This window comes from Spinacia oleracea, chromosome 4 (assembly GCF_020520425.1).
Source record: "Spinacia oleracea cultivar Varoflay chromosome 4, BTI_SOV_V1, whole genome shotgun sequence".
Taxonomy (NCBI): Eukaryota; Viridiplantae; Streptophyta; class Magnoliopsida; order Caryophyllales; family Amaranthaceae; genus Spinacia; species Spinacia oleracea.
This window is the reverse complement of record NC_079490.1, coordinates 149412721-149556899: the sequence shown is the minus strand read 5'-3', so window position 1 is coordinate 149556899 and position 144179 is coordinate 149412721. Positions and strand designations below refer to the sequence as shown.

At 37.7% G+C, this 144179-nt stretch overlaps 8 protein-coding genes, 1 long non-coding RNA gene and 1 pseudogene across 17 annotated transcripts; 7 read left to right on the top strand and 3 right to left on the bottom strand.

Annotated features, from left to right (window-relative positions):
- Positions 1-1485: 1485 nt before the first annotated feature.
- On the bottom strand, positions 1486-1946 carry LOC110803539 (uncharacterized). Its single transcript, XM_022009058.2, has one exon. It carries the CDS (start codon positions 1809-1811, stop codon positions 1602-1604), a length of 210 nt encoding a protein of 69 aa, XP_021864750.1. The 5' UTR covers positions 1812-1946; the 3' UTR covers positions 1486-1601.
- A 23561-nt stretch (positions 1947-25507) lies between these two features.
- LOC110803521 (uncharacterized) lies at positions 25508-26275 on the top strand. Its single transcript, XM_022009031.1, has one exon. It carries the CDS (start codon positions 25508-25510, stop codon positions 26273-26275), a length of 768 nt encoding a protein of 255 aa, XP_021864723.1.
- A 79-nt stretch (positions 26276-26354) lies between these two features.
- On the top strand, positions 26355-27550 carry LOC110803520 (uncharacterized). The gene is made up of 2 exons (XM_022009030.2): positions 26355-26689; positions 26794-27550. Exons 1-2 carry the CDS (start codon positions 26355-26357, stop codon positions 27548-27550), a joined length of 1092 nt encoding a protein of 363 aa, XP_021864722.2.
- Positions 27551-62641: 35091 nt separating this feature from the next.
- Positions 62642-69197, top strand: LOC110779915 (uncharacterized). Of its 4 annotated transcripts, none has more exons than XR_008919636.1 (5): positions 62642-62813; positions 63421-66555; positions 67976-68400; positions 68502-68819; positions 68947-69197. It is a non-coding gene; the product is annotated as an uncharacterized lncRNA (long non-coding RNA). The 4 variants fall into 4 exon arrangements; XR_002531289.2 differs by adding an exon at positions 66705-66744 and having other exon boundaries at positions 62654-66555; XR_008919635.1 differs by having other exon boundaries at positions 62649-66555; positions 66705-68400.
- A 4998-nt stretch (positions 69198-74195) lies between these two features.
- Positions 74196-79443, top strand: LOC110803537 (PAP-specific phosphatase HAL2-like). 5 transcript variants are annotated; one of them, XM_056827532.1, is made up of 4 exons: positions 74196-74620; positions 75561-76230; positions 76967-77301; positions 78752-79443. In XM_056827532.1, the coding sequence occupies exons 1-3, from the start codon at positions 74461-74463 to the stop codon at positions 77268-77270; spliced, it is 1134 nt and encodes a 377-aa protein (XP_056683510.1). In that variant the 5' UTR covers positions 74196-74460; the 3' UTR covers positions 77271-77301; positions 78752-79443. The 5 variants fall into 5 exon arrangements, with proteins under 5 accessions (XP_056683510.1, XP_056683511.1, XP_021864749.1 ...); XM_056827533.1 differs by having other exon boundaries at positions 78854-79437; XM_022009057.2 differs by lacking the exon at positions 78752-79443 and adding an exon at positions 78313-78561.
- Positions 78266-79801, bottom strand: LOC130472022 (uncharacterized; annotated as a pseudogene).
- A 3476-nt stretch (positions 79802-83277) lies between these two features.
- Positions 83278-86468, bottom strand: LOC110803535 (protein TRI1). Of its 2 annotated transcripts, XM_022009053.2 has the most exons (3): positions 86343-86468; positions 85968-86243; positions 83278-83619 (listed from the first exon to the last, which is right to left on the bottom strand). In XM_022009053.2, exons 2-3 carry the CDS (start codon positions 86223-86225, stop codon positions 83494-83496), a joined length of 384 nt encoding a protein of 127 aa, XP_021864745.2. In that variant the 5' UTR covers positions 86226-86243; positions 86343-86468; the 3' UTR covers positions 83278-83493. The 2 variants fall into 2 exon arrangements, with proteins under 2 accessions (XP_021864745.2, XP_056683508.1); XM_056827530.1 differs by having other exon boundaries at positions 85968-86438.
- An 11367-nt stretch (positions 86469-97835) lies between these two features.
- LOC130472021 (protein FAR1-RELATED SEQUENCE 5-like) lies at positions 97836-99629 on the top strand. The gene has a single exon (XM_056842425.1). The coding sequence runs from the start codon at positions 97836-97838 to the stop codon at positions 99627-99629; it is 1794 nt and encodes a 597-aa protein (XP_056698403.1).
- A 32944-nt stretch (positions 99630-132573) lies between these two features.
- On the top strand, positions 132574-134389 carry LOC130472020 (zinc finger BED domain-containing protein RICESLEEPER 2-like). Its single transcript, XM_056842424.1, has 4 exons — positions 132574-132912; positions 133024-133659; positions 133950-134054; positions 134276-134389. Exons 1-4 carry the CDS (start codon positions 132574-132576, stop codon positions 134387-134389), a joined length of 1194 nt encoding a protein of 397 aa, XP_056698402.1.
- A 1278-nt stretch (positions 134390-135667) lies between these two features.
- Positions 135668-137706, top strand: LOC110803532 (uncharacterized). The gene is made up of 2 exons (XM_022009051.2): positions 135668-136358; positions 136919-137706. Exons 1-2 carry the CDS (start codon positions 135983-135985, stop codon positions 137440-137442), a joined length of 900 nt encoding a protein of 299 aa, XP_021864743.1. The 5' UTR covers positions 135668-135982; the 3' UTR covers positions 137443-137706.
- The last annotated feature ends 6473 nt before the right edge of the window (positions 137707-144179 follow it).

Sequence of the window (144179 nt, the reverse complement as noted above, 5' to 3'; positions counted from 1 at the left end):
AGCTAAAAGACAAAAGAGGAAGTATCATTCTGGAAAAAAAAGTACAATTCTGTAAAAAAAAAGTACCATTTTTGTTTAAAAATACCAATTAATTTCTTTTTTGTCATTTTTCTATTTTGTCTTTTATTCTGATATGTATTTGCACATACATATCTGATATGGGCTTGTACTTCCTCTAATTAATTGGACACTTTTCTTTGGTGAAATCCTTCTTCCCGGCCCCAAATATTAAAGTAAATGAGAACAACAAAAAAGAAAGTAAAAATTGTGAACACATCATGCATCCGTACTACTCCGTAGTTAAGATCAAGACCCGTACTATTAGGTGTTCCATTACGGTCAGAATCTTCGAATGTTCACTTTTTCCTTGCGTTTTCATAGAAGATTAATTAAGAGTATCAAAACACTAAATTCCCCGGCCAATAATTACGGATTATATCAATGTATTTTCTTCTCAACCACTAAATAACACTAGCCTTAACATTTCATCACTCTCAATAAGTTAATAGTACTTCAAAATGAGGATGCAAAATTTACAAAGGAAGTAATACTTCGTATATAAAAAAAAAAACTCATAACATCTACTCCCTCCGTCCCGGAATACTCGACCCGGTTTGACCGGCACATAGTTTAAGGAACTTGAATTGACTTATTTAATTTAATAGGTAGTAGTTGATAGTGGGGTATTATTTTAATGTAGTTAGTGGGATGTGGGTTAAGAGGTGGGGTTGGGGGAGAGTAGGGGTTGAATTTTTAATTATTTTTTGTATGGAGTAGGGGGTGGGTGGGTTAATAGGGGTGGAGTGAGAAATGATATAATATTGTTAGAATATTTCCATTTTTAGAAACAGGTCAAGTATTAAGGGACGGCCCGATAAGGAAAACAGGTCAAGTATTCCGGGACGGAGGGAGTATACTAATATATTAAAAGGCGTTGTGGAAAATGTATATGTGTCACGTAGTACTCTTCTCACGCCACATCATCCACTCACCAATCACCATGTATTATGTAATGGACAACCAAAAATCAATACAATGAGGTTCGAACACCAGACATCCAGTTTGGATGATAATTCTCATTACCATCTTAACCAACCACCAATTGTGGTTTATCTCTTCACATTAATTTATAAATAAATGTTCACATGAAATCTAAAACAAATAAATATTTATGTGACTTATTAATTTCTATGGACTATTTTGAAAAGGGGAAAAAATTAAAGCATTATGACAACCGTGAAGAAACCTGATGTCATAAGTCTCATAAGAATCAACTATAGGATTGTCTTACATAGCTGCATATATATCTAATTTGGTGTTTACTAATTTGACACACTTAGTTCCACGAGAAAACAAATTATACAAATTGTAAGATGATATGATTGAATACTTACTTGCCATGATAAATGACTTAGCGTGCCTGTGTAGTTGACGAAATTAACAAATATTTTTCATTCTAAAGAATACAAGTATTTTGGTCAAATATTGAGCTCAAGAAAAATCTAAAACTTTAGTTATTCAATATAGCAACCGAGACATCGCCCGAGCCACACACTAGTTAAGATATTATAAGAAATGCATGAAAAACATAATGGAATTAATTAGTTACCATAGGATTTCAGAGTGGCACCACAAAAAGTACAAATGATAGCTTTCCAATACTTGAAATAAAACGGGACGAAACAAAATCTGGTGGCCGTCTTCATGTCCGCCACTCTAGCGGCCGCGCCACACCGGGAACACAACCCCGCCACCGGTCTCTGGCTTTGCATCTCCCTCTTTTGATCTACTAGGAAACAGAAGAACTCCATTTTTATTTATTTTTTTGGTTTTTTACACTTATTAGTTTCTTCCTTCAATTCTATTTATGACAGATTTTTAAATTTTCACTGTTTTTTGTTGTTGTTGTTGTTGTTGTTGTTTTGTCATGTGATATTAGATGTGTCCTGGTAAAAGCATTTATTTATAGGAGTTATTATCACCTCTTTGGCTCTTTGGGGTGGGGACGTTGGGGTGTGATTATTTTGGGAAAGAATTCTTTGATGGGATGTACGTATCAACCATTCAACTTAACTTTTATCTTTTATCCATCCTTTACAAGAATTTGTGATTAATTATCTCTATATATTGAAATAGGATGCCCCGTACTTTAATGTTTTACTCCGTATTTTTTTTAAGAGATACACTTGGCCGGGCACGGGTATTAAGAAGAATAATTGAATGAAATAAAATAATAAAGCAAGTGGGGTTTGATAGATATTTTAATAATTAAATATGCGGGGACCATGTCATTTTGGTGGGTGGAGGGTTGGGTGAGTTTATGAAAATATTTGTTTAATAGGATGGTGGGTGATAGGGTATATTAGATGTATTATTTAATTAGATGATGGAGTTGATAAGTTACTAAAAATGGCAAGTGTATCTTTTAAATAAATACGGCCGGAAAAGGCAAGTGTATCCCTTAAAAAAATACAGAGGGAGTACCATAGATTCAAAATCGATGATGCTAGTAGGGGTAGAACTCGAAGATGATGTCAACTAAAGACCATCCAATTAAAGAAAATAGAAATTATGTTAGCTTCATTTTGTAATCCTGTATGTCAACTCAGCTCGTCATCTCTCGGATAATTAAAACGACAATCTCCAATTCTTGATTGTATCCTATAGAAGCTGTTTCAGTACTATGCATGCATCGCTTATAATGGACGAAAATAATTAATAACTATTGTGCGTCCTCTTTACCTAATATTTTCCACGGTGGTATAAACAACTCATTCACGTAATCACGTTGGACTTAACTATTGTAAACTTGTAATGTTGTAAACTTGTAACAAAGTATTTTTTCTTAAGGAATTGTTACAACTCTTACAAGAATAGATTTAAAAACAATTTTAATGCAAATAAATTTTATTTTTTATTTTTTATTTTTTATTTTAAAAAAGAGTGAAATTGAGTAAATGGTATTTCCTTTTTCATTAATTGAGCTGACAGTGGCCGGAGATTCAGTTTGCTTTGTATTATTGGGAAGTGGGCATGTGACATCTACAGTTTGGACCTCTGTTTTGCAGGGAGGTTTTATCGTACGGGCCTTAACGGAAAAATAAGAGGAATTAGAATTACTCGAGCAGTTACAGACTTACAACAGGTTCATAATGAATGTCATACGTATAACTTACAACTATGAAGCTGGTATCGCGGTTTATAAGAGCATCTTTAATGGTAAGTGAATTGGTATGTTGCTTTTATTTATCATGTCAGATTTCAAGCTACTTATTTTTCATGTGTATTTTGCTTCAATGGTTAGCAAGTTGCTTGAATTTATTTAATCTTTTTTTAAATTTAACTTGGCTAATTGCTCATATGTACTCCAATAGTTGGCTAGTAGCTAAAATTTTTATGAAAATTGCAAACTAGTCCCTACATGTAACCAATGGAGATGCTCTAAGTCGCTTGATCCTCTCCAATTCTTTTCCTCTAAATTTTTCCGGCCAAAAATAAGTCGCAGGTTCGAATCCCTGTCTTAGACTCGGGGGTAGCTTTTCTATAGATGGCTTGTCCCTCGGTTGAAATATTTCGTAGTGTAATTTTTGTTTCAACCTCCCTAAACTTTGAATATAATTATATATTCTATATTATATTGATTAATTTTTTATATGGCCCCCCTACAATCCTACATAAATGGTTCAAGATCCACCACTTGCCCGGACTAATATAAGTCTATGGATGCACCTATGTGTTCATAAATTCATCTTGCCCTCCTCCTTTGACACAAGATGCATGATTAAACAAATTAAAGTACTATATTTTGGTGATTTGGTGATGCTTTAACTTTACATGAAAAGACGAAAGGGTATTTAACCGCAATTTAGAAGGTAGACCATGGTGCATCTTAAGAACACTAGTATATAATTAAAAGAACATCTGGTTACGTGAAAAGAACATGAATATTATTTTTTATATTTTTAATAAATAGTGATATAATTAATATGTTATTTTTTATAACAAAAAAAGTGGAACATTATATTGCATGTTCTTTTGTCGTAGTGTCATGTTCTTTTGGTGCACATGGTGCACTATGCTCACTGTGTACCATGGTCCATAGTCTACGGATTGGTATTTAACCAAAGGGCAGGAAGAAAGAGGACGAGGCATGATTAAACTACAAATGTACAGCGTACTACTCATTTTCTTAAGTAGCAAAAGAAACCAATGAGAATGCGTGGAATTAAGAGATTTTGCGATAATTCATGAGAATAAGAAAATTACTTTATACTAAAACAGACACTATGATTGAAAACATGTCACTTTTTTGTGTAAAATTTTTCCGCCAAAAATTATTTTTCTAAATAAATATTTTTTTATTTTATTTTTATTCGCTATCCTTTTTATAAAAAAAACTATTTATGCATGGAAAAACTTTTATAAACTATGGCAATAATAGATACTATATAATTATAATTTTGCTAAATATTTTTTGGTAATATTTTAGTCAAATCGGTATATTAATATGGAAAACTTATTCACTTGGTATGTTGGTCATCACATTAGCATATTACACATATATAATATGCATATTAGATGAATAAATTTAAATGAGTATATTCAAAACTTTTTAATTATGCAGTTGTTTTGGGATATTCAGTTAAATATTTTGTAAAAAATTGTTCATAATCCGTACGTGCACGTGATCTAATCTAGTTATGAAATATATCAATTGCATGTTGGTTCAGTGGTGATTGGGCCTGAACTTGGTAGGGAGGACCTCATGTTCGATCCCCTGCAACAACAATTGGGAGGGGACTAAAACCTATTCACCTAGAACTCGCCTCGAATCCGGATTAACCCTAAAAGTGAACCGGGTGGTAACACTAAAAAAAAGTATGAAATATAGAGTGATTTCCTTCAATATTGCATAAAGATCCAATAATTCCCAAAATACGTTACTTTCTAACTTAATTCCCACCATATCGTCCACGTCAGCATGGAAGAAAGAAAAGTTTTTTTTTCCCGGTTCAGAACAGAGCCGCCATCTCAAATGGCTGTTTTGTTTAAAGAAAATCGTCATTCGAGATGGCGGTTCAAAGGGGTAAACCGCCATCTCAAATAGCAGTTTTCTTTAAAACAAAACCACCATTTGAGATGGGGTTTAACCCTTTGTATCGCCATCTTAAATGGTGGTTTTGTACCTATCCTTGCAGCCAGTAAATGAGCTGAAACCTTCATGCCAAATAGTAAACCTTGCAAACAAGTCCAAGACCTTCAACAACCTCTACAAATCAACTTCAACAACCTTCACCAATCATACCAACCAACCAAACCATAACACTTAGGCAATAAAATAGAAGAGTGCAAACAAAAATTTTCCAAAATAAAAGTTCCAATAGTTATATTACATTACACATGAGTTTCTAAAAGTTCCAAAAGTTCCAATACAAGAAAGAACAAAAGATTACACATAAGTTTCTAGTGTATCTAAAATCTAAATTATACGTTGTTTCTTTGCATGTTCGGACGATAAAAATGAGGACTCACCCTCCTCGGCAATTGGCTCGGGACGATGACTATCAGAGCAGTATTTTTGTCGCCGGTAAGTGAGAAGCTGCAAAGGAGGAGATAAAATAACTTGTGATGCAGGCGGAGATGCAGTACGAACAGGAGGGGGAGGAGTAAATGGTGGAGGGCGTAGAGGGGGAGTAAGTGGTGGTGGGCATGGAGAAGGTGGTGGTGGAGGGAGTAGAGGAGGAGTAAGTGGTGGAGGGCGTGGAGAAGGTGGTGGTGAAGGGCGTAGAGGAGGAGTAAGTGGTGGAGGGCGTGGAGAAGGTGTCAGTGGAGGGCGTAGAGGAGGAGTAAGTGGTGGAGGGCGTAGAGAAGATGGTAGTGGAGGGCGTAAAGGAGGAGTAAATAGTGGAGGGCGTGCATGTGGTGGTCGAAAACCACGCCCTCGAGAAACATGTGAGGTGGAGGAGGTGTCGGGTGTACAATGAGACGAGGTTAAATCATATTGTTGAAGGATATGGTCTTGCCCCGCTCTTGATAAGGTGTCAATGCAAGATGAACTCAAATTGAGTAACGTACCAAGAGTGAAAGGAAGGGTCAAATTGGGCGGTACGCGTATAATCCACAGCTCGAGTACATCTTGAGGCAAGATCAGCCAATGCATGTGACTACAAAAAAGAATGTGAAACAACAATTAAAATTCAGCATTAGTTATGAATATAAACATTATACATGAAAATGGAACATGGATTAATTTACCAAAATAATATCAGAGGAAGACGGTTGATAATAAGTGGTGGGGGGTGATCATGTAACAGGTGTAATGAGGAGTCTAATGATGCTACAATACCAATCCATATACTCCTTCATCCTCTCACGATGACCGGCAAAAGGAGTGCCTCGAAAAATCTGACTCTCACGATCACGCCACTCCTCCACATATTTACGATGCAACTCTTCAAACTTCTTGTTTTTATGTGGTCGATACACATTATGAAGATCAACACTCGTATCACATCTACAAATCTTGGGTAGTAAACCAAGTACCGTCTCTGTATATGGCTGTGAAGTCATCTACAATAAGTAAAAAGTAAGTATTTAGGCTATTTTAGGTGAATTTAAGATAACATAGGCTATTTAAGGTGAATTTAAGCTTTTTTTAGGCTATTTTAGGTGAATTTAAGCTTTTTTAGGCTATATTAGGTGAATTTAAGCTATTTTAGACTATTTTAGGTGAAACTCAAGCTATTTTAAGTGAACTTAAGCTATTTTAGGCTATTTTAGATGAACTTAAGCTTTTTAGGCTATTTTAGGTGAATTTTAAGCTATTTTAGGTGAATTTTGGCTATTTTTAGGTGAATTTAGGCCATTTTATGCCATTTTAGGCGAATTTAGGCTATTTTAGGTGAATTTAGGCTATTTAAGGTGAATTTAAGCTATTTAAGGCTATTTTAGGTGAATTGAAGCTATTTAATGCTATTTTAGGTGAATTTAGGCAATTATATGTCATTTTAGGTGAATTTAAGCTATTTTAGCTTATTTTAGGTGAATTTAAGCTATTTTAGCATATTTTAGGTTATTCTAAGCTAGACTATTTTAGGTGAATTAAGGCTATTTTTAAGTGAATTTGGGCCATTTTATGCCATTTATGTGAATTTAGGCTATTTTAGATGAATTTAAGCTATTTAGGTGGATTGAGGCTACTTTAGGTGAATTTAGGATATTTTAGGCTATATTAGGTGGATTTAGGCGATTTTAGTTGAATTTAGGCTATTTTAGTTGAATTTAGGCCATTTTATGCTATTTTAGTTGAATTTAGGCTATTTAAGGTGAATTTAGGCTATTTAAGGTGAAGTTAGGCTATTTAAGCTAAATGTCGGCTATTTAAGGTGAATTTAGGTCATTTCATGCTATTTTAGTTGAATTAAGACGATTTTAGGTGAATTTAGGCAATTTTTGGTCAATTTAGGCAATTTATACATTAGTTGACTTAATTGACCTAAGTTGACCTAGGTTAACCTATATTGACCTTAGTTGACCAAATTGACTTAACTTCACCTACGTTTACATATTTAGGTGATTTTAGGCGATTTCAGCTATTTTAGGCTATATTAGGTGAATTTGGGCTATTTTATGCTATTTTAGTTGAATTTAGGCATTTTTATGCTATTTTAGTTGAATTTAGGCCATTGTATACTATTTTAGTTGAATTTAGACGATTTTAGGTGAATTTAGGCTATTTAACTTCACCTTAGTTGACCTAAGTTGCTCGATGAACAATTGCATTGTGGTTGATTGTGTTTGAGACATAGCAATCAACATTGCTTTTAAAGAATTGCCATCATCCAAAGGAATGACTGAAGGAAATAATGCCCTTGGTCCAAGTATGCATTCAATGTTAAGTCTAATAAATGCGGTTCAGTATTAATTAACAAGTTAATAATTCAGTGAGATCAAGTGAGCTGAATGCCTAGCTAGAGGCCGCTTCAGTTCAAGTGGAATTAATGATATTAATCCACAGCTTACTCTTGACTGAACCCGTAGGGTCACACAAATAGTACGTAAACGGATCAAGTATTTAATAGCATTAAATACTCCATCTATGGATATTCGGAATCGACGGATCTTGGTTTCAGTGGGAGCTGAGATCGTCACAGGCAAGAAATGAATACTCCGAAAACGATGATATTGCCGGAAACGGAAATATGGATCGTATCGGAAATATAAATATTATCCAAGTCGTAGATGTTGCCGGAAACGGAAACATGGTACGTATCGGAAAATATTATCGGAAATGGAAATATTGCCGGAATCGGAAATATTGCCGGAATCGGAAATATTGCCGGAAACGGAAATATTGTCAGAATCGGAAATATTATCGGAATCGGAAAATAATTCCGGAAACGGAAATATTAAATATTTGTTCGAAACGGAAATTGATTCCGGAATCGGAAATATTGAATATTGTTCGTATCGGAAATGAATTCCGGAATCGGGAAATTAATCGGAAGCGTATCGTACGAATTAGCATCGGACGAGGCCTGCCAGACGAAGGCCCAGCACGAAGCCGGGCCATCGCCCAGCAAGCCAGCGCGCCACAAACGCACCAGCCAAGGCTGCGCCAGGCCCACCGCAAGGCAGGCCCAGCGTGCGCCAAGGCTACGGCAGCGTGTGGGCTTGCGGCAGTGGGCTGCGAGCTCGCGGGCTGCGCGCGCGCATGGCGCCCCTCGTGGGCTGCTGTGCGTGCGTGTGTGTTTGTGTGCTACTCGAATCCTAAAGCTACCGGGATTTGTCATATGATTAAATCTAATCCTAAAAGATTTAGTTTATTTAATTAGAGTCCTAGTAGGATTATAATTAAATGAATTAGTATCCTAATAGGATTCCAAATCCTTTTCCATAACTCTATAAATAGGTGCCTAGGGTCACATATTTACATCGAGCATTCAAGTATTCAAAGTGAGTTTTTGAGAGCAAAATTCAGTCATACAATTGCCTATAAAGTGCCGAAAATTCTAAGTACCTTAAGGGCGATTCTAGTTGGTCAATCTTAAGGCGGATCCGGACGTGCTGTGGACTATCTACGGAGGGACGACACTTGGAGTCCTAAAGACTTGTTCTTGTTCGGTTCGGGCGCAGCTAGGGAGGGCACGCAACAAAGAGTATGCATCTAAACTATGCTAAATGATTATGTGTAAATAATATGTTTTCCTGGCTTTATGGTTTTTCAGCATGATTTATGAATTGTCATATGTATCATAACCTAACAGTGGTATCACGAGCCTCTTATTATTTTCATAATCTAAATTGCATGAACATGGTTAAATATTACAAATTTTCAAGAATTAAAAGGGGTGATTAATTTTCGTAATTGTTAATTAATTGCAAATTGCGTTTATTTAATTACACGTACGCAATTTTTCGGCAGTTTCTTCGTTACTCATCCAAATCGAGTGATTTTTGTGTCAATTCCGCATGTAAAAGGCATTCTAAAATTTTGACAAAAATAGTAATTTTCTGCCGAACCCAGAATTCTCAAATTCGAAGCCTAACTATGACTTTTCGGAGGTTTTAGTTTTTCAAATGCAAAATTTCGTAAATTTAAGATGTTAAATTAAATATTTGCGATTCTTGTTGATAAATCTTGAATTTTTGATTGACCTACTGTATATGTTTAACAAGTTTGAATGCCTAGCCTTGTTAATTATGCAATCTAATTTGTAATTATGATTAATTTGTTGAAAATTAGAATAATTTAGAATTAATTTGATTTTCATAATTAATTATAATTTAATTAGATACCTATGATTAAAAACCACCATAAAAATTGTAAATTTATTTTAAATTTTAAATTTTTATGACCTAGACTTGAATCCATGTTAATCGGAAATCAATTGAATAATAAATTTTCGATTTTTCGCCCTAAAATTATGAGATTAATATTATTTATTAATTTGTCATTAATTTTAAATATAATTTTTTAAAATTTTATGCGATTCGCTCATATAACTTGCACGCACAAAGCAAAGGACGCTACGTGTTACCCTTAAGGGGTGTTGTATAGTGCGGGCATGTGACGACGAGCAAGGGAGCTCGTCGCCAATGCGGCACGAATGCAATGAGCAAGGCCATGGTGCACGAGCACAAGGCAGCAGCCCTGCCTTGTGTCGTGGGCTGTGAGCAATGGACGAATGGGCGAGGGCGAAAGCAAGGCACAACAGTCGCGTGTGGGCAGCAAGCGAGCTGCGCCACAGCGCGCACTGCCTCGCGCAAGCGTGCGGAGCCTCGCGCGCAGCGAGCGCAAGCTCGCGTGCCACGAGTGCTACGCCCAGCGTCGATGCCTCGCGCAGCGAGCGAGGCTCGCAGGATCGAGCGCTGGCAAGCGCGCGCAGCGAGCAATGGCCCGCATAAAGCGAGCGCTGGCGAGCGAGCGCAGCGAGCGATGGCTCGCGTGCATCGAGTGTTGGCGCGCGCAGCGAGCACCAGCTCGCGTGATGCCTTGCGAAGGAGAGCAGCAGCATCGATGCGACGCAGCGCATGGGCTGCGCGCACATGGCCAGCGATGGCTGTGTGCGTGTGGCCCATGGGCGTGCGTTGCGTGGGGTTGTTGCGTTGCGATTGGATCGTTTTGAAATTTTAATTTGAAATTTTCAGTTTACGTAATTTTAATTAATTTTAAAATTAATAATTTAAATTATTTTCTTGGATTTTAATTTTGAATATTGTAATTATAATAAATTTTATTTATTCTAATTATTTTACTAAAATTAAAATCATGAATTAATTTAAATACGACTGAAATTAAATTAAACTTTTTGGATTCAATTATAAATTTATATGAGCTTTAAATTTTAATTAAATTTGTATGTTTCCGGTTAGACTAGAAATACATTTTTATGTTTAAAATTAGTAAAGCATATGAATTTATTGGTTTAAGTGGGAGCCCTTTTAGTCATAAACTCTTGATTAGGTCTACAAATCCTTAAGGTTAAAACAACTTGATTAGAATTAATAAGGACTGAATAATTGGTAGATTATTGGTGCCCTTAATTAATTGCTGCAAATGTTTACGTGATGCATAATGTGTTTTACTAACCAGCTATGTGGGCCATTCATGATAATGAATGGGTGAATGGTATATATTGCATATGTACTGTTTTGTAGGTTATGAAGTGACTAGTATGGCCCAAATAGGATAGAAAATATGGTCTGCGTACCATTAATTTGAATGTAATTGGTCTAAAGTACCAAAGTTGTTTTTCAATTCAAATATGGTCTGCGTACCATCAAATAGTTGTAATTATTTTTAATTATAGCTTATCCTATTTGAAGAAAATGGTGCCTCCCACGGAGATTTTCAAGACGGACTTTGAAGTTAAAGCTTCAAGATGAAGTCGGGCCATACTAGATCACATTTATCTTGTGCATGTTTTAAGTTATTTATTGCTTTTAAATATGTCTTAAAATGCATGAGATCAAAAGCTTGATTATGTTGCATGATTAAGGATTTTAGTTCACTTAAAATCTAACCAACATAGTAAGAGCCTTAAGTTCCAAACTTAAAAATTGAGTTAAAAGGTGCCATGCCAAAATATACACTTGCTTGGATATCCTTTACATCAATCTAGTAATAGTTTTCGCTCAGCGAGGTGTTACTTATTGGTCCTAAAGGGGCAAGGTACACAAATAATTGTGAGTACATGTTAGTTTTGGTGAAACTCAACGATATAAGTAAGGAGTCCTTTTATGTCGTGGCAAAATCGATAGGTTTACCTAATAAGTTCCTAGACGTACCTATCAACCAAGAATAGTTTCTAGACTATTAGCAGAAGGCTTTTGCTTACCTAAGATGTTTTAGGATTAAGTCGACAAACTGTGCTTAGTTCTTCAATGATTTTAGGATCTTGGAATCATTTTATTCACACCTGCCGGAACACATAACTTGAATAAAATGCTTAATAAACATTGAATTATGCATGTATGCTAGAATTTAAGTTTATTAAGAGAAACTGTGAATGGTTATTTATTTGTTTATTCTTTTCAATTGTAGTTTTAAATATGGTAAACAACAATTCATTCAACATTCGATCAATTCTCGAAAAGGAGAAGTTGAACGGGAAAAACTTCCTTGGCTGGCAAAGGAACTTGCAAATAGTTCTTATGCAGGAAGAAAAGGAGTATGTCCTAGAAGAGGCGATGCCCGAAGCCGCAGGCGACGGGGTCACTCAGGCAGCCCTCAATCGTTGGATTGATGCCAACAAGGATGTGAAATGTCTAATGCTCGCCACCATGAGTGCAGATCTGCAGAAAACGTTCATCAACTCAGATGCTTTCACAATCATCAGTGAGTTGAAGAACATGTTCCAAGATCTGGCTCGAGTCGAAAGATTCGAGACTCATAGGCAAATTCTTGAGACCAAGCTTAAGAAAGGCGAGCCCGTAAGTCCACATGTTCTCAAAATGATTGGACTCATTGAGAATATGAGTCGGCTGGATCAGCAATTTTCTCAGGAAATGGCTATAGACACCATCCTCCATTCTCTTCATAGCGGGTATGATCGGTTCAAACTGAACTACAATATGAATAGTCTGGACAAAACGCTCACTGAGCTTCACGGTATGCTGAAGACCGCTGAAAAGACGCTCAAAAGTGATAAGCAGGATGTGCTTATGGTGCGTGGGGGCAAGTTCAAGAAATCTGGAAAGAAGAGGAATGCTAAGAAAGGTGGCAACAAGGCCAGCCCAACTAAGCAAACTGGCGCCAAATCTGTAAAGAGGAAGGTCAGTCAACCCACTTCTGAATCCGAATGCTTCTACTGCAAGAAGAAGGGGCATTGGAAGAGAGATTGCTTGAAGCTAAAGGAAGATCAGAAGAATGGAACAGTCGTTCCATCTTCAGGTATTTTCGTTATAGACTGTATACTTGCTAATTCAACTTCTTGGGTATTAGATACAGGTTGTGGCTCACACTTATGTTCCAATCCACAGGGACTAAGAAGAAGTAGAAAGATAAGCAAGGGTGAAGTCGACCTACGAGTGGGAAATGGAGCACGGATTGCTGCATTAGCTGTAGGAACTTATTATTTGTCGTTGCCCTCCGGGCTAGTTTTGGAACTGGAAGAATGTTTCCATGTTCCAAGTCTTACTAAAAACATCATTTCAGTTTCTTGCTTAGATGCTAAGGGATTTTCCTTTTTAATAAAAGACAATAGTTGTTTGTTTTATTTTAAAGAGATGTTTTATGGATCTGCTAGATTAGTCAATGGACTTTATTTATTAGATCACGACAAACAAGTATATAACATAAATACCAAAAGGGCCAAAAAGGATGATTCAGATCTCACCTATCTGTGGCATTGTCGATTAGGCCATATAAACTTGAAACGCTTAGAAAGACTTCAAAAGGAAGGAATTCTAGAACCATTTGACTTAGAGGATTATGGTAAATGCGAATCATGTTTACTTGGAAAAATGACAAAGCAACCTTTCTCTAAAGTTGGAGAAAGAGCAAATGAACTATTGGGTTTAATCCATACAGATGTATGTGGACCAATGAGTACAAATGCTAGAGGTGGTTTCAGCTACTTTATCACTTTCACTGATGACTTCAGTAGATATGGTTATGTCTACCTAATGAAGCATAAGTCTGAATCCTTTGACAAATTCAAGGAATTTCAGAGTGAAGTAGAGAATCAATTAGGCAAGAAGATTAAGGCACTGCGGTCTGATAGAGGCGGTGAATATCTGAGCTATGAATTTGATGACCATCTGAAAGAATGTGGAATTCTATCAGAATTGACTCCTCCTGGAACACCACAATGGAACGGTGTGTCGGAACGGAGGAACAGAACCTTGCTAGACATGGTCAGGTCAATGATGGGTCAGGCCAAACTTCCATTAGAATTTGGGGACATGCACTAAATACAGCTGCACTCACTATAAATAGAGCTCCGTCTAAAGCTGTCGAAAAGACTCCATATGAATTATGGTTTGGAAAGTCTCCAAATGTGTCTTTTCTGAAGATTTGGGGATGTGAAGTATACGTCAAACGATTGATTTCAGACAAACTTCATCCAAAATCTGACAAATGTATCCTTGTGGGCTATCCAAAGGAAACAAAGGGGTATTACTTCTACAATACATCTGAGAACAAGGTGTTTGTTGCTCGAGATGGTGTCTTTTTGGAGAAAGACCACATTTCCAAAATGACAAGTGGGAGAAAAGTAGACCTCGAAGAAATTCGAGTCGAACAACAAACTCTAAAGAATGCTCAAGATGACATTCAAGATGAAACTCAGAGATCTTTAGAAGAATCTGGTGAGAATCATGGTCAAACTAGAAATGTTACCCCGCGTAGATCGCAAAGATATAGATCTCAACCGGAAAGGTACTTAGGTATTTTGACGAACGAGAGCTATGATGTTCTATTACTTGAAAGTGATGAACCTGCGACTTACAAACAAGCTATGACGAGCCCTAGCTCCAAGCAATGGCAAGAAGCCATGCAATCTGAATTAGACTCCATGTCTGAAAACCAAGTATGGGATTTGGTCGATTTGCCAGATGGCTACCAAGCCATTGGAAGCAAATGGGTTTTCAAACTGAAAAAGGACAAAGATGGGAAACTTGAAGTTTTCAAAGCTAGATTGGTTGCAAAAGGTTACAGGCAAGTCCACGGTGTGGATTACGATGAAACCTTTTCACCAGTTGCAATGCTAAAGTCTATTCGGATAATGTTAGCAATCGCTGCATATTACGATTACGAAATATGGCAGATGGATGTCAAAACTGCTTTCTTAAACGGCGTTTTAACAGAAACTGTGTTTATGACACAGCCTGAAGGTTTTGAGGATCCAAAGAATGCTAAAAAGGTATGCAAGCTAAAGAAGTCAATCTACGGATTGAAGCAGGCATCCAGGAGCTGGAATATACGTTTTGATGAAGCAGTCAGTGACTTTGGTTTCATCAAGAACGCAGACGAATCTTGTGTATACAAGAAGGTCAGTGGGAGCAAAATTGCTTTCCTAGTATTATATGTCGACGACATATTACTTATCGGAAATGACATTCCTATGTTGAACTCTGTCAAGATTGGGCTTGGGAAATGTTTTTCGATGAAAGATCTAGGAGAAGCACAGTACATATTGGGCAACAAGATTTACAGAGATAGATCTAAAAGGATGATTGGACTTAGTCAAAGCACTTATATCAATAAGGTGCTTGATAGGTTCAAGATGGCGGACTCCAAGCGAGGCTACCTACCCATGTCTCATGGAATGACTCTTAGCAAGAATCAGTGCCCAAAAACACTTGATGAGCGTAGACGAATGAATGGGATTCCATATGCATCATTGATTGGTTCAATAATGTATGATATGATATGTACACGCCCGGATGTTGCGTACGCACTCAGTGCTACGAGCAGATACCAGTCAGACCCAGGAGAGGCGCATTGGACTGCTGCCAAGAATATTCTGAAGTACCTGAAAAGGCACAAAGATGACTTCCTGGTCTATGGTGGAGATGATGAATTAATTGTTAAAGGCTATACGGACGCAAGTTTCCAAACCGACAAAGATGATTTCAGATCACAGTCTTACCTTATGTTCAAGAGCAAGCATCGAGCGACAAAGGAATTAGGAAATGCACACTTGTCCCTAAGGACAAGTGGGAGACTGAAGGAAATAATGCCCTTGGTCCAAGTATGCATTCAATGTTAAGTCTAATAAATGCGGTTCAGTATTAATTAACAAGTTAATAATTCAGTGAGATCAAGTGAGCTGAATGCCTAGCTAGAGGCCGCTTCAGTTCAAGTGGAATTAATGATATTAATCCACAGCTTACTCTTGACTGAACCCGTAGGGTCACACAAATAGTACGTAAACGGATCAAGTATTTAATAGCATTAAATACTCCATCTATGGATATTCGGAATCGACGGATCTTGGTTTCAGTGGGAGCTGAGATCGTCACAGGCAAGAAATGAATACTCCGGAAACGATGATATTGCTGGAAACGGAAATATGGATCGTATCGGAAATATAAATATTATCCAAGTCGTAGATGTTGCCGGAAACGGAAACATGGTACGTATCGGAAAATATTATCGGAAATGGAAATATTGCCGGAATCGGAAATATTGCCGGAAACGGAAATATTGTCAGAATCGGAAATATTATCGGAATCGGAAAATAATTCCGGAAACGGAAATATTAAATATTTGTTCGAAACGGAAATTGATTCCGGAATCGGAAATATTGAATATTGTTCGTATCGGAAATGAATTCCGGAATCGGGAAATTAATCAGAAGCGTATCGTACGAATTAGCATCGGACGAGGCCTGCCAGACGAAGGCCCAGCACGAAGCCGGGCCATCGCCCAGCAAGCCAGCGCGCCACAAACGCACCAGCCAAGGCTGCGCCAGGCCCACCGCAAGGCAGGCCCAGCGCGCGCCAAGGCTACGGCAGCGTGAGGGCTTGCGGCAGTGGGCTGCGAGCTCGCGGGCTGCGCGCGCGCGCATGGCGCTCCTCGTGGGCTGCTGTGCGTGCGTGTGTGTTTGTGTGCTACTCGAATCCTAAAGCTACCGGGATTTGTCATATGATTAAATCTAATCCTAAAAGATTTAGTTTATTTAATTAGAGTCCTAGTAGGATTATAATTAAATGAATTAGTATCCTAATAGGATTCCAAATCCTTTTCCATAACTCTATAAATAGGTGCCTAGGGTCACATATTTACATCGAGCATTCAAGTATTCAAAGTGAGTTTTTGAGAGCAAAATTCAGTCATACAATTGCCTATAAAGTGCCGAAAATTCTAAGTACCTTAAGGGCGATTCTAGTTGGTCAATCTTAAGGCGGATCCGGACGTGCTGTGGACTATCTACGGAGGGACGACACTTGGAGTCCTAAAGACTTGTTCTTGTTCGGTTCGGGCGCAGCTAGGGAGGGCACGCAACAAAGAGTATGCATCTAAACTATGCTAAATGATTATGTGTAAATAATATGTTTTCCTGGCTTTATGGTTTTTCCGCATGATTTATGAATTGTCATATGTATCATAACCTAACAGTGGTATCACGAGCCTCTTATTATTTTCATAATCTAAATTGCATGAACATGGTTAAATATTACAAATTTTCAAGAATTAAAAGGGGTGATTAATTTTCGTAATTGTTAATTAATTGCAAATTGCGTTTATATAATTACACGTACGCAATTTTTCGGCAGTTTCTTCGTTACTCATCCAAATCGAGTGATTTTTGTGTCAATTCCGCATGTAAAAGGCATTCTAAAATTTTGACAAAAATAGTAATTTTCTGCCGAACCCAGAATTCTCAAATTCGAAGCCTAACTATGACTTTTCGGAGGTTTTAGTTTTTCAAATGCAAAATTTCGTAAATTTAAGATGTTAAATTAAATATTTGCGATTCTTGTTGATAAATCTTGAATTTTTGATTGACCTACTGTATATGTTTAACAAGTTTGAATGCCTAGCCTTGTTAATTATGCAATCTAATTTGTAATTATGATTAATTTGTTGAAAATTAGAATAATTTAGAATTAATTTGATTTTCATAATTAATTATAATTTAATTAGATACCTATGATTAAAAACCACCATAAAAATTGTAAATTTATTTTAAATTTTAAATTTTTATGACCTAGACTTGAATCCATGTTAATCGGAAATCAATTGAATAATAAATTTTCGATTTTTTCGCCCTAAAATTATGAGATTAATATTATTTATTAATTTGTCATTAATTTTAAATATAATTTTTTAAAATTTTATGCGATTCGCTCATATAACTTGCACGCACAAAGCAAAGGACGCTACGTGTTACCCTTAAGGGGTGTTGTATAGTGCGGGCATGTGACGACGAGCAAGGGAGCTCGTCGCCAATGCGGCACGAATGCAATGAGCAAGGCCATGGTGCACGAGCACAAGGCAGCAGCCCTGCCTTGTGTCGTGGGCTGTGAGCAATGGACGAATGGGCGAGGGCGAAAGCAAGGCACAACAGTCGCGTGTGGGCAGCAAGCGAGCTGCGCCACAGCGCGCACTGCCTCGCGCAAGCGTGCGGAGCCTCGCGCGCAGCGAGCGCAAGCTCGCGTGCCACGAGTGCTACGCCCAGCGTCGATGCCTCGCGCAGCGAGCGAGGCTCGCAGGATCGAGCGCTGGCAAGCGCGCGCAGCGAGCAATGGCCCGCATAAAGCGAGCGCTGGCGAGCGAGCGCAGCGAGCGATGGCTCGCGTGCATCGAGTGTTGGCGCGCGCAGCGAGCACCAGCTCGCGTGATGCCTTGCGAAGGAGAGCAGCAGCATCGATGCGACGCAGCGCATGGGCTGCGCGCACATGGCCAGCGATGGCTGTGTGCGTGTGGCCCATGGGCGTGCGTTGCGTGGGGTTGTTGCGTTGCGATTGGATCGTTTTGAAATTTTAATTTGAAATTTTCAGTTTACGTAATTTTAATTAATTTTAAAATTAATAATTTAAATTATTTTCTTGGATTTTAATTTTGAATATTGTAATTATAATAAATTTTATTTATTCTAATTATTTTACTAAAATTAAAATCATGAATTAATTTAAATACGACTGAAATTAAATTAAACTTTTTGGATTCAATTATAAATTTATATGAGCTTTAAATTTTAATTAAATTTGTATGTTTCCGGTTAGACTAGAAATACATTTTTATGTTTAAAATTAGTAAAGCATATGAATTTATTGGTTTAAGTGGGAGCCCTTTTAGTCATAAACTCTTGATTAGGTCTACAAATCCTTAAGGTTAAAACAACTTGATTAGAATTAATAAGGACTGAATAATTGGTAGATTATTGGTGCCCTTAATTAATTGCTGCAAATGTTTACGTGATGCATAATGTGTTTTACTAACCAGCTATGTGGGCCATTCATGATAATGAATGGGTGAATGGTATATATTGCATATGTACTGTTTTGTAGGTTATGAAGTGACTAGTATGGCCCAAATAGGATAGAAAATATGGTCTGCGTACCATTAATTTGAATGTAATTGGTCTAAAGTACCAAAGTTGTTTTTCAATTCAAATATGGTCTGCGTACCATCAAATAGTTGTAATTATTTTTAATTATAGCTTATCCTATTTGAAGAAAATGGTGCCTCCCACGGAGATTTTCAAGACGGACTTTGAAGTTAAAGCTTCAAGATGAAGTCGGGCCATACTAGATCACATTTATCTTGTGCATGTTTTAAGTTATTTATTGCTTTTAAATATGTCTTAAAATGCATGAGATCAAAAGCTTGATTATGTTGCATGATTAAGGATTTTAGTTCACTTAAAATCTAACCAACATAGTAAGAGCCTTAAGTTCCAAACTTAAAAATTGAGTTAAAAGGTGCCATGCCAAAATATACACTTGCTTGGATATCCTTTACATCAATCTAGTAATAGTTTTCGCTCAGCGAGGTGTTACTTATTGGTCCTAAAGGGGCAAGGTACACAAATAATTGTGAGTACATGTTAGTTTTGGTGAAACTCAACGATATAAGTAAGGAGTCCTTTTATGTCGTGGCAAAATCGATAGGTTTACCTAATAAGTTCCTAGACGTACCTATCAACCAAGAATAGTTTCTAGACTATTAGCAGAAGGCCTTTGCTTACCTAAGATGTTTTAGGATTAAGTCGACAAACTGTGCTTAGTTCTTCAATGATTTTAGGATCTTGGAATCATTTTATTCACACCTGCCGGAACACATAACTTGAATAAAATGCTTAATAAACATTGAATTATGCATGTATGCTAGAATTTAAGTTTATTAAGAGAAACTGTGAATGGTTATTTATTTGTTTATTCTTTTCAATTGTAGTTTTAAATATGGTAAACAACAATTCATTCAACATTCGATCAATTCTCGAAAAGGAGAAGTTGAACGGGAAAAACTTCCTTGGCTGGCAAAGGAACTTGCAAATAGTTCTTATGCAGGAAGAAAAGGAGTATGTCCTAGAAGAGGCGATGCCCGAAGCCGCAGGCGACGGGGTCACTCAGGCAGCCCTCAATCGTTGGATTGATGCCAACAAGGATGTGAAATGTCTAATGCTCGCCACCATGAGTGCAGATCTGCAGAAAACGTTCATCAACTCAGATGCTTTCACAATCATCAGTGAGTTGAAGAACATGTTCCAAGATCTGGCTCGAGTCGAAAGATTCGAGACTCATAGGCAAATTCTTGAGACCAAGCTTAAGAAAGGCGAGCCCGTAAGTCCACATGTTCTCAAAATGATTGGACTCATTGAGAATATGAGTCGGCTGGATCAGCAATTTTCTCAGGAAATGGCTATAGACACCATCCTCCATTCTCTTCATAGCGGGTATGATCGGTTCAAACTGAACTACAGTATGAATAGTCTGGACAAAACGCTCACTGAGCTTCACGGTATGCTGAAGACCGCTGAAAAGACGCTCAAAAGTGATAAGCAGGATGTGCTTATGGTGCGTGGGGGCAAGTTCAAGAAATCTGGAAAGAAGAGGAATGCTAAGAAAGGTGGCAACAAGGCCAGCCCAACTAAGCAAACTGGCGCCAAATCTGTAAAGAGGAAGGTCAGTCAACCCACTTCTGAATCCGAATGCTTCTACTGCAAGAAGAAGGGGCATTGGAAGAGAGATTGCTTGAAGCTAAAGGAAGATCAGAAGAATGGAACAGTCGTTCCATCTTCAGGTATTTTCGTTATAGACTGTATACTTGCTAATTCAACTTCTTGGGTATTAGATACAGGTTGTGGCTCACACTTATGTTCCAATCCACAGGGACTAAGAAGAAGTAGAAAGATAAGCAAGGGTGAAGTCGACCTACGAGTGGGAAATGGAGCACGGATTGCTGCATTAGCTGTAGGAACTTATTATTTGTCGTTGCCCTCCGGGCTAGTTTTGGAACTGGAAGAATGTTTCCATGTTCCAAGTCTTACTAAAAACATCATTTCAGTTTCTTGCTTAGATGCTAAGGGATTTTCCTTTTTAATAAAAGACAATAGTTGTTTGTTTTATTTTAAAGAGATGTTTTATGGATCTGCTAGATTAGTCAATGGACTTTATTTATTAGATCACGACAAACAAGTATATAACATAAATACCAAAAGGGCCAAAAAGGATGATTCAGATCTCACCTATCTGTGGCATTGTCGATTAGGCCATATAAACTTGAAACGCTTAGAAAGACTTCAAAAGGAAGGAATTCTAGAACCATTTGACTTAGAGGATTATGGTAAATGCGAATCATGTTTACTTGGAAAAATGACAAAGCAACCTTTCTCTAAAGTTGGAGAAAGAGCAAATGAACTATTGGGTTTAATCCATACAGATGTATGTGGACCAATGAGTACAAATGCTAGAGGTGGTTTCAGCTACTTTATCACTTTCACTGATGACTTCAGTAGATATGGTTATGTCTACCTAATGAAGCATAAGTCTGAATCCTTTGACAAATTCAAGGAATTTCAGAGTGAAGTAGAGAATCAATTAGGCAAGAAGATTAAGGCACTGCGGTCTGATAGAGGCGGTGAATATCTGAGCTATGAATTTGATGACCATCTGAAAGAATGTGGAATTCTATCAGAATTGACTCCTCCTGGAACACCACAATGGAACGGTGTGTCGGAACGGAGGAACAGAACCTTGCTAGACATGGTCAGGTCAATGATGGGTCAGGCCAAACTTCCATTAGAATTTGGGGACATGCACTAAATACAGCTGCACTCACTATAAATAGAGCTCCGTCTAAAGCTGTCGAAAAGACTCCATATGAATTATGGTTTGGAAAGTCTCCAAATGTGTCTTTTCTGAAGATTTGGGGATGTGAAGTATACGTCAAACGATTGATTTCAGACAAACTTCATCCAAAATCTGACAAATGTATCCTTGTGGGCTATCCAAAGGAAACAAAGGGGTATTACTTCTACAATACATCTGAGAACAAGGTGTTTGTTGCTCGAGATGGTGTCTTTTTGGAGAAAGACCACATTTCCAAAATGACAAGTGGGAGAAAAGTAGACCTCGAAGAAATTCGAGTCGAACAACAAACTCTAAAGAATGCTCAAGATGACATTCAAGATGAAACTCAGAGATCTTTAGAAGAATCTGGTGAGAATCATGGTCAAACTAGAAATGTTACCCCGCGTAGATCGCAAAGATATAGATCTCAACCGGAAAGGTACTTAGGTATTTTGACGAACGAGAGCTATGATGTTCTATTACTTGAAAGTGATGAACCTGCGACTTACAAACAAGCTATGACGAGCCCTAGCTCCAAGCAATGGCAAGAAGCCATGCAATCTGAATTAGACTCCATGTCTGAAAACCAAGTATGGGATTTGGTCGATTTGCCAGATGGCTACCAAGCCATTGGAAGCAAATGGGTTTTCAAACTGAAAAAGGACAAAGATGGGAAACTTGAAGTTTTCAAAGCTAGATTGGTTGCAAAAGGTTACAGGCAAGTCCACGGTGTGGATTACGATGAAACCTTTTCACCAGTTGCAATGCTAAAGTCTATTCGGATAATGTTAGCAATCGCTGCATATTACGATTACGAAATATGGCAGATGGATGTCAAAACTGCTTTCTTAAACGGCGTTTTAACAGAAACTGTGTTTATGACACAGCCTGAAGGTTTTGAGGATCCAAAGAATGCTAAAAAGGTATGCAAGCTAAAGAAGTCAATCTACGGATTGAAGCAGGCATCCAGGAGCTGGAATATACGTTTTGATGAAGCAGTCAGTGACTTTGGTTTCATCAAGAACGCAGACGAATCTTGTGTATACAAGAAGGTCAGTGGGAGCAAAATTGCTTTCCTAGTATTATATGTCGACGACATATTACTTATCGGAAATGACATTCCTATGTTGAACTCTGTCAAGATTGGGCTTGGGAAATGTTTTTCGATGAAAGATCTAGGAGAAGCACAGTACATATTGGGCAACAAGATTTACAGAGATAGATCTAAAAGGATGATTGGACTTAGTCAAAGCACTTATATCAATAAGGTGCTTGATAGGTTCAAGATGGCGGACTCCAAGCGAGGCTACCTACCCATGTCTCATGGAATGACTCTTAGCAAGAATCAGTGCCCAAAAACACTTGATGAGCGTAGACGAATGAATGGGATTCCATATGCATCATTGATTGGTTCAATAATGTATGATATGATATGTACACGCCCGGATGTTGCGTACGCACTCAGTGCTACGAGCAGATACCAGTCAGACCCAGGAGAGGCGCATTGGACTGCTGCCAAGAATATTCTGAAGTACCTGAAAAGGCACAAAGATGACTTCCTGGTCTATGGTGGAGATGATGAATTAATTGTTAAAGGCTATACGGACGCAAGTTTCCAAACCGACAAAGATGATTTCAGATCACAGTCTTACCTTATGTTCAAGAGCAAGCATCGAGCGACAAAGGAATTAGGAAATGCACACTTGTCCCTAAGGACAAGTGGGAGACTGAAGGAAATAATGCCCTTGGTCCAAGTATGCATTCAATGTTAAGTCTAATAAATGCGGTTCAGTATTAATTAACAAGTTAATAATTCAGTGAGATCAAGTGAGCTGAATGCCTAGCTAGAGGCCGCTTCAGTTCAAGTGGAATTAATGATATTAATCCACAGCTTACTCTTGACTGAACCCGTAGGGTCACACAAATAGTACGTAAACGGATCAAGTATTTAATAGCATTAAATACTCCATCTATGGATATTCGGAATCGACGGATCTTGGTTTCAGTGGGAGCTGAGATCGTCACAGGCAAGAAATGAATACTCCGGAAACGATGATATTGCTGGAAACGGAAATATGGATCGTATCGGAAATATAAATATTATCCAAGTCGTAGATGTTGCCGGAAACGGAAACATGGTACGTATCGGAAAATATTATCGGAAATGGAAATATTGCCGGAATCGGAAATATTGCCGGAAACGGAAATATTGTCAGAATCGGAAATATTATCGGAATCGGAAAATAATTCCGGAAACGGAAATATTAAATATTTGTTCGAAACGGAAATTGATTCCGGAATCGGAAATATTGAATATTGTTCGTATCGGAAATGAATTCCGGAATCGGGAAATTAATCAGAAGCGTATCGTACGAATTAGCATCGGACGAGGCCTGCCAGACGAAGGCCCAGCACGAAGCCGGGCCATCGCCCAGCAAGCCAGCGCGCCACAAACGCACCAGCCAAGGCTGCGCCAGGCCCACCGCAAGGCAGGCCCAGCGCGCGCCAAGGCTACGGCAGCGTGAGGGCTTGCGGCAGTGGGCTGCGAGCTCGCGGGCTGCGCGCGCGCGCATGGCGCTCCTCGTGGGCTGCTGTGCGTGCGTGTGTGTTTGTGTGCTACTCGAATCCTAAAGCTACCGGGATTTGTCATATGATTAAATCTAATCCTAAAAGATTTAGTTTATTTAATTAGAGTCCTAGTAGGATTATAATTAAATGAATTAGTATCCTAATAGGATTCCAAATCCTTTTCCATAACTCTATAAATAGGTGCCTAGGGTCACATATTTACATCGAGCATTCAAGTATTCAAAGTGAGTTTTTGAGAGCAAAATTCAGTCATACAATTGCCTATAAAGTGCCGAAAATTCTAAGTACCTTAAGGGCGATTCTAGTTGGTCAATCTTAAGGCGGATCCGGACGTGCTGTGGACTATCTACGGAGGGACGACACTTGGAGTCCTAAAGACTTGTTCTTGTTCGGTTCGGGCGCAGCTAGGGAGGGCACGCAACAAAGAGTATGCATCTAAACTATGCTAAATGATTATGTGTAAATAATATGTTTTCCTAGCTTTATGGTATTTCCGCATGATTTATGAATTGTCATATGTATCATAACCTAACAATGACTACATATGACCCGGGCATCATTGGATACCTCATTAATAGATTAACTCCACATATCTCGAGTCACATCTCGTAAGATCATAAACCTTACTCAAAACCTCATCATAACTCATTTGAGAATTGACAAACCCAAAATTTCGCTCTCCCCCTTTATATGTAACATTCTTGTTTGTAAGAATCAAATATCAAAAGTAAGTGTGTATGACCATGATAAGAGAGAGAAACTCTAGAGAGAAGCGAGAGAAAACCTTGCCTTCTCCCCCAAGTTTCCCTTCGGTGCATGATCTCCATTGTGCACTGCTGCCATGGCAAGGAAGTCTGGGGGCAAAATGCAAGGTAGTAAGCATGGCAATGCAAAGCAGAAACCAAGAGGACCTTCATCTGATTCTCAGGCTCTTAAGACTCGATCGATTGAGGAGGTTTTAGGAGTCGAAGCACTGGATTTGACGAGTGAAAATGAAATTCTCACCCCCAAATCTGGATTGAAACACTTGCAAGCTCGTTCTGAACTCAGGCGTTCCTTCAATGAGTGGATGCAATCTGTTCACTGATCAGCTAACAAGGTGAATAATACTCCATCTAATGTTGATATTGGTACGATTTCCATTCCAATATTGCAACAATTTGATGAAGTAATGACTGAACATGCTGATAGTGTTGATGATGAATTTAGGCCACCTGATCCAATTGAAATGCATCCTGTTTCTAGCCCTGTACAGATTGATCTTGATGATATACAGGATGAGGTGGATTTTTGGAATTCTTCCATAATATGCTATATAATTGGTGCTAATCCCCCAATACATGTTATGGAAGGGTTTATTAGGAGATTCTGGAAGAACTTTAATGTTGATAAGGTGGTGTTGGTGAAAAAGGGAATCTACTTAGTGAGATTTCTGACTATGGACATGAGAGACAAAGTCACTTCTGGCCATTTTTTCTTTGACAGCAAACCTATGATAGTGAAACCTTGGAGTGTTGATATGGATATGGAGAAGGAAGAGATCAAATCTGTTCCCATCTGGATTCAGTTGAGTCTGAATTTTAAGTATTGGGGTGAAAAATCTCTTTTCAAAATTGTGAGTCAGTTAGGCAAACCAATTAAGAGGGATACAACCACTGTGAGTAGGGATAAACTTCAGTATGCTAGGGTGTTGGTTGATATGCCAATCACACAAAAGCTTCCTGATCAAGTTTCATTTATGAATGAGCATAGTGAGCTGGTTCAGGTACCTATCACCTATGAGTGGAGACCAACTGTTTGTGATAATTGCAAACTTGTTGGACATTCAACCATTGAGTGTAGGAAGGGGAACACTAAGAGAATATGGGTGCAGAAAAAACAACAAGTTCAGAATCACACAGAAGTGGTGGCACCAGAGGTGGATCAGGAGGGGTTTTAGAGAACTCTCAGGCCAATCAGGGTTAGACCTACCAATTTGGTTCCAACACCAGTTGTTAATTCTTTCCAAATGCTGAATGATGATGGTGGTCACAGTGCTTGCAGTACTGCTGAGTTGGATAGGGAAGATGACATTGAGGAGGGTAGCACAGGAAGAGGGAACTCTTCTAAATCTTATGGATAGGATATTATCATGGAATGTTAGGGGTATCAACCTAGCTCAGAAACAGGATACTGTGAAGCATTTTCTTCATAAATATCATGTGGGGTTAGTTGGTCTCCTAGAGCATAAGGTTAATCTTCCTAACTTAGGGAAGCTTTACCAAAGAGTTTCCCAAATTGGTGTTTCTCTAGTAATGCAAGTTATCATAATGGTGGCAGAATTATTTTGGCTTGGAATCCAGGAAGCTTTTCTGTGAGTATCCAAGCAGCTTCTAGTCAGTTTATGCATTGCTTCATTCAACCAGTGAGTGGTATGCCTAGTTTTTTCTGTACTTTCATTTATGCTTTCAATGATAGCTCTAATAGAGAAGTGTTGTGGAAAGATTTGAAAGCTTTAAACACACAAGATCCCTGGATCTTGTGTGGAGATTTCAATTATGTTATGAGTACTGATGAGAGAGTTGGATCCCCTGTTAGGAATGCTGAAATAATGGATATTTGTGATTGTATGCATTTCTGTAGTATGGAAGATATTAAGAGTGTGGGTAATTTCTACACTTGGAATAATAAACAGCATGGTGCAGCTAGAGTTTTTTCTAAAATTGATAGAATAATGGCTAATCCTAAGTGGTTAGGTGTTTATAGCTCAGCTGAAGTGTGTTTTATGAATGAGGGTTGTTTTGATCATTCCCCTGGATTGTTGACTGTCTATCCTAGGGATACAGGGGGGAAAAAGCCTTTTAAGTATTTTACAATGTGGAAATCTGCTCCTCAGTTTCTGACTCTTATCCAAGAGCAATGGAGTGGTACAGTTCAAGGGAGCAAGATGTTTGGTGTTGTTCACAAACTGAAGAAGGTGAAGTTGGTTCTCAAAGAGTTGAATAGAAAGGGATTCTCTGATGTTCAAGCTGCTGATCTTCAAGCATACCATGACATGATTGCAGCTCAGACATCAATGCATCTTGATCCTGCTGATCAGAGTCTTGCTGATGCAGAACTCAGTGCAGTGCAGAATTATAAAAATAAGCATCAAGCCTATTTAGAGTTTTTGAAACAGAAGGCAAAGGCTTCATGGATTAGGGATGGTGATGAAAATACCTCCCTCTTCCATTAGAGTATCAAAGCTAGGAATAATCATAACCAAGTTTACAGCATTCATGGCATGGATGGGATTTGGAGAGATAATCCTGCTGATATCTCTCAAGCTTTCTTGGATTATTACACAACTTTGCTGGGTACTACTCACACTGATAGAAGACCTGTTCTTAGTCATATTGTCCATGCTGGTCCCTTGATTACAGATGCTCATAGAAATATTCTAAATGCTTCTTATACAGCTGATGAGGTGAAGAAAGCTTTGTTCTCTATTCCTGGTAGGAAAGCACCAGGGCCTGATGGGTATGGATCCTACTTCTATAAAGATGCTTGGAGTATTGTTGGTGATGATGTTGTCAATGCTGTTCTGGATGTTCTCCAACAAGGCAGGTTACTTAAGGAGTTAAACCATACAGTCATTACTCTCATTCCTAAGACTAAGTGTCCAAAGAATGTGAGTGAATTCAGACCTATATCCTGTCGCAATACTCTGTATAAATGCATTACTAAGGTGATCTGTAGTAGATTGAGGCAAGTATTACCAGATTTGATCATTGAGAATCAAGGGAGGGTTTGTTCATGGCAGATACATAGTGCATAATACCATGGTGGTCCAGGATTTGGTAAAACAGTATGGTAGGAAGAGTGCTAAACCAAGTTGTATGATGAAGATTGATCTTCAAAAAGCATATGACACAGTTGATTGGGATTTCCTGCAAGAAATGTTGGTACAGCTGGGTTTTCCTGTAGCTTTTGTGGCTCTTGTGATGGAGTGTGTGACCACCCCTAAGTTCTCTCTGATGCTTAACGGCACAATGCATGGCTTTTTCAAGTCAAATAGGGGTTTAAGACAAGGTGATCCCATGTCTCCCCTTCTGTTTGTGATCTGCATGGAATACCTGTCCAGAATTCTCTACAAAATGAGTGAGTTGTCTCAATTCCAGTTTCATCCTAGATGCAAAGAGCTTAAGCTCACTCATCTATGTTTTGCTGATGATCTAATCCTGTGTAGTAAAGGTGAGTTCCCCTCTGTGTATCTTCTGCTTCAAGCTTTTAAGCTGTTCTCCAACTCTTCTGGTTTGTTAGCCAACAAGCAGAAGTCAGCTATCTACTGCTGTGGTATGGCTGAGAATGAAATCAACAGAATTGTCAATGTTTCTGGTTTTACTAGGAGTCAGCTTCCTTTTAAGTACTTAGGTGTTCCCATCTGTGCTAAAAGAATTTCTGCTGCTCAATGTTATGTCTTAGTGGATAAGATGGTTGCTAGGATTAAAGTCTGGAGTTCAAGGAATCTTTCCTACACAGCAAGAATGCAGCTCATTAATTCTGTGTTGGTGAGTATTCATATGTACTGGGCTCAGGTATTTATTTTACCCAAGAAAGTACTGCAGGAAGTTACTAAAGTTTGTAGAGCTTTTCTCTGGAGTGGGCAAGCTTATAGTCAGAAAAACAGTAACATTTCTTGGGAAAGTTCATGTTGTGATAAGAAGCAAGGTGGACTTGGATTTAGAGATGTTGTCAGATGGAATATTGCAAGCATTGGAAAATATGTTTGGGCCATTGCTTCCAAGCAGGATAATGTTTGGATCAAATGGGTTCATGCTGTGTACATTAAGGATGGGGATTGGTGGGAGTATAAACCTGTAGCTTCTGCTAGCTGGTATTGGAAGAAGATATGTGCCATAAAAGAGAGATTGAAACTAGTTTATACTCAAACTGAGTTAGCAGCTATGCCTCATTATTCTGTGAAAACAGTTTATGAGAAAATCATTGGACCAAAACATGTGATTCAATGGGATAATATGGTGTGGAATAGGCTGAATATCCCTAAGCATAGATTCATATGTTGGTTGGCAGTGCAGGACAGGCTTCAAACCACTGCAAAATTGGCAAAATTTGGTGTTAGTAATACTGCAAGTTGCCTGATTTGTGGACAAGCTGATGAAGATCATAAGCATCTGTTCTTTGCTTGTCCCTATAGCAGCAGATGCATTAGTGCTCTCAAAGCTTGGTTAGGGATTACTTATTCCACTGGTAATCTGAAGCAGCTCATGAGGTGTATTGCTCATGGCAGAATGTCAAAGTTTAGAAGGCGGGTTAGCTTTGCAATGCTAGCTGCTGCAGTGTATGCTGTTTGGTCAAGTAGGAATGGTTGTTTTTGGAATGCTTCCTTTCCAACTGTTCAGAATATGGTAGCTAGAGTTAAGCAAAAGGTTAGAGATCGAATTCTGGTTGTTTTACCTAAACATGTATCTAGGAGAGATAGCTTGTGGTTTGCTACTCTGTAAGATAGTTTTCTGTTTCTAGCTCTTTGATGGAATGGTCCAACCTAGTTGGTTTGTTTCATCCTTGAGTTAGTTTAGGTTGTAAATCTGTTTTGAGCTTAATTTTATTCGATCTTGCTTGTCTAGCAAAAAAAAGAATCAAAGATCAAAAGAATAAGAAATAACTCTTCTTATTAATCTCAAGAGGAAATTACTCAAACCTCAAGTTTTCGCAAAACTCATAAGTTATGCTACAAACTAGCATCTCCTTATATAGATGAAGAAAAGAAAATAAACAATCCTAACTTTAGGAAGTAATATATAATTAGATGACTCCTAGTTATACAAATGTATATTTAGCTTTTCTCCTAAACAACTTTAGGAAGTAATACATAATTAGATGACTCCTAATTATATAAATGTATATTTAGGTTTTCTCCTAAATATACTTTCCTTTTTATCTAATGTTGACTTCAAGCTTAAGCCAACATTCTCCCTCCTAAGCTTGAAGTCACTCTCAAGCCAAATCCTTCATACCAATGAGATCTCTCATTTCTTTAAACTTAAGTCTTCCAAGAGCCTTTGTTAGAATGTCTGCCTTTTGTTCGTTTCCGGGAACGTGCCTGACCTCTATTAGACCATTCTCGACGCATTCCCTTATGAAGTGATATCTTGTGTGTATGTGTTTGCTTCGACCATGAAACACTGGGTTCTTCGTAAGAGCAATCGCTGACTGATTGTCGATCATGATAACAACTCTTTCACATGGTGACCCGGTGACTTCTTCGAGCAAATCTTGGAGCCATATTGCTTGTCTGGCTGCTTCAGTTCCTGCCATAAACTCAGCTTCACATGAAGACAACGCCACTGTATCTTGTTTTTGTGAACACCAAGATATAGGACTTTCATTGAGATAGAATATATGCCCTGTCGTGCTCTTACTATCATCAGGATCGACATTGTGACTATTATCGCTGTAACCAACCAATCTTGTTGCCTTTAAACTTGAACGCTTGAAAACCAAACCTAGATTAATCGTTCCTCGCAAGTATCTTAGACATTGTTTCATTGCTGTTCCATGATATTCTTTCGGATTCTGCATGTAGCGGCTCAACACTCCAACACAATATGATAGATCCGGTCTTGTGTGAAGCAAGTATCTAAGGCATCCAACACTTCTTCTATAACCTGTAGCATCGATGTCCTTTTCCTCAGTTGACTTTGACAGTTTTAAACCGGCTTCCATCGGTGTATGCACCAAGTTACACTCTGCCATACCAACTTCTTCTAAGATCCTCTCGGCATAACGTCTCTGATTTAAAGTGATTCCCTTATTGGTTTGACAAACTTCAATCCCAAGATAATAGCTTAACCTTCCGAGATCACTCATCTCAAACTTAGAAGCCATTTCCTTCTTGAATTCTAAAATAATTTTCAAACTTGTTCCAGATACGAAAAAATCGTCGACATATACTCCAATAATCAGAATCTCTTGATTTACCTCTTTTCGATAGACTGAAGGTTCTTTAGAGCATCGTTTGAACTGTAATTCCCTGAGAATCTGATTCAACTTTTCATTCCATGCCCTAGGAGCTTGCTTTAAACCATATAAAGCCTTGTTGAGTTTATACACTTTCTCTTCGTTTCCTTTTACTACAAACCCTTCCGGCTGTGTGACATAAACGGTTTCCTTCAACTCACCGTGTAGGAATGCTGTCTTGACATCAAGATGATGTATCTCCCATCCATTTGATGCTGCGAGATTGATGAGAAGGCGAATAGTTTCAATGCGAGCTACCGGAGCAAAAACTTCTTCAAAATCTATTCCATGCCTTTGAACGTATCCCTTGGCAACGAGTCTTGCTTTATGATTGTTAATACTGCCATCTGAGTTTTTTTTAAGCTTAAACACCCACTTCAATCCTATTGGTTTGACTCCATGAGGAAGATCTACAAGATTCCAGGTGAAATTTTTCTCGATCGATTTTATTTCATCATCACAAGCAAACATCCAGTACTTTGATTCCCTTGCTTCATCAAAATATCTAGGTTCCTCATTTAAACTCATAAGCAATCGTTCTCCTTCCTCTTCAGCAAGCATAACATAGTTTTCAAGATACTTTGGTTTCGTCTTTGGTCGGGTCGATTTTCTCAGAACAGGCTGACCACCACTGTTATCATCATCTTCTTCTTCACTTTCAGCTTCGCTTTCCTGAGAATAATTAGTCTCCTCTGCTCCTCCATTATCGTGATCACTGCTCTCTGTACCTGACAAACGATTTTCGCGTTCTGTACTTGAAGGATTTTGGCGTTCTGCGCCTGTTTGATTTTCGCCATGATGCTCTCCTTCGCTACGATGCTCTATTGCTGAATCTCGGAGATCATCATCAGTCGGAGTATTCTGATCTATGATGACGCCATGATTCCCAAACTCTCCAAACTTAATGGTGAAGTTTCCATTATTAATACGATCAGAAGTTTATTTTGTCCACATCCATCCTTTTGTTTCATCAAATATCACATCTCGAATCACTATGATCTTCCGGGTTTGCGGACACATCAATCTGTATGCCTTTGATCCCGGCTCTGTACCCAAATGCACTAATTTCCTTGATCGATCATCGAGTTTCTTCAGGTTCGGTGTCTCCACCTTTGCGTATCCAATGCAACCAAAAATTCGGAGGTGACTGATACTTGGCTTCTTCGACCGCAAAACTTCGTATGGAGTCCTATCCTTCAAGGCTCTTGTTGCTATTCGATTCAGAAGATATGTTGAATGTCTTATAGCTTCTCCCCACAAGTAATTTGGAACCAACATATGCTTTAGAATACTCTGAGTCATCTTCAATAGTGTCCGATTTCTTCTTTCAACCACATCGTTCTGTTGTGGCGTATATGGAGCTGTAAGATGCCTTTTAATCCCTGAGTTATCACAAAAAGAGTTGAATTCTTGTGATACAAACTCTCCACCTCGATCTGTTCTGAAAGTTTGAATCTTCACTCCTAGTTCTTGCTCGACCAAGATTTTAAACCTTTTGAATTTTTCAAATACCTCACTCTTTTCTTTAAGCAAAATTGACCACATATATCTAGAGTGATCATCTATGAGAACGAAGATGTATCGATTTCCCGCTGCTGTACTTGGGGTTATGGGGCCACAACGATCACCGTGAATGAGCTCAAGTGCTTTGGTAGCTCGATAAGAAGTGGCTTTTGGGAATACTTGTCTTGTTTGTTTTCCGAATAAGCAGGAGTCGCAAATACTCTTCTCAAACTTAAGTTGTGGAACTCCATCAACGAGCTCTCTTTGCTGCATCGATTTTATTGTTTCAAAATTGATGTGTCCCAAACGTGCGTGCCATAGACTTGAATCGTTTGTTTGTGTTAGGTTCAGATGCACAGGTTCTCTAAACTTCATACGAACTTTGTACAAATGATTCTTGGACCTTATTGCTTTGACAAGTAACCTCCCTTCACGATCGTGAAATGTCAAGAAATCCTCTCTCATCCTCACGTCACATCCAGATTCAGTAGCCTGTCCAAGGCTAATAATGTTGCTTTTTAGCTCAGGAATAAAATAGACCTCAGACATTGTTCTTGCCTTTCCGTTTCTGTCAACAAACTCAATCGATCCCTTCCCTTTTATATCTATTCTAGAGTCATCGCCAAAACGCACTTTCCCGGTAACAGATTCATCAATGTTAACAAAATACCTTCGATCTCCACTCATATGATTGCTAGCACCATTGTCAAGGTACCAAAAATCATCTTCGCCGGTATTTGATTCGTACTTACTTGGCATAATCTTCTCTTCATTCAAGTACACCACCTCGTGTAACATGAGCTGATTTGCATCTTCAGTTTCGTTAGGTTCATTCTCTTGGGCTTCTTGTAGTTTCAATAGACGATCAGGACAATTCGATGCGTAATGTCCAGTTTTATCACATCGAAAACACTCGATTCGCGACAGGTCTTTGTTTCCTCCAAAACGACCACGACCTCTACTCCTGTTTCCGGAAAAACGTCCTCCACGGCCCCTGTTTCTGTAGTCGTTCTTCCAATTCTGATGTCGTTGAGGTTCTGAGTTCACATACATGAGTTTGTTCTGTTCTTCTTGTTCCTCTTCTTCATCAGCTATACGTTCTTCGTATGCCTTTAACCGTCCAATGATATCTTCAAAGGAAGTTTTGTTGAGATCCAACATTTGTTCAATGGAGGCCACAATTTGTATGAATTTCTTCCGAGGAAGACTCTTTAGAAATTTCTTAACAATTTTTGATTCTTCAATCTCAGTTCCCAACGCAGCAGATTTTGATGCGATTTCTGATAATTTTCCGGCAAAATCATCGATTTTGTCAGACTCCTTCATCTTCAGGCGGTCGAATTTCGACATTAAGGTTTGTAGTCTCGCATCTTTTACTCTTTCAGCTCCTACATGTCTGGTTTTAATGGCTTCCCAGACCTCCATTGCCGTGTTTAGATCTCCAACCTGTAGAACGAGGCTCTCGGGAATCGACTGGAATAGCAACGCCATTGCCATGTCGTTTTTGTCTCCGTCGTCTTTCCCTGTTTCAATAATCTCCCACGCTTTATGAACCTTGAGGCAGGTCCTCATCTTTATTGCCCATACGGTGTAGTTTGTTGAGTTGAGCATCGGAAATTGATTGAGGAGGATCCTCCTCCTTCTTTTAATTTTCCTCCTGAGTTTTCATCATTTTCTTCTTTCGCCATCGTGTCTCTGTTTTCTTCCTTCGTCTTGCTCATGAGGAATTAGAAACACGATTTATCACCTTCTTATGGATCATTGAGGCTCTTGATACCAATTCTTGTTTGTAAGAATCAATTAAAGATCAAAAGAATAAGAAATAACTCTTCTTATTAATCTCAAGAGGAAATTACTCAAACCTCAAGTTTTCGCAAAACTCATAAGTTATGATACAAACTAGCATCTCCTTATATAGATGAAGAAAAGAAAATAAACAATCCTAACTTTAGGAAGTAATATATAATTAGATGACTCCTAATTATACAAATGTATATTTAGCTTTTCTCCTAAACAACTTTAGGAAGTAATACATAATTAGATGACTCCTAATTATATAAATGTATATTTAGGTTTTCTCCTAAATATAATTTCCTTTTTATCTAATGTTGACTTCAAGCTTAAGCCAACAAACATCACCGCTACTTTGCGAAATTTTCCCTCCCCAGTGACAATAAAGAGCATTTTTTGGCAACTCCATACTCTAAACAACAAACAATTAATCAACACATAAATTAGAGGAGAGAAGATACATGATGTATCTAACCATAAAATTAAACAATATGACACTAGTAATTAGCCATATTCAAGTCCCTTATAATTCAATTAATTTATCATAATAGCATCTAAAATTCAATTAAAAATGCCATGGATAATTTTCAAATAATATGAATAATAACATCGCGCGCTAACTCAATTAGCGGTTTGACATATATTAACAAAAAAATTGCAATTCATGATAATCATGATCATAACACCATCAAACAAACCAAAGAATAATCTTCATTATAACATCATCAAAGAAACCAAAACATAATCTCAATTTTTACTCAATTATCAATTAAATTCGAATTTGCAAAAAGTAAAACAAAAAAAAGAAATTAGGGCTTTACCTGAGAGAAGCCACAACAATGGCAGTATGCGACGACAACGGTGGTGCGGAAGAGCAGGGTGGTGAGGAAGTGTTCACCGGAGAATTATATGGCCGATGACGTCGGTGGTTTCCGGCCCCGGACAGGCAGTATGGGGTGGGATGGTTTGGAGCACCACCGCCGGAGAGGAAGGGAAGAATAGAGCGGGCATTTTTTTGTGATATTTTGAAACTCGAAATCACTTTTGATTTGCTATAGATGTAAGAGGTAAACCGCTATCTCAAACGGCGTTCATTAAAGCATAAACCACCAATTGAGATAGCGGTTAACCCCATTAATCGCTCTTTCAGTTAGTGGTTTTGCACTGGATTTAAAAAAAAAAAATTAGACCGGGTTTCTTGCTGACGTGGACGGTATGATGAGAATTAAGTTAAAAAATAGCGCATTTTGAAAATTTAAAGTTATTTAAGCAATATTGAAGGAAATCGTTAAAAAAAATGAAAACAAAAAATGGGTAAAACACTAGAACCCAAGAAAACAGTAAACATATATTCATATTATTTATTGTAAACATACCTCCCATTATTCATGCTCCTAGTTTGACAATGATAACTCAGTGATATATACTGCAAAAGTTAAATGTGATGTAGATGGAGCCTACCAGTATAAATGTCAACAATGTCTATACAAATTGTACATGTAACAATTTACTGAAGTACATCTAAACAATAAGGTTTTTACTTGTGTATCGCTATTCGACGTCCTAATCCGTTAAAAACGCCCGCGTATTTGACTTGAAAAGACAATTGTGCCCTTATAAAAACTACCCACCACCCTCCCCTTCACCACACCCCTAGACCACTACCACCACGCAGCTGGCTGAACTCACCACCACCCCCTTCCCGACACCACCACCATCCTCTTCCCCACCTTTGCACCACCATCGTCTTCCTCGCGCACCTCCTCTCCTCCTTAATTTCTGCACTTCCTACACAAGCATTACCAGTCCCGTTCCCCAAGGTCGACGACGCTCCTCCATAGTCGTGGTCGTCTTCCATATGGGCACCATCGTCGCCGGAGATTCGATTTTATTTATTTATTTATTTATTGTATGCTAAAGTGCCGCCCAGAATTGGCGGGTGGCGACCATGGTGGCTCGCCCAGAAATGGAAAAACCCACCATGGCTCAGCCGCAGATCTGGGGTGGGTGAGCCATGGTGGGTGCCGCTTTTTTCGGGCGAGCCACCATGGCTGCTGCCTTCTAATTCTTGGCGGAAGTTCACTTAATTTTTTTTTAAAAAATTGTATTTTTTTTTTCTGGGTTTAGCAGTTATACAAAAAAAAATTCTTAAAAATTAAAATTTCATTATTGTTAAATTTTATAAATTGAAAATATTTTGAGAATTAAATAAATTTGTTAAATTTTTTCTTTGTAAAAATCTGAATATTAAAACAATTATTTGTTAAAATTAAATTACGAAATATAATTAATTGTTCAAAATAAATTTTTAAAATAAATAATTGATAAATAATATATTTTTTTTATTAAATTTCTGAATTTCAGAAGGAATGGGTGTTAAAAAAAAAGATTTTTTAAAAAAAAATTACACAGTGCCGCTCAGATTTGGTGGTTGTGTCCATGGTTAAGCCGACCAGAATTAGCGGCGGCGACCATGGCTCAGCCGCGCAAGATCTGTGGCTGGGCCATGGTCGCCGCCGCCAAATCTGGGCGGGTCAACCATGGACACGGCCGCCAAATCTGGGCGGCACCGTGTTTTCCAAAAAATTAAAAAAAAAATTGAAAACTTACCGGTTGAACAACGACGCCGCGGTGGCTGGGACGGAAGCAGCGACGCAAGCGGTGGATGGGGCGGTAGCAGCGATGCAGGCGGTGGCTCCCTCTTCGTCGGCATCTTCCTCTTCGTCGTTCCTCTCTTGTCTTCGCGAAGCAGCGACGCAAGCAGTGGAGGTGGGATGGAAGCAGCGACGACGGAGGTGGGACGGAAGCAGCGACGCTAGCGGTGGAGGTGGTGCAGCGCGGAGGTGGTTGCAGTGCCAAGGGGGGAGGGTTATGGGCGGCTGATAGGTGGAGAGGGTTATGGGTGTTTGGGTCAGTTAAGGTGAAGGGAAGGGAAAGAGGTAATTTTAAGGGTAATTTCGTACTTTCATTCAAAATACGCGGGCGTTTTTAGCGGATGAGGACGTCGAATAAAAACCCCCTTTTACTTAGGGTTAACATTGAATAATTGTGTACACGTGTAATATATCACAAGTTCGAATCCTTACATTTATAATTTCAACAAAAAAAACAATAGAAAAAATGTCCCCCTCTTTTAGAAAAGACATTTTATAGATGACAAATGAATTACCCCTTCCGTCCCGAAATACTTGAATCGGTTTGATCGGCACAAAGTTTAATACAAAGTAATTGACTTATTAATTAATTACTCCGTAGATGGTACTCCCTCCGTATTTGTTTAAGAGATACAGAAGATGGATTGAATGAAATAAAATAATAAAGTAAGTGGGTTTGGTTAGATATTTTAATAAGTAAATAAGTGGGTACCATGTCATTTTGGGAGGTGGGAGGTGGTGTGGGTTTCTGATATTATTTGTTTAATAGAATGTGGGTCATAGGGTAAATTAGATGTATTATTTAATTAGATGGGGGAGTTGATAAGTTACTAAATATGACAAGTGTATCTCTTAAATAAATACGGTCAAAAAAGGCAAGTGTATCCTTTAAATAAATACAGAGGGAGTAGTTGATAGTGGGGTATTTTTTAATATATTTTTTTTGGTGTTAGCACCCGGTTCACCCTTAGGGTTAATCCGGATTCGGGGCGAGTTCTGGGTGGTTAGGTTCCAGTCTCCTCCCAATTGTTGTTGAGGGGGATCGAACACGGGTTCTCCCTACCAAGTTCAGCCCCAATCACCACTGAACCAACAAGCAATTGGTGGGTATTCTTCCTTTTTTTTTTTTTTAAATAGGGATATGTGTCAACTTTTCAAAGGGGGTATGGGGTAGGGGGGAGGGTGCATGAGACCACAAAATGACATGTGAAGGGGTAATTGATATATTATAAATTTTTTTTTACTATTTATAGAAACGATATAAGTAATCCAGAACAACTTTATAAAGAAAGCGGTCTAAGTATTCTGAAACGGAGAGAATATTTTTTTTAAAGGGGACAAATGAATATTGGTAGATGGAACAAATATGTAATACAAACAACTCAAGAAACTATATCTATCATATATTCATATAAAAGTTTATCAATAAATGTAAATCTGTTTTGTCTGCATTTAATAAATACAGGGGTTTTTATTACTTTTGTCCCCTTATTATTCACCACTGCATTACAAAACTGCAACTCTACGAGGCCTTATTTTGGGTATAGGCTAGTTATAAGTTACAATTTACATGGAGAGTGATGGATAGCTCAGTTGGTTAGAGCTTCCAACCCGGTTTCAGGTGATCCTGTGATCGAATCTCATCCCCGCCCTTGTGGCTCATTTGCACCAAAAAAAAAAAAAAGTTACAACTTACATTAGTTTTTGGAATTGATGAAATTAAGATTTTGTTTGTACAAAATTGAATTCACAATTTGGATATTTTGTGAAGGAATACGATTTAGATTTTAAATGGATTGCTTGTAGTTCTAAGACGATTGTAAAAAGTTTTAGAAGAAGGTGCCATATTGACCTGATCTTGACAATTAATAAAATATCACAGTTTATTACTGACGTATTCTATGATCCTCAATGACATGCTGGTCATGAACTTCATTTGCCAAAACAGATCTACGCCCCAATTCAAAAATACGAGTACAATTTATACATAGTACATTTAAAGAAACTTAATGGAGAGTTGCACGCTAATAATTAATAAAGGTGGCTAGAATGCAAGAGCAACAAGCTCACCATCGACTCATCGAGAGGATATATCATATTGAATATTTTGGTCAATTAACATATCTATACTATATATTAAAAGGCGTTTAAAAGAAAGTTTATGTGACACGTGGCGCTCTTTTTATGGGTGGTTTGCTCAATGTAATCTTCATACACATTTAGAAAATATATCAAACATGGTTTATATAAGGTTTGAACCCTTGACCTTGAGTTTAAAGATTAAAGTCTTTACCACTAAGCTATTACATGTGTTCATGTTATCATTGCAAAAAGAAAATATCAGTAAATATGAATGTCATTAATGTAGTAACCCGGGGCATCCCCCGGGCCCGAAAACTAGTTAAGTATATAAAATGTGAAACCTGAAATAGGACGAAAATTGCATATCTATATTATTAAAGTAGAGTGTGAGAAATGAGAGGCCTTTAAAACCCTAATTCTCAAACCACACGTACTCCACGTCATCACCCCTAATTTCCTTAAATTAAGCTGAACCAAATAGGAAACTATCAAAGCAAAATTAAATTATCAACAAGAGAAAAAAAAATACTTACAAAAAAGGAAAATATTAAAAACTATATTAAATTTAAATAATAATATGAATAAAGAAGGAAACTAAAATTAATGCTTTTTTATATTAGCTTTTTTATTTTAGGCAAATTTGTTAAAAAGGACCTTTTATAACCCAAATTTTGCGAGAAAGGACCTTATATAATTTTTTTTGTGAAATAACACCTTAATGTGAATTTTTTTGCGAGAAAATGACCTTATATAATTTTTTTGTGAAATCACACCTTAATGTAATTTTTTTTTGCGAAAGACAACCAAAAATAAATTTCCGGTATTGACTGAGCTTTTTCGGCCATTGACTTGCACAGTAGAAGCACGTGTGACTTAATTTTGCTAATCACACCCGATTTTCCTCCAAAATTCTAAACTTTAAAACCTAAAGTTGAAAAAAAAAATCGAAATAAAATCAAGTTTGAAAATTCAAGACTCAGGAAAATCAATGTCTTTAGCCAACGTAAGCCACACGTGCTGCTCACGAGCAAGTCAATGGCCGGAAAAGCTCAGTCAATGCCGGAAACTTCCCTTAGGTCCTTTCTCGCAAAAAAATTTACTTTAAGGTGTGTTTTCACAAAAAAAAAAAATTATATAAGGTCCTCTCTCGCAAAATTTGAGTTATAAAAGGTCCTTTTTGGCAAATTTGCCTTTATTTTATAAATATTCCATGCTAATGCACGGGTACAAACTAGTTAGGTGAATAAATAAGAATGTTCAAGATTTATTAGTATGTAGTAGCTTTAGGGGAGAGATATTTCAGTTAAACATTTTATTAAAAATTGATCAAATTTTAGTTGTAAATTGAAATAAGTAATTTTTATTTTTCTTAAAATTATCTTATTTTTAACTTAAATTGAAACGGCGTATGATGACAATGATGTGATTGACTCTAATATAACAATGCCTATATTTTTTTTTGGTACGAATAAGCCACAAAGTCAATACAAATTATAAATGCGAGGGAGGGTTCGGCTTTGAGACCTATCTATCGTACACAATCTCTCAGCTAGTCTTAGCCATCAGGCCAAAACATCGTTGGTAACAATGCCTACATTGTGAATTTTTATTTATTTACAACTACATTGTGGTTATTTACTAGATAGTACCGTAGAAAAACAAGTACTCAGCTTATATTTTGAATGTTATTATCATGGACTCGGGTTTTCGCTAAAACAATATTGATCGGATTCTAGTTTAGGTTGGTGTAGACGCCTACGTTTGTCCCTAGGTCTAAAGCGGTGAGTTCAATGATGAAACTATAACCCACTCGTCAACAATGCACTCTGATTAGCTGAAGAACAACCCTCGACTGACTGAAGAGAACACCCAGAGCACAACCTGTTAAATATAGTAACTTACATAAATAGAAATCTTTCTAAGATAGACTAGAAACGTACTTAGTCGCATTCACATCACGATACGGCTTAATATGTGGTTGCGTCGATAGAAAGATAAAATATGATTGTCCGCGATGCAGCACACCTGTACGTGCCACAACATTCTAGTGCTTGCCTTCGGGCTATAGAATAACATAGCTCAAATTATAACACTTCCCGAACTCATACTTATTAGGCACAATACATGTAAATGTTAACCCAAGTTACTGAAACACGCTTACGAGTGCCTAGAATACGCTCGTTGGCTCATTTAACAAATGATACATCCTTATAAAGTCAAAGTCTGTCTTATAAATTATGATTTGGATCATGTACATCACATGATTGTATAGGCCTTGGAATAAGTTTCCATAGACTTATCATAAACCCAAATCCTATTTAAAATCAATAAGTTTTAAGGCTTTTACTTGGGCTTTACCAAAATGGACAAACCTCCACTCTTTGGGCCATAAATCGAGATTTACGAAGCCCACTGATGCAAGACCGGAGGCATTGGAAAGATGGATTCCGTAGCTTTCCAACAATATATTATTTGCTAGAATCCGAGTTGGTAACAATGAGTTATGAGCTGTTAAACATCGAAATTTCTGGAAATCCGCAGATCTGCCTGCGCTAGAAATTTCTAGCGCCGGCAGACCCGCGCTAGAAATTTCTAGCGCACTCATGTCCAGGGCCACTTTATTCTGGCGCTGCCATTCGATTTTCACAAAAACACAAACTCTACAAATGTCTATCTTATTTTGACTACCTACACTATAAATATAACCCTTTTGCACCCTGATGTCCCTCATCAATTCAGTCTCACTCCTGTGATATTCTGAATTCTCTATTCCCTCTGTAATATTCTAAAAGCCCTACTAGAGTCTAGTCCTATATTCGTAATACTTCTGCCGTATTAACTCAATGTTAAGAAGAACTCTGTCCATACAAGCATTCAAACCACCTCAATTACTATCGAAGTCCTTACCGAATCTCAAGCCTAAACTAAGGTATTCAAAGGAAACTCTGTCATAATTGAAGGAAAGATAAGGATTTGAAATTTAGTATAAAGGTTGTTCTAAAGCTAAAAGGAGGCTCTGCTAAGGTGAGCGGTAAATGTTCCTGAGAACCGCAGTATAGCCTACGCTATACTGTAATCTGCATCTACATTTTAATAGCTTTTATCACCATTATAAATCTGCTCACATAATTTTCTATATTATTCACGCCTAATAAGATATTCCTGGACAAATTTGATTAGTGTGAAGTATCTTGAATTAACTGAAATCACTATTTTGACGATCGTTTAGTTAATATCTGTGCTTTAAAACCAACTCAGACGATTAGTAATGTACTATAACGCATGTCCCTTTCGTCGTCACATTGAACTAGTAAGGACCGCCGCGTGGGCTAATGTTGGACACTCCCCGTAGTAATAAAGGTCCCCCGAACTCTCAATCTCTACTCCGCTGGATGTACGTTGAGAGATCTCCATAATAGGGATCACAAGGGAACCTATGGCCGTTGTGAGTTAAATATGTTTTTCCCTTCGGACATATCACGACAGCCGGGTTTTGTCAGTTTTCTTCAATGTAGTTGTAAAAATGAATGACGACTCCTAAAGACTAGTTAAAGGAGGCTAACACACAGAGTTAGTTCCTATTTACTTAATATGATTGTCACACCCGGAGGGGAAAGTTGATCAGGCCATTTTCCTAGGAAAGGTACGCCTGCCCTTTTTTTTGACCCCTCACAGTGCCGACTCCATTGGGGACAATACTGAAATAATTTATGCAAGTAGTGCGTCGGTGGGGGAGCCGTATAACAGAAATCGAACGCTACGCTGTAATTATTTCCTTATGAAGTTGAGTCGACCTGAAGTATTCAATGTGGCGAATGATCGCGATTGAACCGGATAATAATCTTGGCTTCCTTGGCATGTTACATCTCGAAAGTTGGGAATAAGGACACCTATCAGCCCCGGGGGGTGCACGCGCTTCGGATGTTGTCCACTCAACACGTTCGCAATGTAGCACATCCACCCAAATCAAACCATTTATCCCCTAGGCCCATTCTCGGTGTATGCCACTCCAGTGTATACCAGAGAGGCTTTGATAAAATTCGTTCATGAACCAGGCTACTTTGACAAAGGCCTATTAGGGAATTGGTGATAGGTTTAGTACACTTTTGACACCCAACCTATCATACTTTAGAGTCTCAGCATAAAACTAAATGCGCATACATATCGAATCCATGCTTATTGTTAGTTTCGTGTAGAAAACTTTATGTGCTATGTGAAATTAACTAACCATGACGCATAGTTCATTGTCAACAACATTCTCAAAATCAATAAAAATTCTTAAAAACATTGAAAAAAAATTATAAGCTACGAATCGTACAATCGAAATTACATATACCGCAGCCCTGGAATAAGCGCCAGAAAATAGCAGCGCTTACCAAGGCAGCGTTATAATTTTCCAGCCCGCCTCTGCTAAGCGCAAGAAAATTGCAGCGCCCACTGCAAGGAAATAATAAAGCAATCTCCGACCAGCGCCAGAAATTAGAGCGCCTACCCTTTGAGCGCTACAAATTACCAGCGTTGTTTACAACAACGCTATTATATTCCAGCGTTCACCCTGCTTATTCCTTGCAACTAAGTTAGTAAATTAGAAGCCTAAGAATAAAGTTGGATATTCGTGCGACTGTTTCAAAAGACTGAAATACGCATATGCCTTAAAGAATTACGTAGGTCTGGCTGGAAAATACCCACCTTAAAACACGCATATTCAAAATCGCACCAAAGGTATTTTCGCGGAATTAAGATCGATAGAGTACAGTCATGGAAAACTAACTCTAGTTAGCATTTACGAATCAATCGCAAAGGCTAGTACGCACGAATTCATCATCATGCCAAAACGCTGAATGTTTAAGTGCACGAACGCTCAAACAAAGGGCTTAGATCGGTAAAATTAAAGCTATGAGAGAGTCCGGCTGACAAAATAATAACTCCACAAATAAGCCACAAAATAACTTGCAAGCGCTGGAAATAACCAGCGCACAACAAGCCTGCGCTAGAAAATTCCAGCGCTGCTCATCCCAGCGCTAGAATTTTCTGACGCCTACTGGTTCAATTCCCAGTAATAGCTTCTAATTATTCGTGACAGAAAAAAACGATTAGTGAAGTTGTTATTAGTCCTCTAAAAACGCTAATGTCCGGCATAATACCGTTCATGCTAAAATAACCTTTGACGTTCACTAAAAGCAAAACTCTCTATTATATAAGTGAAGAGGGGAGGGGTATTTTGGTAACACCACTTTTGGTGTCCCCCTAGGATAAGCCTACCCTCTAAAATTTCACAATTAAATTCAATTAAAAAGCTAATTATTTATTGATTTAAAAATCTGATTATTTATTAATTTTAAAAACTGAAAATCAATAAAAAAAACCAGGAAAGTTTTTTGGTGCCAACATTATTGGCTAATCCCCATACGTCTAAAATTTAATGGTCTAATATTTGGAGATCTTTGACTTTCTATAAAATTAGGAAATTATTATGGAATTTATTTTCTATAAGAATGGTAAGATATGATTATGTAGAAAAAACTATGAGAGTATAGTTGTATGTAGTATGTACAAGATCTTTGCTTACGCCCATACATTAATATTAAGTAAAAATACAATTTTAAGTTTTTAATAATTTCGCATGCATCGCGTGCATATAAGATATATATCTCTATTTTATAAGGGAATTTATGAGGTGATTTTAGTAAATTGCCTTTTGGTGTCCCCCTATGGAATAGACTATTATACCCTTAATAAGTTTTAATTTAATTTAATTAAAATAATTCTAAAAACAGATAATTATTGTCATATTGGAAAAAATAAAATTCCAATGCACGTGACAACCAAAATTCAACAAAAATTTAATTTAATTCATATAGCAAACTTGAAAGCAATTATGAAGGAAGTTAAAAAAAAAAATGGAATTCATCCTTCAATCTTACATTTTTTTATTACAACATTAAATTTAGTCTTACTTTAACCTAACCCTAATTTTATATGGTTATACAAGCACTTTGCGGCAAAAAACACAAAAAAAAATGAACAATTAAAAAACACAATCGTTTACGTTTATTTTAGTTAATTTGTTATTACATTAATTCCTAAATAGATTTTATTACATATAAAATGTATATTTTTTCCTTTAGTTTTAAATAAATTTTCATACATGTTTTAGAAAATGTACATACTTTTAATAATGTGTAGCGTGTATATATGACTATGTTTTAATTAACAAATTAGAGAAGAAAGTCATTGAAGTATTATTTTAGTTCATTAAGATCAAACTTTAGTTTAAAAAATTAGCATTTAGGTGTCCACATAAAATATCGATAATACACTTATAAAAATTGTTAAAGATATTTATAAAACGTTAGAACATACTTGCGTATATATGAAATCAGATTTTAAAAAATATTTGCACGCATTGCGTGCATAGAATACTAGTTTCTAAAAAAAGAAAAGAGTATGTTTTCGAAAATCAGTTAAAAAATGGACTTATACCAAATTACTCGTTATAATCGTTTAATAATATTCGAGGCAAAGGCTGAGTCAAGTCTGTCACCCTTAAGTGAGTCATCCCTTGAGTCCATCATGTCCATTAAAGCCTAAGTTCAACTAGTCTAAGTCCAACTAAAATCTTAACCAAAATTGTTTCCTAAGAGTCTAAACCAAATTAAAATCTATTGTTAGAGTCATCATTCACCTAGAATTACCTTCTATACAGTCTTCACACACTTAGAGTCCTTCCTCTAGAGTCCATTTACACCTAGGATAGTTACCTTAATCCTCATCCCGTAACTTAAAGTCCAACCCGTATAGCCAAAAGTAAAAACACTAAAACGGTCATAAAAGGATTTTTACTAAGAACTGTGATGCCCTTAATCTATCAATCCGTAGGTCTAGCCTTAGCCCATCATCTAGAGTCAGTTTAGGCCCAAAGCAGTTAGAAGATTGAAAGTTATAGCTGTTGCAGTCCAACAATTTCATAAAATCCGTTTTTGTGTTACGAGTCAAACCGGTGTCCAGCCTTTGAGTCCGAGTCGTCCAAAATAGCGTGCTAACATACTCCAAATGATTAGTACGTTTTTATAGATCACATTCACCATCTAAAAGGATTATTGAGTTGGTCCATACCTCAAAATTAACACTCATAATTTATAAGTGATTACCACATTCCGTTCAAAACACCTAGATCGTAAAAGTATGCAAAAGTCAACTCTAAACCAAGAGATCACTATAACTCTCACTTGACTAATAGACACAGAACTATTTCCCAAAATAAAAGTTTTACACTTACTCAATTTGTTATTTTGATTGAATCTCGAGACGGCCAGGATAATCCAATTTCTAGCCGTCCAAATTTAGAGCAACCTATTTCTTGAGTCTAATACTTGGTCAAGAACAAAAATAACTACCTTATGAACTGGCAACCTAAACTTCTAAGTATTCAATTTTCCATTCAGATGATCAAGCACTCCTTGTCATATGAACCTTTAGGTATGTTAACCAAGTCTAAGCCACCCAATTTGACTAATGCATCAATCTTGACTCATTAACATCTTTTGATATGTCAACATTAATCAAGAACTAGGTGACCATATCCAATTTTTTAAAGAAAAATCTGTTTGCTTCCTTCCAGTTTTAAAAAACAATTCGTTTAGGATGAATCAAAAGTCTTCTAAACAGATTAATTTTTCTCTAAGGGTCCTAACTAATTTGAGCATAATTTAAGAAACAGCGCTCGGCAACATAAACTCTAATCATTCAGGAAAGTCTTCATCAAATCCTCTCTCTTGTAACTTCCAGTCCAAATAGGGAAAAGGCCATTCCACCCAAAAATTGTTGAAACCTAAGGAACACAATACATGATCTAATTGAGGATAGGGTTTTGACCCTCCCCGTTTAAGATATGAAGTTATGAGCACGCACTCCAATTAAGATTAAACATCTACTTTTAATGTTTAAAACTTAATTGACTTCTCAAAACATTCCTTTGGTACAAAGAAACATTTGGGACAACTATGGAACACCTACCCTCTATCGGATTGGACGTTCCACACCAGAACGTTCAAAATCGGTAAAATCATGACCCTCACTCTTAACTAAACATTCCACCACCAAAATGTTTCGAATAACAGACTCATAAACAAATCTCTCCCGGACTGGAAGCGCGAAGCTACAAACCAGACTATTGGCTGACACTAAAGACTGAATATTATCCAAAGCTCGAAGATGCAGACTCAAAGTTCAAAGAAGCTTAGGCTTAGAATCTAGAACTACAAACTGATTCTATGTCGTTCTCCTTCCATTCCGTTCCTAAATTAAAATAAGAGGCTAAATTGTTGTCATGCCTTCTTATCATGTACTTTTATCCAACATCAATAAAATTTCTCTTTAAAGTACATCCTTGATTGTCTTACCATAACAATTTTAAAAGCAGTGAACAAACGAAAAGGCAAATTATTCGACGCACAAAACAAATGGAAAAAATTATTCTGTACTTTACATAAAAGAGTTTGCAATTAATCACTCACCTGGGCCCAACATAGCCCATTAACTTCAAAAAGAAAAGATCCAGCGCAGGACCAACAACTGGGGGCTCACTCAGTCCACCTTAACGATTTCTGAAAGATATAATCCACCAACACAAGAGGCAACTTGCGACCTTTAAAAATGTCTTTTCCTTGACCAAGAAATAATGAACCACTTTATTGTTAGCCATGTTGAACCTCGTCTAAAGGACCCTTTTTGTTCAACCAAGACTGATCCAAACTTGGGGATGGGAATGCACTATGAAAATAATATGTACAAGAAAAAATGAACTAATCAAGTAAAAGAGGACTACACACCAAGGAAAATTCCGAAAAGAAATAATCCAAGGATGATATGAAGTAACCGGTCACGTCAAAGGTCCTTAAACTAAAATGTGAAGAATGAAAAATGATGAAGTTCTGCAAAGACCAAACAAGATCAATCACCAAGTCTAGTTGTCAAACTAACTAAGGGTACATTGGGAAAATTTGAGCCTTATCTGGTTTTCCATCCTAAGCTTAACCACGTTACAATCCCGGAAACGCCCTCCTTGAGGTGAAGTAATAAACATACATCTTTCCTAAATCGCAAAAAAATTCCCCACTTGGGAATACCTGAAAACCGAACACCAATCACTCAGCACTAAGAAGTTAATCAGCTTTGCAAAATTAACTAGAAACGTAAAATAAATTGAATTATGTGAAAACCGCGCGTACCAACCGCCTAGCGCTAGAAATTACTAGAGCTTTCCATGTGAGTGCTAGAAAATTATAGCGCATGAAAGATGTGCGTTGAATTTTTCCAATGTCTGTGCTTAAGTGTTCAGAATTTTTCCTGCACCTTTACAAAAAAAAAAATTGAACACTTAGGGGGTACATCCGTGCACAATACGATTACTTTTATGCAATTTCACTCAATTAAGATGAATTTATAATAAAATAATGATTCAAAATCAAGAACGAGAACTACGTAAGGTCTGATTCCGACCCGGATACGTATGCAACCCCTAGAGGCGCGACCACCTAAGTCTAAATTCATTTTGGACATCTATTCTGTGCAAGACGAACTCTGCCCACTCCGGCTAAAAGTGACTAAAACATTGATCTATAACATTCAACTTAAGTCATTAAATGCAAAAGTGCTAAAAGTTTTATTAGTTAGGCACACGATTACATTATCAACCTAATAACTATGCCAAGAAAATAAAATCAACTTGCCTCTTTAGGCATAACTTCCAAAAGAATCATTCACTACCTAAAATAACCTATTTCATGCCATTCGAATACATAAATTATTTCCTTAAATAAAAACGAATCTACGTCTTCTTAAACATTCCCAAAAAACTAAGTAAGACAATCAAGCATCATTTATAAACAGAAAAAGGTAGTGTGAGGGGGTCGAAAAAGCACGAGGCTAATGCATGACCTCGTCCCTCGTGGGTGTGACATCGTCAGATCAAGTGTAGTTAGATTTCCTGTGAGTTTACACCCAATCGACTAGTAATATAGGAGTCGCCATTCAGTTTTTAACGACAATGAGAAAAACTGACAAAACCCGGTTATCGTGACATAAAGGGAGTGCAATTATGTTCGACCATGACGGCCATAGGTTCCCTTGTGATCCCTGGTGTGGGGATCGCTCAACGTACACCCGCATGGAAGAGATTGAGAGTTCGGGGGACTGTAACTACCGAGAGGAGTGCTCATCGATAACTCCAGAGGCAGGTTATCCTTAATAGCTCAGCATAAATAATTGAAGGGACATGCGTTAACTATTAAACTATTCTGAATTGATTTTAGCAATATGCAACACATAATACTAAATCGATCGTGATTATTTTGTTTAGATTGATTTAAGGTACCTAGCATGATAGTTCAATTGTCCAAGGTATTATCTTTATTAGGCGTGATAGATCAATCAAATTAATAGTTTAACAATTTTATAAAAGGGTGATGAAAGCGATTAAATCATACGAAGGGACACATTACGACACACCCTTGAGAGGTGCGTCACGGTTCTCAGAAAACTAACCACTTGGCTTTGCTATTTCTCCTTTTATTTAACGAATCTCGGGTTTCTGAGCAGTGTTCCAGTATTTAGGCTTAATTCATCAGCTACAAGGGACAGGATACGTTCTGTTCGACTTTTGGGTCGATTGCGACAGAACGCGGGATCAATTTCGCAGCGTGAGGCTTAGGCTTAGGGTTGGAGTCAATACTCAGATTATGAATTGTGTCCTTTTCTCGTCGATTATGAGGCTGTATTTATAGGGAAAGAGTTTGTGGAAAAATAGATCTTTAGAATACGAATCCAAAAAGAATTCGGAGACAACACGTCCCAGGTATTTTCAGCGCCCAGACCCAGGCGTTGAAAATAGGATCTGAGCCGAGCTTTTTGTCAGATTTGGACTCTTAATCACGTAGAGACTTATCCGAGTTTCTTAGTGCGTATCAACTTATGACGGAATGCGTCTGGGCCCGTTGCGAACTCTAGGTTCGTTAGGATTTTAATTAATACGTAACTCTTATTTCCGAATTATAGCAGGAATAGAATTCCTTTTGCCAATTCTATCTCTTTTAGGATTTATGTTGGAGTGCAACACCTAATTCCGACAGATTTCTATCTTTTATGTCTTGCCACTTTTAACAACTACCCGTTATGGAAGTTACTATTTTTAGCAGGTTTCTATAAATAGCAGTTTGGCTGAAATGAAAAGGGTGATCGAGATTCGTTATTTTATAGGAGATGCGTTGCCAAATGAAGATTTATGTTCTCATCATCGAACCTTCCCTTTCGGGAATGGGGACAAAAATAGGTGTCTACAGTTAGCCCCCACTTTGACTGAGTCTTGGAGTAAGACGATGGTCAAAGTATTAGACGGAGTGCGTCATACAAGCAATGGTGTATGTGACCTGTTTTGCGAGGGTCTCACGAGCCCCCGAGTGATAACATTTGACCTAAGGGTCATCACTTGAAGTGTTAACATATTCCTCACGTGTCATTGGAATTTGTTAAGTATAGCAACTCCCTCACTTTGTCATTGGAAGCACCTACAGATGTATAGAAACTCCCTCATTTTGTCATTGGAAGTATCTACAGACGTTTTCGAAATCAAAGCTATAAAGTGTAACCAGGCCTGGCCAAGCCCGATCACGAGGTAATAATGTTTTTAAAGACTCTCATTTTCAGGGTTAGCTAAACGAGAAAACCCCCTTTGATTTTATAGGACGTAAAACGAAGGAAAATCCAGCACATCGCTCTTTTTTGGAAAAGCGGAAAACCAATCCTTTGATTTTTGGAAAAGGGAAACCTTCTTTTGATTTTTGGAAAAAGATAAACCACATTTTGATTTTTGGAAAAAGATAAACCATCCTTTGATTTTTAGAAAAGGATAAACCGGAAAAAATTATTGCTGTAATGACTAAGGACCTGCGCGGTTAGTGGCGCAGACCCCGCCCGCTGAAGGTGGGCGAGCCTGTCCTGCTGAGGGTGGACGCCCCGTCCAATAGAAGTGGATAAATCTGTTTTGATGTTTTGAAAATAAGGACCTACGCGGTTTGTGACGTAGACCCCGCCGGCTGAAGACGGCGAGCCTGTTTTTTGAAGATTTCATTTTGTTATTATTTTTGTTTTCGAAAACTGAGGACCTGCGCGGTTAGTGACGCAGACCCCGCCCGCTGAAGGTTGGCGAACCTGAATTTGTTTTTTTGTTTTTTTTTTTGATTTGGGATTCGCATGGTTCTGACGCGATCCTGCCTGATCGAGGTGGGCCAGAATCTATTTCATTTATCCTTGGGATTTCTTTTGAGAATTTTTTATTCATTCTTGTAAGAGCGAGTTCTCTCGAGAAATGCTCGGGTTTAGTTGTAACCTGAATGTGGGTTGGCAACGTGTCTAAACGGACCATCGTTTCGTGGCCGTCTGCCTTTCATGGTTTTGAACAAGTCTTTACGGCCCATAGGATGTATGTCACCGTTGAGAACTGGCCTAGTTATGCCACTACTTAGGTCCTTGCGAAATGACTGGTGGGACCATATGCGAATGTTAACGGAGACCTTTGCTTTGAGGTCGAGTCCGTCTTTGATTTTGTCCAAGCACGGGACGCGGCCTGGAAGCGTTGTTTCAACTTGCATCGTGTATTTTCTTTCTTTCGAGCCCCCAAGCATTCGTACTTGATGGTTGCTCTTTGCCAAGAAAAGTGCGTATTTTATAACGTCCTTGATCGTTTTTGGGATCGTGCTCGTAAGTGCGAGCGACCTTTGTAGTGGTATGCTACTTCGATGAAATCGTGGAGTGCGACTTCATTTTCCGGGCGACAAAGTTTGCTTCATTTTTCAATGATTAATACATCGAGCTTACTTCGGCCCGGATTGATCTTTTTGACAAATAAACGCTTTTAATTTGAGAAACCAACGACGTAATGATTTTTTTTTGTTTCGGAGAATGACCTTGATTATTATATATATTTTTTTATATTGCTTTGAAAAATGTACACATATTTTTTTGAGACGAGTCTAAGTTTTGACATTTTCTTTCACTATTTGGGCTCTAGAAGTGCTTTGGGCTTGATCTTGATTACAATAGGTCCCCGTGTCTACTAACACGATTTTGGGCGTTTTCCTGGTTCGCGTTTTGGAAGAGTTGGGCCTTGGGCTGCATTTTCAACGCCCAGTGCCAGGCGTTAGATACTTCGGCGCCCAGCCTCGGGCGCTGAAAATGCTGCCTTAGCAGCCCTTTTTTATTTTTCGAGATTTCTCAACGCGTTTCCGAATGGGATCAGGATGATTTCGTGTATATATAGGGGGTTAAGTACGTTTTTCTTTTCCACCACTGCCAACTTCTTCTCTCAATTATCTAGCTTTATTTTTTTACTCTTGCCATGTCGATTCCTCATTTCTCCCTCCAACGAGTTGTTAGGCGCTGGCTTAGAGCCCTTAATCCCACAAAAAAGGTTTTGTTGAAAGGATACCACTTAGAGGCACTTTTAGGCTTACAACAAATTAACATTGATTATAACTTTCTGTATGCCGCCCTAACCTTTTGGGATCCTGATCACCATGTTTTTGTTTTTCGGGGCAATGAGGTATGCCCTTTACCAGATGAATTTTCCGCGATCCTGGGTTATCCTACCAATGCTACTCCTGCTACCCCTGGCACTGTTGAAGAGGGTAAAACAACTATAGGAGCTTTCCTAGGACTAGATGATGACACTCTTGCTGAGATCATTGTGGGTGATAAGGTTAATTTGGCGAAGCTTGCAAAACATCACTTTAGGCCTAGTAAAAATAGGACTGAACAGAAATTGAATATCCGGGCACTTGTATTTTGCTTGTTGAACCACTATTTACTGTCGAATAACAATGGTGAGTTTGGTGACATAAGGTTGATTCCCCTGATCAGTAAGATGGAGAGTTGCTATTCCATCATGCCATTGATTTTTGCTGAGACCTTGTTAGGTGCGGATGAGTTAAAGAAGGATGCCAAGTCTGAAAATTTTAAGGGGAGCCCCCTATTGCTGCAGGTAATTGATCGTTTTTTCGCGCGCATATAATTATTTTTTCCTTTTTGTTTGCCTCTGCCTGGAGCTGATTTTCAGGGCCCAGGGTTGGGCGTCGGAATTTCTGGCGCCTGGTCCTGGGCGTTGAAAATGTGTCCCAGGCCTTATTATTTTTCTGATCGTACCCGTTTTTTTGCAGACTTGGCTCATGGAACGACTTAGGTTTCTAGAAGCTCCTGCCGATCCTAAACATTATCGCCCTATAGCTTTAGGCAACCGAAAGTATTTGCACCAAGGCCAGGACGAGGCCGAATGGGCCTCCTATTTTACTCATGGCATATGCTCTATTAAGTGGGTGGTACCGTGGTGGGGTTTGACTAATATGACGGGGGGTTCCGAGACGGTAGTTCATGTTTCTTTGTTGGGATTATCTCGGCCTGTTTACATCTTTCCTTACCGAGTCATGCGACAATATGGCTTAAGGCAGACTATCCCATTTGCTGATACGGTACCACCTAAAGTAGCGGTTTTTTCACGAGCACGGGTTCAAGCGTGGGCTAAGTATTATGGTGGCCTCCCGCGTTGGACCGTGACTACAGATGGTTATGTGGGTCTTTCCGAGAATTATAAGTTGTGGATGAGTTCTGATGATAAGGCTGTGAGAACTAAGGCTCAAAACGAAGAGCCGGTTGAACTTTTGATACCTCGAGGTAGGGCTAAGTATGAAAACCGTAATCCTGCTAACTCTCGTGAAAATGGCATTAAGACTGTGAAAGCTCGTCCTGATCGAAAGCGAAAGGAAATTCCTCCCCGTTCCAGTTCTAGGCCTAAAAAGGTACCTAACATGAAGGGGCCTGTTGTTCCCAAAAGGAATGCAAGCTCTCGCGGAGATCGTCGCCGGAATAATGTATGGGTTAGGAAAGTTCAGCCCCCAGTAGAACCAGTGGCTGAACGAATTGATGTTGATAATCTTTCCCCTCCCATTATTTGTGCCCTTGAGGCTGAGCGGGCTATAGCTGTTCAAACTGAAAATGTTTCTGAGGCCTTGGCATCCTTGGATGTTAGTGTCAAGGAGCATGTTCTTATGGAGATCGACATAGGGGTAGCGCAGAAGCCTGTGGGGGTGGACCCTGCGAACATTGCCCTCTACAACACTCTATTTGATGATCCGGAAGAACTCGAGTAGTGTAGTTCTTGCTAGGGTGTAGATGCCCTTTATTTATTTCAGTTGTGTTTGTTTTTCATTCCTTAGAACTTTTGTTTTCCTTCTTATTATTTTTAAATATTAATAAAGGCGTGATTTTATTTTTCTGGTTTCTTTGCTTTCTTGTTCTCGCTTTGCTTCTCTTTTTTATTCGCTCATTTCCAACACTTATGCACATTATATATTTTTTTGATTGGACCGAATCCATAAATGGGATTGCCTACGTATCCTTGTTAAATAATTTTAACTTAGAATCAGGTCGCGCGTAGTTCTAGCTAGAATGAATCTTAGGATGCCGGATTCGATAAGTATGTTCTGAGATGGAAACATATTATTTGAAACGGTAGAATAGGCGATGTTTATTTTGATCTGCTGCTTTGCCGTAAGTCGAAATTTGCTTTATGATTTTTTTTTGAGTACATGTGTTTTGCGCATTGTTTGAGTACATCCATAAATAGGCTATATTTTTGAGTGCATGTATTTTGCGCATCATTTTTTTTTCATGTTTTTTTTTGTGGTATGTATATCTGTGGACACGTGCTGTACCCCCCAAGTGTTTGTTATTTTTCCGTGTATGTGCGGATAAAATGACGAGCACTTCTGGGTAAACTTCGGCAAGCAGAGAGTTTCAACGCCCAGACTGGGGCGTTAATGATTTCGTCGCCCAGCTCTGGGCGCTGAAACTGATTCCTGGGGCGGTTTTTGGCGTGTTGCTTCCTTTACATGTTTCTTGCTTTTATTTCTTTTCCTTTGTTTCGTTTTACTTTTTATTCATCAGAAATCAATTTTGACACTGTTTCGGAAGCTTTTTGGACTGTTAGCGTGAGATGCGTTTTCGTCCGGATTAATTTTTCGTATTCGTGACTCAAAACGTCTTTGAAAATGGAGTTAGGGTGCGAAAGATGTGAAGATCTTTGTGTAGGCTTTTTGGGTGGGTTGAGGTGCGTGTTGTTAATGGTGGGAATGATGGGTTCATGTTTTATGAATTTTTTTTGTTTGAGCAATATTTTGCATTGTTTGGATTTGACTTTTTTTTGGTTTCTTTGGGTTGCATGGGTTGGCTTTTATGATTGCACGGATTGACCTTTATGTACAGTTTATTTTATGGATTTAGAGAATTGGTTTTGACGTCACGATTCAAGACCGAGTGGGCCTTGCTATTGGGCCTAAAGTGGGCCGCTTCCTTATTTTTTGATTTTGTTTTTGCAAATATGATTAGTGCTTATTGTGTTAGAGCAGAAAAAAAAATTTAGGAGAAATCTTACGCCTTTATTAATTTGGAAAGTAAGGAAAACACACTGAAACAAATTAACCTATATTCTAAGGGGTCTTAGGACCATCTCTTTTTGGTTTGAGCAATATTTTGCATTGTTTGGATTTGACTTCTTTTTGGTTTCTCTGGGTTGCATGGGTTGGCTTTTATGATTGCACGGATTGACCTTTATGTACAGTTTATTTTATGGATTTAGAGAATTGGTTTTGACGTCACGATTCAAGACCGAGTGGGCCTTGCTATTGGGCCTAAAGTGGGCCGCTTCCTTATTTTTTGATTTTGTTTTTGCAAATATGATTAGTGCTTATTGTGTTAGAGCAGAAAAAAAAAATTTAGGAGAAATCTTACGCCTTTATTAATTTGGAAAGTAAGGAAAACACACTGAAACAAATTAACCTATATTCTAAGGGGTCTTAGGACCATCTCTAAAGTTTTATTTTTTTCTATCATCTAAAGAACTAATAGGCGTTTTGCTAAAGTGCTCTCTATGGCTCAAGCCTTTGGTTTAGTCTCGTAGAACTTTGGTCCTTCGCCTGTACTCATCTTGAACTCTATTCCCTTTGCATTGACCCACTGATATGTCTTCACCCATCCGTTCTCGGTCTCTTCTGGTGTTGATATAGGAGTGATTAACCGGGTTGGATTGAAACCTTCATCTTGTAGGGCTAGGGTGGTTATTACAGTCTCGTCCTCCATAGGCCTCGATTCGTTAAACAATGTCCATAGAGCTTGGTTGTCTAATATTTCAGCTGTTTCAGTCTTGGTGAGGTGGGGTACCTCATCCATAGTATGACAGTCCTGGAAAATTTCAAATCCGGGTTTTAGCAAGCCGTTCTGAACAAAGGGTTCAGGGAAGTCGCAGCAGGGTTGTTCTTCTCCTTCTCGGACAAACATACCGTTAAGGGTTCTTTGGTATGGGGGAAGAAGGGTGGTTTGTTTTGTCTTGGCTAGCTTAAGGCGTAGCCTAGACAAGTGGTCAGCGATATCTTCCTCCGTTGGTGTGTAGCCTAGACCAAAGGAAGTAGTTTTGTCGGGTGGGGGATGGAACATGTTGTTCTTCTTCCTTATGCCCAATGGAGTTCCCGGGAAATAGCCTTGAGCTAGCAACATTTTAGGGATGACCTGGGACGCTCGCGGATCTAGAAATGCTAAGTTGTAGTCCTCAATGACCTGGATGACTTCATCCACTTGAAAACCGTAAAGGTTTTCTGCAGCATCGGTCGTTCCGACCATAGTACAACTGACGTCAAGAGGAGGGGCGCGTATTTCCAGAATTACCCCGTTATGGTTAAGTTTAACCATCTGGTGCAAGGTAGAAGCCACACCTCTTAAGTCATGGAGCCAAGGGCGCCCTAAGAGGAGGTTGAAAGTGGGCTTGATGTCAATTATCTGAAACTCCGTGGTGCGTGCCACAGGCCCGGTTTGTATTGTGAGGTTTATTTTTCCCAACACAGGCCTTCGAGAGTTATCATAGGCTCGCACCCCTTGCGTGGAGGTTTGGAAGTCATCATTTCCTAGCCCCAAGCAATGGGCGGTTCGCAATGGGCAAACATTTACAGCTGAACCGTTATCTACGAGTGCTAGGGGGATGTTTTGTCCTTTGCATCCAACCACTAGATAGAGAGCCTTATTGTGGGCGCCTCCTTCTTTAGGTAAGTCTTTCTCAGTAAAAACTATTGCTTTTTCCTCAACATCTCTGGTGACGTGACTAACCAACAAGTCAGGTGTGATGTCTGTAGGGACTGAGATGAGGTCAAGTGAGCGAATAAGTTTTTCACGATGTTCCTTTGAAGTGCACATGAGATCCCATATGGTAATCTCGGCTTTGGTTCTTTTTAGTTGCTTCAAGAGAGGATTTTCGATGACTTCTGCGACGGTGGTGTTCCGCACGTTTTCAGGAGTCTGTTTGACTGGGATGTCGTCCACGGGAGGTGGGCGAATATCCTGTTGGTATACCCTTCCGGACCGAGTGAGATTGTCAACTTCGGGCTCTCGAGGGGTGCTGTCAATGGGAGCATGCCCGGGCCAAGTTTCAGTAAAGAGGTCCTGGCCCGATACTTGGGACAGTTAGATATCTTCAGCATCATCATCCCACACACCGCACACTTCTCTCTCAATTTGATCCATAGGGACCATGGCGAGTGGTGCACCCTGGGGCGTAATATACACCGTAGGGTCAAAGTTCATGTTTTCCGGTTGATCGAGAGAGATGTGACAAGAGCCGAGTGGGCTCTTGTTGTTGTTGGGTTTGCCAACGTTAGGGAGGGGTATTATCTCATTCTCTATCATATCCTGGATCGTGTTTTTTAGATTCCAGCAGTTTTCAGTATCATGCCCATTTCCTTGATGGAACTCGCAGCGGGCGCCCTCGACCCAGTATTTATTTTTGAATGGGGGGTCGGGTGTGGGGCCTATGAGCCTTATTTTTCCTTGTTTGGTTAGTCTTTGGAAGGCTTGTACTAGAGTCGACCCGAGTGGGGCAAACTTTCGGTCTCGAGTCCACCTTCTGGGGCTCCTTCGGGTTGGGGTTTCTTCTACGGCGTGGACCTCTTGGGCTTGAGGTGTGTGGCCTCTGTTGTATGTATTACTTTTGTATGCAGGCTTGCTTTGTACTGTTTTTGTGAGGTCATCCTCGATCTTCATTCCTACATCGTAAACCCTCTTGAAGGTGTCAAGGCCCAAGTATCTAAGATGTTGTTTATAAGCTGGGTCTAGGTTGTCAATGAATTTTTCGACCAATTCAGTTTCAGGAGGCCTATTGATTAGTTGGGCCTCTTGGTTCCTCCATCTAGCAAAGTAGGTCGTGAAACCTTCATTTTTCTTTTGGAAGAGGACTTCCAGCTCGCGCATGGTGACTTGAAAATCCATGTTCGACGAGTATTGCTTGATGAAGACATTGACAAAGTCCTCCCAAGTGGGGAAGAGCTTGGGGTCCTGGTGGTAGTACCATTTGAGTGGCACAGGTTCCAAGGACAAAGGAAAGGCAGGCAGATACATGGACTTGTCCACACCTTTCAAGTTCATGGCATTCACAAAGCTCAAGAGATGATCACGGGGATTGTCCGTGGCTTTGAACTTCGGTAAGTCGGATGAACTAAACTTTTCCGGTAGTTTGCCGGGAAAAGGTTCAGGATCGAGGGAGAAATACTTGCTCCCCATAGTTTGTTGCAGAACCATTTTTTCGATCTTCTTCTCGTTATCGAGGTCATGTTTGGCTTGCGCAGCCGCTAAGGATTCGTTTTCCATTTTCAATTGATTCATAAGTAGGGTCATTTGGGCCATTTGGTCCCGCAGCTCTTCCATGGACATGTTTGAGGGTGCGAATCGAGGTTGGGGAATCGGAGGTCCTTGAAAGGGGGAGTGACGGATGGAGCTTGGAGTTGCTAAACCTTGTGTTGGTGATGTATCTTCGAGACGTACTAACCTTTGATTTTCAAATCGACGCCAAGTGGCAGAACCAGCCCTATGCATAAGACAAGCTAAAGTTTAGGCCCCAAAGTTAAGCATTACTTAGTCTAGACTTTTGACTCTCCTATCGGTTTTCTATTCTCACTCTTGTTGGTATATTTTTGGCTTTTCTTTTGGTCATTCTTTAGATTTTCGAAACACTTGCCCGCGTGACATTTAAAGTTATATTAATTGGCATGCTTGGTTTTGGTGCCGAACATTGTCGTCATAGGAGGCCTAATGACGACGCAAGGAGTTATTTATTTTGTAAGTCGTTTTTAGAATTGAGTGCCTTTTCCGTACTCCCTTGTAGCAAATTTGTTACGAATTTTTTATTGCTACGTATATTTTGTGCGCAGGCACCGAGGCTGCGGCGCCTGGCCAAAAGGCCAAGCAGCAACTTCAGCGCCCAACAGGGGGCGTTGAAATAATTGGCGCCTAGCCAGGGGCGCTGAAAATGCGTCCCTGACTGGTACTCGTATTCTGTTCGTCTATTTTTTTCGTACATGCGATTTAATTTAGCGTGCTTGCCTAATAACGTCCTTTACGCGTTGTGCAGCGTTGTGGGATCCGTTACAGGCCATCCTAGACGTCGCTTATTTTTGTGGCGATCGCCCGGGGTTGCGGAACACGTATTTTGGTATAACTCTTTGGCCAATTGGTGTTTATGAATGTTTAGGCAATTTTTAGGGTCGTTGGTTTTCTAGCGTTATTTGTCGCACACAATCACAATATAATCACGTAATTCGCTACACATAACTAACATTACAACATGAAGCAAAAATAATATGTCACGTAGTTTATGATAGGCTTCTATGGGTAATATTTGCGCCTGGCTGGTACCGCTTCTATCGTAGATCCAACACATGCCCCGTTCGAGGTAGTGCATTCAACAGACGAATTTCGTCCCAAGAGGCCAATCACGATGTAAGCCAAGGGGGCATGCACCAATGAGAGGGACCTTAGTGGGCGAGCGATTGGGTTTGGGACGGGTGTACTACTAGCGACAAGTGCTGAGTGGACAACATTCGAAGCGTATGCACCCCCCGGTTGGCGATGGGTATCCTTAGTCCCAACTCCCGAGATGAAACATGCCAAGGGAGCCGAGATTCGTTATGCGGTTCTGTCCATTCACATTAATATGCTGATTTTCAGGTCGTCCCAACTTGATAAGGAAATAAACGCGGAGTAGGATCGTTTCACCCTTCGGCTATTTTGATTACCTACGAGCACGAGTATTTCATTAACGTTCCCCAGTGGAGTCGCCAATGTGAGGTAGTCGAAAAAGCACGAGGCTAATGCATGACCTCGTCCCTCGTGGGCGTGACGTCGTCAGATCAAGTGTAGTTAGATTTCCTGTGAGTTTACACCCAATCGACTAGTAATATAGGAGTCGCCATTCAGTTTTTAACGACAATGAGAAAAACTGACAAAACCCGGTTATATTGACATAAAGGGAGTGCAATTATGTTCGGCCACGACGGCCATAGGTTCCCTTGTGATCCCTGGTGTGGGGATCGCTCAACGTACACCCGCAGGGCAGAGATTGAGAGTTCGGGGGACTGTAACTACCGAGAGGAGTGCTCATCGATAACTCCAGAGGCAGGTTATCCTTACTAGCTCAGCATAAATAATTGAAGGGACATGCGTTAACTATTAAACTATTCTGAATTGATTTTAGCAATATGCAACACATAATACTAAATCGATCGTGATTATCTTGTTTAGATTGATTTAAGGTACCTAGCATGATAGTTCAATTGTCCAAGCTAGGTATTATCTTTATTAGGCGTGATAGATCAATCAAATTAATATTTTAACAATTTTATAAAAGGGTGATGAAAGCGATTAAATCATACGAAGGGACACATTACGACGCACCCTTGAGAGGTGCGTCACGGTTCTCAGAAAACTAACCACTTGGCTTTACTATTTCTCCTTTTATTTAACGAATCTCGGGTTTCTGAGCAGTGTTCCAGTATTTAGGATTAATTCATCAGCTACAAGGGACAGGATACGTTCTGTTCGACTTTTGGGTCGATTGCGACAGAACGCGGGATCAATTTCGCAGCGTGGGGCTTAGGCTTAGGGTTGGAGTCAATACTCAGATTATGAATTGTGTCCTTTTCTCGTCGATTATGAGGCTGTATTTATAGGGAAAGAGTTTGTGGAAAGATAGATCTTTACAATACGAATCCAAAAAGAATTCGGAGATAACACGTCCCAGGTATTTTCAGCGCCCAGGGCTGGGCGCCGAAGATTTCGGCGCCCAGACCCAGGCGTTGAAAATAGGATCTGAGCCGAGCTTTTTGTCAGATTTGGACTCTTAATCACGGAGATTTTGAGACTTATCCGAGTTTCTTAGTGCGTATCAACTTATGATGGAATGCGTCTGGGCCCGTTGCGAACTCTAGGTTCGTTAGGATTTTAATTAATACGTAACTCTTATTTCCGAATTATAGCAGGAATATAATTCCTTTTGCCAATTCTATCTCTTTTAGGATTTATGTTGGAGTGCAACACCTAATTCCGACAGATTTCTATCTTTTATGTCTTGCCACTTTTAACAACTACCCGTTATGGCAGTTACTATTTTTAGCAGGTTTCTATAAATAGCAGTTTGGCTGAAATGAAAAGGGTGATCGAGATTCGTTATTTTATAGGAGATGCGTTGCCAAATGGAGATTTATGTTCTCATCATCGAACCTTCCCTTTCGGGAATGGGGACAAAAGTAGGTGTCTACAGTTAGCCCCCACTTTGACTGAGTCTTGTAGTAAGACGATGGTCAAAGTATTAGACGGAGTGCGTCATACAAGCCATGGTGTATGTGACCTGTTTTTCGAGGGTCTCACGAGCCCCCGAGTGATAACATTTGACTTAAGGGTCATCACTTGAAGTGTTAACATATTCCTCACGTGTCATTGGAGGACTCTGAAAAGCCATAAGAAAACTTCTACCGCAAGAAAATAAAGCAAAGGCGAACCCTCGGGGGCTGAAACCCCGAGTTCTTCTACAAGAACGGGGAACAAGCGACATGTCCTTTCTACAAAGCCCAAATACCCATGAGGCATACCCCTCGTGATGCTGCATCTTACAAACTCTCTTCGTAGCTACAATATTAAACAAACACTAGTATAAAGATCGTCATGTGCTTCCCTTGAAGTGCGACTCATTTAGTAAAAAGGCAGCACTTGAGAGCACTAAAAAAAATAATTAAAATAATGAAAATTATATTTTCTCGAATGCGGCTCAGTTTAGAAAATAGCTCGCATTTGAGTCAAGTGCGGGCCTTAAACTCAAGTGCTGCCCCTTTAAAAAAAAAAAAAGAGCCACACAAAATTTCAACGGTTCTTTTTTCATTTTCATTTTCATTTCCTCGCTCCTCCTCTTTTCCCTTCTCATCTTCTTCTCTGGTTCTTCTCTAACAAACCGCCTGCTCTTCATCTTCCTGCCGCGTCGCCGCTTCTCTTCCTCTTCCTGCCGCGTCGCTATTCCTTCCCCCACCGCTGCTGGTCTCTACCTTCTTCGTTAATTAACCATTTTTATGCAAATCTAGGGTTGATTAACTACTTATTTGCTGCATTTTTCTTTCTCAATTGCCAGATTTACAAAACTGTAGAAGTTTGTTTTTGGGTTTTTGTTCTAGTTTTGTTGTTCGTTGATGTGGGAATTCGACAATTTGTCTATTTAATTTCAAAAAATTATATTGTATGGACCTCGTTCTTACAAAAGTATGAGATTGCATTGTTTATTTGGGAATATCAAGGTTTGTCAATAGAATTAGCTTGTTATAGTGACTCCATTGTAGTCTTTTTCCTTGTATTAGTTAGTTTGACTAATTTTTAGAAATTGAGCTTCATTTAAGCTTAATATGTACTCAAGTACACGTTCTTGATTAACTTCTTTGTAAGTTTTACGGAAAAATGATCTATTATTGCAAAACTATTTTGAACTATTTTTCTTTAAAGTTTAATGATCTTTCTTAGGGAATTGGAAATAACAAATACTTAATTAATTTCTTAGGGTAGCACCTGTAACTTGTAAGTGCAACTTTATTTTGTAAGTACTACCTACGCGAATTGCTTTACTTAGATGATCACGCAACTTCTGCAATTTCAGAAAGTGAGGGATGCAATAAGAGAAAAGGTAAAGAAGCAGAAGGAGTTTGAAAACAAAGCAAATTCACAACTGGAGAGGAAGCTTGTAATGGCCTATAAATGGAGTAGGACTTTGTAGACTATGCGTGGGAAGTTGAAAGGAACTGAGTGAGATCCTGAGAATTCACACAGAATTGATTATATATAGTGATTTTTTGAGGCTCTTAAACTCAAAAGAACGTCAAATGCATGGAATACTCAAAATTGTTTCAATTTAGATAATATTTCTCTTCGTATTTATTTGCATTTTTTTTATAATTATAGTCCTCATCGATTCTTACTTGTCATCTTTTACTTGTCATCTTTCACTCTTTCGTGAGTATCCTCGATTTCAATTTACATCTACCCGATCCTAACCCTCGATACCATCTATATCGTTCTCTACATTCATCCATTTTAAATCACCCACACACATTTTCTAAATCTCGGGCTAAGTTTGATATATTTCAAGTTTTAAGATTCAAAATTTGTAGCTTAGACATGATTGAGTAGGACTTGATAATTTCTTTATTTGTTTGATATATTTATTTATTAAGTATTTCTTCACTGCTAAAGCTAAAAAAACAATCTTTATTTATGGAAGACAACTTAAGTTTTTGCATAACTGCTATTGTGTTATTGTGTATTTTTTTTTCATGGACATTAAGTGAACATCTTTAAGATTTTGGGTATTTTCCTGTTTCACTACTGTTTTATTAATATTTACCCGGATCCAGAACTTAGACTGTTTTAATTGATTGGAAGCTGCAATCGATCAGCCTGCAAGCTGAATATTCTTGCCTACTACAAATGAAGAAAGCCTGATAGTGAGAACATTTTCCAATTTGACTGCAGACTTGACATGATGGAAAGATTTATCTGAGTTCCAGGAGATCTCTACTTATTTATTAAAAAACAAGTATAATCTCTCACTTAATGAGGGTAAAGTTTATCGAGCAGTTTCTGGTGGCTAACCGATGTTGACTTCTTTATATGGAAGATGATAGAATCTGCATTCTCCATCACTGTGAGTACTGAATATTCTTGTTGTTGTGAGAACTTTGTTGGTGATGAGGTGTCACCCTTTCCTCGGAGGTATCAAGTATGCGCTGGCACGACCTTCTTGCAACCTGCAAAACAATAATATTCCCATAGGAATATTCCCTCCGATGCCTAAGTAAGTATTGGCTAGAGAGAGAAGTAATTTATAGAGAGAAGGCAGAGCAGAATAGTTTAAGGTAGGTAGGAATGAATTCCCTGTCTTTTACCTTGGGATCTGAACTATCTATAGGACTAGAATTTTGGGAAGTGTCCCAAAACCCTAGCCATATGATTGGCTGACCTCAGAGATGGGGACATATGTCCTTACCAAGTATTGAGGGCTTAAGGTGCCTTTTCAATCTGGGCCTGTCCTAGGAAATTTTGGGCCTCTTTTGTTTGTCTTCAGGGATGATTTTTCTAGATGTGTACATCTGGCTAGCATGCATGGGCCACGTGTTTCCCCATGGTAGGTCCAAGGTGGAGTTTGTTATTTCTAGGCCACATCATTTACCCCTCAATGAGGATGCTCTATATTTTTAATTAGGGCATTCTCCTCGATGTAGTTGTGCACCACGTGTTATCATCTGCTGAGCTTCAGTTTGCCTTTGAAAACCAAAGCAGAGATTCATTTTCCTCTTTCATTTCTCTTCTAACGATTGAGAGTTTTTAGAGAGAGAAAGAAGTTTTCAAGAGTTCTTTGCTTAAGCTGAAAGTGTTCTTGGCTACTTTTTTCGCATTTCCTTTGGGGATCAATTTTTTCGACTGAAGCTTCACCCATTTTGATCATGTGCATGTACTTCTTTTGCTATTTTTCTTGTTTTTTACTCTTGTTAATTTTTTTGCTTTGTTATCAATTTCTTGGGGAGACTTTTTTGTTATGGTCGTGTTCCTATTGTATTTAGACGACGTCGTCGCTTCTTTTCTTCTCTTTTTAAGTAGGATGTCCCGTTCCTTATGTAGGGCGGTATGGCACGTATTAGGCAACGGCTAATGTGGGTGCACGGGAAGCACCCTGGGAAAGGGAAAGCCGTGTTCCTTTTTCGAGCCCCCCTCATGTGTCTAGGAGGGGAGCTAGTTCCTCGCATCATTCTGGGGGAGAAGGTGCCAAGGCGATCCGTTCTCAAAGAATACGTAAGAGTGTGGCTCGCCGTCCTCCAGTCTCGAGAGAGGACTTTGAGGATGATTCTTCCAGTTCTTCGGACGAGGAGGCAGCCAGGCAGCCACCTCCTATGGTGCCTGGGAAACAGGATTTGGATTTATTTCCATCTGATATTTTCCCAAGTAGGAAATGGCTGTGATACCTGAAGGAGCAGGGACGTGACTTTGAGAGTTTTCTTTTGTTGCCTCGTGGCTTTAGCTTTAGATGTCCTAACTCTCATAACACCTTAGATTGCCTATCCACGGGTGAGGTTGTTGTCTATACGACCGCTTTTAGGCTATGACTTAGGTTTCCTTTACATCCATTCGTACTTGCTGTCTTGGACGGGTATGATATTGGCTTGGCCCTGCTGACTCCCAACTCTAGGGAAATATCTGTGACCTCATTGCCAAATGTGCTCACTACTACATTTTTGAGATAATGCGACAGTGGAATAGTGTTTAATGCGACGCCTAACTTCTTACCGTTACAATAAGTCAGGCTAATGTAATGATTTTTAACATACCGTTGCAATAGACCATCTAATGCAACGACCTTCACCTTCACCTTACCATTGCAATAGGTAATTATTAACCGTTGCATTAGATGTCCTTCCCTCCTAATTTTTCCTGAAAATTTGAAACACGGCGCAATTGCGCAAATCACTTCATTCTAGAACTTCAGAATTCTTTAAAAAAAAAAAAAAAAAAAAAAAATTTAGTCAAATGTGTTATTCAAAATAAGAAACGACAAAGGGAAAACCTCAATTCCGAATTCCTTCTTCTAGAAAAAAATCCCCCAAATTCTTCTTCCAGGAAATCCCAATTCAACTAACTCAACTCTCACTACCAACTCTCAGGAGGCGACAAAGGAGAGAAGGCGGCTAACGGTGGAGCCGATGAAGGAAGGGGGCGACGAAACATCGATCCCATTCAAACGGTAATCTATTGAACTTTAGTTTTAATTAGGGTTTTCTATTTCGATTAGATTTCAGGACAAATTCGCTGAATTGCATTGTAATGGATGTCAATGAACTTAGTTGCACTTCCTGAATTGCATTATAACGGGTTTAGGGTTTGCAATTTCAGATTTTGGTGATTTGCAATGAAATATATGGTGTTTTAACATGTAAGTTCTTTGCAATTGCTTCGTAGGACATAACAAAAATGGACTAACTTCAAGTTTGAGTTTTGGTTTTAATTCAGCTTTTTATTGTCCAGTTTGACACTATTCCTCCCAGAATATTTTATTCGAAACCAAGAACTATTAAACAGGAACATTTAGCGATTATCTTACTTTGTTGAAGTCTGAAACAGATCAAAAGACTAGTGATTTTGAACAATCTCCTCCGCATAGGTACTCTGCATACAATTTAGATTAAAGAACTCAGAACTAATGGGTAGACTACTAAAGATCACTGTTCTTGTAGAAAAATACTATACCTAAAACTAAAACACGATAAACATCTAAATAGTGAAGGGTTGTAACCTAACTCAAGTCAACTAAAAACATACCTTAATTTTGATGAATTACTAGTTATTTTTGCAAAACTTTGAGAGTTGGTTTTCTGGATTTCAGTTTGTGATATGTAGCTGATGTTACTTTTTACAGCTCCGAGGTTCTGTTATTGTTTAATACTCTAATGAATTAGCTTAAGGGGAGAGGGTAGTGTAGGAAATCTGGAAATGGATAATAAGAAATCTTGAAGAAGAAGCCAGTCACTAAGTTAGACTAAGAAATGATAAAATAAAAAAAAGGATCAGGGAGAGAGAAACCATGCTCACTATTATTGAGAATTTATTGTTAATCTGTTTTACATTTTGGGAGAGAGCAAGTCTGTTGAATGTTTTTACGGAGTAACTATCATCTATATTTTATATTTTCCAGTTTATAATGGATCAAACTACATCTTCTTCCCTTAATCTATCTATATTATCTCTTAATTCTTTCCAAAGTTATGTTAATTCATAGCACCTTTTTTGGGGGATTGTTGGCCTCTGATTACAGTCTAGACTCTAGAAGTCACTTTTCAGGGACTTCTCAAACTACAACGTCTAGGTTCTTTTGCTTTAGTGACAGAATCTTATTAGTCACGGCTTTAAGGGGCTTATTGCCTAAATATGAACTGGTTGAATTCTCTAAAATTACCAATAAAGAATGTGTATGGTTGTGTGATGTCTGTGGTCTGTAGCTGATTCTAAGAGTGTTTTATAATCCCTTTGACTCAACTATATATATTAGCATCTTCTTAATTTTTATCACTTTTTCCTAAATATATTTTCTTTTGCATCAGTTTTTGATTTTCTTATGCTGGGTTAGATTTTATGCTGTTGATTGATCATGGTTTAAATTGGTTTAGCGTGTGGCAGAAACCTTGTTGCAGTGCCAAACGCCAGAAATTCAAAGCCTCAAAGGCTTAATAAATTCAAAGTCCCAAACACCTTGTTGCAGTACCTTGCTGACTGTTTGGAACAAACTTCTTTCATGTAAATTATCCCCTCACAGCCCATTTGGTAGCCGGTAAAAAATGGTGGTAATTGGAATAAATCAAAGTGTTATTTGACAAGAAAATAGCATAATGATGTCCATGGTAATGAAATTTTGTCTCAAATTTACATACAAATTCATTCCCATTGACATCATTTATGGTCAGCTACCAAATGGGCCGTCAGTGTTTTATCTGCTAACCTGTTGTCACTTGATGATGCCACTCACTTGTTTTTCCAGACGGGAGGTAGTATGATCGATGTGGAGGGTCCTCGTTGCAGTCTACGGAGTAGAAAGGTCTGATATGTTCCATTAGCATGTTTTAAGTGTAAAGTGTTCACATATTCATTTGACATCTATGACGGTTTCATTCTTTCTGACGAGCTTCAGTTTGACAGGTTTACATCGACCTAAGTGTTGACTACTTAAAAATGTTCTTGTTGAATGTTCCAGCTGTTGCCGTTGCCCTTGGACTGGGAGTATATATCTATAACCTGTTTACTGACCTTTCCCCTTTCCTGCACGCCTATGTTACTCATAGTCATGTACCCTTTTTTTTAACTTGAGAAGTTTAGATTAGGAATTACTAACTGCCTCAACTTTGAGTTGAGTTCAATCAACTGCATACTCTGCATTTGTTGGGAGAGCTTCTCTGCTAGTCGGGTGCAGATTACTCAAGTCTAATGGGAGTACCCTACAGAATGAGTTCTTACTAGGTATTGCTTATTTTTTGTGAAATTTCATGTTTTTATTTGAGTAAACATGAAGGTTATTTTTTTATTTATCGTGTTTTAGCTAGTGTACCATCTTTAACTTGTGCCCATTCGTGATTTAAACTTGCAGGAGCATGGTGAGCTAAATGGAGGAGAAATGTAGATCTAGCAAATGAGATGGGGGATCTTGTTTGTTTTTGTGTCATTTTGTGATTTCTAGTAACGTTGAATTTGTTTCTATGAATCTTAATATTATTTATTTTGGTCATTAAAAACACTAAGTTAGTTAGTGAACAACTATTTTGTAATGCATGTTGACATCCTATGGGCACTAATATTGTAATATTACTCTTTAAGTCAATGAAAATCTTTTATTATTGACATCCTTTCTTAATTTAGAAAACTAATTTCAATTATTATTATTTATTATTATGAATGAATGAACCCGTTGCATTAGGTGCTCAACAGATTTATTTTGACAATAAATTACCGTTGCATTAGGCTAAATCGCGTTGCATTATTTCTTTAAGCCAACATAGATATCCGTCGCATTAGCTAAAAGAACCGTTGCATTAGCTTAAATAATCGTCGCATTAGCTAAAATTCCCGTCGCATTAGCTAAAGATCTAATGCGACACCCCATCTAAGGACCGTCGCATTAGATGCTTATCTAATGCGACGGTATTAATTTCTCGTTGCATTAGGTCACTGATCGTCGCATTAGGCCTAATGCAACGCCACCGGGATGCAAGGGTCATTTGTCGTCGCATTAGGTCTAATGCGACGGATTTTGATGCCTAATGCAACGATTTTATGCGTTGCATCTGATAAGAAATGTAGAAGTGGATTTTAATGACGTCGTCCCTTCCTTTTCATCCTTTGTTAGATTAGTGGATATTGCGCCTTCTTCTCGTTCACATCAAGGATGGTATACCCTGTACAGTTGGAGAGGCTATAAGACAGTGGTGGGAAAGTCGTCTAGTTGGGTGTGGTGGAGGACTAAGTGGTCCATTATACGAATGGAGGACCTCACACTTTCAAGACGTCTTTCCTCGTTGGAATTATAGGTCGCGCTTTATTTCCAAGACCGAGGCTCTTCCTCGTCTTCTTTCGAAAGAATGGAGACTCGTAAAGCCTTTATTTCAAGAAGAAATGTATAGGCTGTCTGCTAAGAGTCATGCCTGGGTACCCAACAGTTGGCTTCCTCACGTAGGCCAGTTTACTAATAGGGTATTTCTTGCGGTCGTTGGCCTGTGTCCGTATTTACTTAGAGGTATTTTTTTATTTTGGAAGTAGTTGGTTACTCTGCGGATTTTTAGTTCCTTTTTTTTCTTCGATGACCTCCTTAGTTTGTGCAGAGTCTTCCATGAGTCATTTGTCCCCAGAAGTTAAGGGGGTAGTGAAGGTGCCTGAGTGGCTAACTCAGGTATACACTGACGAGGTTCTTAAGGCCGTGGAGGCCAAAAAGAAAGAGTCCTCGAGAAAATCTGATGAGGCTGCCACTAGTGACCCTCCCAAGGTACGTCTAATCGTAAGAATTTTTCATCTTAGAGCTACGCTGATTTATGTTTCTCTTTTTGTAGGGGCCTACCACATCCGTTGTTGGGAAGCTTTCGGGTCCTACTTTGGCCGCTCCTCAGGCTAAGCGACCCTTTTTTAAGAAGAAAGGGGGTGCGGCTAGTGCCGTGGTGCCCGAGCCGGTGCGGACAGCTCCACCTGTTGTGGATTTGGGGGGTTTTTTCTCCTAACAGAGAAGATCCTTCTGTGGCCAACGCGGCTTGTGGATCTACCCCTGTCGTGGCGGAAGGTAAGGCGTCCAAGGCTGGAGACCAAGAGGCTAAGGAGACATCTGCCAAAGCGGCGGTGGATTTCAATCTTGCTGCTGACACGGCTTCCAGGGAGGAGATGAAGGAAATAATGCCCTTGGACCAAGTATGCATTCAATGCTAAGTTTAATAAATGCGGTTAAGTATTAATTAATTATGCAAGTTAATAATTCAGTGAGATCAAGTGAGCTGTATGCCTAGCTAGAGGCCGCTTCAGTTCGAGTAGAATTAATAATATTAATCCACAACTTACTCTTGACTGAACCCGTAGGGTCACACAAATAGTACATGAACGGATCAAGTATTTAAGTGAATTAAATACTCTATTTAGGAACATTCGGAAACGACGGATCTCGGCTCCAGTGGGAGCTGAAATCGTCAAAAGGAAAAATATGAATACATCGGAAATGATGATATTGCCGGAAACGGAAATATGGATCATGACGGAAATATAAATATTATCCAAGTCGTAGATGTTGCCGGAAACGGAAACATGGTACGTATCGGAAAATATTATAGGAAATAGAAATATTGCCGGAAACGGAAATATTGTCGGAATCGAAAATATTGTCGGAATCGGAAATAAGTTCCGGATCGGAAATATTAAATATTTGTTCGAATCGGAAATATTAAATATTGTTCGAATCGGAAATGAATTCCGGAATCGGAAAACGAATCGGAAGCGCGACGTACTAAACGATTGACGGACGAGCTTGCTAGACGCAAGACCCAGCACGAAGCCAGGCCTAGCGCCCAGCAAAGCCCGCCCACGTGAGCGAGCAGCAAGGCAGGCCCAACGCGCGAGCAGCGAGCAAGGCAGGCCCAGCAAGCAGCGCCCAATGGGAAACCATTAAAATAATAATATTGCGAGAATGAAATATGATTTGATTTTATTGAATTATTTCATGATATTTATGGGAAACCATTAAAATAATAATATTTTATTTATCACATAATCTAAAGGAATTATGTTAATTCAACTGAAGTACGAAGGCTAAGAAAAGTAAAATTAAATGCAACATGATAAATGAAAGTGAAAGACATAGTCCGTTTGACAGTATATGTTCACAGGTTATGATTCTCGGTCATGCATGTACCTTTGGGGCACTAGCCCACCCATGTTGAGCATCTGCTCTTATGTTTTATGGGCATCGGCCCATCGTGGAAGATGTTTCACCATGTCATACTTATCAACGACTAGCATGTTAATAATTAAAAATTAAAGGTTATGAATGAATTAATATAATGTTTTATTAAATGTTTTACATTATTCTATTATCCCTGTTTTGTCAACTAAAATGAGTTGAAATGAATTTGCGTTACTAGAATAGTTCGTTAATTACTGAGTTTTCGGCTCACTGTTTCGTTTTCTGTTTTAGATACGGCTGGGGACGACGGAAACGAACAATGGCGAGGATTTCAATTTAGCAAATGTTCACCTAGTAATGTTTAATCATAATTACTCTAGTGAAGACGCTTTGGTAAGTTATGAAAGTTACTTTATTAAGGAAATAAAAGAATAATTATATTATTGTGGAGATTTAAAGTAATTACTATGATGATTATCTTGTAATTCCCAAGAGGGGGTTACGGTAGTAATGTCCCGACCAAATTAGGTAAATTTCGTTGCTTAATTACTCGCATTAGAGGTCGGGGCATTACAACAAGTGACTCGTATTGGTACCCAATAATTTGGTATTGATACTGCGACTATTATGGTATTGATATACCAATACATTCCCAAGAAGTACCAACACAAATCATTTAAGTTATAATACAAAAATGGTTGTATTTGAGTTATATGAACATAAACCACTTGATATTTATCATTACTCGACATATCCCAAAGCACTCTATACGCTAAATGGTAAAGTAACTTATTATTTAACTAGCTTTTGGCCCGTTCTACGCACGAGCTATATTTTAGGAAACTCAATTAAAAAAGAAATGGTAATTTTACATACCAAAACGATAAAGGTATAAATGTATATTACTTCACTAAAACTTGTTATAGTATGTAGAAAAACTAAAATTTTCAAGATGTATTGGGTAAAAGCATTACTTTGAAGGAATATATTCTGAGCTCTCACAAGACCACAAATGTATTATTAGTTTAGGAGTATATCTTTTTGTTCAAGGGTTTTGTTTTTAAAAAAAATAGTAAGAGAAATATGCTAGTACGGAGTAACTAAGTTAAGCATATATATTCTTTGGATTAAACCAAAGAGATCCACAAATCTTCAATATGCTAAGAAATTCACCATCGTGGTTTGTTAGATTAAAACTATGTTTCAGTTGCCAAGTATACATGAAGTTTCGCACCCTATCCTTTGCATCACAATCAAGAAAACTACCAAAAAGGAAAGTTACTTAAGAATTAAGAGTTGATGATCAAGCTAACCAAATGTGATATGTTAAAATTCTGGAAAATATCAAAGACTGAACCATTTTTTTAAAACTCGAAATTATGCTTATAGAGTTAGGGGTGTGGTAGTAGTAGATGTCATACAGAATTCAAAACAAAAATGCATCCATGTTTGTCGGATTTTTGAGTAGTTTGTAAATGAACTTGAAATATGAAGACGATTAAGGCAAGTCAGGCAACGGGATGCAATGAACTTCTTGAGTAGTTGATTTAAATGGGCTAAAAAAAATGAATATAATGATAACATTAACTAATACCAACCTCATTAGAAGAAATATTTTTTCAGAAAACAATGGGGTGGACATGAATTAAAAGTTCATTACATAATTTTAACTTCCACCCACCTATATGAAAATAGTAAAATTCTTCAGAATGAAGAAATTTAGCAAAATAAGGCAGGGAGGAATATCACTCTTTCAAAAATTGTAGACATGTAGATTTAATAAATAGTCAAATTCATTAACCCGGAAATTATAACTATCTTAAACGTTTCTCATTCTTGATTCACCATAACCGCCAATGTATTAATCTATGTCTCTAATTAAATTGTTCTAAACCATTAAACTAAAATTGGAAAGGGAAGGATGAAATGTTAAGGTGACTTATTATGTATTAAATGAAGAATTGGTTTAGAAGGGAGAAGTGGAAGGGGAAGAAGCAAGACATTGGCATGAGTATATGTTTTCCATTAGCGTCAAATTAACAACGTTTGATAAATAAGCCATTTATTCACACAAATTAAGAGAATGACACGTAACTTTCATGGTTTTAGTTTTTAAATATTAGATTAGATATAGATATATGCTTGCCACGTGTCTTCTAAATGGTGATATAAGTCTTTGCCACGTGTCTTCAAAATAGAGTTGCTTACGTGTCTTTAAAATAAAGCTGGTTTTCTTTTTTAAATACTAGGTATTGATTGATTGCTATTTTGAATATTAGCAATCAAATAATAAGTTACTCGACCTGGGCTATGTTTAGTTCACTTTAATTCTCTTAATTTAATATGTTTAATCCAGACATAAGGCGTTCAAACCGAACAAACCCAAAACTCCAAAAGTGAGAAGGTCACGTGCAAAATCAGCCGGGCGGACTTTGGCCACTTTGCCACTCATACAAACAAGAAACAAGCGGAAGGACAATTTTCGAATCAATGAAAAAGACGCAAAAACTCTGTTACGAATTCCTTTCTTTTTGGGGAAAGTGGGAGAAATAGGGAGAGAAAGATCAATGGACCAGGAACCTCCACCGTCACAAATGCTCCAAATTTCCACCACCATGTAAACCCAATTTCCCTCTTTTCTCTCTCTCTATTCCGATTTCCGACACCCCCTTTTCTCTCTCCTACATTTTTTTTAATCGGGTTTTTCCTTTGAATGAACCTGGACTAAAAATGGCCGAAGGGCAGTTCTTGTTTTCCAAGGAATTGGATGTTGCTGTTAGAGTTGTCCATTTGGCTTGCGCTTTGTGCCAAAGAGTCCAAAATAGCTTGCTTTCTTCTAATGGCTCACAGGTTAATTCCAAAGATGATGATTCTCTCGTCACTGTTGCTGGTAATTTAATTAAACTCATTTTTTCTACTTTTTGTGATTTGGGTTTTCATAATTTCGGCATGATTATTGTGTTTTGTTTGATGGGTATGTTCCAATAATACGATTGTTTTCTGGGTTTTTTGGTTTTATGAGTATTTATGACAAATTGACAATGTGGGTTGATTATGAAAATATGTAGAAGTATGATGCTGATATGTATGTTATTTCATTTCAATTGTGGGTTCCCTTAATGGAGGGTCACCTTCAATTTGTCGTGTTGATTTGGATAGTTTTTCATTAGTATTTATTGATATTGTTGATTAATTGAGGCTGCCTTTCGAAGACAGAATGTACATTACACACCCTGGTGTACCAAATGAATGATAATTGATAACTACTAAGGTCTGAAGTTGTAAAGTATTCTTCGATGATAATCTGTTGAAGAATGTGGTGTAATGGAGTGTAAGACTCACTATTCCTATTAAAGCACCTCTCTGATGAGGCCACATCAAAGCAGGTCTAACTATATCACTTAAGGTTGCCTTTAATCGGAAAGGACTGAACTACGACTTATACGAAGACCATGCGTAATTTTGTGTATGCCCTTGCTGTGGAGTTGTATTGAGTCTTTAATCAGAATCCTTGTTTTTCAATAGTTCATGACCTTGAGAATTTCCCCGGGTTAATGAAATGTTCTACCACTAGTCCTTTAGAAACATTAGCTTACAATAATACGAAGTAGTATTTATTTTGACATTTTCAGGGATGTCTTAGTTCTGCTTGAACATGGTTGCTTTAAAGTCAGTAATTGCTTTGTTGGTTTTAATATTATTTTGGTTTGTGGATGTTGATAATACACGGGTTGCTATTTCACTTATGTATTCATTCCAATTTGACTTTATATTTTTGCTATGCTTTGTGACTTGAATTTGATCACAGATCGGCATTACTGCATGAACAGATTATAGTGTTCAGGCTGTTGTTAGCCGGATACTGTCAGAATATTTTGGAAGCCAAAATTTATCCATCGTTGCTGAAGAAGATGCACAAACACTCTCAAAGTCTGACTTATTGCAGGAAGTGGTGAATACAGTGAATGAAAGCATCTCAGAAGCTCCTAAGTTTGGTCTTAAAATCTCAAATGTTCCTGTTGGTCCCAGCCAAGTGATTGAAGCCATTGGACGATGCAGCTCGTCTGGTGGTCCTAAAGGAAGGCATTGGGTTTTGGACCCTGTTGATGGAACCCTTGGCTTTGTACGTGGCAATCAATATGCTGTTGCCCTAGCATTGATTGAGGAGGGAAGAGTTGTTCTTGGAGTCCTTGGGTGCCCCAACTACCCTGTGAAGAAGGGTCTTGTAAACCATCATCATCAACTTACATCAGAAATATCCTCAGCCTCCCCTGACATGTGGGATAAAGGCTGTGTGATGTATGCAAAACGAGGCGCTGGTAAGGCATGGATGCAGCCATTGATTCATGGAGAATTGAAGCTTGACTCGTTTGAATCTGCGAGATCAATTCGAGTTTCTTCCGTTAAGGATCCAGCTCTTGCAACATTATGTGAGCCTGTGGAAAAAGCCAATACAAGTCACTCTTTCACGGAAGGGGTTGCTCACAGTGCTGGACTTAGGTGGGTGTATACCTATTTGTGTGTGTGTGTGTGTGTTTGTGTGCTTTTGTGTGCATGCGCATGCGTATGCGTGTGTGACCATAAAGAACACTTTATTTTCAGCCAATCGCCTATATGAAGTTTATCTCATATCAAAGTAGAAGTGTTAACCTGTGAAAACATATAGTTTCCCTAGATTACATTTTATCTGGGTTGTTAAGTTGTTACTACATAACTGTTCCCTTCCATATACTTTTTGTCTTGGATGTACTCTCTTGGATTCATTTTATTGTCTTGGAAACAAGGAAATGGTGTTTAACATTTTCTATGCTGGTTGAAAATATGAGTTGGGATGAAATTTTAAAATATGCATTTAGGAGTTTTCTCAAAGCATATTTAACAAAGTATTTGAAGGATTGGTTATTTCCTATCTTTTGTGGTTTGATTATTTCTAAGTTGAGTTTACAAACATGATGTTGATTATGTGTGTCGGTGGTCAGATGCAGCTACTTCTTCTGCTATGGATGAGAATAGTTTTCTCTGACTTGGCTATAGTAAAATGTCAATTTGATCTTTCGGTGGCATTTTAATAAATGCAGTTTAATTATGAAAATTTAACATCTTAACTTGGTTCATACATGAAAGGCTTGACCGCTTGATGCTTATGTGATCAACTTTAATAGCATCGTTGTTTATTTATTGAGCTCTACAGTTTGTGGTTGAACCTTATGGTTCCAATTCAAAATTTTGTTACCAGGAAGAAGCCTTTGCGTGTATATAGTATGGTGAAGTATGCAGCCATAGCTAGGGGAGATGCTGAGATTTATATGAGGTTTGCTAGAGCTGGCTACAAAGAGAAAATATGGGATCATGCTGCAGGAGTTCTTATTGTACAAGAAGCTGGTGGTGTGGTAACTGATGCAGGAGGACGCCCACTGGACTTTTCCAGAGGAATATATTTGGAAGGTCTTGATCGTGGAATAATGGCTTGTTCTGGAGCTGTATTACATGAGAAAATTATAGGTGCTGTTGATTCTAGTTGGGAATGCTCTCTCCTCTGAAGCCTATTGGAGTATTGATGCATTTAAGAAGGTAATTACTAATATCCAATCGCTTTGGTCTCTGCCGATTTTTTTACCTTTATGGATATTTTTGATAGATTAACAAAGATTGAATATTAGCAAGGCCACTCTATTCAGCATATATTGTGGGAATTAGGAAACGGATATTCCTTTTCTTTTGTGTTGATCATGAGTTTAATTAACCCTTGTAAAGCGAGAGGAAAAAAGAGAAACTGACAAAACTAATTTTTAAATACGCTAGTGAGTATGAAGGTTTTGTCAAGGTTGAATGGTTGATGTGTCATTTTGCTTCACTCTTTCTTCGTATGCACAATATTTTAGTTCATTTGCCTTTAAATTGTTATTCCCTCTGTCCCTTTTTGTTTGCCCCTATTTGCCATTTTGGTCCCAAAAGAATGCTCCATTACTAAAAATGTTCATGGGAGTTTGGGACCACATAAATTATATTTGATCCCACCATTTTTGTCTCTTCTCAATTCCACTTACCCAACTCTTAATAAAAACACTTTTGAACCATGGGGCAAACAATTAGGGATGGAGGAAGTAGCATTCTTCCTTCCCTTGGAAGAGTATGTGTGTGTGGGTGTGGGTGGGGGGGGGGGGGGGGGGGGGGGGAGCGTTGTCTTTTATCATTATTTGATCATAGTCAATGATGTCTTCCCTAAAAGTTGAATAAAAATGCCAACGAGTCCTTAGTTTACTACTGATCAAGGTGATGACATAGGTAGGCTTCGATCAAGAAAAAAATACCTTACCAAGTAAGCTAGTTTGCGTCCAAAAACCATCACCTGTTTTTTTTTTATGATTACCTGAAAAATTCATGTCTAGCTCTAGGACAATTGATAAGTCAATAGCAATTCCGGTTGGATATTAATAAATCAGTCCTAGTCCTGTTGGAGAAATGACCGGTCCTTGCATGGCAATTTATAATCATAACCATTCATGTAAATTTCAGTCCCTATACTTCATTGATACTAATGGCTTGCAGATAGCTGAGACCATCTCAATTCCTTTCTTACAGCTGAAATATATTTCTTCAAACCATCTAATATCAGCACAAACTTCCTTTGTCGCAGTGCTCGATGCAACACAGCTGCCCTTTTTGGCTCGTCTTCTTCCTGCAAATCAATTCCTAGAGTTTTAGCAATAGCACCCTGCAAATTATATTCTCTTTGATCCTCAAGTACTGTAACGAAGTAAACATGTTGACAAGACTTGATCAGCTTATTATGAATGTGCATTATAACAGCAGTTTTTCCTATTCCTTTGATTCCATGCACCCCAATTTTAGTCACTCCGTTTTGTAACCATGTCATAATTTTCCTGATATTCTCATCTGCAGCTTCACCCACCAATGTGGTGGTCACCTCTACGAATTCTCCTGCATTAAGATTTCCTAAATATGCTCGTTTTAAAAACTTCCACAAACAATTAGTGTCTCTCATCACCATTTCTTGTAGGAACGTCTGTACCTCGGTACATTTGGCTCCAGCAGAAGTTAACCAATTTTATCAACTTCTCTCTTTCTGCGCTGACTCTTAGTCTTCAACACACATTATCAGATCACTGAGTCTTTCCTGCAACCTATCCCTTTCTTTCATGGAGCATTTGCACGTTGGCGTGGAGACTGTTGTAGAAGTGGATCCACTTTGGTAAACTGGTGATGAAGTTGAATAGATTGTTCAGTGACTCAATCCCATCTGTGATCTTCTTCAAGTCCAAGTGTTCCGTTGTAAGCAAACAGACTACTGTAATAACCAGCAGCAGCGTGGATATTGCATTCACTGCAAAACAAATGAATAATTTTAGTAGCAAGTTCCTTTTGTCCAAGCTTGATTTTGCTTGAAAACAACTGCGGAGTACTCCATCCAGAACTCATGAGTTTTTAATCCTCCCGAAATAAGGACTCAGCACGATTACACAAAAGAAACCCTTTATCATAGTTCTGCAATTGACCCATGTATTTCTATCATTTCCTCATAACTCAATTCCAACAGTGGTACATGACAAAACATATAGCCTATTACTACGTACTGCAGTATATTAGGAAATGGACACCCAATATATAACTGTCACTAACCATTTCGGATGGAGGGTGTAAAACTGAATGCTAGTACATGTCTCTGATTTGACAAGTGATTAGTCCCTGATGTTCCTAATTTTTGTAACATAATTCACAATTGTAACAACAAATGATATAATTAAAATGTCTCCCAAGATTTTACCGGCTAAACTAGCTACATGTCCTACGTGGACTAACTCAAACAGTGTACACGCCTAAATTCCTGATTAAGTGATGCAGTTATCAACATCTGCTCCAAAATCCTACATTTTTGTTGTTGTTGTTGATATTAAATAATTGGCAAGACAAGGCAAACTCCAAAACTACAGAAATAACAAGTCATGGAATAAACATTACAGTATAATACAATTGCAATTAATTAAAAAATAATGTTATTTAGAAGTTCAACTGCAAGAAAATTAATTGATTAATAAACTACTTACGCCATTACATTTTTGAATTATATTCCCAGCAACATCTATTACTATATACTAAAAGAGACACCAGGAATGACACGTGTCAATTCCTGGTGCGATTTTTTCCCGCCAAAAAAATTCTTTTTTTTTTCTTTTGTTCTTTCTTAACTTCGTTTTAATATAATCTCCAAAGATTGCTTTAATATATTTCTGCAATAATCTATTCGTATCTTTGTTTCCCTTAAATAACTAATCTATTACTAAAGAAATAAAACGGTTTCCTGCTGGAATATAACGTATATTTAAAAATAAAACGGTTTCCTAAATTAACATTTGGAGAATATATTAAAGCAAAGTCATATATAGTAATAGATAAAAAAATTATCCCCTAAATAATGTTTGACCTTAAATTCTGGAGAATATATTAAAACAAAGTCGTACTTTCTTAAAATGGGCATTTCGGATTGAAGAAATCGTTGTACGACCTTACATAAATAGATTTCTTAACATAAGTACACTTGATAACATTTGACCTTGATTTCTGGTCGTACTTTCAGAGATAATAGCAATCTTTGGAGCTAGAATATATATTTAAGTACGGTCGTACTTTCCTTAAAATGGTCAACTTAGATTGATGAAATTGCTGAAATTACGAGCTTACATAAATATGGTCAAAATTTCAGCGATTTCTTTGGAGAATATATTAAGCAAGGTTCATCCCGAAAAAGGAAAAACGATAATAGAATAATAATATACAGTGCACATTATGAAAATTAGATATTACAAAATTATACACATAAAAAATACAAGGAATCTTGAAAAATCCATCCGAAAATTATGACACGTGCATCACTTTCAGCTACATTCTTCTAAAAAACGCCTATAAAAAAATATTTGACATTTTTAGATTATTGAATAAAATATTTGAATATATTCCATGCAGTATAAAAACCATGAAGGTGTACCATTAAAAAAACCCACGAGTTCACTGATAATATTATTCTTAAAATTACTCGAATACATGCGTCTCAAGCAATAAATCAACTCATTTGTTTACTGATGTCAACTCAAGCGTTCCGAACCCGCCCCGGTGAAAAATCGGATACTTTTCACTATCATTATCAAAATTAATAGAAATTTTCTGAAACTTTGAGAAGGAAACTTGGAAAAGGAACAAAAACCAGGCTTTGCGATTAGGTGTTTGGTTTGACATTTGAGATGGATATATTTTTGAGAAATTTCTGTGAATATGATTAGAAGCTATGGTGATTGCGTTGGTAGGAGAAGATGAATGGGGTGGCGATGGTTGGAGAACGTGATTATTGATGGCGGTGGAAACTGGAAAGTTTCCCACTCATTTTTATTATTCATTTTTTTTGTTTTAGATATTAGCCCGTAGTTCCTTAGTTCCTTATTCCTAACCAACTTAATTACTACTTAATTCCTTACATATTTGTTTTTATTTTAATTGTTATTTTTATTCATAGATCTTACATTTTTATTTTTTAAACGAGTACAACTCTTAATTACCATTGGTCAGATGAAACTAACTAATCACAATTCTATGTTTTAGTTATTTTTAAGGATTATTCTCTTGTGGACATGGTCTACAATAATATTAGCGTGGACCCAAAATCAATAATTTACTCTAGCACTATTTTTACAATGCATGGACCTTTGTTGTTTATACATTGACTTTAATAAATTAAATACCAAATTTCTTAGATATATTAACCATCTTTTGAATCATAGTAGCCCTATGTTTTTAAAAGTGACTGGTGACTTAATCACATTATTCAAGTACAACACGTATTAACAACACCTGCTAAAATTGTAAGTACTATTTGACAAAACTGGAATTATAAGGTACTAGCTCACAAAGTGAGACAAAAAGAAGATATTTTTTGACAATTTTGCCTAATCCTAATAAACATGCCAAAATAAATTAAGAACAAGTTGTTGACCATCTTTAGACACGTTCCACAATAAATGTAGTTTGGACCAATTCCATTTAAGAATTGGTGTATTTTTAATACTAAGTTATTTACATATTTTTATTAAATATTAAAAAGATTATATAGACTTATAATCAATATTAATGTTATAATTCCCGTGGTCATGGAGAACGGCGGGATATAAAAAAAACTATTATTAATTTATAATCTCCTTACATTTTGATGCAGATAACTAACTAAGCTTCATTCATTCTCTCATAATTAGCGAGATTATGGGCTTAAATAACTTGGTGCCTTTCAAGCTTATTACATATAACTACAAGATACGACCAAACATGTTCACCTATTTCAAAATAATATCCGCTATTTACTTTTTAATGATCTATTAATACAAAAATACTTTCTTCCACTTCTTCCACTTTAGCTATTTTATAAAGTTTAGTGGTACGAAAAAATTAATTGTTATTTTTAAGGAGTACCTTCTAAATTATTTTGGATTACCGTGCGTGACACGGGTCCTAAACTAGTTTCTAATATCTCCGAGTCCTCTCGAGAAAGGGATTCCAGCACAACAGTTTCTTGACACAACATTCTTTTACAGACATTTAAACATCTTGATGTCACAATTAATTATCCTCCATTCATTTCCATAGGGATGCCTATGTCCTCCAAGGCAAATTCTTGGGATAATCCGTCTATTATAAGAACGAATTCCTTTGATTTGAGTGCTTGGCATATCTTTGCCGCCCTTCTGATTTCATTTCTTCACCAATGCAAGCTTGAAGCTGATAAATACTCAAGTTGTTAGCTACATTAACATAATAATCACCAACAAATTAATGGGCATAATCGGTTAAAGACTTGAGCCATGATAGCACTTTTCCCAATTCCTTTTGCTCCTTGAACACAAATCCTTACAGTTAAAGAATTTATTATATGCCCCCAAATCTGTTAAAATCTCTCGTTCTTAATCTAACCTAACCTAAGAATGTAATTTGTATTCCTCAAGATCAATAGAACTTTCCCTCACCTAGTAGAACTAGCTAACAGATTTGAATGAACCACGTTAAATAGCCGTGTCTTGTCAATCTCATTTATCTTTCTTGCATACATTACTACACAACTAATTAACTCGGCTAGACTACAGAGCAACAATATATTCATAATTTACTTCTATTTGCCAATTAGGGGTCATTAAGCAAAAAAATCCAATTTTTACAAGAACAGAAAGATATTAGCAATTCAGAATCCCCTCAGCCCAGACTTACAGTATATTACAACAAAATTAATTCACAAAACTCACACAGAAAAACAAAACCAAAATCTCTTAACATTTGGCATTAAAATACCAAACGTAAACAATTAAGTGCAGTTATGACTTATAGTCATATAACCTTTTGGTATAGAATAGAAGTAATGGTATAAATACTATAACCTGGACCATTCCGTCAATGGTTCAATGATATCAAGCTTTAGGAAAGACGACATACAATATACACCAAAACATAACCAAGTTATTGAAATATGTTGCAAGCAATTCACTACACAAATCATCCAGAAGATAAGCCATTAGGATTTAATTGCATAGTAAAAAAGAGTCAATTCATTACATTGAACTCGACATCTAAACCAATGCACAAAAAACATACATAATCTTCGAGTTCCAAAATATCAACCCCCTAAAACTAAAAATTAAAAAAAAATTAAAAAAAAACCTAGCATATTCCACCATTTAGCTAGCTGGTGTTTATCCAAACATGGTCAAGTGATCAGGCAGTCTTTACAAAGTGCACCGACAGCAACTTTGCAATCTCCAGGAAACCGACTCTATCCTTTCCGCTAAACAATGCCTTCAGCTTCTCGTCGCATATGATCTCCCTCTTATTCTCAGGATTCTGCATGAAACAACTCAACGCCATAAGCTCGTGTAAAGCAAGGCCATGAAAAGATCAAGTACAGAGTATCAAATATTCAGATCTTAATTCTAAACCTATCTAAAACCTATTTATCATGCACAACAAGGGCTGCGCTGTGACAGTAACCACTCCTTGATACACACACTGGTAATGTAACTTTAAGCTAGCTCCACACTAAAATGAAGAAAACAAACAACCATGTTCGTGGACAGACATTCACTACCTACAATCAATAGCTGCAACACTTTATGCATTTCAAGTGCTTTCATTAATCTGCAGAATAGAGCAGATGCAAAAGCAAATGGTGATAAAGAAAACAGAGCCCAGGAAGTCAAAACGAAATGTTAGCTTTTAAAACAGGCTTCATTAGTTACTAAGCCTCTGGGTATGGTTGATTCTGAAGCTTATTTTTACATGATTGAAAGACACCTTCATTTTCAAACAGGAACTGTAAAGCATTGTTTACAACAGAGTGCTTCAAATCCTTCATATAACTATAAAAGTCGCTATTAGCATATACCTCATTCAAATAGGAAGCAGAGGCCAGTGCAGAGGATGAAAAATCCAGGGGGGGGCTAAAGGAGGGTCAAGGAAAATCAAGTTAAAAGGGCTCCAAAAGATATCCACGGAATATGCCTCAAGGTTAAGTAACAAAATTAAGCCTCTACAACCTGTTTGAATTTAGATACTTGTATGTATGTTCAGTAACAAACACCTCTTTAGACTCTGGCTGTAGATAGATGATATGATCCATTAGTAGTTCGCACTGACAAATAGAAAACGGAGGATTCTAGAAGAAGTTCCAAATCTATTACATGTTCAAAGCACAGTATTACATGCAAGATAATGTTCCATACAATCAGAAGCTATTTTGTTCAGCAATATTATAATTCAACCATACATCTTGAATAGTTAGTTTGCAGTAATAACAGACGACAAAAAAAAAAATTAGACATAAAAGTCATATTTGCTTCAGGTTCCTGGATATTACAAAACAATGACAAGTCGTCAAGTCCTCCATCCAATGTTGCTTAGACTTATTTGGGTGTTGTGTCCGACAAGGAATCGGAAGAACCGACACTCCTCTGACGCTCTAAATGTTACAAATTTCATACAAGGCCACTATATATTTGGGTGTCAAAATTGTGCCGAAGGATCGGAGGATCCGACACCCGACACCCTCCGTCAACCACGGTGTCGAAGTAACATAGCCTCCATCACTAGTTAATTTAGCTAATTAATTCATGTCAAACACACAACATACACCTTCATGAAACACTACTTGAAACAAACTCTAAACTGTATGATTCCGGTACATTTTTAATGGCATCATAAACATCATCCACACCGAGTGACAATCCCTGTATTATCCTCAACCTCATTGTTACCAGGACATACATTCAAGAGCAATTCAGTGAAATGCATAAAGGTTATTTCTAATGCCTACAACATAGGTTAGTTTTTTGGTTGAAAATTTACCAAAGCGAGACACAGCTCTCCACCCCATCGACTGTTAAAATTTTCCATCAATATTTTACAGAACATAACAGAAGTGAGCAATCATACTCCTTATTCATCTTCCAGATTCCATATCAGTGTTCAGCTACTGAAGAATCATACCACTCCAAAGAAACATAAATACACAAAAATGCTCATGGCATCATGCCGTTCACATTATATGTCCAATTTTACTACTCTAGTTTCATGATATAAGTCACTTTTTACATCAAAACACTACTCCTTAATACGAGTCAATTTTAAACTACATTGTGAAATTACTAGTCAGTTTTCGATACCGATCCAACAACTAGTGACTCCTTAATCTGAATCCATCAAGATCATAACCTTAAAACACCCGTTTGGATACATAATGTGTAAAAACTTTCCACCACTAAACCAAACTCTAAACCCTCGCATTCTCCTTAATAAAAAAAATAAAAGCTATAATAACACATTCTGTGTAAAAGCTAAAAGAAACTTTCCACCACTAAACTAAACTGTAAACCCTCACATTCTCCTCAATAAACAAATACTGCAGCAAAATAACTCAAATCAACATCTAAAACCCTAATGATACATTCCTTTCACTAATCATCAAACTTCACAACCAGAAAAACAAGGTGCGTCCATTATTAAGTATTTAGGTAGACATGCAACACTAAACACAAAACGTTAAACCCAAATAATAATTCTAATCAACGTATTAACCCTCAAAGGAAAACACAAAACTAATTTAACCATTAAAAACCCTAATTTTCAGAACATCGAATCTAAACCCTAACACTAAACCACTAAAACAAGCTTAATCAATGAATTAATCAGCATACCTGGAGATCATGAAGCTTGATGTACGCCCAAACCTTCTTGACAACTTCAGTTCTAGGAGCTTCGGGAGCGCCGATGAAGTCTCTGAGAGTAGGAGAGACAGGAACGGGCTTCAAAATACCCTTAGGAGCACCGCTATCAGAAGCAGCAGGCTTCTTCGATCGTTTAGCAGTCTTGGTGGCGGAGGAGTCGATAGTGGAGGTCTTCGCTGCCGCCAAAAGAGCTCTGCATTTCCCACCGATTGCTCTCAAAGTCGACATTGATGAAGTTCTAGTAAGCTGAAAATTTATCGAAAGTTTTGACAGACAAAAATGGTAAACAACTGAAAGTGGTAGATGATTTGGAGGAGAGAGAAAATGAGAAATGGGTAGCCGAACCTTGTTTGAATACGGAGTAAGCAGACGAAGAAAGCGGCGAGTTGTGGCCTGAGGAGTGAGGAGAGTAAAGTGAGGGTTTAATTGTTAGAGTTTTTCTCAGTTCAATACTCCGTACTTACCAGTTACCACAGTTTAATAATACTCCGTACAGTGATGTGTTTTGTGTTTTTGGTGGATAGTGGGCCTAGTGGCTATAAAATTGAAATGTGGGCTAAAAAGCCCATTTTGAATGATCTTAATTTGAATAGGCAAAGGTTTTTTAACATATAGCTTCACCGAATCACCTACTAAAATGTCTATGATCCGAATCATACCCTTCGTTAGAAGGTACACCCGATGGTATGAATGTGGCTCTACATGTAACAGAGTTATTTTGTATTTTTAATCTTTCAAAAGACAGATTTGGTATGAATGTGGCTCTACATGTAACAGAGTCATTTTGTATTTTTAATCTTTCAAAAGACAGATTTTTATTGTTTAAAAACATGTATTTATAGATAAAAACACATCCGCTTTAAAAGAACATCTTGTTAAGTACAACTCAATCACTTAAATTATAAAAAAATAAATTTTCAGGAAAAAATGTACGGAGTATGTGCTTTTAAGCTGTAAAATTGTGTTTTTAAACCGTAAAAATGTGCTTTTAAATAGTACAAATGCAATTATATGTAAAGCTACATACAACGAGGTATACCTTATAATTTATAATTTATGAAGGGCAACTGCACCTTAGAAGTTGAAATTGAATAAATCAATTGCGTTGAACTTAACTTGGCACCGCCACATCAATAAACTACTCCGTATTAGTACTTTAGGATTCAATCGCTAACTGTTGTACCCGGGTACAGCCAGCTCTGGCTGTACCCCCCAAAAACGACGCGCTCATATTGTTTGTTCATTCTTGTCGACTGTTTGTTCTTTTTTATTGTACTGTTTGTTCATTCTTATTGTATTGTTTGTTCTTTCTTGTTGTACTGTTTGTTCATTCTTGTTGTACTGTTTGTTCTTTCATATTGTTTTTTAAATTCATCATCCAATTTTCATAATTGTTGTATTTTTTGTTCTTTCTTCTGGAATTTTATGTTCTTTTTTATATTGTTTGTTCTTTCTTGTTTATTTGTTTGTTTATAATAATCATATGGTTAATGTTCATGATTAAACTCTTCATTAATCTTTTATTCTTTCTTTTTGTATTGGTTGTTCTTTCTTGTTGTACTGTTTGTTCTTTCTTGTTGGTTTTTAAATCCATTCATCAAACTTATTGTTGTATTGTTTGTTCTTTCATGTTGGCTTTAAAAGTCATCATAAAATTGTTCATAATTGTTGTATTGTTTGTTCTTTTTTCTGGAATTTTATGTTCTTTTTTATATTGTTTGTTCTTTTTTGTTGAATTATTTTTTATTTCTTGTTTATTTGTTTGTTCATAATAATTATCTGCTTTATTGTTTGTTCTTTCTTGTTGTATTGTTTGTTCTTTCATGTTGGCTTTAAAATTCATAATGAAATTGTTCACTTCATTGGTCTTTTATGTTTTTACAAGCGCCTATATTGTTTATTTCCAAATAAATAAATAAATGTTCATTTCCAAAATAGTAAATGTTCATTCCAAATAAATAAATAAATGTTCATTTCCGAAATAGTAAATGTTCATTTTTGCAGTTTATTTCCAAATAAATAAATAAATGTTCATTTCCAAAATAGTAAATGTTCATTCCAAATAAATAAATAAATGTTCATTTCTGAAATAGTAAATGTTCATTTTTGTACCAGTATATTAATGTTCATTTTAAACAACACAAAACGACATCGTTTTAGATGGGGGTACAACCAGCTTTAGTTGTACCCGGGTATAGCCAAAAATTTGCGTTTAGGATTAGTGTATGTTCTAAGCACATAATTATGTGCATTTAGTAATTTATGCCTAATAAACAGGCACACTTCTATCAACTATTTGATTTTTCACTTAAATAAATTACAAGTATGTACGATTGATGGAGTGTCTTCGAAGTATAGATTACGCCTTTTACCATGGGATATTTTGGGTTACCAAGTAGGCAAGTAGCCAGTAGCCACACTCCAATTTCATTGAATCTTTTATCTAACTTCATAGTGGAAACACAACGAATGGATTATATTTTATTAAATCAAGATTAGGCAAATAGTGAATTTATGATATGTAGTCAAATGTTAATTATGCTAAAGCCTGATAAGAACTTTTTAGGATGGAGATTCTCTAATTTGTCCCCCCTTATTATTGAGTCTAACCAGCAAATTAAGTTAAATTGGATTGACTTATATGATGTGACGGTTTAATATGGGTCGATTTTCAAGAGCTTAACACTCCCTTCTTATTAAAGTGATTTCCCTACATGTACATTCAGGAGCACCAAATGGTCGCACGGTGCAGAGGTTCTCTTAATCTTAACACACACACACACACATCCTCACAACACCTACAAATTTTGGTGTGATTTACCTGTTAAATGCATTGGTTTATTACTTTCAAAAGATTAACAATCTCTTCTTAAAATGTGAATTTCCTTCACCTATATTCAAGAGTATCAAATGGTGGCACACAATTTTTTTTTTGTTTTTTTAATAGATAAGAAGAAGGGACCATATTTAATCAGCAACTAACACATGTTAACCAATCCAGTTACGCGGATCTTCGCCTGAGTCACTCACAAGCATTTCGCAGCTGATGGAGCTCGACCAAGATGAGTTCCCCACCAACTCAGTTGAAAGTAAAAATATATAATTACATGTTGTACTTTGTACTTAAGAATATACTCCCCAATATAAAATGAAAATTGTACACAAACAAGCGTAGTCCGTAGTATGAAAAGAATAAAAATGATGCAGGATAACTTAAAGTGGCAAAAAGAATGCAGGAATATATATAATGTACTACACTCTATATAATCTAAACAGTTGATCAAATATGTTCCTTTATACGGAGTACTTTTGGCTTAGTACTTATTTCCACTTGCTTCTCTTTACCCACCTTAAACTTGAGACTTTAAGCCAATTGCCGCGTTCTTTTGTCCATCTTTTAGCTTTAACTGAAAACATACGACCCACACTAACGGCTAAATGTATGTGAATGCTACACTCTTCGTAAAGGCTTTTAACGACTAACGTTCATTGACGGTGATTAATCACCAATTAAGGAATTTATTTTTTGCGCCTATTGTGCGGAATGTATCACTGTTTAGTACGAATTAAAGAAGAGGAAAACACGTAGAATAATTTATCTGACTTTGGATCTATCGGGTCATTTTTAATCGTAGATGATTTGTTTGATTTGGTACGTTGGTTTTTAACTTTTTAATCTCTTTGGAGTTCGTATCATGTTATTTTTTTTGCGAATGAGCTACATGAACGGGGATAAGAATCGATCATGGATACTCGATACATCACTCTCTTTTCGGATCATGTTGTATATTTGTATTTCATCTTATTGTCAAATGATTTCTCCTATATTACAGAGTGCAAATTTTGGCCTTTTTCCCTTATTTCTCCCCAAGTGCAAAAAAAATACGCACCATCAACAATACTCTTAGTACTCCATATTATTCGTCATTTCTATTTAATTTTCTTGTCGTATCAAAAGTTTAATTTTAAAAGAAATTTAAATACCAAATGTCTCCATTCAACTAAATGCCTCCTATATAAAGGTATTGAACTATTCTTAAATTAATACGGAGCTGATGAAATTATTCTACAATTACTCAATTAGTATATACTGGAGTCCAATCTTCATGCTTCATAATCTAGTCATCGGATTACCGGAAGGGTTATAGTTTACGTGGATACCCTATAGGACTAAGGACTTCGCCATCGCGCATTATTCCTGCAATCATATTTATGCTAAAGAAAATCTAAATCGATGCACCTATTTGCTTGTAACCGTATATATTAACTTTGGAGGATCAATTCACTACCACAAATTGTACCATTAACAACGGGAAATCCTTTCGTTAAAAGCCAATAATCGTTGATGAACGACGGGATTTCCTTTTGCGAACCCGTCATAAAAGGGGGTCGTTGTTAATGGAAAATCCCGTCGTAAACCCGTCGTAAAAGACATTTGCGACGGTTGTTCCCGTCTTAATTTGATTGTTATCGTCGTGGCAAAAGGCTTTTAGATTGTCGTTAAAGATACAAATTCTTGTAGTGATTACAGGTCTTGTAAGCATCGGTTTTAAAATAAATTTATTGCAAATCTTGATAATTTTATCAATTTTTTGGTAATTTTAATATGTTTGAATTAATTTTTAATGTTATGATGTACTCCCTACGTCCCGGAATACTTGACCTATTTTCCTTATCGGCCCGTCCCTTAATACTTGACCTGTTTCTAAAAATGGAAATATTCTAACAATATTATATTATTTTTCACTCCACCCCTATTAACCCACCTACCCCCTATTCCATACAAAAAATAATTAAAAATTCAACCCCTACTCTCCCCCAACCCCACCTCTTAACCCACCTCCCACTAACTACATTAAAATAATACCCCACTATCAACTACTACCTATTAAATTAAATAAGTCAATTCAAGTCCCTTAAACTCTGTGCCGGTCAAACCGGGTTGAGTATTCCGGGACGGAGGGAGTATGTTTTTATGAACAAACTTTTCAAAGGGTTACATGATTACCTTATACATTACTCCCTCTGTATTTATTTAAGGGATACACTTGCCTTTTCCGGCCGTATTTATTTAAGAGATACACTTGCCATTTTTAGTAACTTATCAACCCCATCATCTAATTAAATAATATATCTACACCCCACCCCCACCCCCACCCCCACTCTCTAAAATGACATGGTCCCCACTTATTTATATTATTAAAATATCTACTCAACCCCACTTGTTTTATTACTTTATTTCATCCAATTACTAGTATAGGACCCGTGCAATGCACGGTAATCCAAAATTATTGACATGTTATACATATTTTTGTTAAAAAATAATTCGTATTCATCTAATTTTCGTACCACTAATGTTCCACTTTTCAAATGATTCGTATAATTATTAATTTGAGATGTTCTTACGGTGCATAGGTGAACAATATATCTACTAATAACATGAATATATACATGAATATGAAACAATTTTAATTTTTTATACTAAATCTAATATATATATATAAAGGGGAGTTTTTTCAAGAGTAATGAGAGCGTCCACATAGGATTGCCACGTCATCACATATTATTAAATTATTAACTAATTAAATAAATAATATGAGAGTCTTGCGATGATTGATTACTTAATACGATAAAGATAGATTAATAAATAATATGGGAGTCTTACCATGATTGACTACTTAATACGATAAAGATAAATTTCACAAACTTTTTTTATCTTTGTGTATATATATACATATTAAAAATCTCAACCCTCACATTAAAAATCTCAACCCTCACCAAATTGTACGGAGGCTTCATTGTATGTGCTTCATTCCATCGCAAGAATATGATGTTGCATGGCGTTGGGTGAGGATGAGGTTGATGATCACTCTTCATCCTTTTCTTTACAGTTGGATTCCAATTTTTTTTATTTTGTTGTCATAATTTTACTTTGATTTTTATTGTTTATTTGTCGTCAATTACTTCGTACATTTATTCTTTATTTCGTTCCAGAAATACGGGACACCCGATGGTCACGGACTCACGGTGTACCGCATAATTGTTTATGTTGCATAGAAAATAATTTTTACGTGGTTCATTGGTTATTCATTGTTTATGTTAATTTTGTACAAGCATAATTGTTTTTGTTCTATCGGTTTATGTGTGTTCATTTAATACTACTTCGTATACCTACTGGATATTGATATATATATATATATATATATATATATATATATATATATATATATATATATATATATATATATATATATATATCTATCTTTGTATTCCAAATCATACCTCATCAACACAGTTTAATTTAGAGCTAAATAGTGATTAATAAAATAAATAAATTAAGTGTTATCTCGGGCATAATTTATGCTTCTTATACGGCACAACGAACTACAATTTAGATGTCAAAATTAAACCTAACATAGAATATACAACGATAAACGTTAACACAATCGGGGTTGCAAGCCCACGTTTTATTTGGTTGAATTAAACTAAACTTAATGTACTACTTGAAATTGAAATAAAGTCCAAAAAACCTTACTCCGTACCAAAAATAGGAAAAAAGAAAGTAAAGAAAAACAAAGTAATTCACAAGACTAGCTATTTTAAAGTAATGATCACTATCGTAGTTTGAAGAGTATTAGCAATGAATACCACGTTATAGAATTTTAGATAAAGAAATCTTTTTCGGTTTATAATAGAGTTTTATTTTCTTTAAACCTATGATATTTGGATTAATTCATATCATAATAAAATTCTACTTGCATTAAACCTATATTTTTTCTGGTTATAAATATACGAGAGTATTATAAAACTATGCTCCTCTTTTATAAATAAGTGCTATATTATATTTGTTTTTCCTTTCACCCATAGTTATTATGATTTGATTACTCCGTACGTTTATGTTTCAGAAATATTTCGTTGATTCGAGCCATTAATTCAAGCAGAAACGATTGAAAAATAAAAGTACGTGTTTCAAGAAAAATAAAAAGAGATAATTAAAGACTTGATAAAAGATAATAAGAGATAAATTTTGATTAAGTTTCAGAAATATTTCGTTGATTCGAGCCATTAATTCAAGCAGAAACGATTGAAAAATAAAAGTACGTGTTTCAAGAAAAATAAAAAGAGATAATTAAAGACTTGATAAAAGATAATAAGAGATAAATTTTGAAAATTTTTAATAGATAAACAAAGACCCGTTAAAACTGTCATACTAATTGATTATTAAAAAAAAAAAAATCAATATTCTAACTATCATTTAAAGGTGAAAAAAAAAATCTCATAAAAAAATGAATTTAACCCGTGCATCGCACGGGCTTTAAATCTAGTGTGGATATATTATTGAGCGATTTCCTTCAATATTGGTTAAAGATCCAATAATTCTCAAAATACGTCACTTTCTAACTTATTTCCCTCCATAGCGTCCACGTCAGCATGGAAGAAAGAAAAGTACTTTTTTTCCCGGTTCAGCTTAGAACCACCAATTGAAATGACGGTTTTGTTATAAAACAAACCGCCATTTGAATTGGTGGTTCAATGGTATAAACCGCAAACTCAAATGTCGGTTTGTTTTAAAACAAAGCCGCGCGGTTTTATAAGCCGCTATTTTAGATAGCGGTTTATTGTAGATTTTATAAAAAAATATTAGGCCGGTTTTCTTGTTGACGTGGACGGTAGAGGTGTTAGCAAGAAGGAAGTTTGAATCTTGCCTCCCTAGTATATAATAAAAAGTAAAATAAAGAAATAGTTAGCAACATATTATTTCACGATATTAACATTGAATATAGCACAATATGAATGATGGAATTACCTCTGCATCTAGTAAAACCATTTCAATAGTATACGTTTCACTCGGATTATTGAAGGCAGGAAATGTCCATAGTCGGATAACCCTTGTATCGTTACGTTTTCTATGTATGGATTAATATTGTGTATGAGACTTAAATTTTGTGTCTTTTTTTCTCTCTCACAAATGACGTTTATAATGTTGCTTGATAATATTTGTTGGATCAGTAGGGAGTATATATACTGCTGATTATGGCTGGTTGAATTAGGTGTAACCCTAATTCTTTGTGATTATTCTAGATTCTAGGGATTACTGGATAAGCAGGGAGTATTTTATAATTTTTGTTGCACGCCTAATTATCTATCTCTAACTTCTACCTATTTTTTATTCTTAAACGCTTTTTGTACGTAATCTTTTCAAAGATATTTATGTTATCTTTTTCTATGCATTCCTATTTTGCAGGGAACTTAAGGAATTTTCTTTTTTGTAGAATATTTTTTTATTTGTTACCTACTTTGTAAAGTAGGTAACTTGGGGAATATTTTTGTTTTGTAATTTTATTTATTAATTTGTTACCTCCTGCCATCAGTATTTTATGGAGGGCGTCAAAATCGCAGCCAGGCATGTATTATGAAATACATGCCATGGGCTTGTTTGTAATTTCCCAGCCATTTTGAAATGGTTGAATAGTCAACCCCGTTTGCCAACTTGGATCCCGTTACTGCCAATTTTGTAATATGAATACCATTTTAAAATATTTAGCACCATTTTTGTGATATTAATACCACTTTATAAAATTTAGTACAAAACGAGTACCATTTAAGGAAAATGAATTTCATTTAGAAAAAGTTTAGTACCATTTTTGTAATACCAATACCATTTTTCTAATGAATTGCCAACTCAGCAATGCCAAGTCAGCACCCCGTTTTACAAGTGTACAATACCGTTTTACATTTCCCCCCAAAAATATTTACCATTTAGATTTACCTTTTTATTTGGAGTTGGCATGTTTTTGCAAATACATGCCTGGCATGTATTTGGACTTCCTCTATTTTATGGGTTGTTTAAGTAATTTGAACATATTATATTCGTTTTTTTTACGGTATTTTTTTTATAACCATCCGTATTTTTTGGGCTGTTTTTGTAATTCGAACAGATTGTATTCATTTTTTTTACGGTTTGGATGTTTACTTAATCTAAATATATTGGCTGATGTGGTTTCCTATATTTTTGGAAGCTAAAATTTAAATACTTATTATTTGAATACTTATTCACGTATTTATCTCAACAATATTTAATTGATATTTTTTGTTTCTCCTAAAATTTAGGTACCCCAGCTACACATTATTTTTAGATTTCTTTTTATTATTTTTTATTCTATTTTTTAGGGAATTTAATTTTTTTTATGCTATATGAAATTTCATCCGTTATTTTTTGTAAACCTTCATTCGTAAACTGAATTTTACCTATTTTTTTTAACAATTTTATATTTGATTTTATAGTTATTTATTATTTAATTAAAAAGAATTTAAAAAAGGAAAATACTAAGATGCACCAGGAGATGACACGTGTCATTTCTGGTGTCTCTTTTAGTATATAGTAATAGATTTTTCTTAATACCCGTGTCCGACCAAGTGTATCTCTTAAATAAATACGGAGAGAGTATGATTGATTTTGAAAGGATGATTTTAATTAAAAGAAATATTTTATTCGCTAAAAATTAAATAACTTTTACTTTTATCAGAATAATTTTTAAGCATTTTGGGTAACTTTACATTCATCTATCAATATTTATTTTACACTGGGTGTAATTAAGAAGTTGTGTTGTCTGATTAACTAAAGGGGAATAATTGGCATATGCATTGTGTTGTGACTTATGTGATGATATCAGTATTAGAGGTGAGCATGGGTCAGATACTCGGATCGATAGCTTATCGGATTGAGAACTGATAACCAATAATGCTTATAAAATTGATATCTGTGAACCGAACCGATAAAGTGTAGTACATATGGGTACCCACATTTTCGGATTGGATATCGGGTACCCAAACTTTCGGGTCAAATATCGGGTACCCGGTATGATATCCAAATGGAATAAATAGACTTCATAACTAGATTATTGTTATATCATTCAAGACTATTCCGTATATACCAACATTAGCACATGATTTTGGCTACATTACTATAAAATTACAATTTACTCAAATTAAAAATTGATTATTACGGAGTAACATTTAGGATTTTAAGCTCTTGGAAAAAACAATTAAATCGGAAATTTTTAAAAAAATACTTATCGGATCGTTATCGAAAATCCGTTATTTGTAAATTGATGTCTGTAACTATATCCGGTAGCCGAATTTCGGATCGGATACCCAAACAGATAACTATCATCGGTTTGGTACTTCACATATATTTTCGAATCGGGTATCGGGTTTTTGATTTTTCGGATGGTTATGCTCAGCCCTAAACAATATCCTATAGAAGAGAATGCAACTTCTGTGATAAAATGGTCGAGTAGCAATGATTTGACAATTAAAATCGAGGTATTAAATCGAACCACCAAACTTATTCAATTAGTTAAGACTTAAGATGATGCATTTCATTGTAATTAAGCCATCAACCGCACCTTGGAACAAGCTAGCTAGGTAGGGAAATGGGACATCCAAGTCTTTAAACATAAGCGACCTTGCTATAGTGACGATATTGATATCTAAGTTTTTCATACCTCCAATTTGGCTGCCTCTAATTAACTAGAAAAACAATAACAGAAAAGTCAAGTCGAACTACTTGTGGAGTTGTGGTAGTAAGTCTTAAGCCCACTAGTAGTTATTTATTTAAAGTCAAAAACAATTAGGTAAAATGCATGTACGATGGATTTTTGTGGAATGAATTATGTAAATAAAGCAGCCATGCACACATATTATGACTAATGATAAGAGAATAGTACGTAGAATTTATTAAAGTTAGAGAAACGTCAACTTCAATCGATTTAAACCCGTAACTAATGAATTAATGTCACTCATTATTTCTCCATCTTTAAATATATTTTATAAAAAAAGTTTAATAGTGTTTATTAGATTGGATTTGATTTGATTCCTTAGACTTTAATTATTTATGTCGTCTGCCTCACAAAAATCTATGGATCTTAACAATCACACTTAATTCATCTTAGATCACCAGAATTCTTGAATTCTACTCTATCTTTATATAGTACTAATCTCCTCCTCTTCCTTGAGCATAATGCGTTTCTAAATATGTGAATGTTATATTTTAATTTGCATTTTAAATCTTTATAATTAAGCCAAATGTTAAATCTAAATCTAGAAGCTAGCTTCTTGTTGAAGAATTGACAATCGATCTATCATACTCTACAATAAATATTCATGAATTTGTCTACCACTTTGTGTATCTACTTATTGTTTTTAAGGCCGGTATGTTATCTTCACGTTGAAAAACGTTTCAGGTCAAATAAATTTATACAGAGTATATCAGTTTTAATCGTATCTATAAGTTCTAGTTAGACATGATAAGTTTAGGGTACGGATTTTGTCAAGGCAAATTTTGATATATCCAAGGCAAAGGATCTACTCGATATCCACAATCTTATATTGCCATATATGCCTGTTTATAAAACTGAATCAAATCCTTCCTGTTATCTTTGTTGCCAAAATTATAAAACTATAAATATACCAAATCACCACTTATTTTATTTTCTATATTTAATTATTTATTACATACACCAATTAATTGATTGCCGTTATGATTATTTAGACTATTAATTTGATGCCTTGGTCATCTTACCCGTTCATAACTTTGCATTAACAAGATCAAAAGAATTGGACTATTGAAGAATATCATCATTAAAGTTTGCAGAGGTAAATTGCACTACTCTTTTTCATTAATTCTTTTAACAACTGATAGATTTAATGTTACTTGGAGTTAGTTTATTTTCATTCGAAAATTTTAAACCGTCAACACATAAAAATCTCCCTTTAATTATTTATACATAATATAGTCTAATATGTTGGCAGGTTTTCATCAACAACTAACTTAACATGACCGAAGATAATGATCAAGAATTATTCAGTAGAAAATTTCAAACTCGTGAAGAACTCCTTGACGAGGTTAAGAAGTTTAATAAGTCAAAAGGATATGTCATCTCCATAAAGGATTCCCGTAAAGATCGTTATGTGACTCTTGGTTGTGATAGAGGAGGAGTTTATCGAGATAGGCGTAAAACATTGATTACAAGCCAAGATAGGGAAACAAGCACTCGTCTTATAGATTGTCCGTTTCGAATACGAGGTAAGAAACAAGAAGATGGGGTTTGGTCTCTTCAACTGCAAAATAGTTTTCATAACCATGACCCTTGTATTGACTTGTGTGGACATCCTACTTCTCGTCGGTTGACAAAAGAAGAAATTTTAGATGTTGAAAAAATGAGCATGTCGGGAATTCAACCTCGGCAAATTTTGTCTTCGCTTAGACAGAAGAATCCCTCCCTTAAAGCGGTATCAAGGACTATATATAATATGAAGTCTAAAATACGAACAGATAAGTTAGATGGTCGTTCAATGATAAAAGCCTTATTTGATGAACTTGGTCATGGGGGATTTACTTACAACTACAAACATGATGATGGAGGAAATTTGACACACGTATTTTTTTCTCACCCAAAGTCAATTAGTCTAACTAAGTCATTTCCAACTGTGTTTGTTATGGATTGCACTTATAAGACTAATAAATACAAGATTCCTTTGCTTGATATAATTGGTGTATCGAGTTTCAATAAATCTTTTTATTCTTGCTTTGCCTTCCTTGAAAAAGAGAGGGAACAAGATTATGTATGGGCTTTACAAATGTTTTCTATCATGAAGGGTCACTCATCTGATGACTTGGTTATTGTTACAGATAGGGAATTGACATTAATGAATGCTATACGTGTTGTTTTTCCTAGGGCAAAGCACATTTTGTGTGTGTGGCATATACAAAAGAATGTGTTATCCAAGTGTAAGGGCTACTTCGGTAAAGAAAATTGGGATGATTTTGTGTCAGCATGGAATACTGTTGTATATGCTAAGACAGAAGAAGCATTTGATAAAGCTTGGGATTCTTTTAGAGTTTTATATATGGACAAGAAGGATGCTATTGATTACATTGAAAATTCATGGATACCATATAAGGAGCGATTTGTGAGTGCTTGGACAGAAAAATATGCACATTTTGGCAACCGTGCCAGTTCAAGAGCAGAAGGTGCACATGCAAAATTAAAGGGTTACCTACTAGTGTCAACGGGAGACTTTCGGCAAGTAAGAGATAAAATTTCTTTGGCTATTGATAACGAATATCAAGAGATAAAGACAATGCTTGAAACAGAAAGAATTCGAGTGCCTCACAAGTATCGCATCCCTTTCTTTAAAAATTTTGTTGGCCGTGTATCAACTTTTGCGATGAACAAGCTTTACGAACAATATGAAATGGCAAAATTTGGCAAGGTGAAGGATATATGCATGATGCATTACCGATCTACTATGAAGTTGCCTTGTGCTCATATGATGCATGGTTGGAAAGAAAATGCTTTACATTTGGACTTAGTAGATGCACAGTGGAGGATTGACATAAGGTCATTAGAGACTTCTAGCACAAATACAATTGATAGTGTCAATGAAATTGAAGATCTTACTGACAAGCTACGAGATAAATATCAACATATGCCTTCTTTTAAACGAGATGAGATCAAACAAAAAATATCATTTATGTTGAATGTAGTGGAGCCTATTTTGTCCGACCAAATGTCCAACCTCATAGAGGACGTAGAACAAGTACAATCAAGAGAAAGGAACCATTAAGTTCAACTAGAAGAGATCCATCACAATTTGAAATGGTAGAAGCCTCGTTAAAACGTTCTAAGGGTCAAGGGACAACACATGATTCACATGAGGTTTTTACCGTCAATGATGAAAGTGCACTAGATTTAATTGATCTTAATGAACCTCCAGTTTGGTTTGATTGATGTTCTTTTAATGTAAGTCATTTTTTAATCTTTTTGCTTTTATACCTTACGAGTAGTATTTGATAGACATTGTTATATTTTAATTTTTATAATTACGAATAAGAGCCTTGTTTATGTTTCTTGACAAGATTTTTTATTAATTATGTTGAAATTTAATATTGGATTATGGTGTATTTTTCTATTGGATCTATGACACTTCAAAACAATTGAAACAAAGTTCCGTATAAAACCAGGAAAGGTGGAATGAATCCAATTCCTATAAACAAGATGAAACAATCGAACTGTGATAAAGATATTACCAAAGTGGTTTATGTAATAAATAATTAAATTAGAAAATGAAATAAGGGATGATTTGGTATTAATATAGTTTTATAATTTTGGCAATAAAGATAATAGGAAGGATTTGATTCACTTTTATAAACGGGCATATATGGCAATATAAGATTACGGGTATCGGGTAGCTCATTTGCCTTGGATATATCAAAATTTGCCTTGGCAAAATCCGTAACCTAAGTTTATTCTCTCAAATTTACTCTTTTGCAATTAATCAGATTTAATCAGGTTAAATAAATTTCAACTCAATCAGGTCCAACGTATTTAGATAAGCCCTTAAAATCCAGGCGAAAGAACACATACTACAACACCAGTAGATGTCAATTAAATATAGTTGGTTTATTACGTGTGATACTAATTAAGACATTAATCTCGTCTAATATTAGGAATTATAATGTATATACAATTCCTAGTATTATGTAAAGTTTCCTATTATTAATAGGTTTATGTTTTAGGAGTTTATGTGGTGTTAGGATTGTGTAACAGTGTATTGTATATACATTATAATTCCTTTTGATGATACATTTCTTGTGGCTCTTTATACACAAAAAAAAATAATGTTCTTATTAAATTTATTTGAAGATAGCTTTAAAGAAATATAATGTATTTAAGAATACAAACTTGTATCCCGTTTAAATCATGAGTATAAATTTAACATGGATGCTACTTGGAAAGACGATTCTTGGTTTGGCAGGTGTGGTGAGAGATCATAATGGTTCATGGATTATGGGGTTTCAGGGAAAATTTATGGCTGATTCTAGTTTGATTGATGAGTTGTTAGCCGTTAAACAAAGCCTAAAACACCTTTGTATAACTTTGCTACTGTTATTTTAATACTTCGTATAATCCTGCCCTTTTCTTACCAAAAAAAAACTTGCATCCCGTTTATAGTCTACACTTTCCATGGCAATTACCCTTAACAATATCCTTAAATACATTAGTTTTTTTACACTAGCTATTACGAGTACTACGTAGAACATAACACTAACTACGGTAAGTAAAGGAACGAGCATTTAATCTACACATATTGGCGATGAATGAGTCCTATCAACCTTCATAAGTGAAAAGATCTCGAACGTCCTTGCCAATTCCCGGATCTCCGACCTTTGTAGTCCACTATATATGTTGATATGTGTTGACTTCTTCAAGTGTAACGTAGATCCGAGACTTGTGTTTGATCTTTTAGTTACATGATTTAAGTTATGCCATGTGCACATAAATAGAGAGGGGGGGGGAGGTGACAATATAAAGTGCACAACGTGTTGTATGTTTATTGGCTTTTAAAAAGTAAGTGAATCGTGCATAACAATGAATATAATACACGTGCGTTCATTATCTAATTTATGCATATAATTGAAGGAAAAACAAAAGAAATACTCTGACAAGGATGTGTTCATGTGTGCGGAGCCTGAAGACTCCGACAAGGATGTGTTCATGTCTGAGGAGTCTGAACTCTCCTCTCCAACTCATAATACTCTTTCGGGGGCATGTAAGGCCTTGGAAAGAATTGCTCTCCATCCCACCCAGAGCTCCTCGCTGGTAAAGCGTAAGAAAGATGAGAGCACCAACAAATGGGAAAGAAAGACTAGGGAGAAAGCTCTGATGAGAGGACCGAACCCAGGTGAGTGTAGCTATGGTGTGGCGCGTCATTCTGGCAAGAAGGAGTCTCTTGAATGTTCGAAAAGGCAGAAGACCAAGAAGGTGTTCCATGGGAAAGGTGTGTTGAAGTTTGGATTCCCCAATGGGATCTCCCCAGAAAACTCAAGCTCTTATGAAGATGAGGGTAAGGTGGCTGGCCCAAAACAGCCCCCGAAGTTTAAATGAAACTCATATCTTGGAACTGTAGGGGCTTAAACAATGCCAACTCCCCTACAATCCCATTCCTCAAATGGTCGGTAGCTTCGTGCAAGGTGGATATTCTCTTTCTTTGTGAAACTAAGTGCAGTGTTGAAAGTTTGAAGCCCATTTTCTCCCCGTGGGGTTTCTCGGAGTGTAGCGGCGTAGATGCAATAGATACTAGTGGAGGCCTGTTTGTTTGTTGGCCTAGTAGTGTTTCGGTGTCAATTATTTTCCAAGACATAAATTATGTATTATGTATGAACTAAAGTTATCCTTTTACATTGTGTTTGTTTATGGTTCGTCGTACTTAGTTGAACGAGCTAGTGTGTGGGCAACTCTTAGAGCCCTAATTTGGTCACACCCTGGAAATCTGGTAATAATGGGTGATTTTAACCAAATTGAATCAGTGCAAAAGAAATTTGGTGGGAACAGTTGTATCCCAGGAACTCGAGATTTTGCAAATTGGAAACTTGAGTGCAGCTTACTTGATATACCTTTTCATGGGGCAAAGTTCACCTGGACAAATAATCGCGAAGGGGACGACACTATTTACAAAAGGCTGAACCGAGCATATAGCAATGTTGAATGGAGAGATACCTACCCAAATGCCACTCTCTGGAACTTCCCTATTTTAATCTCCGACCACAGCCCCATTGTTCTTGATTATGCTCCAACACAAGAAAAGAGAAGAAGACCATATCGATTAGAGGCATGGTGCCTAGACATGGCAGAACCACAAGATATTTTCCAGCATAAATGGACCAGGCATCACAGGGGTTCGGACCTGTACTGCCTTCAACGAAAGTTAAGCGACACACTCAAAGGTTGTAAGCGTTGGTGCTTGGAGTATAAAGATGAAAAAAGACTCGATTGGCAGAAAATTCAAGAGGAGCTACTAGAGGTTCAACAAGGTATAACCTCAAACGTGGATGCAGCTATTGATCACCAAAATAGAGCGCAAGCAGCAGAACAAGTTCTTCTAAAACTCTCATACTGGAAGCAACGTGCAAGATCCTCTTGGGATAATCTAGGCGACCTTGGTACTTCTTTCTTCTACAAGAATGTGCAATCACGCAAGGCCCGAAATGATATCAAGATTCTCCAAAACAAAGAGGGTGTTTGGCTGGCAGACAATGGGAGTATAAAGGAAGAATTTGTGAACTCTTTCAAGGAGATTTTTACCCCCTTGGAGCAGGACCAGCAGGTCTCACAAGCCATTTTGGCTAACTGGAGCAACAACGTCCCATCTCTTTCTACTAACCAATTGTGTTTGTTAAATGAAAATTTTTCTATGCAGGAGATCGAGAGTGACGTGTTCAGTATGAAGGGCCACAAGTCGTCGGGGTCCGACGGAATGCCTCCATCGTTCTTTCATAAGAAGTGGGGGTTGGTCAAACAGGATGTGTTTAAAGAGGTGTCATGCTTTTTTGATGGTGGGTATATGCTCAAGGAGGTGAATGATACTTTCATTGCAATCATCCCAAAAATTGATAAACCGGAAAAGGTAGGAAACTTCCGCCCATTCAGCCTCTGCAATACTTCCTACAAAGTGATCTCGAAATGTCTTGTGAAGAGGCTCAAACCGGTCATGAAGGACCTCGTCAGTGAGCATCAAAACGCGTTTGTCCCGGGCAGGTCCATTGCGGATAACGCCCTTGCAGCCCATGAAATGCTCAACTTTGTCAAAAAAAAGCAAGAACACTCATCCCCTTGCTATCTTCAAAATAGACCTCAATAAAGCTTACGACCGAATAAGGTGGGATTTCCTCGAGTGTACACCAAATAAAATTTCCCGGAAAATGGATTCAATGGATTATGCAATGTGTCACTACCTTGTCCTTTTCGGTCCTAGTTAACGGAGAACCATCAGAAAAACTCACTCCTGGTGCGGGCCTTAGGCAAGGGGACCCATTATCCCCTTACCTCTTCATTTTGTGTATGGAAGTGCTCGCCACAAAAATGAGAACTCTCCAATAGTCGGGTGACCTTTTGGGCCTTAGAGTGGCCCGTAATGCCCCAATGATAAACCACCTATTCTTCGCCGACGATTCCCTCTTCTTCCTTAAGGCCAATGTGCAAATCTTCGAGGTCCTAAAACAAACCCTTGATCAGTTCTGCCTCATCTCAAGAGAGATGGTGAGTCTTCAAAAATCTTTTGTTAGGTTCTCAAAGAACACCCACCACCGCTTCAAGCGTATCCTTCGTGGGTTCTAGGTGTCAGCGACAAAGAGAAGCTTGGTGCATACCTCGGATTCCCCATGGATGTTGATGGGAGATCAACCTCAGCTTTTGGTAACCTTCCCCAGAGAATACTCACTAAACTCTCCTATTGGAAATTCTCTAAGCTATCACAAGCTGGCAAATACATCCTGATCAATGGCATATTGGTGGCGATGGCAAGCCATATCCTCTCAATCTACATGGTTCCAAAGGGCATCCTCAAGAGAATCTCCTCAATGTTATACCGGTTCTTCTGGGCTTCCTCAATGGACAACCGGCCCATCTATTGGAGGAATGCGGAGGACCCTCCAAAAACACAAACGTGAGGGCGGACTAGGTATTCGAAAGCTGAACTCTCTCAATGAAGCACTTTTGTTTAAACAAGCATAGAGGATGTATTCGAACCCAAGCTCCCTAATGGAAAAAGTTTTTTGTGGAAAATATAAGGGGGATTGGTTTAGTAAAAGTGTGAAGGGTTCAATCCCGAGAGTGGCTTCTTGGGGTGCCCGGATTATAATGAATAGCGTGCACGCGCTCGGTTCGGGTCTGCGAAGAACAATTGGGACATGGGAGTATATTGATATCACTGGTGACTTGTGGGTTGCAAAGACAAGAGTTAATCTCAAAGAATCCGTGATGGGAAACACGCAACGACCGATGTGGGTTTCGAACCTAATTTCAGAAAATAGAGAATGGAAGGCACATGACATGTGGAGATTTTTTGAAAAGGAGGTTGTGAAGGAAATACTAGCTATCCACATCCCTAGAGAAAGCATAGAGGACGCCTGTGAATGGTGACCAGAACATTCTGGCACATACTCAGTAAATATTGGCTCCAACAAAGGCGAGTTAACCACCAAATTGACCCGGGAATTTTATGGAATATGTTATGGAAAAGCTCGTTATTCCCCAAATGGAAAGTCTTTATTTGGAAGCTGCTGACTGAGGGCATAGCTACCCGTTCAAACCTTCAAAAACGGAAAATTAATGTGTCTCCATTGTGTGGGATGTGCAATTCTCAGTTAGAAACCGAAGAGCACCTCTTCAGGAATTGTGATTTTGCGAGTCACGTGTGGTCGGCAGGGTCACTGGGTGTTAAAACCCAGTCCAGTGTCGGCGTGGAGTCCAAGAGGTGGGTTCGTGATTATTTGTCATTCTTCATGAAGGAAGATGGGAAGGAAGATGATAGGTTGGTAATGTTTGTTGCCACCTTATGGAGCCTGTGGCTTCTCAGGAATGCCTGCGTGTTCAAAGGGGGAGGTCCAAACCCTTCCTCTATTATGCAGCTTATTGAACACTGGAAAACAAGATGGAATGCCTCAACAAGCAAGCTACCAACGCAAGTGCCACACTGTGTGCAAAGAAGTAGGAGTGTTCAACCTCTCTACTGGAAATATGGGACCCCTGGCTCGCATCTGTCTGCCATTGCGGAGGTGGACGGGGCTTGGAAGGAAGTGGTTAAAGATAGGCAAGGGTAGTTCGTGGGAAGCTGCGGTGGGCTGGGTGATTCTGTCAAATGGGTTAGTCTGTATGGAAGGGTCGGACAAAATATTCGCTACCTCTCCAAACCAGGCTGAGGCAAAGGCACTTTTGAGAGCAGCAACCTGTGTCCCAGTCCAGTTCAAGGAGATAACTTTCAAAACAGACTCAAGGGTGATCGTCAAAGCCATCTTATCCCAAGACGCGGCTCCATCGGATATTCGTACAATTATTGCTGATTTTATTTTAGAAGCTAGAAGATTTAATTTTTGCAAAGTTATTAAAGTTCATAGAAACTGTATCTCTAAAGCCCATAAACTTGCTACAAATGCTAGGAAATGGGCCTAAGGGATTTTATAATGTGTTGTCAAAAAGAAAAAAAAAACAAAAACAAAAGAACGGGTAAATTATATCTTCATAGGATTTGAAGATGTACTACGTAAATGGATCTATTTTTATCTGAAATTAAAAATATATATATTAAATACTTAATTATTTATTAGAGGGATAAAAAGCTTATCAACATAGATCACGATTAGGCCTGGTTATTGGACAGGGTAGCCCAATGGGTATAAGGGTCGGGCCAATTTTAAAAGTGTCTTGACCCTTTACCTTCTTATTGGACAGGGCCCTTATAGGGTCTATGCTTATAGGGCTCTTATAGGGTATTGTTTATAAGCCCAATAACTTAAAACAAAAATAAAGGGTCAACACATGGTCAAGTAAAATACACTTTTTTTTCCTTTCTCTCTCCTCCCCAATACGTAATCGGAAAAAAAACCCAAAAAAAAACCTAATCGTATCTCAAGGTCTCAGGCTCTCAGCTTTCTCTCTCCTCGTTCTCGCCAATCCATCGGACGAAATCGATTGAAAGCACCTTCAAGTTCGTCACTTTTAAGGTAAATTTCCCACAAAAGTTGCATAATCCATATTCAATTGTTTTTAAATTGTCTTTTCCCCTAAGTGGGATGTTGTTAATTGGTGTTTTAGTAATAAATGATAATTTGATTTAAGAACTGATTGAATGATTTGTGAGACGAAATTTCTCTGATTTTGGAGCTTGTTATCAACTTTCTGTGTTTTGAAAATAATCGATCAGCAGATTTTATTAATCGAAATTTCTCTAATTTTGGAGCTTGTTATCAACTTTCTGAAAGTTTTGAAAAGAATCAATCAGCATATTTTGGAGCATGTTATATAGTATGCTGTAATTTTGATTTTTAAAGGACTATTTATAATATTTGAGGAAAACCCTGTTTTGGGTTTAGGGAGAGGCCTTAAACCACATTCTGAAAGTACCCAACTCGCCATTTTAAGGAAAGTTTGAAGCTTTTCTTTGGGTATTTTCAGAAGCCCTCCCAATATTGTGGGTTTTAGGATTTTTATTTAGGGTACCACAAAATTCACAAGTTGAGATTTTAGACAACAAAAGTATAGTAAAGTACAGCAAGTTTTGTGACCCTCTTGTTTCTTGTCTTCTGTTTATCAGTTTTTGTAATGGAGTTTGCTCGTATTTATAGCCTAAAGTGAATATGTTAATGATTATGTACAGATGGGGAGAAAGGGTAGAAAACTAGAAACTCTGAAGTAAGCATTGCTTTATTTTTTACTCTCATGCTAAAACAGATCTGGCTATCTAATTATTTTAGGGAAGTCCGACTAGCTTTAGTAAAATTTACTTGGCATGAACTTTATTTTGCAGTTAAACTGTCTCCTGTTCTAGCCTTGACTATAATCTTGTACTGAAAATTAGCTTCACCTTTTGTAGTATGGAAAATGATATTCCACCACCGGACGACGGATTTACAGAGTATGTAGTTCCCCAACGTAAGAGGAAGAAACGATCCAAAGTGTGGAAAGAACTTGTTGAAGGAAAAAATGATCAAGGTGAGAGAATTGCTAAGTGTATGCATTGTGGTTCATTATTGTCTGCAAATCGTGATTATGGGACTTCTCACTTGAAGCGTCACTTAGATAGATGTGTAGAAAGACCTAATGAACTTAGAAATGATGATGATAGTGATAAAGAGTATGTGTTTGATATGAATGAGCTTCGAAAAGATATTCTAAGCTTCATTGTTGATGGAGCTCATTCATTCACAATAGTTGAAGAAAAAGGATTTAAACGAATGATGGCACGTTCTAATCCTAAGTAAATACCATTTGGTCGTGCCACTGCTAAAAGAGATACATTGTCCTTGTATGTCTTAGAGAGGGACAGAATGAAGGATATGTTGTCTAAAGTTTCTGGTCGAATTTGTTTAACAACCGACAATTGGAAATCAAATCATACTAGACAACATTATATTTGTGTCACTGCTCATTTTGTTGATGATACTTGGAAACTCAATAAAAGAATTCTTAGGTTTAGGGCCTTAGCTCCTCCATATGATGGAATAAGTATTGCTAATGAGATAAGTTTGTTTCTTAGTCAATGAAAGTTGGATGATAAAATTCTTTCTATCACGGTTGATAATGCTACTTGTTGTGGGACCTTTTACGGTGATGACGTGTCACGCGTTCCTCGGAGGTATCAAGTATGAGCTGGCACGAACTTCTGGCAACCTGCAAAACAAGAATATTCCCGTAGGAATATTCCCTCTGATGCTTAAGTAAGTATAAGCTAGAGAGAGAAGTAATTTGTAGAGAGAAGGCAGAGCAAAGATAGTTTTAGGTTGGTGGGAATGAATTCATTGCCCCTTTTACCTTGGGAATTGGACTATATATAGGGCTAGGGTTTTTGGAAAGTGTCCAAAAACCCTAGTTATATGACTGGCTAATCTTTAGAGATGAAGACATGTGTCCTTATCCGGTGCGTTTTGAAATAAAGGGCTTTAAGGTGCCTTTTTAGGACTGGGCCTGTCAAACAAGTTGGGCCTTCGTGCCATTTATGGAGGACATGTGTCAAGCTATCATTGGGACACGATGTCCAATTATTTTTTGCCACATCATTTGCCCCTCAAAGGGGTCTTATCTTTTTTACAAGGTAAGTCGCCTTTGAAAATTTAATGAGCGACTCAACTAGTACTTTATGGCGGGATGCAACATTTTGTCAGTTGCGACTCAACTTGGGCACATTTAGAGAGAAACTTGGGATCTAACATGTGGCTAGTCATGAGTCATGATGGGAGTTTGCAAGTCATGATAGGAGCTTGCAAGTCCTGATTGGGAGGAGGAAGACGTGGAGGAAGAAGAAGTGAATTCCTACGTCGAGCTGGACGTCCAGGATGGTAATTTGACCGCTCCTGGTCCTTAACCTTTTCTTTGACTCTTGGTTTTCGCGGCGCCGGCGCTTTGTATTAACATTGGTGCTTTTTGGCACTCTTTATTTTGGTTTTTGCGCTGTGTGCGTATGTATGAAATTCTGTGCCTTCTGTGCACTTTTTATGTATTCATCCATTTTCAGTCATATGCTGGTTTTTGGAAATGAATTTTGTTGCCCATATGTGGACGGTAACCCCAGTGTTTTAGGTGATCAATCTAATTTGGGGCGCTAATCTAGGCCACTCCTTAGGCCGTCAACCGATTAGTCTTTTCTGACGCCATCTATGAGAAGGCGTCGATATTGATTGACTATCTTTATTGAGTCATGATGGGAGCAATTCCCGATGGGGAGCAAGTCCATGAGGGAGTAAGTCCCGATGGGGAGCTTGCAAGTCTTGAGGGGAGCTTGCAAGTCCTCACAAGGAGTTTGGACAAGGCGACTTGATGAGGCGCCTTGGTGAGGAGCAAGTCCCGATGGGGAGCAAGTCCATGAGGGAGTAAGTCCCGATGGGGAGCTTGCAAGTCTTGAGGGGAGCTTGCAAGTCCTGACAAGGAGTTTGTGTTAGGTTATGATACATATGACAATTCATAAATCATGCGGAAAAACCATAAAGCCAGGAAAGCATATTATTTACACATAATCATTTAGCATAGTTTAGATGCATACACTTTGTTGCGTGCCTTCCCTAGCTGCACCCGAACCGAACAAGAACAAGTCTTTAGGACTCCAAATGTCGTCCCTCCGTAGATAGTCCACAGCACGTCCGGATCCGCCTTAAGCTTGACCAACTATGATCGCCCTTAAGGTACTTAGAATTTTCGGCTATTGTAGGCAATTATATGACTGAATTTTTGCTCTCAAAAATCACTTTGAATACTTGAATCGTGTATGCAAATAATGACCCTAGGCCCTTATTTATAGAGGTATGGAAAAGGAATTGTAATCCTACTAGGATGTGGATTTGTTAATTAGAACTTTATTAGGACTCTAAATAACAAAGCAAATCTAATAGGATTAGGATTTTAATCTTCGCACGAATCCTAATAGGATTAGGATTTCCCGCACACGCATCGTACAAGCCGTGCACCCGTGCAGGCCTTGCGGCCCACGACAAGCGCACAACCCATGTGCGGTGCTGCTCGCGCGCGCGCCCTTGGCTGGGCCTGGCCTTGCGCTGGGCCTGGTCGAGGCGTGCGTTGCTGCGTGCGGCTCGCTGGGCGATGGCCTGGCTTCGTGCTGGGCCTTCGTCTAGCGGGCCTCGTCCGATGCTAATTCGTACGATACGCTTCCGATTAAATTCCCGATTCCGGAATTCATTTCCGATACGAACAACATTTAATATTTCCGATTCCGGAATTAATTTCCGTTTCGAACAAATATTTAATATTTCCGTTTCCGGAATTATTTTCCGATTCCGATAATATTTCCGATTCTGACAATATTTCCGTTTCCGGCAATATTTCCGATTCCGGCAATATTTCCATTTCCGATAATATTTTCCGATACGTACCATGTTTCCGTTTCCGGCAACATCTACGACTTGGATAATATTTATATTTCCGATATGGTCCATATTTCCGTTTCCGGCAATATCATCGTTTCCGGAGTATTCATTTCTTGCCTGTGACGATCTCAGCTCCCACTGAAACCAAGATCCGTCGATTCCGAATATCCATAGATGGAGTATTTAATGCCATTAAATACTTGATCCGTTTACGTACTATTTGTGTGACCCTACGGGTTCAGTCAAGAGTAAGCTGTGGATTAATATCATTAATTCCACTTGAACTGAAGCGGCCTCTAGCTAGGCATTCAGCTCACTTGATCTCACTGAATTATTAACTTGTTAATTAATACTGAACCGCATTTATTAGACTTAACATAGAATGCATACTTGGACCAAGGGAATTATTTCCTTCAGTCTCCCACTTGTCCTTAGGGACAAGTCTGCATTTCCTAATACCTTTGTCGCTCGATGCTTGCTCTTGAACATAAGGTAAGAGTTGTCATCCTTATTATGTCCAGAGGTGTTTCTCGGTTTCAGAGTTCAACTGATCAAATAAACAGATAATCGTAGCCTATGATTCATCCGAGCAAGGCCATGCATTTCACAGTTTCTAGCTCTCCGAGTGGCCTTGTACAACTTTTAAGCATCTCATCCCGATTTATGGGAGGACAATCCCAATCTTGCGATCTTGAGATTAGACTTCGTTTGATAGGTGATTACCTGAGCGTTGCCTTTATAGCCTCCTTTTACGGTGCGACGGTTGGTCAACGTCAAAGCAACCAGTTCTCAAACAAGTAATCTCAAATCACTCAGGTATTGAGGATTTAGTGTCTAATAATTTTAATGAAATTTACTTATGACAGATTTTCATCTCTTACAGTAAAGTTTCATAGGTCTTGTCCGATACTAGTCTTCCCAAAGTAAGTATCTATGCAAATGATTATGACATTGCCATGTCCACATAGTTCAAGAAACAGAACTACTAGTCATCTTGCATTCTAGTCGTCTAATGTTTTCTATGCGTCCAATTTTATAGTAAACTCCGACTAGGGACCATTTTCAACCTTTGACATTCAAGTTCACTTGATATACATTTCTTAGTCACAGGACTGGTCCTGACAGTCTATCTTGAATATATCGTCAAATTGAAGGGACTCATCATTTAATACTAAACCAAGATTAAATGGAATATGAAAATTCATTTCATATATGATAAATGTTCAACCCCAATGTTTTACCACCATGGGCCTCAAACCCATCTTCTAAAACAGTTCATGGAATTCAAAGCTATGCTTGATTTCCAGTGCTACAATGTGAGTGTTGTTTCTCACTTGTTGCATAGGTTTAGTTATCATGCTTTGCCAATCTTAATATCCTTTTCATCGAATGTTCTTCGAGATAGATGATAAGATCTTTTGAGTATGTTTATTTTGTGATCTAGTCTTTTCTTGCTTCAAGAGTGGTTCTACGCATTTTTTCAATGAAGAACCATCAAGCCAGCAGACATGTGATCTACCCAAGTTCAGTGAAGAACTCTTTAACATAAACAACCCTGTTTTATTGCTTCTTAGGCAATAAGTACTTTTACTTCAACTTTATAGGTTGCTAGTGATGCTTTGTTTGGAATTACTTATCCAAGCAGTTCACAGATATGTGGAATACTTTCCAGCTGTATCTTAGAACATAGAAATTAATATTTTAATATCCCACGCAACAACTCATGGTCTCCAATCCATGTTGCCATTTCAAAACACGATGATCTATAGCTCGTCCTTATCAATGGTTAACTCCAAGGGAATCTTGCTTGATCCTTTGCCAGTGTTTATGCGTGTAGCATCAATATTTAGCATATCTTTATTTCCTTGAATCAAGAACTATTCCCATGTACCTTTTCAAGTACCATAAGTATTCTTGATCTCAATCTAGTTGATCTTCACTTAGATCAATAGAGATTGGTATATGTTCGTCATGCCTAAAGTCATACGATACGTTTTTGGCGATCCTCATATTATATCATACATGATAAATTCTTTTGCAGAATAATTCCCAATTGAATTCTATTCATGTAACTTTAGCTTATCTAGTTTCAGTAGATACTAAATTCAGCTAAATTCTTTGACATATAATATAGGTTAAGAATTTCATTTAGACTCTTTGATGTTTAACTTAGTAAATGCTTATACATAGTTCAAACATCCTTTACTTAGATTTATTCACATGGGTCGAATATCTCCAATGGAGACTTTCGTGTTTGATTTAGTAAATGCCATTACTTAATCCAAAACAATATCATAAGATCTTTGTAAATAGATCTTAATACCCAGTATGTACTAAGTTTCGCCATGGTCCATCATTGATGAATAATCTCAAATCTAAGTCATTAGCATTTGATTGTTATTTTACAATGGAGAGATATGTGTGTGATACACATAAGACCAATTAAGTTTTTATGTACTCCCACTAAACTTCTTATATATCTATAAAAATCATGTATATTTTATGAAACTCAAATACTTATTAGCTTCATTAAAATATAATTCCAATTCCCAATTGCTTGCTTAAATCTGTACTTAGATTTTATAAGCTAGCTTTCTCTTTCAAGCATTTATTTGGATCCACAAATCCTATGACATACCATGTACATAGTTTATTCCAACATTTGATTGAGGAATACGTTTTGTCATCTAATTGCTATATGTACCAATATGCAATCATTGCTTGAATTATAGACTTGAGCATTACGATTATGCATGAGGTTTCAACACAATTCACACCATGAATTTGCTTGTAACCTTTAGCAACTAATCTCGCTTTGTGTGTGAACACAATTTCATGTTTGATGGTTTTTATCCTTAAAACAAACTTGCAACCAATAGGTGTGAACCTATTCTTGCAAATCAACAAAATTTCAATTTTGTCATCAAAACATTGAGTATGTTTTATGGCCTCTAACCATTTAAAACATTTGAGTCTATATATTGTTAGGTTATGATACATATGACATTACATAGATCATGCGGAAACAACCATTAACCCAGGACAACATATTATTTACACATAATCATATAGCATAATTTAGATGCATACTCTTTGTTGCGTGCCCTCCCTAGCTGCGCCCGAACCGAACAAGAACAAGTCTTTAGGACTCCAAGTGTCGTCCCTCCGTAGATAGTCCACAGCACGTCCGGATCCGCCTTAAGATTGACCAACTAGAATCGCCCTTAAGGTACTAGAAAATTTCGGCACTTTATGAGCAAGATGTGTGTTTTAATTTTCTCTCAAAAACTCACTTTTTGAATACTTTGAAACTTGTTATAAATTGTGAGACCTAGCCTCATATTTATAGGGGTATGGAAAGGGAATCGAAATCCTATTCAGATACAAATTAATTAAACCTAGAATCCTACAAGAACTCTAATTTAATTAATTTATCAAATAGAATTAGGAATTTAATCATTAACCGAACTCTGCATGTTTTAGGAAACGTGCACGAACACAAACACTTGCACACACACGCACGGCTGCCACGATGGGCCCCATGCGTGCGCGCGAGCAGCAGCCCACACAGCGCCCGCGCGCGCTGCGCGCTGCGCGTGCTGTGCGCGCTGTGCGCGCTGCGCAGCCTGCTGGGCCTGGCCTTGCGCTGGGCCTGGCGTGGCTGTTTGTGCGGCGCGCTTGGCTTGCTGGGCGATGGCCTGGCTTCGTGCTGGGCCTCGTCCGGCAGGCCTCGTCCGATGCTTATTCGTACGATGCGCTTCCGATTAAATTTTCCGATTCCGGAATTCATTTCCGATACGAACAATATTTAACATTTCCGATTCCGGAATTAATTTCCGTTTCGAACAAATATTTAATATTTCCGTTTCCGGAATTATTTTCCGATTCCGGTAATATTTCCGATTCTGACAATATTTCCGTTTCCGGCAATATTTCCGATTCTGGTAATATTTCCATTTCCGATAATATTTTCCGATACGTACCATGTTTCCGTTTCCGGCAACATCTACGACTTGGATAATATTTATATTTCCGATACGATCCATATTTCCGTTTCTGGCAATATCATCGTTTCCGGAGTATTCATTTCTTGCTTGTGACGATCTTAGCTCCCACTGAAACCAAGATCCGTCGGTTCCGAATATTCATAGATGGAGTATTTAATGCCATTAAATACTTGATCCGTTTACGTACTATTTGTGTGACCCTACGGGTTAAGTCAAGAGTAAGCTGTGGATTAATATCATTAATTCCACTTGAACTGAAGCGGCCTCTAGCTAGGCATTCAGCTCACTTGATCTCACTGAATTATTAACTTGTTAATTAATACTGAACCGCATTTATTAGACTTAACATAGAATGCATACTTGGACCAAGGGCATTATTTCCTTCAGTCTCCCACTTGTCCTTAGGGACAAGTGTGCATTTCCTAATTCCTTTGTCGCTCGATGCTTGCTTTTGAACATAAGGTAAGAGTTGTCATCCTTATTATGTCCAGAGGTGTTCCTCGGTTTCAGAGTTCAACTGATCAAATAAACAGATAATCATAGCCTATGATTCATCCGAGCACGGCCATGCATTTCACAGTTTCTAGCTCTCCGAGTGGCCTTGTACAACTTTTAAGCATCTCATCCCGATTTATGGGAGGACAATCCCAATCTTGCGATCTTGAGATTAGACTTCGTTTGATAGGTGATTACCTGAGCGTTGCCTTTATAGCCTCCTTTTACGGTGCGACGGTTGGTCAACGTCAAAGCAACCAGTTCTCAAACAAGTAATCTCAAATCACTCAGGTATTGAGGATTTAGTGTCTAATAATTTAATGAAATTTACTTATGACAGACTTTCATCTCTTACAGTAAAGTTTCATAGGTCTTGTCCGATACTAGTCTTCCCAAAGTAAGTATCTATGCAAATGATTATGACATTGACATGTCCACATAGTTCAAGAAACAGAACTACTAGTCATCTTGCATTCTAATCGTCTAACGTTTTCTATGCGTCCAATTTTATAGAAAACTCCGATTAGGGACCATTTTCAACCTTTGACATTCAAGTTCACTTGATAGACATTTCTTAGTCACAGGACTGGTCCTGACAGTCTATCTTGAATATATCATCAAATTGAAGGGACTCATCATTTAATAAACCACAAATTAAATGGAAAAATGAATTCTTTTCATTTATTGTGAATGATTAACCAATAATGTTTTACAAAGATTTAAACTCTAAAACTTTAAAACATTAAACAGAGACATCAAAGCCATTCTCCAATATGCTTGATTCCCATAGCTGCAGTGTGCGAGTTGTGCTTCGCCTGCGGCAGAGGTTTAGTTAATGGATCTGATATGTTGTCATCAGTTCCAATTTTGCTTATCTCGACTTCTTTTCTTTCAACGAACTCTCGTAGAAGGTGAAATCTACGAAGTACATGCTTGACTCTCTGGTGGTGTCTAGGCTCTTTTGCCTGTGCAATAGCTCCGTTATTATCACAATACAGGGCTATTGGTCCTTTAATGGAGGGGACTACACCAAGTTCTCCTATGAACTTCCTTAGCCATATAGCTTCCTTTGCTGCTTCATGTGCAGCAATGTACTCCGCTTCAGTTGTAGAATCCGCAATGGTGCTTTGCTTAGCACTTTTCCAGCTTACTGCTCCTCCGTTGAGGCAGAAGACAAACCCAGACTGTGATCTAAAATCATCTTTGTCGGTTTGGAAACTTGCGTCCGTATAGCCTTTAACAATTAATTCATCATCTCCACCATAGACCAGGAAGTCATCTTTGTGCCTTTTCAGGTACTTCAGAATATTCTTGGCAGCAGTCCAATGCGCCTCTCCTGGGTCTGACTGGTATCTGCTCGTAGCACTGAGTGCGTACGCAACATCCGGGCGTGTACATATCATAGCATACATTATTGAACCAATCAATGATGCATATGGAATCCCATTCATTCGTCTACGCTCATCAAGTGTTTTTGGGCACTGAGTCTTGCTTAGAGTCATTCCATGAGACATGGGTAGGTAGCCTCGCTTGGAGTCCGCCATCTTGAACCTATCAAGCACCTTATTGATATAAGTGCTTTGACTAAGTCCAATCATCTTTTTAGATCTATCTCTGTAAATCTTGATGCCCAATATGTACTGTGCTTCTCCTAGATCCTTCATCGAAAAACATTTCCCAAGCCAAATCTTGACAGAGTTCAACATAGGAATGTCATTTCCGATAAGCAATATGTCGTCGACATATAATACTAGGAAAGCAATTTTGCTCCCACTGACCTTCTTGTATACACAAGATTCGTCCGCGTTCTTGATGAAACCAAAGTCACTGACTGCTTCATCAAAACGTATATTCCAGCTCCTGGATGCCTGCTTCAATCCGTAGATTGACTTCTTTAGCTTGCATACCTTTTTAGCATTCTTTGGATCCTCAAAACCTTCAGGCTGTGTCATAAACACAGTTTCTGTTAAAACGCCGTTTAAGAAAGCAGTTTTGACATCCATCTGCCATATTTCGTAAACGTAATATGCAGCGATTGCTAACATTATCCGAATAGACTTTAGCATTGCAACTGGTGAAAAGGTTTCATCGTAATCCACACCGTGGACTTGCCTGTAACCTTTTGCGACCAATCTAGCTTTGAAAACTTCAAGTTTCCCATCCTTGTCCTTTTTCAGTTTGAAAACCCATTTGCTTCCAATGGCTTGGTAGCCATCTGGCAAATCGACCAAATCCCATACTTGGTTTTCAGACATGGAGTCTAATTCAGATTGCATGGCTTCTTGCCACTGCTTGGAGCTAGGGCTCGTCATAGCTTGCTTGTAAGTCGCAGGTTCATCACTTTCAAGTAATAGAACGTCATAGCTCTCGTTCGTCAAAATACCTAAGTACCTTTCCGGTTGAGATCTATATCTTTGCGATCTACGCGGGGTAACATTTCTAGATTGACCATGATTCTCACCAGATTCTTCAAAAGATCTCTGAGTTTCATCCTGAATGTCATCTTGAGCATTCTCTAGAGTTTGTTGTTCGACTCGAATTTCTTCGAGGTCTACTTTTCTCCCACTTGTCATTTTGGAAATGTGATCCTTCTCCAAAAAGACACCATCTCGAGCAACAAACACTTTGTTCTCAGATGTATTGTAGAAGTAATACCCCTTTGTTTCCTTTGGATAGCCCACAAGGATACATTTGTCAGATTTTGGATGAAGTTTGTCTGAAATTAATCGTTTGACGTATACTTCACATCCCCAAATCTTAAGAAAAGACACATTTGGAGGCTTTCCAAACCATAATTCGTATGGAGTCTTTTCGACAGCTTTAGACGGAGCTCTATTTATAGTGAGTGCAGCTGTATTTAGTGCATGTCCCCAAAATTCTAATGGAAGTTCGGCCTGACCCATCATTGACCTGACCATGTCTAGCAAGGTTCTGTTCCTCCGTTCCGACACACCGTTCCATTGTGGTGTTCCAGGAGGAGTCAATTCTGATAGAATTCCACATTCTTTCAGATGGTCATCAAATTCATAGCTCAGATATTCACCGCCTCTATCAGACCGCAGTGCCTTAATCTTCTTGCCTAATTGATTCTCTACTTCACAATGAAATTCCTTGAATTTGTCAAAGGATTCAGACTTATGCTTCATTAGGTAGACATAACCATACCTACTGAAGTCATCAGTGAAAGTGATAAAGTAGCTGAAACCACCTCTAGAATTTGTACTCATTGGTCCACATACATCTGTATGGATTAAACCCAATAGTTCATTTGCTCTTTCTCCAACTTTAGAGAAAGGTTGCTTTGTCATTTTGCCAAGTAAACATGATTCGCATTTACCATAATCCTCTAAGTCAAATGGTTCTAGAATTCCTTCCCTTTGAAGTCTTTCTAAGCGTTTCAAGTTTATATGGCCTAATCGACAATGCCACAGATAGGTGAGATCTGAATCATCCTTTTTGGCCTTTTTGGTATTTATGTTATATACTTGTTTGTCGTGATCTAATAAATAAAGTCCATTGACTAATCTAGCAGATCCATAAAACATCTCTTTAAAATAAAACGAACAACTATTGTCTTTTATTAAAAAGGAAAATCCCTTAGCATCTAAGCAAGAAACTGAAATGATGTTTTTAGTAAGACTTGGAACATGGAAACATTCTTCCAGTTCCAAAACTAGCCCGGAGGGCAACGACAAATAGTAAGTTCCTACGGCTAATGCAGCAATCCGTGCTCCATTTCCCACTCGTAGGTCGACTTCACCCTTGCTTAACTTTCTACTTCTTCTTAGTCCCTGTGGATTGGAACATAAGTGTGAGCCACAACCTGTATCTAATACCCAAGAAGTTGAATTAGCAAGTATACAGTCTATAACGAAAATACCTGAAGATGGAACGACTGTTCCGTTCTTCTGATCTTCCTTTAGCTTCAAGCAATCTCTCTTCCAATGCCCCTTCTTCTTGCAGTAGAAGCATTCGGATTCAGAAGTGGGTTGACTGACCTTCCTCTTTGCAGATTTGGCGCCAGTTTGCTTAGTTGGGCTGGCCTTGTTGCCACCTTTCTTAGCATTCCTCTTCTTTCCAGATTTCTTGAACTTGCCCCCACGCACCATAAGCACATCCTGCTTATCACTTTTGAGCGTCTTTTCACCGGTCTTCAGCATACCGTGAAGCTCAGTGAGCGTTTTGTCCAGACTATTCATACTGTAGTTCAGTTTGAACTGATCATACCCGCTATGAAGAGAATGGAGGATGGTGTCTATAGCCATTTCCTGAGAAAATTGCTGATCCAGCCGACTCATATTCTCAATGAGTCCAATCATTTTGAGAACATGTGGACTTACGGGCTCGCCTTTCTTAAGTTTGGTCTCAAGAATTTGCCTATGAGTCTCGAATCTTTCGACTCGAGCCAGATCTTGGAACATGTTCTTCAACTCACTGATGATTGTGAAAGCATCTGAGTTGATGAACGTTTTCTGCAGATCCGCACTCATGGTGGCGAGCATTAGACATTTCACATCCTTGTTGGCATCAATCCAACGATTGAGGGCTGCCTGAGTGACCCCGTCGCCTGCAGCTTCGGGCATCGCCTCATCTAGGACATACTCCTTTTCTTCCTGCATAAGAACTATTTGCAAGTTCCTTTGCCAGTCAAGGAAGTTTTTCCCGTTCAACTTCTCCTTTTCGAGAATTGATCGAATGTTGAATGAATTGTTGTTTGCCATATTAAAAACTACAATTGAAAAGAATAAACAAATAAATAATCATTCACATTTTCTCTTAATAAACTTAAATTCTAGCATACATGCATAATTCAATGTTTATTAAGCATTTTATTCAAATTATGTGTTCCGGCAGGTGTGAATAAAATGATTCCAAGATCCTAAAATCATTGAAGAACTAAGCACAGTTTGTCGACTTAATCCTAGAACATCTTAGGTAAGCAAAAGCCTTTTGCTAATAGTCTAGAAACTATTCTTGGTTGATAGGTACGTCTAAGAACTTATTAGGTAAACCTATCGAATTTGCCACGACATAAAAGGACTCCTTACTTATATCGTTGAGTTTCACCAAAACTAACATGTACTCACAATTATTTGTGTACCTTGCCCCTTTAGGACCAATAAGTAACACCTCGCTGAGCGAAAACTATTACTAGATTGATGTAAAGGATATCCAAGCAAGTGTATATTTTGGCATGGCACCTTTTAACTCAATTTTTAAGTTTGGAACTTAAGGCTCTTACTATGTTGGTTAGATTTTAAGTGAACTAAAATCCTTAATCATGCAACATAATCAAGCTTTTGATCTCATGCATTTTAAGACATATTTAAAAGCAATAAATAACTTAAAACATGCATAAGATATTTGTGATCTAGTATGGCCCGACTTCATCTTGAAGCTTTGACTTCAAAGTCCGTCTTGAAAATCTCCGTGGGAGGCACCATTTTCTTCAAATAGGATAAGCTATAACTAATTACAACTATTTGATGGTTCGCAGACCATATTTGAATTGAAAAATAACTTTGGTACTTTAGACCAATTACATTCAAATTAATGGTACGCAGACCATATTTTCTATCCTATTTGGGCCATACTAGTCACTTCATAACCTGCAAAACAGTACATATACAATATATACCATTCACCCATTCATTATCATGAATGGCCCACATAGCTGGTTAGTAAAACACATTATGCATCACGTAAACATTTGCAGCAATTAATCAAGGGCACCAATAATCTACCAATTATTCAGTCCTTATTAATTCTAATCAAGTTGTTTTAACCTTAAGGATTTGTAGACCTAATCAAGAGTTTATGACTAAAAAACGCTCCCACTTAAACCAATAAATTTATATGCTTTACTAATTTTAAACATAAAAATGTATTTCTAGTCTAACCGGAAACATACAAATTTAATTAAAATTTAAAGCTCATATAAATTTATAATTGAATCCAAAAATTTAATTTAATTTCAGTCGTATTTAAATTAATTCATGATTTTAATTTTAGTAAAATAATTAGAATAAATAAAATTTATTATAATTACAATATTCAAAATTAAAATCCAAGAAAATAATTTAAATTATTAATTTTAAAATTAATTAAAACTACTTGAACTGGAATTTTCAAATTAAACATTCAAAACGATCTTTAATCGTAACGCAAACACCCTACGCGTTGCACGCCCATGGGCCGCACGCACACAGCCATTGCTGGCCATGTGCGCGCAGCCCATGCGCTCGTCGCATAGCTGCTGCATCCCCATCGCAAGCCTCCGCACGCATTGGTGCTCGCTGCGCGCGCCAGCGTTCATCGCACGCGAGCTATTGCTCGCAGTGCGCGCGCGACATCGCTCGCTGGGCGCGCGACATCGCTCGCTGGGCGCGCGACATCGCTCGCTGTGCGCGCGAGTAATGCTGGGCGCAACGCTCGTGGCACGCGAGCTTGCGCTCGCTGCGCGCGAGGCTGCGCGCTCTTGTGCGAGGCAGCGCGCGTTGTGGCGCAGCTCGCTTGCTGCCCACACGCGACTGCCTTGGCTCGCCCTTCGCCCATGCCCATTCGTCCATTGCTCGTGGCATACGACACAAGGCAGGGCTGCTGCCTTGTGCTCGTGCACTACGCCCTTGCTCATTGCATTCGTGCCGCACGGGCGACGAGCTCCCTTGCTCGTCGTCGCATGCCCGCATTATACAACACCCCTTAAGGGTAACACGAAGCGTCCATTGCTTCGTGCGTGCAAGTTTTATGAACAAATCGCATAAAAATTTAAAATTTATATTTAAAATTAATGACAAATTAATAAATAATATTAATTTCATAATTTTAGGGCGAAAAAATCGAAAATTTATTATCCAATTGATTTCCGATTGTTATGGATTCAAGTCTAGGTCATAAAAATTTAAAATTTATCATAAATTTACAATTTTTATGATAGTTTTTAATCATAGGTTTCTAATTAAATTACAATTAATAATGAAAATCAAATTAATTCTAAATTATTCTAATTTTCAACAAATTAATCATAATTACAAATTAGATTGCATAATTAACAAGACTAGGCATTCAAACTTGTTAAACATATGCAGTAGGTCAATCAAAAATTCAAGATTTATCAACAAGAATCGCAAATATTTAATTTAACATCTTAAATTTACGAAATTTTGCATTCGAAAAACTAAAACCTTCGATAAGTCATAGTTAGGCTTCGAATTTGAGAATTCTGGGTTCGGCAGAAAAATACAATTTTTTGTCAAAATTTTAGAATGCCTTTTACATGCGGAATTGACACAAAAATCACTCAATTCGGATGAGTAACGAAGAAACTGCCGAAAAACTGCGTACGTATAATTAAATAAACGCAATTTGCAATTAATTAACAATTACGAAAATTAATCACCCCTTTTAATTCTTGCAAATTTGTAATATTTAACCATGTTCATGCAATTTAGATTATGAAAATAATAAGGGGCTCGTGATACCACTGTTAGGTTATGATACATATGACATTACATAGATCATGCGGAAACAACCATTAACCCAGGACAACATATTATTTACACATAATCTTATAGCATAATTTAGATGCATACTCTTTGTTGCGTGCCCTCCCTAGCTGCGCCCGAACCGAACAAGAACAAGTCTTTAGGACTCCAAGTGTCGTCCCTCCGTAGATAGTCCACAGCACGTCCGGATCCGCCTTAAGATTGACCAACTAGAATCGCCCTTAAGGTACTAGAAAATTTCGGCACTTTATGAGCAAGATGTGTGTTTTAATTTTCTCTCAAAAACTCACTTTTTGAATACTTTGAAACTTGTTATAAATTGTGAGCCCTAGCCTCATATTTATAGGGGTATGGAAAGGGAATCGAAATCCTATTCAGATACAAATTAATTAAACCTAGAATCCTACAAGAACTCTAATTTAATTAATTTATCAAATAGAATTAGGAATTTAATCATTAACCGAACTCTGCATGTTTTAGGAAACGTGCACGAACACAAACACTTGCACACACACGCACGGCTGCCACGATGGGCCCCATGCGTGCGCGCGAGCAGCAGCCCACACAGCGCCCGCGCGCGCTGCGCGCTGCGCGTGCTGTGCGCGCTGTGCGCGCTGCGCAGCCTGCTGGGCCTGGCCTTGCGCTGGGCCTGGCGTGGCTGTTTGTGCGGCGCGCTTGGCTTGTTGGGCGATGGCCTGGCTTCGTGCTGGGCCTCGTCCGGCAGGCCTCGTCCGATGCTTATTCGTACGATGCGCTTCCGATTAAATTTTCCGATTCCGGAATTCATTTCCGATACGAACAATATTTAACATTTCCGATTCCGGAATTAATTTCCGTTTCGAACAAATATTTAATATTTCCGTTTCCGGAATTATTTTCCGATTCCGGTAATATTTCCGATTCTGACAATATTTCCGTTTCCGGCAATATTTCCGATTCTGGTAATATTTCCATTTCCGATAATATTTTCCGATACGTACCATGTTTCCGTTTCCGGCAACATCTACGACTTGGATAATATTTATATTTCCGATACGATCCATATTTCCGTTTCCGGCAATATCATCGTTTCCGGAGTATTCATTTCTTGCTTGTGACGATCTTAGCTCCCACTGAAACCAAGATCTGTCGGTTCCGAATATTCATAGATGGAGTATTTAATGCCATTAAATACTTGATCCGTTTACGTACTATTTGTGTGACCCTACGGGTTCAGTCAAGAGTAAGCTGTGGATTAATATCATTAATTCCACTTGAACTGAAGCGGCCTCTAGCTAGGCATTCAGCTCACTTGATCTCACTGAATTATTAACTTGTTAATTAATACTGAACCGCATTTATTAGACTTAACATAGAATGCATACTTGGACCAAGGGCATTATTTCCTTCATATATGGCCTCTAACCATTTTAGGGAATTTGGGTTTCGTCATAGCTTTCTTACAAGTCACAAACTCATTAATCTACATGATAATAGTTTGACTGCAAGTTGTAGGTTTCTTCACTATCTAATAGAAGAATCTCATAGTTTCATTGAACAGAACTCTATGTTTCTTTACTATCTAATAGAAGAATCTCATAGTTCCAGTGACTTGAACTCTATGCCTACTTGGGTATAGAATATCAACAGGCACTTTGAGAGTCCTTTGAATATTCTATTCTCTTTGAAGCACTTGTAAAGTCTTCTAAGAGATGTCTATTCTTTAAAGCCACTTCTAAAGTCCTTAAAGAATACGTGTTCTGATTTTCTAAAGAACTTCGAAAAGCCTCCGGAATGTCCGTCTATGTTTGTTGTTCGCCTCGAAGACTTTCGAGGTCTATTTTCTCCCACTTGTCATTTTGGAAACGAATCTCCAAAAGGACATTATTTCGAGCAAACAAACATTATGTTCTCAAAAATTCGTGGTAGAAACAATACCCTTGTGTCTCATTTGAATAAATCACAATGAAACATATATCTAGACTTGGGCCTTAGTTTGTTGAATAACAAACACTAAGCTCCCACTGAGTTTAGCAACTCTTTAGATATATATAATTGAAAAGATATCCTGAAATTACTTTTCAATAGCTTTAACGTATTTGGTTTAGTTTGGTGGTAGTTGAGCATTTTGTTTTAGAAATTATAGGAAAAGTCTTTATGATTCATCATTAATCGAATCAAGTACTAATTGACTTCGATTATTCCAACTAAGATATGCCATATCTTATGGACCTAGATTGTGAAATTACAACACACAATCATTGATGATCATATTTGGTCTCAAGTAATCATCAACATGATCTAACCTAGATCTTTATGATTTCTTGCCAAGTGGATTTTATACTTCTGAATCTTTGAACTAGCCAAACAGATTCAACTTATATCACATTTGAGTAAATAAACCTATATTCACTCAAATCCATGTGAAATAATAAAGTCATAAAATCTTTCTTTTAGCTTTGAAGTCTATTGTCTAGGCGTTCTAACAATAGTTCATATCTTTTGTTACTTTCAACAAGTAAGACTAGTTGTCTTAAATTGATCTAGAAATCAATCAACTTTCAAAAGTCTATCAAAATAGAGCTTTTGAATGTTAACTTGTTGATATGGTCTAAGCAACAGTGCCAAAGATTAGTGGAACTCAAATCAAGGGGTTGATTTGAACCTAGTAAAGTTTTTATTGTTAAAGAGTTGTTTGTTTTAATCAAGCATATTGACTCATCCCGTAAATGACCATTTCATTCAAATAAACAAACAAACAAACATTGTTTTTGTTCTTCTGAATGTGAGTCTTTTTGTGTTTGAAGCAGAAATTTAGGTATGCTGATTATGGAACAAAATAGCCATTTAGTTCCAGCCTTGAAAGGACTTAAAACAAACTAGATGACCCTACAACTAATGTAGCATTGCCATGCTTCATTTCCCACTTGTAGGTCATTAGTGTAGCCTAGCTTCCATTGTTTGAGTTATTACCGAAGTAAGAACCTCAAGCGGTATATGATACCAAGGAAGTTTGATTGCTAGGTCACTTTTCTTTAAACATAAACTTATAGGTAGAAACGGAATCGTAAACTCCTTTAATTTGTTCCTTGTTTTCCTATTTCTTGTACCCTTTCTTATAGTCTTAAGAATTGAATTCTTTAGTGTTGACTTTTATACTTTGTTAGACATGTCCAATGTCACTCCAACAAGGTTCTTACCATTTAATTTATGTTGAATATTTTGCTTCAACTAGATGATCTTACCAGAAGCTTGTAAAGTTCTCTAAGCATCGATCTATTCGAATGTCTAGGGACTAGACTCATTCGAGAATTAAATGGACAAAGATATTAGGTTGTTAACCATTGGTAAGGCTGAGCGTTTAAACTCAATGCTTCATGTTTTCAAAACTACATTGTATTTTGATTTCACAAGCACCAATTGGTTCGCCATTCGATTTTGATGTTCGAAAACAACCATAAAAGTCGCTAAAAGAAACGTACATTTTAAATTGCTCATTTTCTCTCATTTCCGTGAATCGTTCTTGTATTCACTACCAATCGAGGAAATTTACTGTTACCTTTCTAAAAGGATTTACCGCAGTGCAAGATATTTAATTATAAACAATAATTAAAACATACATTGAAGCATGCAAAGTCTAAACATTTATCATGAATAATAACTTGAAAATTAAAGCAATCATGCAATTAAAACAAGTTATTAGCATTTTATTCGAATTTATTGTTCCGGCAGGTGTGAATAAAATGATTCCAAGATCCTAAAATCATTGAAGAACTAAGCACAGTTTGTCGACTTAATCCTAAAACATCTTAGGTAAGCAAAAGCCTTTTGCTAATAGTCTAGAAACTATTCTTGGTTGATAGGTACGTCTAAGAACTTATTAGGTAAACCTATCGATTTTGCCACGACATAAAAGGACTCCTTACTTATATCGTTGAGTTTCACCAAAACTAACATGTACTCAGAATTATTTGTGTACCTTGCCCCTTTAGGACCAATAAGTAACACCTCGCTGAGCGAAAACTATTACTAGATTGATGTAAAGGATATCCAAGCAAGTGTATATTTTGGCATGACACCTTTAAACTCAATTTTTAAGTTTGGAACTTAAGGCTCTTACTATGTTGGTTAGATTTTAAGTGAACTAAAATCCTTAATCATGAAACATAATCAAGCTTTGATCTCATGCATATTTAAGACATATTTAAAGCAATAAATAACTTAAAGCATGCATAAGATAAATGTGATCTAGTATGGCCCGACTTCATCTTGAAGCTTTAACTTCAAAGTCCGTCTTGAAAATCTCCGTGGGAGGCACCATTTTCTTCAAATAGGATAAGCTATAATTAAAACTAATTACAACTATTTGATGGTACGCAGACCATATTTGAATTGAAAAACAACTTTGGTACTTTAGACCAATTACATTCAAATTAATGGTACGCAGACCATATTTTCTATCCTATTTGGGCCATACTAGTCACTTCATAACCTGCAAAATAGTACATATACAATATATACCATTCACCCATTCATTATCATGAATGGCCCACATAGCTGGTTAGTAAAACACATTATGCATCACATAAACATTTGCAGCAATTAATCAAGGGCACCAATAATCTAACAATTATTCAGTCCTTATTAATTCTAATCAAGCTGTTTTAACCTTAAGGATTTGTAGACCTAATCAAGAGTATATGACTAAAAAGGGCTCCCACTTAAACCAATAAATTCATATGCTTTACTAATTTTAAACATAAAAATGTATTTCTAGTCTAACCGGAAACATACAAATTTAATTAAAATTTAAAGCTCATATAAATTTATAATTGAATCCAAAAAGTTTAATTTAATTTCAGTCGTATTTAAATTAATTCATGATTTTAATTTTAGTAAAATAATTAGAATAAATAAAATTTATTATAATTACAATATTCAAAATTAAAATCCAAGAAAATAATTTAAATTATTAATTTTAAAATTAATTAAAATTACGTAAACTGAAAATTTCAAATTAAAATTTCAAAACGATCTAATCGCAACGCAACAATCCCACGCAACGCACGCCCATGGGCCACACGCACACAGCCATCGCTGGCCATCGCAAGGCGCCAATCAAACACGCGAGCCAGTGCTTGCTACGCGCGCCAGCGCTCGATGCACGCGAGCCATCGCTCGCTGCTCTCGCTTGCCAGCGCTCGATCCATGCGAGCCATCGCTCGCTGCGCGCCTGCCTTTCCCGCACGCGAGCTTGCGCTCATCGCACGAGACACCAGTATGCGAGCTGGCGCTCGCTGCGCGCGAGCCATCGACGCTGTGCGTAGCGCTCGTGGCACGCGATCTTGCGCTCGCTGCGCGCGAGGCTCCGCATGCTTGCGCGAGGCAGTGCGCGTTGTGGCGCAGCACGCTTGCTGCCCACACGCGACTGCTCGTGCCTTGCTCTCGCCCCTGCCCACACGCCCATTGCTCACAGCCCACGACACAAGGCAGGGCTACTGCCTTGTGCTCGTGCACCATGCCCTTGCTCGCTGCATTCGTACCGCATGGGCGACGAGCTCCCTTGCTCGTCGTCGCATGCCCTCACTTTACAACACCCCTTAAGGGTTACACGTAGCGTCCATTGCTTTGTGCGTGCAAGTTATATGAGCGAGTCGCATAAAAATTAAAAATTTATATTCAAAATTAATGACAAATTAATAAATAATATTAATTTCATAATTTTAGGGCGAAAAATCGAAAATTTATTATTTAATTGATTTCCGATTAACATGGATTCAAGTCTAGGTCATAAAAATTTAAAATTTAACAAAAATTTACAATTTTTATGGTGGTTTTTAATCATAGGTATCTAATTAAATTATAACTAATTATGAAAATCAAATTAATTCTAAATTATTCCAATTTTCAACAAATTAATCATAATTACAAATTAGATTGCATAATTAACAAGGCTAGGCATTTAGACTTGTTAAACATATACAGTAGGTCAATCAAAAATTCAAGATTTATCAACAAGAATCGCAAATATTTAATTTAACATCTTAAATTTACGAAATTTTGCATTCGAAAAACTAAAACCTCCGAAAAGTCATAGTTAGGATTCGAATTTGAGAATTCTGGGTTCGGCCGAAAAATTCTGCTTTTGTCAAAATTTTAGAATGCCTTTTACATGCGGAATTGACACAAAAATCACTCGATTTGGATGAGTAACGAAGAAACTGCCGAAAAACTGCGTACGTATAATTAAATAAACGCAATTTGCAATTAATTAACAATTACGAAAATTAATCACCCCTTTTAATTCTTGCAAATTTGTAATATTTAACCATGTTCATGCAATTTAGATTATGAAAATAATAAGAGGTTCGTGATACCACTGTTAGGTAATGATACATATGACCATTCATAAATCATGTAGAAAAACCATAAAGCCAGGAAAGCATATTATTTACACATAATCATTTAGCATAGTTTAGATGCATACACTTTGTTGCGTGCCTTCCCTAGCTGCGCCCGAACCGAACAAGAACAAGTCTTTAGGACTCCAAATGTCGTCCCTCCGTAGATAGTCCACAGCACGTCCGGATCCGCCTTAAGCTTGACCAACTAGGATCGCCCTTAAGGTACTTAGAATTTTCGGCTATTGTAGGCAATTATATGACTGAATTTTTGCTCTCAAAAATCACTTTGAATACTTGAATCGTGTATGCAAATAATGACCCAAGGCCCTTATTTATAGAGGTATGGAAAAGGAATTGTAATCCTACTAGGATGTGGATTTGTTAATTAGAACTTTATTAGGACTCTAAAAAACAAAGCAAATCTAATAGGATTAGGATTTTAATCTTCGCACGAATCCTAATAGGATTAGGATTTCCCGCACACGCATCGTACAAGCCGTGCACCCGCGCAGGCCTTGCGGCCCACGACAAGCGCACAGCCCATGTGCGGTGCTGCGCGCGCGCGCCCTTGGCTGGGCCTGGCCTTGCGCTGGGCCTGGTCGAGGCGTGCATTGCTGCGTGCGGCTCGCTGGGCGATGGCCTGGCTTCGTGCTGGGCCTTCGTCTAGCGGGCCTCGTCCGATGCTAATTCGTACGATACGCTTCCGATTAAATTCCCGATTCCGGAATTCATTTCCGATACGAACAAAATTTAATATTTCCGATTCCGGAATTAATTTCCGTTTCGAACAAATATTTAATATTTCCGTTTCCGGAATTATTTTCCGATTCCGATAATATTTCCGATTCTGACAATATTTCCGTTTCCGGCAATATTTCCATTTCCGATTCCGGCAATATTTCCATTTCCGATACGTACCATGTTTCCGTTTCCGGCAACATCTACGACTTGGATAATATTTATATTTCCGATACGGTCCATATTTCCGTTTCCGGCAATATCATCGTTTCCGGAGTATTCATTTCTTGCCTGTGACGATCTCAGCTCCCACTAAAACCAAGATCCGTCGATTCCGAATATCCATAGATGGAGTATTTAATGCCATTAAATACTTGATCCGTTTACGTACTATTTGTGTGACCCTACGGGTTCAGTCAAGAGTAAGCTGTGGATTAATATCATTAATTCCACTTGAACTGAAGCGGCCTCTAGCTAGGCATTCAGCTCACTTGATCTCACTGAATTATTAACTTGTTAATTAATACTGAACCGCATTTATTAGACTTAACATAGAATGCATACTTGGACCAAGGGCATTATTTCCTTCAGTTTGGACAAGGCGACTTGATGAGGCGCCTTGGTGACGAGCAAGTCCCGATGGGGAGCAAGTCCATGAGGGAGTAAGTCCCGATGGGGAGCTTGCAAGTCTTGAGGGGAGCTTGCAAGTCCTGACAAGGAGTTTGGACAAGGCGACTTGATGAGGCGCCTTGGTGACGAGCAAGTCCCGATGGGGAGCAAGTCCATGAGGGAGTCAATCCCGTTGGGGAGCTTGCAAGTCCTGACAAGGAGTTTGGACAAGGCGGCTTGATGAGGCGCCTTGGTGACGAGCAAGTCCCGATGGGGAGCAAGTCCATGAGGGAGTAAGTCCCGTTGGGGAGCTTGCAAGTCTTGAGGGGAGCTTGCAAGTCCTGACAAGGAGTTTGGACAAGGCGGCTTGATGAGGCGCCTTGGTGACGAGCAAGTCCCGATGGGGAGCAAGTCCATGAGGGAGTAAGTCCTGTTGGGGAGCTTGCAAGTCCTGAGGGGAGCTTGCAAGTCCTGACAAGGAGTTTGGACAAGGCGGCTTGATGAGGCGCCTTGGTGACGAGCAAGTCCCGATGGGGAGCAAGTCCATGAGGGAGTAAGTCCCGTTAGGGAACTTGCAAGTCTTGAGGGGAGCTTGCAAGTCCTGACAAGGAGTTTGGACAAGGCGGCTTGATGAGGCGCCTTGGTGACGAGCAAGTCCCGATGGGGAGCAAGTTCAGGAGGGAGTAAGTCCCGTTGGGGAGCTTGCAAGTCTTGAGGGGAGCTTGCAAGTCCTGACAAGGAGTTTGGACAAGGCGGCTTGATGAGGCGCCTTGGTGACGAGCAAGTCCCGATGGGGAGCAAGTCCATGAGGGAGTCAGTCTCGTTGGGGAGCTTGCAAGTCTTGACAAGGAGTCTTCACAAGGCGTCTTGATGAGGACTCCTTGTCAAGGAGCTAGTCCTGATGGTTCTTTTTGGAGGGTTTGCCCCTATATTTGTAGGCGTTTAGTAAGCCGTTCGGTTTTATAGGTTTCGTGCAAGGGGTCCTAACGAGGAGTCCCGTCGAGGAGTCTTGATGGGGAGCTTGCAAGTCCTGATGGGGAGATTGCGAGTCCTGATGAGAATTCTTGGTGAGGCGCCTTGACGAGGAGTCTTGATGTGGCGCCTTGATGAGGATTCTTGATGAGGCGCCTTGACGAGGAGTCTTGATGAGGCGCCTTGACGAGGAGTCTTGATGAGGCGCCTTGATGAGAGGCCTTGATGAGAGGCTTTGATGAGGCGCTTTGACGAGGAGTCTAGATGAGGCGCCTTGATGAGAGGCCTTGATGAGAAGTCTTGATGAGGCTCCTTGACGAGGAGTCTTGATGAGGCGCCTTGACAAGAAGTCTTGATGAGGCGCCTTGATGAGAGGCCTTGATGAGGCGCCTTGACGAGAAGTCTTGATGAGGCGCCTTGAGGAGAGGCCTTGATGAGGCGCCTTGACGAGAAGTCGTGATGAGGCGCCTTGATGAGAGGCCTTGATGAGGCGCCTTGACGAGAAGTCTTGATGAGGCGCTTTGATGAGAGGCCTTGATGAGGCGCCTTGACGAGAAGTCTTGATGAGGCGCCTTGATGAGAGGCCTTGATGAGGCGCCTTGACGAGAAGTCTTGATGAGGCGCCTTGATGAGAGGCCTTGAAGACGAGAGGACTTGATGAGGCGCCTTGACGAGAAGTCTTGATGAGGTGCCTTAATGAGAGCAAGTCCTGATGGGGAGCTTGCAAGTCCTAAGGGGAGCTTGCAAGTCTTGCCTGGGAGCAAGGCGTCCTGCCTGTGAGCAAGGCGTCCCGCCTGTGAGCTAGGCGTCCCGCCTGTGAGCTAGGCGTCCCGCCTGTGAGCTTGGCGTCCCGCCTGTGAGCTAGGCGTCCTGCCTGTGAGCTAGGCATCCTGCCTGTGAGCTAGGCGTCCTGCCTGTGAGCTAGGCATCCTGTGGGCTTGCTGACGCGTCGAAGGGCTCTCCGGCTTCTTTCCTTAGATTGCAGTTCTACCATGATACTGTACCTCCCCACAGACGGCTCCAAATGTTGTGGGATCTTTTACGGTGATGACGTGTCACGCGTTCCTCGGAGGTATCAAGTATGAGCTGGCACGAACTTCTGGCAACCTGCAAAACAAGAATATTCTCGTAGGAATATTCCCTCCGATGCTTAAGTAAGTATAAGCTAGAGAGAGAAGTAATTTGTAGAGAGAAGGCAGAGCAAAGATAGTTTTAGGTTGGTGGGAACGAATTCATTGCCCCTTTTACCTTGGGAATTGGACTATATATAGAGCTAGGGTTTTTGGAAAGTGTCCAAAAACCCTAGTTATATGACTGGCTGATCTTTGAGATGAAGACATGTGTCCTTATCTGGTGCGTTTTGAAATAAAGGGTTTTAAGGTGCCTTTTTAGGACTGGGCCTGTCAAACAAGTTGGGTCTTCGTGCCATTTATGGAGGACATGTGTCAAGCTATCATTGGGACACGATGTCCAATTATTTTTTGCCACATCACTACTTATAACGATGTGATGGTGTCTACCTTGAAGAAACGTCTAGTTCCTAAAGGAGGGTTACTTGATGGTGAGGCTTTGTTTCATGTACGTTGTTGTGCGCATATTATTAATCTTATTGTGCAAAAAGGTTTGTCTTGCATTAGTGAAATATTGGACAAAATTCGTGCATTGACAAAGATGGTCCCTAAACCTTCTCATAGGGGTGATGAGTTCTATGATTGTGCGGAGAAGATTTTTCACTTAAATGGAAAAAGGAAATTGAACCTTGATATGCAAGTGCGTTGGAATTCCACTTATAAAATGCTTGGCACTTCCCTTTATTATAAAGATGTTTTTCTTTATTTGAGTTCGGATCGTGCACCATTTAAGGCATATACTCCTTCATAGGATGAGTGGGAAAAAGTTAGTGTGATTCACAACTTTTTGGAGTTATTTTATGAAGTTACTTGTATGTTTTCGGTCATGAAATATCCTACTGCTAACTTGTATTTCAAAGGTGCATGGATGGTGCATCGTCATTTGTTTGAAGCGGAAAATGGTCCTCATGTGTTTTTAAAGGAGATCGTTCAACCAATGCTTATAAAATTTGACAAGTATTGGTCCGAATACAACTTGTACTTGTCTTGTACAGCCATTCTTGATCCAAGGTATAAGGTCAAATTTGTTGAATATTGTTTTAGTAAGTTATTAGGTAGTGATGAGGCTTTAAGACGATTAAATTTGGTGTTAGCGACTATGAAGTCCTTGTTTATAGATTACAAATTACAATATGCTAGTAGTTCACTTACAATAGTCTCTCCTTCTCCTGCCACTACTTTAGGAAGTAAGAACTACTTTGATGATTATGACCATTTTGTCGGCACTAGTACAAGGTCTCAAGTAGGAAAGTCACCACTTGAGATGTACTTACATGATGATGCTCTTGATCTCAACTCAGAATTGGATGTTCTAGAGTTTTGGCATCAAAGTTCTGTGAGATATCCTGTGGTTTCAAAGATGGCACGGGATTTGTTAATTATTCCTGTGAGTACCGTAGCTTCGGAGTCCGCCTTTAGTTTTGGTGGAAAGACCGTTTCGGCATCTCGTAGTTCCTTGAAGTCCAAAACAATTCAAGCTTTAATTTGTTTGCAAGATTGACATCGTGGAGATTCTGTTGAAGATCAAGAGCAGTTTGATCTTGAGTTTGATGACGAGATAGTCAGAGAAGAAGAAGAAGAAGATGATGATGATGATGATGATGAAGATGATGATGTAGACCCCTTTTTCTAGGTATAATGATGCTTCTTAATTAGCTATTTTCAATTATGAGGTAGATCTCTTTAATTTGTCTATATGTTGCTGTTGTTTCACTGTTTTTTTCTTTCTCATTCCTTGAAGGGGCTGATGTTGATGCACGTGAGGGTGCTGCAGTTTGGATGGTCTGTTAAGTTGCTGCGGTTCGGATGGCTGGTTATGTACTAATTATGTTACTTGGACTCTCTTTGTTACACATTAATGATGTATTAATTATGTTACTTGGACTCTCTTTGTTATGATGTATTAATTATGTTACTTGGAATCATTTTTTAATTATCAGCTCATTAGTAATTAAGTAGTCATGTTTCTCTTCATGAGTTCAGGTGATGTGTTGGATCTGCAGAGTGATCTCCGGAATCTGTATGAATACAATGCAATGCTGAGAGATAAGTTGATTAGTGCTCAGGTTAGGCTTTCTGATTTGGAAAAACACACTTCATTTGCGAAGGGGAACTGAAAAGCTTAGGAGGGGACATGTATTATGGCATTCAATAATTAACTTACTGATGCATTTAGTATTCAAATGTATATTTCGTATTCAAGTATTTAGCATAATTCTTACTTCATTTCAGAGAGTAGTTGGTTGCCTCTAGGCTCACTGCAAGTCTACAATATCAAGCCCATTGTGTTGACCATGGTTATGATTCTGACCCGCTATAGACCCTATTAGCTTTTGGCTATAACCCTGACCCGACCCTGACCCGACCCGGATCCGCATATATTTTTATATGACCCGCAAATGCCTCAACCCGCTAGTGACCCGCCCTGACCCGCCCCAACCCGTCCAATAACCAGGCCTAATCACGATATGTCTTTGCGCACTTCTAAAGTTATACACTTATACGGTAGATTATGCAGGCTAAAAAACACTAGAGCAGTTGGATTTATACCAACTAGATATTTTACGGACCCCTCCTTTTTCTCACTGAGATCGGCAAATGAACCATTGGTGATTTTATTAAAGAATTAAAGAAAAGGTTCGTGTATGGAGTTTGTGCCGTAGTTTTCTATTTAAGCAAAATAAGTTCATTAATAGAAGTCAAACGGTGTCTAATTAAATACTGTACTTAACAAATTGTATTAAATTTGAGCCTTAGCTTAAATACGTACCAAACCGCTTACATTATTAGTAGAATAAAAGATATTTGCTTAAAATTAGAGAACGGTCAAGTTAATCACAACTCTGAACGTTCATTATATATGTTTTTTATTAAATTAATCACAACTCTGAACGTTCATTATATATGTTCTTTATTAAATTAATCACAACTCTGAACGTCTAACCCAGATTACATTTTAGGTTCTACATAGTATTTAACATCATTTGACGCGAAGATATACTACAGAATAACAAACTTTCTAAGTCGAAGTTTATAATATCCTTTAGAAAGTTTTTCGAAACAAAAATACAGTAATGAAACTAAGTATCATTATCATTTATCACTCTATATTACAAAAAAAAAAAATTAAGGGGAGCAAATTGTCGGCGCAGGAGCATCAGGATTAGTAATTAGAGTAATTAGTAGGACAGTGATAATGCGAAATTACCGGAGCTCAGATTTATACTACACACTTCCACTTCAATGAATTGACTTTCTGCCCCCACCAAACCTAACTAATTCTTTCCCTTTTTTTTTTTAATTTTCTTTAAACTTTGCTCTTTAATTCAAAACTCAAAGAAAACAAACTTCCCTCAAAAAAATCTCAACCTCTTCAGCCGGTAATCCTTAAATTCCGCCCTTTTTCACACGTATAAAACCCTCCCTTCTCATCAATCCCTTTTCTATTTCTCACTTCCATTATTCATTCCTCTTCTTAAAGCAACTCACAAAACGCGTCGTCTGACGTCCCTTCCACCATCATCTCATCTCATCTCATCTCATCCTCATCTCCTTTTAATCCTGCGCACAAGCTGGCTTGCAGAATCATGATATTTTGAACCCACCGATTCAGAACTCATTAATTATTACTCCCTCAGTCCCCAGATTAGCTACACTCTGAACTGTATATATATCGAGTGTCAATCAGTAGCACAAACTCATCGATCGTAATGGGAAAAGGAAGCAGAGATTGGTCGCAGATCTATGCAATCTACGGCATGGATGAATGGCAAACCTTCTTATTTCTATTCTTTCATGCTTTGATTTTTTCTCTCCTCTCTGTTCTCATTCTGCATTACTTCGGTCCCGTCACTGCTTCACTCTCTCTGCTTAAGGTATTCTCTCTCCTGCCACCGGGATCTGCGCGGTTCGCCGCCGGGTTAATGGGGTCAATTACGGCTTTGATCGCCGTCTGCCTCCTGTTCGCGGCGGCTAACTTTTTGTACTCGGCTGTGCCTCTCCGTTGGGAGATCTCTCAGCGTATGCTCTCCGCTGTTACTGACTGGTCTAATGTCAAAACTGCCCTTGACGTTGGCTGTGGCAGAGGTATACATGCTCACTCTTTAATGTTACCCCGCATAATTTTATTATAGAAAATGATACAGCCGTAATATTTACTAATGTTTATACTTAAGTTGTTAGAGCTGCTTAATGAAATCGGTAATTAATCCCATTTTTACTCAGTATGGAGTAAAGAAAATATTGTTTAAGTTACTGTATTTGTTTAAGTTAGGCTAAATTGTTGTTAAAATCAAATCACAAGTTTTTGTTTGTAACTAATTCGGAGTAGTCACGTTAATAATGTTGTTTGAACTATTATTGGCAGCCTAATAAATGGTGACTGATAGTTTAATACGGAGTACAAACTATGAAGTATTTAAGAAAAATACAAACTTTGATTTGTAACATTTGAAAATTTTAATAAAAGATATAGGAAATGATATAATAATATTGAAACGGAGTAAGTATGCAATACTGAAATAGGAGAATAAAGTTACGTGAATTGAATCGTAACTGTGTGACAAAAGGAGTTTAATTTAATGCACTGAAAAGCTCTTTACTTCACAACTGCGCAAAAGTTACTTAAAAAGTTTCTATTTTTACAGGTATTCTCCTAAACGCCGTCGCTTTACAGCTGAAGAAGCAAGGATCATCAGGCCGGGTAGTTGGGCTAGACCAAAAGCGGTCCATAACACTTAGAACGTTACGGACGGCTAGTCTAGAGGGTGTCCAAGAATACGTCACCTGTCGAGAAGGTGATGTAAGGAAGCTACCTTTTCGAGATGACTACTTCGACGTGGTGGTCTCAGGGGCGGCGATACGACGGGCAGGAGTAAGGGAGGAGAGGGAGAGGGTGGTGGGGGAGATGGTAAGGGTGTTGAAGCCAGGTGGAGTAGGGGTAGTGTGGGACCTACAACACGTGCCAGAGTACGTGAGGAGGTTGCAAGATTTGCGGATGGAAGAGATTCGGGTATCGGAACGCGTCACTGCGTATATGGTTAGCAGTCATATAGTGTCGTTTCGGAAGCCTTGTTATCAGCAGCAACAGCAGCTACAGCATATGGTGGGCCCGGTTTATTCTTATGCTGGAGAAGTCAGACTTGACTGGAGATGCCATAATTTGTGTTAACTTTGTTATATATATATAAAAAAAAAAAAAAAAACAGCTCTTTTTTTATTTTTCCATTCCGGGAATTTTGGGGAGGCGAAGCCAAGCCAAGATTTGTAGTAAGATAATTAATCAAGTACTCGTAATTAGGATGAGAAGAGAAATGGGGGGATTATGTAATACTATAATGCTCGGAACAAAATGGATTGTGAATATTGAAACTTGAAAGTATATATAAACTAGTACAAGTATGGAGTATTAATATTAGTCTACTACTCCGAACTAGTTAATCTTCCAACTAATTTCTATTTGAGCTAGATGATGTGCTTGTTTGATTGAATATAGGGATTAGTATTTTGAGGAGTAATCAGCTTTTGCCCATATGTAATTTCATTTCTCGTGATTTCATTTAGTTGAGCATGAGGATGTTCAATTATTTTGGTGAGTGAAATCCTCATCTAGAACTATGAAGCATTGTAAATTTTTTGCTGATGTAATGAAGTAAGTATCTATTTCGAACCAAAAAAAAAATCCTCCTCTTTTTTCTTTTTTTTTGTTGGTGAAAAAATCCTGCTTTTTTATAATTCCAACCAAATAACATTACTCAAGTATGTCTCTCACTTTTTGTACTTTCTATTGTCTACTTTCTCCGTTTCTTTTTGTTTGTTACGTTTGGACTTTTGCATGTTTATTAACGTATGCATTCAATGCTAAGTCTAATAAATACGGTTCAGTATTAATTGATTAAAACAAGTTAATAATTCAGTGAGATCAAGTGAGCTGAATGCCTAACTAGCTAGAGGCCGCTTCAGTTCAAGTGGAATTAATAATATTAATCCATAGCTTACTCTTGACTGAACCCGTAGGGTTACACAAATAGTACGTGAACGGATCAAATATTTAAGTGAATTAAATACTCTATTTATGAACATTCGAAAACGACGGATCTCGGTTCCAGTGGGAGCTGAAATAGTCAAAAGGCAAAATATAGAATGCTCCAGAAATGATGATATTGCCGGAAACGGAAATATGGATCATGACGGAAATATAAATATTATCCAAGTCATAGATGTTGCCGGAAACGGAAACATGGTACGTATCGGAAAATATTATCGGAAATAGAAATATTGTCGGAATCGAAAATATTTCCGTTCCGGAAACGGAAATATTGTCGGAATCGGAAATATTAAATATTTGTTCGAATCGGAAATAAATTCCGGAATCGGAAATATTAAATATTTGTTCGAATCGGAAATGAATTCCGGAATCGGAAAACGAATCGGAAGCGTGACGTACGAACGATCGACGAACGAGCTTGCAAGACGCAAGGCCCAGCGCCCAGCAAGCCCGCGCGCGCCGAGCAAGTCAGGCCGAGCATCAGCAGCGCCCTCGTGTGCCGCGTGCATGCTGCCAGCGCCCATGGGCCAGCGAGCAAACAAGCAGCACTCGTGGGCTTAATTGCTAGCCGCGGGCTGCGTAGCAGCGTGGGCTCAAGGGCCACGCATGCACTACCTTGGCCGGTTAGGATTACTTCGTTAGGAAGTAATTGCGTTTTCCTAATTCTACTCAAATTAGATAATGTAGTTAAATCTCAAATACTTAAGTATTTGATTAAACGTAAAATTCTAATGATATAATTTAACTAGAATCCTAATGGATTTAGTTATTGGAATCCTAGTAGGATTCTAACTCCATTATTTCCACCCTATAAATATGTGGTTCGTGATCACAATTTATAATGCAATTCAATATAAGTATTCACATACATTAAGTTCAAGAGAGAATTTAATAATTGCCTAAAATTAATAATAAGCTTTCCGAGTGCACATAAAACCTTAGATAATATTCTAGTTAATTGAATCTGAGGCGGATCCGAACGTGCTGTGGACTATCTACGGAGGGGCCAGCGACATTTGGAGTCCTAAACTTGGTCTTGTTCGGTTCGGGAGCAGCTAGGGAAGGCACACATCACATTGTATGTATCCTAATTATGCTAATTGACTATGTGGCAATTAATTTGGATTCCTAGCTTTATGGTTTTTCCGCATGAATTATATTGTTTATATTTTTCATAACCTAACAAACGGTGCATCACAAAACAACACATCAAGCATCTGAGAGTTAAACTACACCCCATTTCCAGCCTATTCTTCGCCACACCAAGAGGTACCACCTCCATCCTCCATCTTCCTTGCCAGCATGCTCCAACCAGCAACGCCAAGCGCCACATCCAACTCCACAACCGCCTCCTCCGCTGCTCCCCCACCTGCAATCCCCAACCCTCCACACGCAGCAACGACGACAGCAGAGTAGAGGAGCGAGGGTAATCGTTGGTGTTGCTCTATTATTCAACGACCACCGCCGTAGTCGCCTCCACCTTCATCTTCGTACCTGGATGCAATAAATCAAATGAGCAATTAACATGAATGCAATAAATCAAATGAGCAATTAACATGAATTCAATAAATAAAATGATCAATTAAACCCTAACAATCAAACAAAAGAATAAAAAATCAGCCAATAAATCGCACCATGGGAATTTGCTCATAGAGATCATGGGCAGATATAACTTGAGCATCGTGTCACCGATCTTTCACTCGTTCGCGTTCGCAGCCACCACAACGACAAACAACATGTCACCACCACAAGCCACTGCCGAGCTTCAGCGCTTCCATGTCAAGCGTCGAGTTTGAGGAGACAGAGGGAGGCAGAGGTTTCGTGGAAGGAGTGAACCGTCGCCGCATCTTCACCTTCGTAGCCACCTTCTTAGACACCTTCGTCACCTCCGCTGTAGCTTTGATGTCGTCGAAAATGGAGGAGAGAGAGAGAGGAGGTAGAGATATTTTGATTTTTGAGGAGAGAGACTGGATTACATTTTGAATTTGGGTGAAAAACTTACTTTTATACGACCCGGGAATTAAAACTTGTGATCCAGACCCGATTGTATTGACCCGCGAAATCAGAAGCCCAATCTAATTATAAGGTGGTCTTTTCTGTAAGACCGCCTTATACAAAAGTTTGTAATTGTTTAAAGGCTTAGGCCCTGTTCTTTTTTGCTTTATTTTAGTTTTAGGACTTATTTTCGCAGTTCAGTTCAGTTTAATTCAATTCAATTCAACTTAATAATAATAATAATAATAAATATTATTATTATATTTAGCTAATTGATTATTATTAATCACTATAATTTATTATTTATTATTATTTTTAAATTAATTACAGATTATTAATTATTATTAATTATTATTATTAATATTTATCATTTATTATAATTATTTAGTATTTAATTACAAATTATTATTATTTATTATTTATTAGTTAGTTATTTAGTTATTAATTATTTAGTTATTAATTAATATTTTTAATTACTATTTTGTAATTAATTAGAGATTATTAATTATTAATTATTAATTATTTAATTATTTAATTATTTAATTATTTAATTATTAATTATTAATGATTTATTATTTATTAGTTATTATTTGTTATTCATTATTTATTATTTATTATTTTTAATCAGCAGCATATTTGCTTACGGAGCATTTGCTATGGCTCCTTGCCAATATTATGGATGCATGTTTGGAGCATAGGCACAGCTTAAAAACGCTACGATGATGTATATTTAACTTTATTTTTTCGATTTTAAAGATTATTGTTGGCAGATGTTTAGGGGTGATTATGATCTTTCACCCGTGAACCACCCGAACCGGCCACCCGTTTCACCCGTGGATGATGGGTGGGCTGGATGTGGATGAAGAAAATTAGGGTGATGGATGGGTTGGATGATGAATGGAGTCTTGGCGGGTGGAGGCGGATTGAACTCCACCCGATCAACCTCCAATCCATTGCCACCCCTAAAATTGATAGTTTGAAAGTACAAATTTTAGACGAATTCAACAACTTTTGACATAACTTTATTTTGATATACATTAGTAATCCGTATATGTTCAATGTTAGTTTACCTATAATTCAAAAGTTAATACATAACGAATATTGAGCTATTGAAAGACGCATTAGTGATTATGATTGAAGCGTACATATACGTTAATATGATGTATGAAACAAACGATTGTCACTCTAAATCAACACATATGTAAAAAGTCAACTCTCTATGAAACTGACAAATTTTATGTAAATATTTAAACAAAATTTGAACATGATGTAACTAGGGAGTATATAAACAAAGATGACCACGACGACGATGAATAGTACGGAGTACTACGTACTACGGAGTACTATATAAGTATATATACAAGTATGATTGGAATCCCTAGTTATTAAAAGTATGATAGATAAATGAATTTAAATGGGTAGAACTTTGAAGTGGCAGAATGAGACAGAAGAATCAATCATAGAAATTAGCTTAATTGGATGCAAACTTCAAAACCTAGGAGCGTTTTCGCGACCGGTGAACATGTACCCATTAACACTCCATAAGTAAATTGAGCACAATTCCACATGATGTACGTATAATATTGGTAAATCTTTTATAAAAAAAAAATAAGGGTGATGGTAAATGTCGCAATTTGCATCAAAAAAAAGTGTCACAATTCTATGTGGCACATATTTAATGGTGCCACATAAGCGATGACTCATCAAATAAATTTGATTATCAATTCAATGTTTTTAATATATGTAAATAAGGTACAGAATAGTCAATAAAACAAGAAGGAAACAAATTTAATCATAGCTATTGTAAATATATTTGCATCCTTGTAAATTGAATTCTTATTCTAATTCGCTAGTATTTCTATCGATCTACTACATATAATTTAAATGTTGTATAAAAAAGCCACTATGAACACGTTTCATATGCTATACACGTGTATTTGATATCTTTACATAAGCTTATGATTCTGTTGAGTGGCAATTTTTCAAATATCTTTTACAATTCTTAGGCTTTCCTGCTTGTTTTATTAAGTGGGTTTTGGAGTGCATTCAAACTGTTTCATACTCTTTTAACATAAATGGTGAGCTCATTGTTCCTTTTAGGGGGTGAGGGGGAGGGTTAAGGCAAGGAAACCCGCTCTCGTCATATTTGTTTGTATTGTGCATGGAGTATTTAAGCAGATGTTTTAGGAATCTCAAGAATTGTCCTGGTTTTACTCATCACCCTACATGCAAAAAGCTTAATTTGAGTCACGTTTGTTTTGCTGATGATCGCTTTCTTTTTTCAAGAGGATATGTTCAATCAGTAAGACAAATTTATGAAAAGTTTCAACACTTTACAGCCGCTTCGGAGTTGAAAGCAAACCTTAGTAAAACTTCGGTCTATTTTGGAGGAGTTAAAGAGGAGGTTCAACGAGTTATTTTACATGAGTTTGCTTTTGCTAAGGGGGGATTACCTGTGAAGTTCTTGGGTGTTCCTTTGTCAACAAGGAAACTTACTGTAATGCAATGTCAACCTTTGGTGCAGAAAGCTCTCAACAAAATTAATTGTTGGTCTGCAAAGATGATAACCTACACTGGAAGAATACAACTGATTAAGTCAGTGTTAAGTAGTTTGCATACATATTGGTGTCAGCTTTTCATTTTGCCTAAAAAGGTTCTCAAGCTCATCCAATCTTCTTGTCGAACCTTTTATGGACTGGTAGCTCAGGTGTTTCCAAAAAGGTATTGGTAGCTTGGGATAGGTTATGCCTTCCTAAGGTTGTGGGTAGGTGGAACATTACGTGTATGCTCACGTGGAACCAGTCTACAATCTGCAAGTTATTGCATGTGGAATGTCATTAAAAAAAAGGATAGGATGTGGATTAGGTGGATCCATACCTATACGATTATCGTGTCGTACGATACGATTATTCGTTTCGCCTAGCTTACGAATTTACAAAATATGATATAGGATTCCGATCCAATGTCATATCGTATAATTATGTTTTCCGAACTTTTTCTCGAAAAGCTATTAAATGAATTTCCGATTCATTTAATCCGATGATCTGTTACATGCCAATGGTGTAACCTTACAGGTTCAGTCAAGAGTAAGCTGTGAGCCTAATTGAGATTAGAACTCACTGATCAAAAGTATTGCTCCAGCCAGCTGTTCCGATCACTTGATCTCACTGAACTAATTGTTCGTAATTAATCTGAACCTTTGGTATTGGACTAATGCACATTGGGTGAAGGGCATATTTCCTTCAGTCTCCCACTTGTCATTCAGACAAGTGTGCATTCACATTCCTTTGTCGCTTAGTGTTACTTGCTGAACATACGGTAAGATCCAAGCCATCCTTATTAGGTCCAGAAGTGTTTCTCGGATTACTGAGTTCAACTGTTAATATTTTACAGAAGGTTAAGCCTTAACCATTCTGAGCACGGCCATGCATTTTCACAGTATCTAACTCTCTGAGAGGCCTTGTTACACAACCACACCATATCCTATCAAAGATAGGAGGACAATCCAGTCTTGCAATCTATGAATACTCACTTTGATTCATAGTACGCCCAATAACTGCTTTTATAGTCTCCTTTTACGGTGCGACGTTTAGCGAGTATCAAAGCAAACTAATCTTCAAACGAGCAATCATAATGACTCATGTTTTGAGGAATGGTTCTAATCACCATTAATGAGAACTACTTATGACATGACTTTAGTCTCTTAAAGTGTTCTCATGGTCAATCCGATACAAGATCCAATAATTATCTATGCAAAAGATTTCTGACATAACATGTCCATCTAGTTCAAGAAACTGAACTAAAATCTACTTGCAATCTAATCTTCATTAGTCATTGGTCATCCATCCTTTCAATTACCGGGATTA

Coding starts and splice junctions, on each gene's coding strand:
- LOC110803537 (XM_056827532.1), top strand. CDS start 74,461: ATGGCCGAAGGGCAGTTCTTGTTTTCCAAGGAATTGGATGTTGCTGTT. Junction 74,621..75,560: donor TTCTCTCGTCACTGTTGCTG/GTAATTTAATTA, acceptor CTGCATGAACAG/ATTATAGTGTTCAGGCTGTT. Junction 76,231..76,966: donor GCTCACAGTGCTGGACTTAG/GTGGGTGTATAC, acceptor TTTTGTTACCAG/GAAGAAGCCTTTGCGTGTAT.
- LOC110803520 (XM_022009030.2), top strand. CDS start 26,355: ATGATGGTGGTCACAGTGCTTGCAGTACTGCTGAGTTGGATAGGGAAG. Junction 26,690..26,793: donor GGAATCCAGGAAGCTTTTCT/GTGAGTATCCAA, acceptor TTTCAATGATAG/CTCTAATAGAGAAGTGTTGT.
- LOC110803539 (XM_022009058.2), bottom strand. CDS start 1,811: ATGGAGTTCTTCTGTTTCCTAGTAGATCAAAAGAGGGAGATGCAAAGC.
- LOC110803535 (XM_022009053.2), bottom strand. CDS start 86,225: ATGTCGACTTTGAGAGCAATCGGTGGGAAATGCAGAGCTCTTTTGGCG. Junction 83,620..85,967: donor TCAAGCTTCATGATCTCCAG/GTATGCTGATTA, acceptor TGTTTCATGCAG/AATCCTGAGAATAAGAGGGA.
- LOC110803521 (XM_022009031.1), top strand. CDS start 25,508: ATGACTGAACATGCTGATAGTGTTGATGATGAATTTAGGCCACCTGAT.
- LOC110803532 (XM_022009051.2), top strand. CDS start 135,983: ATGGGAAAAGGAAGCAGAGATTGGTCGCAGATCTATGCAATCTACGGC. Junction 136,359..136,918: donor TGACGTTGGCTGTGGCAGAG/GTATACATGCTC, acceptor CTATTTTTACAG/GTATTCTCCTAAACGCCGTC.
- LOC130472021 (XM_056842425.1), top strand. CDS start 97,836: ATGACCGAAGATAATGATCAAGAATTATTCAGTAGAAAATTTCAAACT.
- LOC130472020 (XM_056842424.1), top strand. CDS start 132,574: ATGGAGGACATGTGTCAAGCTATCATTGGGACACGATGTCCAATTATT. Junction 132,913..133,023: donor AATTGAACCTTGATATGCAA/GTGCGTTGGAAT, acceptor ACTCCTTCATAG/GATGAGTGGGAAAAAGTTAG. Junction 133,660..133,949: donor GGGATTTGTTAATTATTCCT/GTGAGTACCGTA, acceptor ATTATGAGGTAG/ATCTCTTTAATTTGTCTATA.